Source organism: Cordyceps fumosorosea (genome assembly GCF_001636725.1).
Source record: "Cordyceps fumosorosea ARSEF 2679 chromosome Unknown scaffold_8, whole genome shotgun sequence".
Lineage (NCBI taxonomy): Eukaryota > Fungi > Ascomycota > Sordariomycetes > Hypocreales > Cordycipitaceae > Cordyceps > Cordyceps fumosorosea.
The window spans coordinates 1-117,313 of NW_017387308.1; the positions used below are offsets into that span (position 1 = coordinate 1).

The 117,313-nt window shown below is 53.7% G+C and overlaps 37 protein-coding genes across 37 annotated transcripts in view; 17 read left to right on the forward strand and 20 right to left on the reverse strand.

Moving 5' to 3' along the window:
• Window positions 1-5,400: 5,400 nt before the first annotated feature.
• Window positions 5,401-6,480, reverse strand: ISF_03861 (Major facilitator superfamily domain, general substrate transporter; the record flags this gene model as incomplete). Its single annotated transcript, XM_018847467.1, has 1 exon — window positions 5,401-6,480. The coding sequence occupies one exon, from the start codon at window positions 6,478-6,480 to the stop codon at window positions 5,401-5,403; it is 1,080 nt and encodes a 359-aa protein (XP_018705047.1).
• A 1,151-nt stretch (window positions 6,481-7,631) lies between these two features.
• Window positions 7,632-9,344, forward strand: ISF_03862 (CoA-transferase family III domain protein; the record flags this gene model as incomplete). The annotated part of the gene is made up of 2 exons (XM_018847468.1): window positions 7,632-7,952; window positions 8,028-9,344. 2 exons carry the CDS (start codon window positions 7,632-7,634, stop codon window positions 9,342-9,344), a joined length of 1,638 nt encoding a protein of 545 aa, XP_018705048.1.
• Window positions 9,345-10,179: 835 nt separating this feature from the next.
• On the reverse strand, window positions 10,180-11,064 carry ISF_03863 (hypothetical protein; the record flags this gene model as incomplete). Its single annotated transcript, XM_018847469.1, has 1 exon — window positions 10,180-11,064. One exon carries the CDS (start codon window positions 11,062-11,064, stop codon window positions 10,180-10,182), a length of 885 nt encoding a protein of 294 aa, XP_018705049.1.
• Window positions 11,065-13,916: 2,852 nt separating this feature from the next.
• On the forward strand, window positions 13,917-15,242 carry ISF_03864 (GAL10 bifunctional protein; the record flags this gene model as incomplete). Its single annotated transcript, XM_018847470.1, has 4 exons — window positions 13,917-13,945; window positions 14,038-14,272; window positions 14,335-14,683; window positions 14,839-15,242. 4 exons carry the CDS (start codon window positions 13,917-13,919, stop codon window positions 15,240-15,242), a joined length of 1,017 nt encoding a protein of 338 aa, XP_018705050.1.
• A 255-nt stretch (window positions 15,243-15,497) lies between these two features.
• Window positions 15,498-19,353, reverse strand: ISF_03865 (quinone oxidoreductase; the record flags this gene model as incomplete). Its single annotated transcript, XM_018847471.1, has 7 exons — window positions 15,498-15,755; window positions 15,835-16,771; window positions 17,074-17,245; window positions 17,295-17,621; window positions 17,804-18,124; window positions 18,303-18,464; window positions 18,534-19,353. 7 exons carry the CDS (start codon window positions 19,351-19,353, stop codon window positions 15,498-15,500), a joined length of 2,997 nt encoding a protein of 998 aa, XP_018705051.1.
• Window positions 19,354-20,702: 1,349 nt separating this feature from the next.
• Window positions 20,703-22,933, forward strand: ISF_03866 (metallopeptidase MepB; the record flags this gene model as incomplete). Its single annotated transcript, XM_018847472.1, has 3 exons — window positions 20,703-21,434; window positions 21,495-22,594; window positions 22,666-22,933. 3 exons carry the CDS (start codon window positions 20,703-20,705, stop codon window positions 22,931-22,933), a joined length of 2,100 nt encoding a protein of 699 aa, XP_018705052.1.
• A 334-nt stretch (window positions 22,934-23,267) lies between these two features.
• Window positions 23,268-24,248, reverse strand: ISF_03867 (Metallophosphoesterase domain protein; the record flags this gene model as incomplete). Its single annotated transcript, XM_018847473.1, has 1 exon — window positions 23,268-24,248. One exon carries the CDS (start codon window positions 24,246-24,248, stop codon window positions 23,268-23,270), a length of 981 nt encoding a protein of 326 aa, XP_018705053.1.
• Window positions 24,249-26,002: 1,754 nt separating this feature from the next.
• Window positions 26,003-26,665, forward strand: ISF_03868 (hypothetical protein; the record flags this gene model as incomplete). The annotated part of the gene is made up of 1 exon (XM_018847474.1): window positions 26,003-26,665. The coding sequence occupies one exon, from the start codon at window positions 26,003-26,005 to the stop codon at window positions 26,663-26,665; it is 663 nt and encodes a 220-aa protein (XP_018705054.1).
• Window positions 26,666-27,697: 1,032 nt separating this feature from the next.
• Window positions 27,698-29,736, forward strand: ISF_03869 (ABC-2 type transporter; the record flags this gene model as incomplete). The annotated part of the gene is made up of 3 exons (XM_018847475.1): window positions 27,698-28,116; window positions 28,182-28,440; window positions 28,579-29,736. The coding sequence occupies 3 exons, from the start codon at window positions 27,698-27,700 to the stop codon at window positions 29,734-29,736; spliced, it is 1,836 nt and encodes a 611-aa protein (XP_018705055.1).
• A 1,009-nt stretch (window positions 29,737-30,745) lies between these two features.
• ISF_03870 (glucoamylase) lies at window positions 30,746-31,247 on the forward strand (the record flags this gene model as incomplete). The annotated part of the gene is made up of 2 exons (XM_018847476.1): window positions 30,746-31,159; window positions 31,221-31,247. 2 exons carry the CDS (start codon window positions 30,746-30,748, stop codon window positions 31,245-31,247), a joined length of 441 nt encoding a protein of 146 aa, XP_018705056.1.
• Window positions 31,248-32,371: 1,124 nt separating this feature from the next.
• ISF_03871 (Peptidase aspartic) lies at window positions 32,372-34,089 on the reverse strand (the record flags this gene model as incomplete). Its single annotated transcript, XM_018847477.1, has 4 exons — window positions 32,372-32,784; window positions 32,896-33,062; window positions 33,115-33,867; window positions 33,926-34,089. The coding sequence occupies 4 exons, from the start codon at window positions 34,087-34,089 to the stop codon at window positions 32,372-32,374; spliced, it is 1,497 nt and encodes a 498-aa protein (XP_018705057.1).
• Window positions 34,090-35,039: 950 nt separating this feature from the next.
• Window positions 35,040-36,476, forward strand: ISF_03872 (DUF563 domain protein; the record flags this gene model as incomplete). The annotated part of the gene is made up of 1 exon (XM_018847478.1): window positions 35,040-36,476. One exon carries the CDS (start codon window positions 35,040-35,042, stop codon window positions 36,474-36,476), a length of 1,437 nt encoding a protein of 478 aa, XP_018705058.1.
• Window positions 36,477-37,420: 944 nt separating this feature from the next.
• ISF_03873 (Cellular retinaldehyde-binding/triple function) lies at window positions 37,421-38,917 on the forward strand (the record flags this gene model as incomplete). The annotated part of the gene is made up of 3 exons (XM_018847479.1): window positions 37,421-37,635; window positions 37,707-37,848; window positions 37,934-38,917. The coding sequence occupies 3 exons, from the start codon at window positions 37,421-37,423 to the stop codon at window positions 38,915-38,917; spliced, it is 1,341 nt and encodes a 446-aa protein (XP_018705059.1).
• Window positions 38,918-39,313: 396 nt separating this feature from the next.
• Window positions 39,314-39,979, reverse strand: ISF_03874 (magnesium dependent phosphatase; the record flags this gene model as incomplete). Its single annotated transcript, XM_018847480.1, has 1 exon — window positions 39,314-39,979. The coding sequence occupies one exon, from the start codon at window positions 39,977-39,979 to the stop codon at window positions 39,314-39,316; it is 666 nt and encodes a 221-aa protein (XP_018705060.1).
• Window positions 39,980-45,327: 5,348 nt separating this feature from the next.
• Window positions 45,328-48,513, reverse strand: ISF_03875 (calcium-transporting ATPase 3; the record flags this gene model as incomplete). Its single annotated transcript, XM_018847481.1, has 3 exons — window positions 45,328-46,092; window positions 46,149-48,042; window positions 48,098-48,513. The coding sequence occupies 3 exons, from the start codon at window positions 48,511-48,513 to the stop codon at window positions 45,328-45,330; spliced, it is 3,075 nt and encodes a 1,024-aa protein (XP_018705061.1).
• Window positions 48,514-50,362: 1,849 nt separating this feature from the next.
• On the reverse strand, window positions 50,363-54,991 carry ISF_03876 (ABC drug exporter AtrF; the record flags this gene model as incomplete). The annotated part of the gene is made up of 1 exon (XM_018847482.1): window positions 50,363-54,991. One exon carries the CDS (start codon window positions 54,989-54,991, stop codon window positions 50,363-50,365), a length of 4,629 nt encoding a protein of 1,542 aa, XP_018705062.1.
• A 969-nt stretch (window positions 54,992-55,960) lies between these two features.
• Window positions 55,961-58,177, reverse strand: ISF_03877 (ATPase domain, prokaryote; the record flags this gene model as incomplete). The annotated part of the gene is made up of 4 exons (XM_018847483.1): window positions 55,961-56,154; window positions 56,313-56,712; window positions 56,812-57,938; window positions 58,054-58,177. The coding sequence occupies 4 exons, from the start codon at window positions 58,175-58,177 to the stop codon at window positions 55,961-55,963; spliced, it is 1,845 nt and encodes a 614-aa protein (XP_018705063.1).
• Window positions 58,178-59,040: 863 nt separating this feature from the next.
• Window positions 59,041-59,301, reverse strand: ISF_03878 (hypothetical protein; the record flags this gene model as incomplete). Its single annotated transcript, XM_018847484.1, has 1 exon — window positions 59,041-59,301. The coding sequence occupies one exon, from the start codon at window positions 59,299-59,301 to the stop codon at window positions 59,041-59,043; it is 261 nt and encodes an 86-aa protein (XP_018705064.1).
• A 1,007-nt stretch (window positions 59,302-60,308) lies between these two features.
• On the forward strand, window positions 60,309-64,413 carry ISF_03879 (hypothetical protein; the record flags this gene model as incomplete). The annotated part of the gene is made up of 6 exons (XM_018847485.1): window positions 60,309-60,836; window positions 60,908-61,687; window positions 61,745-62,840; window positions 62,943-63,829; window positions 64,112-64,162; window positions 64,321-64,413. 6 exons carry the CDS (start codon window positions 60,309-60,311, stop codon window positions 64,411-64,413), a joined length of 3,435 nt encoding a protein of 1,144 aa, XP_018705065.1.
• A 6,635-nt stretch (window positions 64,414-71,048) lies between these two features.
• On the forward strand, window positions 71,049-73,326 carry ISF_03880 (OefC protein; the record flags this gene model as incomplete). Its single annotated transcript, XM_018847486.1, has 4 exons — window positions 71,049-71,613; window positions 71,670-71,756; window positions 71,816-72,148; window positions 72,929-73,326. The coding sequence occupies 4 exons, from the start codon at window positions 71,049-71,051 to the stop codon at window positions 73,324-73,326; spliced, it is 1,383 nt and encodes a 460-aa protein (XP_018705066.1).
• Window positions 73,327-74,320: 994 nt separating this feature from the next.
• On the reverse strand, window positions 74,321-75,475 carry ISF_03881 (hypothetical protein; the record flags this gene model as incomplete). The annotated part of the gene is made up of 3 exons (XM_018847487.1): window positions 74,321-74,626; window positions 74,683-75,316; window positions 75,402-75,475. The coding sequence occupies 3 exons, from the start codon at window positions 75,473-75,475 to the stop codon at window positions 74,321-74,323; spliced, it is 1,014 nt and encodes a 337-aa protein (XP_018705067.1).
• A 1,324-nt stretch (window positions 75,476-76,799) lies between these two features.
• ISF_03882 (hypothetical protein) lies at window positions 76,800-77,051 on the reverse strand (the record flags this gene model as incomplete). The annotated part of the gene is made up of 1 exon (XM_018847488.1): window positions 76,800-77,051. One exon carries the CDS (start codon window positions 77,049-77,051, stop codon window positions 76,800-76,802), a length of 252 nt encoding a protein of 83 aa, XP_018705068.1.
• Window positions 77,052-79,219: 2,168 nt separating this feature from the next.
• On the forward strand, window positions 79,220-79,772 carry ISF_03883 (stress responsive A/B barrel domain protein; the record flags this gene model as incomplete). Its single annotated transcript, XM_018847489.1, has 3 exons — window positions 79,220-79,288; window positions 79,363-79,473; window positions 79,614-79,772. 3 exons carry the CDS (start codon window positions 79,220-79,222, stop codon window positions 79,770-79,772), a joined length of 339 nt encoding a protein of 112 aa, XP_018705069.1.
• Window positions 79,773-80,240: 468 nt separating this feature from the next.
• Window positions 80,241-80,642, forward strand: ISF_03884 (hypothetical protein; the record flags this gene model as incomplete). The annotated part of the gene is made up of 1 exon (XM_018847490.1): window positions 80,241-80,642. The coding sequence occupies one exon, from the start codon at window positions 80,241-80,243 to the stop codon at window positions 80,640-80,642; it is 402 nt and encodes a 133-aa protein (XP_018705070.1).
• Window positions 80,643-82,034: 1,392 nt separating this feature from the next.
• On the forward strand, window positions 82,035-83,120 carry ISF_03885 (hypothetical protein; the record flags this gene model as incomplete). Its single annotated transcript, XM_018847491.1, has 1 exon — window positions 82,035-83,120. The coding sequence occupies one exon, from the start codon at window positions 82,035-82,037 to the stop codon at window positions 83,118-83,120; it is 1,086 nt and encodes a 361-aa protein (XP_018705071.1).
• A 584-nt stretch (window positions 83,121-83,704) lies between these two features.
• ISF_03886 (hypothetical protein) lies at window positions 83,705-84,187 on the reverse strand (the record flags this gene model as incomplete). Its single annotated transcript, XM_018847492.1, has 1 exon — window positions 83,705-84,187. The coding sequence occupies one exon, from the start codon at window positions 84,185-84,187 to the stop codon at window positions 83,705-83,707; it is 483 nt and encodes a 160-aa protein (XP_018705072.1).
• Window positions 84,188-85,234: 1,047 nt separating this feature from the next.
• Window positions 85,235-86,891, reverse strand: ISF_03887 (Major facilitator superfamily domain, general substrate transporter; the record flags this gene model as incomplete). The annotated part of the gene is made up of 5 exons (XM_018847493.1): window positions 85,235-85,457; window positions 85,524-85,621; window positions 85,714-86,009; window positions 86,067-86,758; window positions 86,878-86,891. 5 exons carry the CDS (start codon window positions 86,889-86,891, stop codon window positions 85,235-85,237), a joined length of 1,323 nt encoding a protein of 440 aa, XP_018705073.1.
• A 925-nt stretch (window positions 86,892-87,816) lies between these two features.
• Window positions 87,817-89,169, reverse strand: ISF_03888 (hypothetical protein; the record flags this gene model as incomplete). The annotated part of the gene is made up of 1 exon (XM_018847494.1): window positions 87,817-89,169. The coding sequence occupies one exon, from the start codon at window positions 89,167-89,169 to the stop codon at window positions 87,817-87,819; it is 1,353 nt and encodes a 450-aa protein (XP_018705074.1).
• A 2,774-nt stretch (window positions 89,170-91,943) lies between these two features.
• Window positions 91,944-92,793, reverse strand: ISF_03889 (ribonuclease M; the record flags this gene model as incomplete). The annotated part of the gene is made up of 2 exons (XM_018847495.1): window positions 91,944-92,533; window positions 92,607-92,793. The coding sequence occupies 2 exons, from the start codon at window positions 92,791-92,793 to the stop codon at window positions 91,944-91,946; spliced, it is 777 nt and encodes a 258-aa protein (XP_018705075.1).
• Window positions 92,794-96,151: 3,358 nt separating this feature from the next.
• ISF_03890 (Acyl-CoA N-acyltransferase) lies at window positions 96,152-96,940 on the forward strand (the record flags this gene model as incomplete). The annotated part of the gene is made up of 2 exons (XM_018847496.1): window positions 96,152-96,572; window positions 96,642-96,940. The coding sequence occupies 2 exons, from the start codon at window positions 96,152-96,154 to the stop codon at window positions 96,938-96,940; spliced, it is 720 nt and encodes a 239-aa protein (XP_018705076.1).
• Window positions 96,941-97,309: 369 nt separating this feature from the next.
• Window positions 97,310-99,142, reverse strand: ISF_03891 (NADPH oxidase; the record flags this gene model as incomplete). Its single annotated transcript, XM_018847497.1, has 3 exons — window positions 97,310-97,343; window positions 97,399-98,919; window positions 98,991-99,142. 3 exons carry the CDS (start codon window positions 99,140-99,142, stop codon window positions 97,310-97,312), a joined length of 1,707 nt encoding a protein of 568 aa, XP_018705077.1.
• A 3,240-nt stretch (window positions 99,143-102,382) lies between these two features.
• On the reverse strand, window positions 102,383-103,388 carry ISF_03892 (Ubiquitin-conjugating enzyme/RWD-like protein; the record flags this gene model as incomplete). Its single annotated transcript, XM_018847498.1, has 5 exons — window positions 102,383-102,522; window positions 102,590-102,773; window positions 102,869-102,898; window positions 103,033-103,078; window positions 103,345-103,388. 5 exons carry the CDS (start codon window positions 103,386-103,388, stop codon window positions 102,383-102,385), a joined length of 444 nt encoding a protein of 147 aa, XP_018705078.1.
• A 1,090-nt stretch (window positions 103,389-104,478) lies between these two features.
• Window positions 104,479-105,885, reverse strand: ISF_03893 (glutaryl-CoA dehydrogenase; the record flags this gene model as incomplete). Its single annotated transcript, XM_018847499.1, has 3 exons — window positions 104,479-104,525; window positions 104,587-105,612; window positions 105,681-105,885. The coding sequence occupies 3 exons, from the start codon at window positions 105,883-105,885 to the stop codon at window positions 104,479-104,481; spliced, it is 1,278 nt and encodes a 425-aa protein (XP_018705079.1).
• A 2,087-nt stretch (window positions 105,886-107,972) lies between these two features.
• ISF_03894 (major facilitator superfamily transporter) lies at window positions 107,973-109,841 on the forward strand (the record flags this gene model as incomplete). The annotated part of the gene is made up of 10 exons (XM_018847500.1): window positions 107,973-108,088; window positions 108,151-108,306; window positions 108,359-108,713; window positions 108,777-108,904; window positions 108,955-109,084; window positions 109,136-109,232; window positions 109,292-109,561; window positions 109,619-109,703; window positions 109,755-109,775; window positions 109,829-109,841. 10 exons carry the CDS (start codon window positions 107,973-107,975, stop codon window positions 109,839-109,841), a joined length of 1,371 nt encoding a protein of 456 aa, XP_018705080.1.
• A 2,271-nt stretch (window positions 109,842-112,112) lies between these two features.
• Window positions 112,113-114,916, forward strand: ISF_03895 (phosphatidylinositol-4-phosphate 5-kinase its3; the record flags this gene model as incomplete). The annotated part of the gene is made up of 2 exons (XM_018847501.1): window positions 112,113-113,254; window positions 113,305-114,916. The coding sequence occupies 2 exons, from the start codon at window positions 112,113-112,115 to the stop codon at window positions 114,914-114,916; spliced, it is 2,754 nt and encodes a 917-aa protein (XP_018705081.1).
• Window positions 114,917-115,834: 918 nt separating this feature from the next.
• ISF_03896 (Cytochrome c oxidase, subunit VIb) lies at window positions 115,835-116,789 on the reverse strand (the record flags this gene model as incomplete). Its single annotated transcript, XM_018847502.1, has 2 exons — window positions 115,835-116,167; window positions 116,784-116,789. The coding sequence occupies 2 exons, from the start codon at window positions 116,787-116,789 to the stop codon at window positions 115,835-115,837; spliced, it is 339 nt and encodes a 112-aa protein (XP_018705082.1).
• A 251-nt stretch (window positions 116,790-117,040) lies between these two features.
• The window catches only part of ISF_03897 (SYS1-related integral membrane protein), a gene marked incomplete at both ends in the record, with an annotated part of 795 nt that continues 522 nt past the window's right edge, over window positions 117,041-117,313 (forward strand). Inside the window, one exon of the mRNA XM_018847503.1 lies at window positions 117,041-117,291. Coding sequence (XP_018705083.1) covers window positions 117,041-117,291 — 251 coding nt within the window. The remainder of the gene's footprint in view (window positions 117,292-117,313) is intronic.

Here is a 117,313-nt window from a genome sequence, read left to right on the forward strand (position 1 = left end):
TAGTTATATAACCTTATATCCTAATTAGGCGACTTATAGGTTCCTACTTAGTCGCTTCCTTAGGCCACTTCCTAGCTGCCTTATATATATTCTTAATTCGTAATAATAAGCTAGACTTACTATAATACTTAAGAATTTATAATATATTTAATATCTCTAGCCTTAAACTATATTACTAATATAAAGGAACTATAATAGAGGTATAAGCTTTTATTAAAAATAAAAATAAGTATATTATTAAAGAAATTATTAACTATAAGTATAATAATAAGTATAATAATAAGTATAGACTATTTAAAGTAAAATAAGTAGAATATAAAGAAGTAGAAAACTTATAAGTAAAGTATAGTAACTTTATAGATCTAGTACTACCTAAGGAATATAAGTTATATATATAAATATAAAGAGTATAGAGATATAATAAGAATGTACTATAAAGATAATATAAAGACACTATAAAAAAACTAGGAATTCTCATTTAGTAAAATAAAATTAGTATAAATATAGTATAAGTAAAAAATAAGTTACTAGTAAGCTTATAATATAAAAACACTAAAATCCTTAAAACTTTTTTAATATAAGGCTATAGTAAAGTTATAGTAAAACTATAACTACTTCTCCTCCTACTTAAAGTTAAGTAGAGTAGGTACTATACTAAAGTTTAGTAAGCTAGTAGATACTTATATAAGTTAGTTATAAAGTTATAAGAAGGACTTATTATACTTACTATAAGAGAGTATATAATACTAGTATAGTAGTATACTATATATATAGAAAAGAACTATATATATATTATAGTATTAGTATAAACTCTATACTTAGTTATTACTTTAATATAATAGTGTTTTTTTATAAAGTCTTAATAACTTTATTAGTATCTCCTAAGATCTTCTTACTCTATAAACGTAAAGACTTATTCTAATAATAAATTAACTATAAACTCACTATAAGAATAAATATAACTTACTATTTTACTATAATAGTATATAGTCTAAAGAGTAATAAAAACTCACTACTCACTTATAGTAAGGGTAAGGCACTCTTATATACTATCTTAGTACTAAAAGCACTTCTTAGACTAATCTATACTTATAAGGAGTTAGTAAATTTACTATAAAGCTATAAAGAATATATATATTAATTTTAAAAAAGTTATTATTTAATTACTATATATATAAATTAATTATAAATTTAATAAACTATTAGAATTTATAAATTCTTATAAAAATAATAGTAATAATAGAATAAAAGTCTAATATTATAAATTAATAAAAATAATATAATGTATATATATAAGAGTAATAAGAGTATTAAAATATATAAAATTTAATAATTCTTAAAAAAAAAGAAGAAAAAAAGTAAAAAAATAAGGCCTTAAAGGATATTTATCTTTAATAACCTATACTAGAGTTAGTAAAGTAATTATAAAGTTAAAATTAAAAATAAAAGACTACTAAATAAAGAGAATAAAAATATAAAAACCTTATATATATATAATAAAACTATATTATACTTATAATAAGTATTAATAAAGTCTTTTATATTTAAACTAAAAAAGTAGTAAAAGAAAATAAAAGTAAAAAATATATTAAATAAAAGAATAAAAAGAAAAAGAAGGCTTAATAAAAGAATAATAAAAGAATAGTATAGAAGTATAATAATAAAGACTTTTTTACTTTAAGATAAAGAAATAATAAAAAGAAAATAAAAGTAAAAAATATATTAATTAGAAAAAAGAAAAGAAAAAGAAAACTTAAAGGAAATATAATAATTATATAATAAAAGAGTAGTATAGTTAAATAAAAAAAAAGAACTAATTATAAAGTAAGTATAAACTATTAAATAAATAATAAAAATATAACTACTAAATTATATATAAAGAACCTATAAAGGCCTAGTATATTTAATAATACTATATATATACTTAATAATAAGTACACTAAAGATAGTATATAAGAAGGAAGAATAGTCTATTAAGGCCCTATTAGGGTACTTATTAGAGCCCCTATATTATATATATTAAGTGTATAAGAGTATTTATATAATAGTAAGCTACTACTAAGCTCTCTATAAGGAGGTAGTAATAATTCTATATTATAAAATTATATAAAGGATTATTATATAACTAGAGTCCTTTAAGTAAAGTACTTTATACTTAGTAACTTCTATTATATAAAGATTAATAAATAATACTAAAGAATAAAAAGTACTTTTAGTTATTAATTAAAAAATAAACTAACTACTTAAATAGAATAAACTACTTATAAAAATATTTTAATTATTTCTTTTACTATATAAAAGTATATATTAAAGCCTTAGTAGTACTAAAAAAAACTATAAAATAGTATAAGTAACTCTGTACTAATAGAAGCTAGTTATAGTAAAAACTACTAAGTAAGAAGAAGTAGTTCTATCTTAAATAGTGTATAGTTACTACTGTAGGAGGATATTTAGGTTAAGAAGCTAGGACTGTTAGCCCCTAGTGAGAATGTGGGTGCGCATCTAGATGCACCCCGTCACGCTGACCGAAACGGCGGCATGTTCATCCGTCGAGCATAGCTACTGTACGCAATACCTACACAATACCAGGCCACAGCAGGTACAACTAGCCATCACTGCTATAGCTAGCCTTGGTTTGTGTAACAAAGAGTTCAGAAGTTAGAAAAAGAAAAAAGAGCTCGCATAATCCGCTAGTATTTTTTTACAATATTTAATTTTCCTATAAATGGCCATAAATAGCTTTTTGTAGATAACCAGGGCGTCCAGCGACTGATGATGTTTTTTATCCCCCACTAACTTAGCAAGATCCACATTTTGACCCCTCGCTGAAATACATGGAGGAGACACCGGTAAAATAGTTCCTGTCCATATCTACTATTTTACCACTATCCACCATAGTCTGCAGCTCCTTGTCAACCTGCTCGATCTCTCATGGAGTCTACCAGTAGAACTGCAATCGCTTGCGAACGATGTCGGAGGCTCCGGAAACGCTGCCAACCACCACGTCCTTGTCAAGCTTGTCGCGACTCTGGCAAACTTTGTGAAGTCCGCTCCAAGGCGCGGCCACTGCGGAGGGAATCAACAGCCCGAGCGCGACAGCGTAAAACCCCGCAGGCTTCACCATCCGACGCTGCTGCTTCGCTTCAATCTCGTGCACTTGCAGCCCAGTTTACTCAAGACGATGTAGACCCGCTTCTCAATCCGCTTTGCTACAAGGACCGCCTCAATATCGTCAAGGGCCTAGTTTTGGATTATGCGGAGCAATCTCTAGGTCAGTCTTATCTGTTTCGACACGCAAGCATGTTAAACCGACCGTTGGTTTACAGGCTATCACCTGGAATGTGATCTCACGGAACCGTGTTTATCTCTTCCGGGGGTACCCACATCTAGTTTACCGAGACTTGAACCCTCACACCTTTGTCAGGGTGACGTTACGCGCTGGCTCGCTTCTTTAAATCACAATATGAAGATACTGCGTCGTATGCTACCTGACGATGCACAGCTGCTGATGTTAGCGACCCTTATTCGAGAAAACCTTGCCGAGCAGCACCAGCGAGCGGTAGCTTCTATGATAGACGTCCAAGACAGTCCAACGGACGAGAAGATCCTCTTATTCGCAATTCTAGCTCTTGGGTCACTATGCTCTGCTGAATATACGGCGAGCAGAGTCTTCCTTGAGGAATCTCGTCAGCTTTTGGATGCCTATCCCGGCGAGGCAACATTCAACCTCTGCATATCAGTTCACATTCACCACCTCTGCGCACTGATAACCGGCACCTCGAATCACGCGAGAGCTATCGCATCCCTGAGTGTGCAGATAGCCCATGATCTCGGTATGCAAGAAAAGAAAGAGTCACCCTTTCAACTGGATAGGCTGCGCTTATATCTGCTCATTATGATGTCTGATCAGTAAGAAACCAGCACGCACTCGACCCTTTCTCCGGCTAAAGGTTTTACTAGGTATTCTGCACAGACTCATGGCACCAGACCTGCTATCGATGCTTCTAAACTCCCCGAGGACCTTTTCGAGCCGTTAATCCATCAAGAGCCAAGCGTTCTGCCTTTGATCCAAATAATGAAGTCAAACAACATCGCGTTAGAAGCTCTGGTTAATAATGACCATTCTTGGGATAATCTTCCTCAGATTGAGGCTGCCATTGGTCGCTATTCAATCCTAGCGCAGCGCCCCTTCGGTCAACATTCAAGTCGTTGTAGTTTTGGGGAATTGTACGGACCACTCGCTCGCTTGCACATGTTTTGGTAAGTAGGGAAACCCTATCTTGTATTATCGTGCATGGTATTACTAATGCTTAACTATGCAGGTATCGACTCCTCTTACGATCGCCATTCCTTAGTCATGAAGCGAGCTGGGTCTCGTCGCTGAGCGTATGCTTGCATGCGGCCCAATCAATCCTCTCTATTTACTTTGAGATGACAGCACCTGCAGTATCAATGAATGCTAGCCAACAAGACACCCGCGATTGCGACACATGGCCGTGGGGTTTGACAGAAGCTGTGCTGCCGCCGACATGGAGACAAGTCCAGAGGATAATGACAGCCTCTTTCATCATTTTGCTCTCATTCTGGAAGGGCGAATCGAGTACGCTAGAAGCGACTCGTTATACATCCATGGCGCTGATTCTGCTTCGCTATCAAGCCACCCGATGGGGCCATGCTTTGGACGGATGCAAGAGCACGTTGCAGAAGCTTGCCACTCTTAGTGAACTCGATCTTACCCGGGCTACTAAGGGGTTACTGTCCAACGTGGCCGCTGAATTGCCGGAGAGATCAGACTTCGCTGAAACTAGTAACATGCCTGGGAATATATTTAGTCTCGAGAGCCGGAAAAGCTCTGAAGCGGGACCAAGATCGGGCGACTGTACTAGTTTCGTGGACAGGCTGTTCGATGGCATGATACCGGATGTGTACCCGGAAGATTTGACGATGATCTATTCGCTTGGCGAATAAAGCGAGACCCTATGTTAGATGTGCGAATCAATTTGACAGACGCCCGATGATTCCATTTGAAATTCCGGTGCATCCTCGGTAGCTCTCAATCTAATATTTAATGCTAGCATTCGCACTATTAAATTTGTACAAACAACAAGATACGGGATAAATGTAGGTAGCAGATGCTGCTCCTTGTGGTAGAAAAAGACTACTGCTTTGATGATGAGCGGCAGAATGCTGGTGAAAAGATCGCCCTACCTAACAACCGCCATCAAGAATTAAGTGCGAACAAACCACGTGCGGGTTAGGGGACATTATCGCTACAGAACATTGTTGAGTGACTGCCACCCCTCTCCCTTTCCGCTACGGAGTATAAATGGAATCAATCCGAATCGAATCAAGTCAATTCTATCATATGCACAGCTTTCCTCTTGCCACACATGTACGTCCTTAGAGAACGTACCTAAACGTTTTGTTCTCCATGTCCGTTTGATCTAAAAACCTGGCATTTTGGATGTCTTCTTCGGTTTGTTTGCCATATGTTTTGTCTCTCCTGTAGTTTTGGTACTGGAGATAAAATCGCATCATAACACCACAGGCAACGGCGATGGCTGCCGTGATGATGGCTCCCTTGAAAGCGGAAGGATATTGCGCCTTGACCTCTGTTTGCCTGACAAAGAGAGGGGAAATTCCATTGCAGATTGCGTAACTCGACCAGATGATAGCCTGCATCAGGACCTTTTTCGTGTGACCCGCAGTATTTGCGCCGACTAGAGCCAACAACATAGCATATGATGCCGCAAATGGACCAAGCAGGATAAAGCCAGCAATACCAATATTTCTGTGTGTATGCCATGATATCTTCCACATCAAGGAAGCGCCGATAATGACCGGAATTTCGCAAAGGGTAAAGATGATGAGTCGGCTGTTCTTGATATAACTGCCGGCTATTCCGGCGAGGATCAGTGTCACGAAGACCATTGCACCAACGGCTCCAGTTAAGAGCACCGCGTTGAATTGGCTAAAACCGAAAGCCGTTATAATGATGGTACCAAATCCGGAGATAGCCCCATTGACGTAGTGTAAGCAAAAGTTCATAGCCAGGATAAGATATGACTTGGGGTCCGTAACCAGTTCCATTGCTTGGTACCACCGGAAAGTTTTGTCTTCGATCCCAGTCTGTTCGGTGCGAATTCTCTCGACAGCAAGGAGACGCTGCTGCTTGTTCAAGAACCATGTGGTCTCGGGGTTGTTGGGAAGCCAAATGAACAGAACAATCCCCCAGGCTATGGTAACACTGCCCAAAATAATGTAGGGATAGTGCCAACGCGGGAGCGGCCCATCCACATGTACCATGCCGTACATAATCATAGGACCCAGCAGGCCACCAAGACCAGTAGCTGCGTACCAAATTGAGTATCGGAGAGGTTGCTGTTGCCTTGTCCAGAACATTGTAATGTAAACACCAAATCCTGGGCCAACGCCAGCCTCGGCAACTCCGAGGAAGAATCTAAGATGGATAGTTAACATTCATAACATCAACGTGTTTGTTATGGGCTATGAAAACGCACCTTAAAACCAGTAGCGCAGCATAGCTGTGTACTTTGATCGTGAGAACAGTCAAAAGACCCCAAACAATGACTGTGCAACTCAGAAACTTTCCAACGGGAAGCTTTTGGGCCAGGATGGCAGCTGGTATTGCTATAGTGAGACGGTTAGCTGGTTAGCGTTAAAAGTGAGGCAGACAAGTCACACACTTCCTGCTAGAAACCCCCAATAAAATATAAGGGTTACTGCTGAGAATCGTTGTAGACTAATTATGGGTTTGGAGGTGCTTGGGTCAACGCCTTTGATCTCGAACAATTGAAGGTCTTGGATGATTCCAAATTGGGATACACCACTCAAGATGGTCTTATCAATATATTGCAGACCCAGCGTAATAATGGCTAGGGGCACCAAAATGAAGTCGATTTTTTGCACCATTTGTCGTTCCGCGCCGGGGGAGATATTGGTCAAGTTGGTGCCGCTGTTCGGAGCAAGCTCAACATGGCCGGTGTCTGCTTCGGGCTTGGTATCCATGGTAGCTACTGGTGAGTTTAATGGGTTACCTGATTGCCTAGTATCATGTATTAGGTCGCTCTCTTTATATATTCTTTGAGAATACTCCAGCCGCGGCTAGGCTATACGCACTATGTGGCTGCACGACACGAGGAGATGATATAGAAACAGCACAAGCTCAAGTGCCCCGGCATTTACCCCACACTGTTTCAGCGATCATTAACTCGATCTTTCGGTAGTTCTATATCCGCCAAGCCGGCCATATCTATACTAACACGACCACATCTGTGTATATCCGGCGTATATCCGACTACATATCCGATCGTACAGCCCTACGCCCACCTCAACAACGGTGTATTTCCCTATATCCGCCATTGACGTTCTATATCCATATCCACCACAACAAATCTACGGCCATCGCAACCGTGTATCTGTATATCCACATATCCGCCCAAACAACCTCTGTGCATGCCGTCGTGATTCTATATCCGCATCCGGGTATCCACCACAACTACTGTCAACACACCATATATTTGCTCAAGTATAAAACTACCACGCCCAGCATGAAAGTTACGTATCAAGTAAGCTACTGTTCTTGCACATAGACGAATTAACAACCCAGCATGTCTCCTCCCCAACCTGCTTCGCACCGTGCTGCACGCAGTATTCTTAACATCCTACTGGCAGACTTTGGACTGTCCAGCGATGACGACCAGGAGACGAAGGTGATGTTTGAAGGCGATGTACCCGCTCTAGCCTCAACCAATAGCCAACGTCTTCTGCTCTCTCTTGTTGGAGCTATTCCCGCCGCTGCCAATGCATTAGCCGCTGCACGGATCTTGGAGCTGCGCGGAGGTCCCAGCCAAACGATAACAGTCGACTTGGCAAGGGGACACAATTACATTGACCCCAACATTGGCATGACGCCAACTATAAACGGCCAGGTATGCTCGCATCATCCCGCAGTGGGCTGGGACCTATTGCCGATGGATAGTTGCAAGCTGACGAAATATGGTTAGGAGATTCCAATGGACATGGTAGTCGGAAACCCATATCTGCGCAATATCTTTGAGACTAAGGACGGTCGCTTCGTCGTCGCTTCGGCCGTTTACGTCGACTTGGCTTATCAATGGAGCGCTTTTTTGTCATCCTCGATGAACGAGAATGATGTGCGAGCCGCTTTCAAGAAATGGAATGCAAACGGTGCGTTTCATGCCATTATTTTCCGTACCTCATCCGGGCTGTCATTAACTGTGCGTGAAGAACTCGAAGCTGCCTGCGCAGAGGCTGGCCTGCCGCTCGCGATCATCCGATCAGAACAACAGTGGGCAGAGTCGGATCACGGGAGGCATCTCGCAGAAATGCACATAGTGCCTGTCCAGAAAGTCATCTCCACCCCGCCCCTACCGCTTCCAGGTAACCCTCTTCGGCCATTGGAAGGCGTCAAGGTTCTTTGTATGACACACGCTATTGCTGGCCCCAGCGCCGGGCGAACATTAGCTGAGCACGGAGCCTCGGTCCTACAGATTATGTATACGCATGGTTTCGAGCATAGCTTTGTATACACGTATGCCAACTTGGGCTGCGCTTCCGCAAGACTCAACCTTCACAAGGACCAAGATCGACGGCATCTCTGGTCGCTTGTACGGGACGCTGATGTCTGGATTGACTCGTACAGGGACGGTGCGCTTTCCAAATTCGGATTTGGCACCGAAAAATTGCACGAGGCCAACCCGAGCCTGATTATTTCTCAAGTTCGTGCGTATGGCACCACTGGCCCATGGGCCTCGCGGCCGGGCTTTGACATGCAAGGCTCTGCTGCCTCTGGCATGATGGCGCTTTGCGGGGGGGGGCCTCGAGAGCCTTCTTGGCCGCCGGGGATGGTCATCAATGACTATACTACGGGGTACTATGGGGCGCTGGCTATCCAAAGTGCTCTGCTCAGGCGAGCGAAGGAAGGCGGTGGCTATGTCGTCAGCCCGTCTTTGGCCGGCACTGCGATGTCAATCCTCAAGCACTTCAACACGGCAGACTACCCAGAGCTTTCCCAAAGCGTTGCAGAGGCCTTGCCTCCAGATACCATTGAGAAAATGACTAATGTAGGATATCTAAAGACACTGCAGCCGTTGCCTGTGTTGGCAAAGACGCCAATCAAGTATGACCCCATCCTCCTGAGCCCTATAGGCTCCAATCTCCCACTATTTCCCGGGACCGAATCTATCAGCAAATACGACCCGTGCGATGCCAGCCCTGTTGAGAATGGAGAACTCTTACGGCTAAGTATAGACTTTACACGAAGATTGGATAGACTGAAGGAGGCGGGGAAAAGAGACTAGAATAGTTTTAGTAGTACTGATATTATATTATTAAATATAAAAGTACTAAAATATAAAAGTGATCCAGGTAGCACAGTAGAGGATAGGATGGATATATAAGGAAGGGGATTTCCAGTAGATAGCCAGACTAGATCTCTACTGATCAATCTAAGCAATAGTTCTACTATTGGGAGTAACCTCCTAACGTGACTCAAGCTATGATACTGCTCATCTGCACTCTATTGTGCACTCAACCGACTCACTTCCTAAGAAACAGATTTACTGTGGATTAGAGAAGAGCCACCGTTACAGGAAGAGATAGGGAGGTTATTCTAAAGTGGCTACTATATATAAGGGGGAGTCCCCCCTATTATGTCTGTGCCTTAGGCCACTAGACTATTAATCTAGCTAGGCTATAGTCTAAGCTCTTATAAAAATTAACCTTTTAAAGTCTAAAAAATAATAAACTATATTTATAAATCCTAATAGATTATTTATTAAAATAATAAATATTAAAAATATATACTAATAGTTTAATAAGTAACTTAATAGTATTTTTAATAAAATTCTATTATTTATAACCTACTAAGATATAGGTGGTACTAAGATGTGGGTGGCTAACGTTAGGTCCCTAGTGATTTTAATAAAGCTATAATACTAACTAGTTGCTAGATAAAAGAAAGACAGGAAAGACAGGAAAGATGAAAAGAAAGATAGGAAAGATTCAAAGAAAGACAGGAAAGATTCAAAGAAAGACAGGAAAGATTTAAAGAAAGACAGGAAAGACAGGAAAACCATAGCATTCAAAACACACAGCCAAGCGTCAAGCGACCCTAATCCCCCCCCGTGTGCCTGTCTAACGTTGGCGAGCCGGCTGACTACTAGCCGACGCTTGGGTGATTAGTTGGGCGTCAGTCGGGTCGTCTGGCTGTGCGTCGAGGTTCCAGTCGTCATCATCGGAAGCCAACATTCCCAGATACCAAAGCGCCAGCAAAACAGTCAGCCTCTCAGGCCCGTTCCCCTGCTGGCCCCCCCACGGCACCCGCTCCGACATACAGATAACGCGTCGCGAAATTTTACGAAAGGCCACCAGTTCCTGGTCTGTAAGCATGTAACCGTACCGGGCACCCGAGTGCGGTTCGCGGTATCCCTGCTGCAGCATGTAAAAGGTGAGCTGTGAGAGCCGCACTAAGGCCATGCTGCTGCGAGCTGAGCCCTCTGCGATGGCCCAGTCCCACTTCCACTTCCATGACGGTTTAATCTCGCCTGGCAGGCGATTGATAGGCTCATCGAGGCTGGGGTCGTATATAGCCCTGTCTGGCACAAATTTCGAGATGAGTTTCGCCGAGGATCCAGCGCCCAATGTGGTCGGGGTTCGGCCTGCCAAATCGGGGTCGGGATGGTTGGGATCTGCAGTCATGTGCTCAAACGTCGAGGCCAGGGCGCGGCGAACGGGGCGGTCGGCGTATATAGCGACAAGTTCTCGCAGGTAGTCCTCGGCTGCGAAGCGTGGAGGGGGCGTGACTGGCTGCACATCGGTTGCAATTTGAACGTTATTGAGCAGGTTGCCAAACCGATTCACAATGTTCTGTAGGCTAAACTCAGGCCACGCACGGATCTCCCTAACGGCAGCGATCTCGAAAAGTTTGTTCGAAGTGGTGGTAGGGCGTTGGCCGCGATGATAGTACCGAAGCGCATTCGGGTCATTCTGTAGAAATTGCATGAGCGTGACGGTGGCCATTTTTGGGTCGCTTTGCTCGGGTTGCTTGTCGAGGCAAGTTCAAATTGTGCTGCTTGATCTTGTGTTAGCCTCGATTCCTCGTTAATAACACTGCTATCTTCTGGGCTATCCTCACCTCTGGTAAACTTTGGTATACTTGTAGTGTTCTTTGAGAATCAGGGCTGTGTTCTAGTAGAGGACATGCCATACTCTTTAATGCACCTGAAGTCACCACGCCTCAACCCTTGTCTTGCATTTGATTGGCAACGGCCAGGGTCAACCTGAGTTGAACATGTCCGCAGCGGCGCTTACGGACATGAAGTCTCCATCTAACTATTTGGTAGTTTGAGGGAGCCAAGATCTGTTCATATTGGGTCAATTGACTACATTGTCCCCGCAGTTCCGCATAATACGCCGTGCACCATTGCTGCAAGCCACCGGGTTTCGAAGAGGCGCAGGCCTTAAAATACCGATTGGAGAGGAGGGACGTAGCATGAGATTAACTAGGGACAGCTGTTTGTTTCCTTGGGTAGTTTTGGAAATTGGGTCCATCAAAGTGCGTCTGTAAGCGCCGGCCAGTTCTTGGCTGCAGGTAACAAGGCTTAACGTAGCCATCCTAACTGGCAAACAAACGAGGCCCTCAATTTTCTCCTCTTGTCAGTCCATGTGCCATAATATAGAAGTCACTCAGATCTTTCAAGTGGGACAGCATGCGCGCGGACCCGCCAATAAGAGGATAGTGCACTCCAGTTGCGCTGTACAGAAGTCTATAAAAGGATGTACGACATTTGCCATGCATCCTAATTCTATGTACTAAGTAATACGCATCTATTGCATCAATCAATTAGCATGAGGGACGAGGCATCGGTCGTGATTAGTTCGAAAGCTTAGTAGAGAGACCGATCACCTCAACGAAGAATCCAAATGAGCCAGAGAGTAGAAGCTCACAGAATTGGCCTGGCAAGGACTGGGAGTGAAACAGTGCGTGTGACGGAACTCAAAATAACTGACAAATATTATGGCTCGTAGCCGGAAGAACTCCGCAGTGACAACTACCTAGTCGACAGCGCCAATCGCACTTGGGATAAATTTGTAATTGATTGATAAACAGCGCAATTTTTTAGAGGGGACAAGTAAGAATAATCAAGTATTTTTAGAAACCAGCATGATTGACTTGGCCATGCTGATTTACCTGTGTTGTTTCTGTTTCTGTCTTGTGGCTCACCTCCTCTTTCTGCCGCTCGGCCAAAGTGGGGCAGATGCCCTCTTTTATTAGCAGTGGACCGACGTGAGCGCCAGCGACACAATGGCTTTCCTCTGAACTTCCCTTCTTCTTTGTCATCACCACCAAAAAGCAGTTCGCGATAAGCTGCAGAATTCATCGCCGAGATGTCGTCCTCACCTCCGGCCACTGTCAAATCCGCTCTGCCATCCTCTCCCCCATCCGCTCTGCCATCCTCTCCACCATCCTCGCTCGACGACGATTCGAAAGATGAACTGGTCGACATCCAGCCTTCCGAGGTCACCTTTCTCGAGATTCTTCAGACCAAGCTAGACCGGAAAAACGACAACAATCTTGTGATTACCTATAAAGTTGAATTTCGAAACAAGCTTTGCGTTATGAAAGTGGTCAGTGTTAATTATGCGTGGCACCTATCCACAGCACACTCACAGCACGCTAAAACCCTACTTAGTTTAAGGATATTGAAACCCAGGACACCTTTTATACAGAAGCCAGTGCTTATCGGCTACTCAAAGAAAAGGGCTTTTGCAAGCGAGGCCTTGTTCCAAAATTCTATGGAACCATTGAGTATATAGATACAGATCTCTGGCCGGAGTTGTTGATATTTTCAGGTCACAAACGTCCACCTAGCGCCATTCTTATCGAATATATACCAAACGCTGAACAGATCGACCTCAGCAACTTTTCTCAAGACAATATCGATAGGCTTTCTGCAATTCTCTTCGAGTTTCACGAGGCTGGCCTCATTCACGGCGACACATACCCGAGAAATATGATGGTTGTTCGGGGACCACCCGATAGAGTTTTCTGGCTGGACTTTGATAATTCGCGGATGAGGGACAAGACAGACGAATCCTCTCAAATTCTGCTTCAATTAGAAATACAGTTAATGACGGGTTTTGCAGAAGCAATGGTATGTTGTGGACTTCCCAACACAGACTGGCTTCGACTAACAACATTTCTGCTCGTAGTCAGAGGATGCCAAAACTGGAAAGTTAGAGGAAGCGCTCCCATTTTACAGCTAGCCGATGAGTTCTCAAAAGTGCATAACAATGACGTGCAATTTCCCCTACTGATAGACTTAAAGCCAACATATGATTTTAGAGTGCCGCCTTGGTTTCGAATCTATTTTGTCTATTCTTTTGACTGTTGTGGAGAAGCAAGCTGGTATTTTGCAGGGGGGTTGGTCCAATCACGTCACTCGAGGATAAGAGGTGCTGCTGTACCTGGTAGTTAGTGAGCATATGAGCCATTAGTTTTGGTATATACTGTATATACGTTACTACCTATGTAGTAACTACGGCGCAAGCGAATGCTAGGGAATACCTCCAACCATTGCACATTGATTCGCCTCATCAAGTAGCTCTAGGTCTCCTTTCTCGATGCGTTCCGCGACCTGCTCACTCTTTTACTAGTCAAAGGAGTAACGCATGAACATGCATACAAAATTGTACAAAAACAGATGGCCATTGGCATGCACCCCCCACTGGCGGTTGCGCCTCTGTGGCGGGAATTAAATCAGCCCCCCACCTTGCACCACATCAGCCTCGTGTCTTTCTGCCCTCTTTTTCCCTTTCATTCTGCATCCCTAATCTCTGCCCAGCAGTTTACAGTGCAAAATCAAAGCACCATGCCTGTCGGAACTGTCCTTGTCACCGGGTAAACCTCTGACCCTCTGCGCTCCTCGGCTGGCGTCTCTCGCCGCGTCACGCGCAAGCACTGTAACATGGCGGGGCTAATCATTGTCGCAGTGGCACCGGCTACATTGGCTCCTTCACCACCTTGACACTCCTCGAAAACGGCTACGATGTCGTCATCGTCGACAGCCTCTACAACTCTTTCGAGAATGTCCTCGACCGCATTGAGAAACTATGCGGCCGTCGCCCGGCCTTCCACAACGTTGACCTGACCGACGAGAAGGCCCTGGATGGTGTCTTCGACAAGCACCCCGAGATTGACTCCGTCATTCACTTTGCCGCCCTCAAGGTATGCGAATCTATTACAGAAACGATCCTATTGCATGAAGTTACTCATGTATTCCTTCACAGGCAGTTGGCGAGTCTGGCGAGATTCCTCTCGAGTACTACCGTGTTAACGTCGGTGGCAGCATCAGCCTCATGCGTTCCATGACCAGCCACAACGTCTCTAACATTGTCTTCTCCTCCTCCGCCACGGTCTACGGCGATGCGACGCGATTTCCCAACATGATTCCAATCCCTGAGCATTGCCCGATCGGTCCCACAAACACCTACGGCCGCACCAAGTCCACCATTGAGGACGTCATCACCGACCACGTCAACGCCGAGCGCAACAGACTGAAGAAGGAGGGCAAGCCCTTTGAGCACTGGAACGGCGCTCTTCTGCGCTACTTCAACCCCTGCGGTGCACATCCCAGTGGTATCATGGGCGAGGACCCCCAGGGTGTCCCTTACAACCTTTTGCCTCTTCTTGGCCAGGTTGCGACTGGCAAGCGCGAGAAGCTTCTCGTGTTCGGCGATGGCATGTAAACACCTGAAAGTGAAATAGAATGGAATGCTAACCGTATTATACAGACTATGCTTCTCGCGACGGTACGGCCATCCGCGATTACATCCATGTCATCGATCTCGCCAAGGGACATCTCGCGGCGTTGCAGTACCTTCGCGACAACAAGCCGGGTGTCAAAGCCTGGAATCTTGGCTCTGGGCGCGGCAGCACTGTGTTTGAGATGATCAAGGCCTTTAGCGCCGTTGTCGGCCGCGATCTTCCCTACGAGGTTGTTGCCCGCCGCCAAGGCGACGTGCTTGACCTTACCGCCAACCCTACCTTGGCTAACAAGGAACTCAAGTGGAAGACTGAGATGCTCCTGGAAAAGGCTTGCGAGGACCTGTGGCGCTGGGTCAGCAACAACCCCCAGGGCTACCGCCAAGAGCCACCGGCCGAGTTGATGAATGCCGTTCAGACACCTAAGGTTTAGAAGGTGTGGGACTTAGAAGGAAAGACGAGCAGAAGCACAGAAGATGTCAAAGGCTTTTAAAGTCAGATAGATTTCGGATATGATAGAATTTAGGCTATTTAAAGCTATGAGAGGATGAAATGGTAAAGAAGGGCCGGAACCCCCATAGCCAGGAAAATTAATGGTAACGTCAAAGTCGATGCGCAAGATGTGCATCCCAATGTTCATGCCAGCCCGTGATCCGCTTTTAATATTTATAGTGACGTATTGGTCAATTTAGTTAATTTTGATAAGCAACTTGCCGGTCGTCTTTCGGCTCTCAATGTCTGCGTGCGCCTTGGCTGTGTCCTTGAGGTCGTAAGTAGCATGGTGAAGTACCTTGACCTTGCCAGAGCGAATGAACTCGAACAACTCGCCGGCGTACTTTTCCAGCGCTTCCCGCTCCGTGAGGTAGCCAAAAAGGATGGGACGAGAGAGTCGGACGTTCTTTGGGCCGAGGGTCGGCCGGATATCGAAGGGCTCAACGTTGCCGGACTGCAGATAAGTGTTAGTGCCACTGCGTTCGAGCCCATAGTCGACGGTATCAAAAAGGAAACCAAAGATGAAAACTTACAGCATTGCCCAGCATCACGAGGCTGCCACCCACGGCAATCATCTCCAGGTCCTTGTGGAAGGTGGCCTTGCCGACGCCGTCGTAGATGCTGTCGACGCCGTGCCCGCCGGTGATCTCCTGGACACGCGCCACCCAGTCCTCGTTGGAGTCGAGCGCGTAGTCCGCGCCGAGCCCCTCCACAATCTTGCGCTTCTCCGGGGAGCTGGCCGTGGCGATGACGCGCGCGCCGACGACGCGCTTGAGCAGCTGCACGAGCAGCGAACCGACGCCGCCGGCCGCGGCGTGCACGAACGCCCACTCGCCCGGCTGGGTGAGCCCCGCGCGGCGGATAAAGGTCCACGCGGTCAGGCCCTGGAGGTAGGCGGCGACGGCGTCCTCGCGGGCGACGCCCTCGGGCAGGGCGACGGCGGCGGAGGCCTTGACGGTCGAGTACTCGGCGTAGGTGCCGGTGCCGTTCATGAAGACGACGGTGCTGCCGGGGATGTGCGGGACGGCGGCGGCGGGGCCGACGGCGACGACCTCGCCGGCGGCGTCCTGTCCGAGGATGCGCGGGAAGGTGGGGGAAGGGTACTGGCCGGAGCGGAAGTAGGTGTCGATGAAGTTGACGCCGGCGACGTGGTTGCGGACGAGGATCTCGTCGGGCTGCGGAACGGGGACGGGGACGTCGGTGTACTCGAGGACCTCCGGGCCGCCGTTCTTGGTGATGGAGATGGCCTTCATGGTCGCGGGGATGGGAGCCATCTTGGGGGCTTGGGAGTGGAAGAAGCGGCGTAGATTAGGGGAGGTTTGGGTTTTGGTTTGGAGGAGGGAAGAGGTGTGAACCGCGCGAGGCTGAAGCAGATGTCGTGCTTGTTTGTAATGTATGGGAGGCGTTGGTGGGGTAGCAAGGGAAGCTCCAGATTTGGGGTGAGGGGGATGATGTAGACACTTGGGCGCGCTGCGGACACAGAATTGGCGCAGCATTCTATTTTCAGCAAGGAGGGGCAAATGGCAGAATTCACTGTATTGATTGTAACCAGAGGTATTGCAATGCATACTCCGTACTTATCATTACAAGGTTTTCGAATTGGTGCTCGGGGTGGCCGCCGTATCTAGCCGCTCCGAGGCCGGGGGCATGTTGGCTGGATTTCTAAGCAAACAAGCGAACCCAAAGCGAACCCAAAAATAAGCCTCTTGCATGTTTACAACGTATTTGGCTTCCTGCACTGCTGAGTGTGACTTGGGTCGTAACACAAGTACTCTCTCGGAAAAGGATGATTCCCTTGCAGGTTTTCATCCTCCCATTTCCAATCATGAACCTTAATGGGCATTTCGACAGGGTAAGTGCGATAGTGCCAATAGTAGTCGCTTTCGAATTTGTTCAAGATGGCCTTTTTGCCTGATTCTGCGCAGATCGCGGTAAATTTGGCGCCTGATCACAATTAGAGAGTCGCTCAAACGCAAGGGATCAAAAAACATACCTCCCCACTTCCACTGGTCTTCTGATTCATGAGAGATTCCCTCATATGACATGATTTGAAGGTAATTAACCTTGCCAATAGGGACAGTCTCCGTACCATACAAGGCAGTCAGGTTGAGACCCGCCTTGCCCGATGTACCAAGCTTAGGGCGATGCGTGAAGATCAGACCAGAAGCAGGCTCCTGGTTAATAGGGTGGTTTCGCTCTTTGGTAATGATCAGGTCGTCCGATGTTCCGGCCGACAAGGCACTGCTCAGGTGCCATTCAAAGTCAATGCTCTTGAATTTATCGCAATCGCGCCCCCAAGACCAGTCCTCAGCCGTGAACCCTGTGTTCCACATTGTGAACCATTCTTCACCTGATTTCGGGGCTCGCCGAATTTCCGCAACCTTTGATGAGCCGGCGCATTTAGTGGTTAATTTTACCTCTTCAGTTGCATATTAGTCTTCATTGTTTTTCAACCTTCAAGACCATAATAATTTTCATGGGTTCCAGATGGCAACAACTTACCTTTTAGGGCGAGCTCGTTTGAGCCTACACCTCCGTTATCCGTCCGGCTAACCAATCTGACATATTGGATCTTGTCCAGTGTTACCAAATTCGTCCCAAAGGCATCGGCAATATCAATGGTGAAGGGCATTGTATCTCCGGCACTAGGCGAATCTTTGAGCTTGTAGTGCGGCTGCTGGCCGTCATATTTGCTGTTCTTTCCGATTTCCAAAAACAAGCGGTCGGAGCTTCCGGCCCAGTCCCAGTTATGCAGTCGGACCTCTGCCCTGAGGGAACCAAGCACGCACTGCTCGGAGTTTTGAATATCAACCGAGGGGGCAGCTGTAATCGAAGTGATTAACCACTTGTGCGTTTGTATCAAGTTTGCAACGGATATAGTGCACTTACCCGCCTTTTCCACCACTTTCTTTCTAACATTATGAAGCACCTTACAGCAACCTGGCCCAGCTTACAACCTGTCAGTTCAACCGCATGGCATGTTGCCGTCCAAATTCCATACCTGAGTGAGCTTCTACAATAGCTGCGCGACGATGTCTCCCGAAAAATGAGCCTGGTGCGATGAAGGAGGGACATGCAGCGCGGTCAATATCTCGGAGCAGGTCCTGCAAGGCCTGGTCGACGCTAGGCAAGGAGTTTATATAGTGATTCAACATTGCAGCGGCTTGGATAATTGTTAGCGCTGAGTCTTCGTTGCATGGCAAAGGTTCCGAAGTGGCTTGTAATTACTAACCTTCATCGTACGATACCTGCGGTTCTTGTGCAGGCTGTGTCTGGCCAGACCCGGGTATGTCGTCTCTTGGGGCATATTGCTGGAAGGTAGGCGGAAATCCACCATAGAGCTCGTACATGCCGGGCGTGCTGTCCATGAATCTATCCACAACCGCAAACAGCGGACGTTGAGGGCCGTCGCCCTCATCTTCAGAATCATCAGAGTCGCTGTCAAGTTCGCCATCCCTTAGACCATACGGAAAGTCTACATTGACGCGAGCTCGAAAAGCGTCCGGACCCTCATCATATGTTGCCCTATCGTATTCTGGATTCTCGATCCAACTTCCTTCATCAATGAGCTCCTCGGGATCTGCCGGCATCAAGACGTATCTTCGAACTTGTCTCCAGTGGATTCCTCCTAGGGCCATGACTTCAGTTTCGGGATAGCGTCCCTCGGAGTCCAGAATGTTTGGTGTAGCGCGAACTTCGTAAAGCCACCGGCCGTATCGTTCGGCTGTCTCCCTTTCCTGCGCTAGCGATACATATGCTGTCCGAAAGACACCGCCGTCTTCGCCACATCCTTGCGGGCCAGCGTGGTAATGGTGGTCGAGGATGTAAGATGATTCATCATGCTCCCAGCCGTCACCTTGAGGCCGAAATCCACCAGCGTCCCGAATCTCTCTGGGAGATCTGTTATCACCGCGGAAGACGAATGGCCGATTCTCGGAAGGGGTTTGTCTCTGGACAAGAGCAGTTTCTTTTGCCAGAGCAGTGGCATGTCCAGAACAAAGGCAAGCTAGCCCGAAGACCTCAGCTAGAACAAACAGATTAGTCCAACGCATACCTATGTCGAGCTTTCAAGACTCGCGATTGCGACTTTAAAGTTGAGGCAGATGAGCAGGTATAAACGCATAAAAGGAGTTTCGAAGGGCGTAGTATTTATAGCTATTTTGGAGTGCAAGCCTGAAGCATCCTGCTCAACAGATCACTGGTTGGGGCACTGACCACTGCATCGTCTGACTCGGGAAATGGCTAGGTGACTATAACAGGCGGAATTTGCCCGAGTCTGTACCGTTACGCTACAGACACAACCGTTGCAGTGTAAAAATGAATAGAACGCCGTCTTACTGAGGCAACTATTGATCCCGGATTCGTGGATAGCCCGCTGGGATACACAATACCCTGGCTTGTGTAGTTGTCGAGCACTCCATACAAGGAGGAATCCGTTCCACTTATGTTGCCTGACATTTCGCTCGCAGAAATAGCTGTGGTACCTAGTTAGATATTCACCAGGGCCACAGCCGCGATCGGATTTCTTTAGCTTGGGCAGAAGGAGAGTCGTGCAATATCGATAACCAGTATTGCCAGGGGTGCCACAACATAGAGTTTGCCACAGGGTCTCTTGGGGCTGATCTTCCCCTTCCAAGTACACGCTCTCTTACAATAGATATTGGCTTGTACTCAACAAGGACGGCCGGCAAAATGAAACCCCTTCCCTTGAGCAGCAATTTGCGTGATGCGATAAGCTGTTGGTGAACCGGAAGTGGGTGGCTGACGTTGATGAATTCAGCCCTGCTGCCAAGTCAGATGTATTGTACTGTGCCCGCATTACAGTGGAACTCTGTCGAACCACTGGCGTCCACGGTGGGTGGGTGCATGGCACGAGTGAAAATAAGAAAGACTTATTAAACTTAACGGGCGCGCTTACATTTTCAAGCCTGGAGGATAGAAGAGTGGAATGCGATTTGGCGCACTGGCGTGAATATTAGGGTGCTACTAGTCCTACCTCTAGCAGTGTTGCGCTATACGGACTGCAGCTAAGCTTACGGCATGGTCAACTCGTTACCTACATAGAATCGTTGTCTAGGCGCAAGTAAGAGTATTTGCTGACATTTTAACAAGGACGCAGAATGCCTCAGAAAATCCAAAAATTAATTAGAAGGCATTCCGAAATATTTATGCATGTCCAAATTTGTACATAAATTACACCATTCATTCAGTCATTGTGTACATGCATTGTACCCCGCGATCCTTCCTTCACCCCGCCTCAAGTCTGCCCCGCACATCTAAAGGCCACTTCGTCACCTGCCTCACTTCAAGCTGCTAGATATATAGAGCCTGCCTTCTCCTCGTCTCCTCGCTCCTTGTCACGCTTAGACTTTCGTATAGAACAGCTTGATACTGCTTCATCATGGCCACTGCCACAGAAAACACGCCCCCGCAGGCACCCCCCCTCTTCAATCACACGCCCGAGTCCATCACCAGCAGCACCGAGGAGCTCATTGCCCGTGCTAAGGGCATCATCGACAAGGTCGTCGCCGAGACGACTATCGAGAACGCAACCTTTGAAAACACCCTCAAGCCCATTCTCCTAGAGGACAACATCACCGATCCCATCGGCGGCGTCACCTGCTTCTACCACTACGTCAGCACCGACGCCGCCCTCCGCGAGGCCTCGCTCAAGGCCGAGGAGAAGATGTCCGAGCTGGCCGTTGATCTGCGCATGCGCGAGGATATCTTTCAGCGCGTCAACACCGTCTACCAGAACCGCGAGGCCGCCGGCCTGGACCCGGAGGCCTTGCACATTGTCGAGAGGGAGCACAAGCGCTATCTCAACGCCGGTCTGCTGCTGCCCGCCGGCCCCAACCGTGATCGCTTCAAGGAGATCCAGCTCGAGCTCAGCCGCCTGACCATCGAGGCCAGGAACAACGCCAACAGCGAAACGGGTGGCATCTTCTTCACTGCCGAGGAGCTGGCAGGTGTGCCCGAGTCGGCTGTCAACATCTCCGAGCTGGAAAAGGGCACCGGCGAGAACGAGGGAAAGTTCAAGGTCGGCTTCAAGCCCAACATCAGCGTTCCGCTGATGGAGCATGCCACCCGACCAGAGACGCGTCGTGATTACTACATTTCCAAAGAGAACAAGGTAAGTTTAGCACACTTCTGGTACGTCCCGCACGCGACTGCTAATGCATTGAAAACGTAGCTCAACATCAACACGTCCCTCTTCAAAAGGATCCTTCTGCTACGTGACGAGGCCGCGAGACTCGTCGGCTACAACGACCACGCTTCGCTCAGGATCTCGGAGAAGATGGCGCTGACCTCGGACAACGTCAACACGTTCCTCGCGGACATGCAGGTTCGCGCGGGCGTCGGCCTGAAGAACGACGTGGCCAAGCTTCTGGTGCATAAAAAGGCCGAGCACGAGACTCGTGGCCTCGAGTACGACGACGAGTTGTACATCTGGGACGTCAGCTACTACGAGCGCATCCAGAAGGAGAAGGAGTACAGCGTGGACGAGCAGGCCATCTCCGAGTTCTTCGCGCTGTGGCCGACGTTCAACGGCATGCTCGCCATCTTCCAGAAGCTGCTCGGGCTGCGCTTCGAGGAGCTCGACGCGGCGGCACGCGCGCGGCTGAGCCCGACGGGCCGCGCGGAGGACGTCGTCTGGCACGAGGACGTCAACCTGTACTCCGTGTGGGACGAGGCCGACGCGAGCTTCATGGGCTACCTGTACCTGGACATGCACCCGCGCGACCACAAGTATAGCCACTACGCCAACTTTGGCATCGGCCCAGGCTCCTCGGACAATGCTGATGGCCGTCACCACCCGTTCACCGCGCTGGTGTGCAACTTCCCTAAGCCGACCAAGGAAAAGCCGGCGCTGCTGCAGCACGGCGACGTGGTCACGCTGTTCCACGAGCTCGGTCACGGCATCCACAACCTCGTGTCCAAGACGCAGTACAGCGCAACTCACGGCACGCACGTGTCGCGCGACTTTGTCGAGGCGCCGTCGCAGATGCTCGAGCACTGGTGCTGGGTACCGCGCGTGCTCAAGGAGCTCTCGTCGCGCTGGGACACCAAGGCGCCAATCGGGGACGAGCTCGTCGCCAACCTGATCCGCACCAAGAACGTCAACAGCTCGTTGTTCAACCTGCGGCAGCTCGTCTACAGCACCTACGACATGCTCATCCACGGGCCCGCGTCGCACGAGGCGCTCGAGGCGCTCGACCTCGCCAAGGTGTGGAACGAGCGTCGCGCCGAGGTGTCGGGCATCAAGGGACCCGAGTCCACCGGATACGGCCCGTAAGTAACTTCACATCCATGGTGTCTTGTCCCGTTTTTCATTCTGTGCAATGCTAACCACGAGTAAATAGCCACTGGAGCGAGGGATACAACAACATTGGCCACTATATTGGTGGTTACGATGCCGGTTACTACGGCTACATGTACTCCGAAGTCTTCTCGGCGGACATGTACTACACGGCGTTCAAGGCAGACCCGCTCAACTCGGAGCAAGGCCACCGCTACCGCCGGATCGTCCTGGAGCGGGGTGGCAGCCGGCCCGAGATGGACCTGCTCAAGGAGTTCCTGGGTCGCGAGCCCAACTCGGACGCCTTTTTCCAGGACCTCGGTCTGGCATGAGCTTGGTCGAAATGGGCAGAGGGGGTGTGGTACCGGCGTTGACGCGTGGATGCATTTATTGGAGCATATTTTCGACTTGTCATGACATGAATTAAGCCACTTTTATGCTGCGCTGAGGCGCTGTCGATGTACAGATCGTAAATCCAGAGGGTGATTTTTCATGGAGTAATACTGGCATAGCCTTTAGTCTAACTGGTGTAGATTGCTGTTTCAAGTCTTGCTAAATTTGGCTTCGTTTACGTTAATATTGGTCCATTTGTCACCGAGAGCAAACGGGATGATGAGAAAAACATGCGAGTCAAGCCACCGCCCAGGACTGAGCAAGCTCACAACTCTATCCATAAATCCTCCACTGCGTCGGCACCTCTCCCATCTTGACCCCTTCCGGCCCCGGCAAGATCTCCCTCAGCAGCTCCTCCACGCCCATGCCCATCTCCGCGCACCTCTTCCACTGCCGCGGGTACCCCAAGCTGACCTCCTCGAACCTGCACCCGTCCCTCCAATCCGTCCTCCGGATATGCAAATGGCCACTGACCACCACCTTCGCGCCAAACCTGCGGTGCCAGTCGTCCGTGAGCCTGGTCCCGCACCACAGGCTGAAGCGCGGGATTAGCCGGAGCGCCACCAGGTCCTCGCGCAGCGGCCAGTGGTTGGCCACGACCAGCGGCAGCGTCGGGAAGCGCGCGTTCGCCGCGGCCAGCTTCGCCGCGAACCTTTCCACCAGCGCGGCGCACCACGCCTGCCGGCTCGGGTGCGGATCTGGGTGCAGCAGGAACTCGTCCGTCGCCTCCGTGTCCGCCTCCCGCGCCCACGCCACGGCGCCCTCCAGGCTCACCCCGTCCGGCCGGAACGAATAGTCGTACAGCGTGAATACGGGCGCCACCACCGCCGGCCCGCCCCGCCCCTCCCACACGGCAAAGTCGTCCTCGGGGGTCAGCACGTTGTACTCCCGGGCCACCTCCACGCACTCCCGGTACTTTTGCTCGCCGCGCGGCCCGGAGGGCCCGGCGCTGGGCAGCGTGTACAGCTCATGGTTGCCCGGACACCACCACACGGCGTCAAAACACTCCGTCGCCTTGGAACAGGCCAGCCGCAGATGGTCGGCGGACTCGCCGACGTCGCCGCAGAGGATGAGGCCGTCGCCGGGATGGGGCGTCAGGCGGGACCAGGCGGTCCGGTTGTCGGCGAAGCTGAGGTGGAGGTCGGCGATGGCGTACAGCCTGCCCGCGGGCTTTTTCGTCGGGGGTGTTTGGCTTTGCATTAAGCGCGTTGACTCTGTGCAGAGGGAGTTGGGGGAGCTGGGAGCTTGGCCCATTGATGCTGACGCTGGATGACGAGACCGCGGCACATGACGTAAGTAAGCACGAGCTGAAAGCAGTTATGCCGCATAGAGCGCTACATCAGGGAAAAACAGAAGTAAAGCTTGAATTAAATTCTATGAGTCTGTTTGCTACCGTAAAAATCCCTCATTCTTCCCTTCACCAAAACTGACCAACAGCTTGTCAATCTTTTTGAGGTTTAGTCACATTTAAGCTCGGGCAGACACCAACTGGCCTAGTTTCGCCTCATCATCTTTTCTAGCCCGAATTAATCAAGCGGCTGTTATTGCGGCTCTTATGGACAATTCATATGTTCTGCTTTTCTTTTTTCTAGAAAAAGAAAAAGGAAGAGAGAGAGAGAAAACGCCGAGTTTGTTCAGCAGGACAGCAAGGTGGTTGTCGTCCGCGGGGCCGTCTGATCTGAGCATAGGATTCGGCGTCGTTTAACTTTGAATAGACCAATAGATGCCAATAGATGAACGGTAGCATATTGACTGCACGACCTCACTCAATCAATCAGTAGCTTAGCATTTCCTTGATGCAAACTTTGGCCGTGCAGTTGACGATCCCTTCCGGCGCTGGCCAGAAAACGCCACCCATACAGCTTGGCAGTGCTGACTGCCTTGCTTACCGCGTCTCGTAACACGCGAAATGCGTCCCCCCACCCCCGGCCAGGGGCTCTGCACGCTTCCCGAGACAAGACGATACGGCTTTCCATTTTCTATATCCGGGGTGGTTACGTAAATATTGATTCGAGTCGGGGGCGGACCCGGACGGCGGGGTCGAGATCCGGCGCATTGCCCGAAATCGCATCGGCCGGCAATGACCCCTGTCTTCACGTTGTGCGCCCTGCAGCGCCAATCCTCTCACTTGCACGCAAGGTTATATTGCCAAGGCTGACAAGAAGAGGGGAGGCCAGCTCCGAGTTTTATTCCGTCTTGAGAAATTCCCGAACAGCTGCTGGCTCCTCGCGCAGTTGCCGGTCAGCAACTTGATCAATCGCGGTTGCAGGCACATATGTGAGGTGTCGTTCAATCATGAGTCTCAAGCCATGCACCTTCTACAGTATTGAAAGAGGTTCAATTGCTACCGAGAAGTTGTTAGCCTCGCAGAAACACAAGACCGCCTTATTGTAGCCAGCTTCCCGAAATGGCACAGCGTGTTGGGCAGCTGCTCGGCACATCGGGTATAAATTGTCCACGGCCACGCGCGAAAGTGAGTCTCCAACAGCCCTATCGCATGCTCTAGACCGATGCGAGACTTTGTAAAGCCAAGCAAAGCGGAACAAGTGAAAACGCCACGCGGTTGGCTGAGCTTAACTTCCAAGTCGGCGTTGGCCCAGTGCGCTGTTAGGTCTTACATGCCTTGCATGGGCCATGTTGGTGGAAATGAGGTTGAGCGCAAAATATGCATCATAGGCAAGTGCCGACATGAGCATCCGGAATGTATTGTGCTCATGACCGCGGTCATTGTCCTGTTCTACCTCGTCCGAGCTGAACAATGGCACGGCGCACGGATCTGTTGCTTCTCAGCCGGGATAGGGTATGTGAGAGGCAGAGGAACAATACAAGCTGGTCATGATTTTTCTATAAAGCTTCCAGCTTTCCCTCATTCCTCGACCGATATCTCTGTCCAGACACAGCTCCAGAGTCAACTCAAAGACTCCAACAGCAAGACTGGGCTTGACCACTCTTGTGTCTACTCCCTACTCTTTCTTCGAGCACTCAAGTCAAAGCAACCTCTGACCATCATGGTCGCCACCAAGCTCCTCCTCGCGGCCCTCGCCGGCTACGTCGCCGCCACGCCCGTGGCCTCGGCTCCGGCCGCGGAAACCACCGAGTGGACCGCGCTGGACATTGCCCACGACGCCATCAACTGGGACGGCATCAACATGCAGGCTTTCCAGGACCCCGCCAACTGGAAGCAGGACTCCAACGAGACCGCCACCACCGAGCAGACCTCCCCCAACCCCGCCGCCGCCAAGAACGAGGTCAGCATCCTCTCCGGCCCGTGCTCCCAGGGCACGTGCCCGGACTACAACGCGGGCTTCGACCTCGTCTACACCTTCACCGCCGTGCCAGAGCCGCCTGACCCAAGCTGCCCCGGCTGCCCGCCGCTGACCATCTTCTCGTCCAACTCGGACATCCGCGTCAACGACTGCAAGCAGTGCCTGCGCCACAAGGTCGGCAGCAGCCTGGGGAACAGCGTGCCGGGCGGCTGCTACAACTTCAAGACGTGCGGCCGCGACCAGGTCATCTGCGTCGACCCGGGCAAGAGCCGCGCGCACCGCATCTGGAAGGACAAGGGCCACAAGACGTGCTACAAGATGAAGGCCGAGTACCTCGGCGGCTGCGGCTTCGTCAAGTCGCGCATCGTGGTTCACCCCACGGGCGAGACTGCGTGCAACTGGTAGATTGCGGGATCAGACGCTTCGGTGTCCGGACCAGTTCAATAGCGGTTCTATTGGCTATAGGTAACTTACGACATGGCCTAGACTAGATTGTTCAAAGAATAAACTGTCGTTACCTGATTGTCTCCCTACGCTTCTCGAGTAACCACATGATAAACTGCGATAATCCAATTGAGAAGGAAAGTGTCTTGGGCAATCCGGCCGCGCTGTCGTGGGACAAGTTTGCGGCACGGGCCCGGGACGGGGGGGCCGGGTGCTGACGGTATTTCAAACTGGTGTCAAACGGCTTTATAAAGTGTGCGCTGTTGCTGCAGTTTGAAGATTCGCGCCGCACTCTCCAACAATCCCGGTAGCTTTATTGGTGCATGAGCATATAGATCTGCCAAGGAGAAAAACCTACCTCATACCCGGCCCCTGTGAAAATGATCAACGACAGCGACGGAGATTATGGCTCGGGGAGTAGACGGGGACTATATTTTTCATTGCCCGAATCTTGGTAGTACATAGTATCCACACTATCCCCTAATAAGATCTAGGTATGTACAAAGTACAAGGTGTTTCCACAAATACAGAGGGATACTATGTACATCACAAGTGTCACCTCCCGCTAACTACCCAACTAGAAGCATTCTCTCGTACCTTCAAGATGTGGGACGAGTTATCCGTACTCAGGGATTTCGGCGACTTGAAAAGGGTTGCCCGCGAACTAGTGGCGCCGACTTCCGACTTATTGCAAGGCCCGATGCAAGTTGCAAACCAAGCAGCATGGCCACGGGCCCGACGATCCGGTGAACCGGTGAACCGAAAACACAGCTGCACTGGAGATTGGCCGACGCATCTCCCACCACACCCAGCACCAATATATTTAATTTTCTAATATTAATATATAAACAAACATCGCGTCCAATTTGCTGACCATACCTGTCCGTTCCGCACATTTCGCACAAGTCGTAAATACCATCATCAACGTCGTTGAGATACATACGCTACCCGTTATTCTCGCACGCCGCCACCTAATTGATTCAATCAGTCAAGATGGCCACCGACCCAGCCCCAATGGAAGATATTGAAATGAACCGCGTCCAAAGCGCACAACTCACAAACGACTGCATCAGTTCTCTCAGCTGGAACAAAGTTCAAGTTACCGTCAAGGACCGCAAAACCGGCGATCCGCTCGCCCTTCTTGCTGATGTCTCGGGTGCTGTGCACGCCGGCGAGATGCTTGCCATCATGGGCCCCAGCGGCTCAGGCAAGACTACGCTTCTCAACGCCCTCGCCCATCGCGTAGCTGCCGCTGGCGCCACCACCAAGGGCGATATTCGTGTCAATGGCCAGTCCGTGACGCTGCAAACAATCCGAGACCTTTCGAGCTATGTTGAGCAGGAGGATGCTCTCATTGGTAGCTTGACTGTTCGTGAAACGGTCTTGTTTGCCGCTCGCATGTCCTTGCCCAGGTAAGCCAGAGCACCACCAACGTTTTTCCCCTAATAAACACGCCAATGGCTAATCCCGCTCGCAGCCACGTTGCAAAGAGAATGGTTATGCAGCGTGTCGATGACCTTATCGCTAGCTTTGGTCTTCAAAGCCAAACAAACACCATCGTCGGCACGCCTATCAAAAAGGGTCTGAGCGGAGGGCAGAAGAAGCGACTTGGTGTTGCCAGCCGCCTCGTCACCAACCCCAAGATTTTGTTTCTCGACGAGCCAACCAGTGGTCTAGACAGCGCCTTGTCTCTAGAAGTGTGCAACTACATCAAGAACATTGGCCGCCAACACAATGTAAGTAACTTGATGGAGTGACAGCTCATCGAAAAAAGAAGAAGGAAAAAAAGAAGAAGAAGAAAATCCCAGTGCTAATAAACTAAGCTCGTCATTGTTGCCTCGATTCACCAACCTTCGTCGTCTACTTTTCAACAGTTTGACAAGCTGTGCCTCCTTTCCGGAGGACGCACTTGCTATTTCGGTCCTATTCACGACGCGGTTTCCTACTTTTCCGCCATTGGGCACCCTATTCCCCCAGAGACAAACTCGGCAGAGTTTTTCCTAGATCTCATCAACACCGATCTAGACAAGGACGGCAGTATAGTCGCACGCACCGATGAGATCTGCAAGGCCTGGAGTAGTTGCTCCAATCGTTCCGAGCTCGACTCGGAACTGCAACAGTTGGTCACGAATTCCATATCCAAGAAGCTGGACTACAAGGTCGAGCATCCCAGTGCATTTATGGTCCCGTCTGTGCTTCTACACCGAGCATGGATCAAGTCTCATCGTGACATCATGGCATACGGCATTCGTGTTGCCATGTACCTCGGTTTAGCGATTCTCATGGGAACCGTCTTCTTGCGCCTCAAGACCGAGCAAAGCTACATCCAGCCTTACATCAACGCCATCTTCTTTGGCGGCGCTTTCATGTCGTTCATGGCTGTTGCATATGTGCCTGCTTTCCTCGAGGATCTCAACACTTTCAAACAGGAGCGCGCGAATGGACATGTTGGGCCGTTGGCTTTCATCTCGTCCAACTTCATCATCGGACTGCCGTTCTTGTTTTCGTTTGCACTGCTTTTCTCCGTTGTCGAGTACTGGCTATCAAACTTTCGACCCGACCCCAGCGCCTTTTTCAAGTGGGTTCTCTGGCTTTTCTTGGATCTTGTCGCCGCAGAATCCCTTGTCGTGTTGGTCTCCTCCATCTTCAATGTGTTCGTTGTTGCTTTGGCAGTGACGGCCTTCGCCAACGGCTTGTGGATGTGCGTTGATGGCTTCCTTGTGCCCATGGGTGTTCTCAACGTATTCTGGAAATACGTCTTTCACTACATTGACTATCAGGCATATGTATTCCAGGGCATGATGGTCAACGAGTTTGAGCAACGTGAATACGGCTGTGCCACTCTTCCATCTGGCCAGTATCAGTGCCAGTATCCCAGCGACTTGAATGAAAAGGGCTTGATTGCTGGCAAAGACGTTCTCAAGCAGTTCAGCATTAGCACTGGCCAAGAAGGCACCTGGATCGGTATCATGATCGGCATTATTGCCGGCTACAGGATTCTCGCTTACTTGGTGCTGGCTGTCCGCAAATAAGTAGTGGTAAAGGTTTGGATAGACTGCTGTTTTATTGCTCCCTCTTATAATGTAATAAACTTCTTTTTTTTATGAAAATTGTTTTTATTATTCAGTTCTCAGCCTTTGCCCAACATACAGTCCACCACAGCTAATAATAACATGCACGTAACATGCTAAGCGCCTGGAGCTCTGTTCCCCTTACTAAGACAGGGGTGTGGGTTCCGCTGTTTGGATGACGTCATGTAATCACCGCCAACTGGTCCGGCAACCGGCAACCGGCAACCGGCAACCACTCTCCTGCGTGCTCGGAACTCGAAATCGATCGAAACAACCACTTTGCGATTTTTTTAATACATCATCAAAACTCCGCACGATCATCGCCGGACACGTGAGCAAGACGGCTGCATTTTTATTGCCCCATCGCCTGTGTTTCTTGGCAATGGCAGCGCAAGTTATTACCACAAACAGCGCTGCAAAAGCCTGTCTGGCATGCGTAAGGCCACCTGTCTATTATTGTTCGCTCAAGCAAGACATACTAATATCGACTCAGCGCCATAAACACGTCAAATGCGATGGCCAAGATCCTTGTCATAGATGCATCAATAAGCAGGTTAGCTGTGTATATGTTGCGTCTCGCCGCGGCCACTATGCTCGGCGCTCTGCCTATACTCCTCGTGACGTTCTACATCACGTTTCAAGTGCATCAGCGGGCTCAGATATTGCTAGTACCATGGCTCGTGTCGACTCTCCGCCTGTACAATCCTTCAGCTCTCCGTTTTCAGCCCTTGCAGACCATGAACTACACACTCCAGCAGGAAGCCGAAACGATGCAATTGGCGTGAGCATTAGCAGATACGGGCAGAGTGTACTCCAAAGCCCTCCTTCAGCCGCTCCGCGAGCGAGCGTATTGGATGAAACGATCAATGCATTCTACCATTACTCTTTTCCGGCACACCCATTTGTACTCCCAAAAAGATGCCTCTCGCATGCTAGTACAGACCCGGAGATGGCAGTACTGCTGCCCGCCATGCGTTGGATCGGCTCGCTCTTTTTACACCTTCCTCAAGCTGTCAAGGAGGACTACTATTCTGATGCATACCGCTGCATATGTGACCCAACTACACCACGAAATGGATATCTTGCCCAATCTATGCTGCTACTAGTCATTGGTCTCGACGGCACGTGCAGCAGAGACGAAGCTGTGCGGCTGCTTCGACGGCTGGAAGAGCTTGCTATAGAGATTAACCTCAACCATTGCAGCTTTGCCACGACACATGGTAAAGGACTGGCCGTTGTAGAGGAGAGCTGGCGCAGGACGTGGTGGGAGCTGTACGTTGTGGACGGCATGATTGCAGGCGTGCATCGTGTGACCAACTTCGCCCTCTACAATGCAGAAGCCGATGTGCGATTGCCATGTGAGGAGAATGAGTACCTGTCAGGGGTAAGCTATCGACGCTGACATGGGTCCCAAAGAGAATCCAGTACTAACTTTATCGATAGAGTATTCCTTTGCCATCGTCTTTGGTTGAGCTTGAAGAGGACCATTTTTCCCCGGAGACAAAGGAATTCTCGTCTTTTGCATATCGCATCCTTTGCGCTCGCAACATAGGAAAGTTTATTAGGCTTCAGCCTATCCACAAATATGACAAGGACACTATATCTAGTATGGAAGCCAGCCTTGCCAGCTGGCAGCTGCATTTGCCACCATCCAAGCGGCATGCCCTCCAGAGGAACGGCAAACACGACGAGATGATGTTCCAGGCTTACATGATGTTTAACGCCACTTCGATCCTACTCCATCAGCCATTATCGCAGCTTGACGGTAGCGTAGTGCAAACCATCAACTCCTGCACTTCGCCTGAACATTTGAAATCCGAGCCCGGGAAAGAAATCTATAATTTCCACTCCAGGCACGCTATAGACTCCGCCGTGGCCATTAGCGATCTCATCACGCATCGCACCACGATGCTGGGGCACAGTCACTTCTTTGCATGCGTCGTGACGCTCTCCTCCATTGTCCATTTCAGCCATTGGGCGCTCCAAACCAACTTTTTCAGCGACGTAATACGCAGCACGGACGATCAAGAAAGCACCAACGCACGTCAGTATATCAAGCTCAACATCGGCGCATTGAAGACGCTCGCCAATGTTTGGTCTGCTGCGGATGGGGCATGCCATCAGGTACAATCCGTGGCGCAGGAGATATATCGGCTCAAGAAAAGAGTCGACCCGGAAACACAGCTTTCGAGGGAGACGATGGAAGAAACTCTAGAGCAAGCGTTGGCGGCGGATGACACGCTGTGGCAGATGTGGGCTAGTCTGAGCTGACTGGGTAGGAGACATGTTAATTGTGATAAAAAATGAAGTGAGACGAGTATATTTAGACATAAGAAGCCTTTGCAAACCAATCCGAACGCCGGGAAATCTGCTGGGTCGGCGGGCTATTCAACTATAAATGTTGCTAGGATTTATATAAATCCCTCTAAATCGAGTAAGGCGCGAATTCGAGTATCGTATGGGTGAGTATCCTGTCAAAGAAAAGAAAAACTCAAGATGACAGCATAAGTGCGTTCATCATAATTATTTTCATCCGACTGCTATGACCTTCGTGATTCATAATAAAATGTCCATCCAGCTACCATGACCTTCGTGATCAACCCGCCAACTCGACGGGAGTATGTCCGCGTGTCTCAACGGGAAGCTCCTGCGGGATATTGTGAGGGATATACTGAGGGATGCCTTGGCTGGGATAATAATCCTCGCCAGTGGCCGGCTTGCCCTCTTTAAGCAAATCACGGGCAGTATGGCTCTTGGCTTCCGCCGCCTCCGCCTCCGCCGCCGCCCTTGTCTTCTGTCTTCGTAGCAGGAACCAGACCAAGCCTCCGAGCAACGCAACGACAGCGACAGCGCCAACCGCGATTCCCGCTATCGCAGCTGTCGACAGGCCTTTTCTGTCATGCCCGTCTTGCTGCGGCTGCGACGAAGGCTGCGACGAAGGTGATGTCGCCGATCCTGTGGGGCACGCTCGTCCGCCTTGAAGAAGCGCATTCTTCTCGTCCACCACCACTAGTTCTTCATTTCGAGTTGGGTTTACTTGCCATATGGAAAATTGGCCAGAGTCTTGGTTGCTCTGCAAGTATGCCAACGAGAAAAAATCCCTTCCAAGCTTCGGCATACTTTTGGCAGTAACATCCTGAAGCGAATCGATGAGGATTACCTGAGAGGAACTGTTGCTGACAACATCGCCAGAATCTGCAATCTTTGTTTCCGGAACAATGAGTAGGCGGTTAGGGATTGCTATCTGCAGCCCCCCCTCCAAATGGACCGTCATATCGCCATCGTATCTGCTCTCTTGTCAGCAATCTCTATTGTACGGGATCCGTGCCAGATGCTTACAACTGGTTGCTTTTTGCACTAACGAGAACATTCCACCAATGAATACCTGTGGATCTTTTCCCTTCTAGCAGCCCAGTTGCGGCCAGCAGGTTGCTAAAATACGGTGTGCGAGGCATATCCATCAATGATGGCAATTCGGGATAGACACAGGCGAGCAGGGCAGTTCCGCCGTTATCAGAGGGAAATATTGACTTATCTGTGCCGTTACGGAAGTTAAGCACGATGTCGCGAATGGTCACAATCATGCCAGTCGGGCAGTTCCCCTTGACGGAGATAGCGCCAGTGTATGGCGTGCCGATAGTCTTGGCCTTGTCGTATCCACCAACGACAAATGACCCGTCTAGCTGGTCCCGGCTAGATGTGCCGTCGAGGCCCCAGAAATAACCGAACGAGCGCGAAGCAATCTTCCCAGTCTGGTACAGCGTGCCGAGGAACAGTGAACCGGACGACATTCCGATGATGTTGAGCGGATCGTACGCTTGCAGGCCCCAGTCCGAAGAGTTGGTAGCCCGGCCGATCGGGAAGTCTTCAAGTGACACATTACTGTCCAGCTCGAGGATATCTGTAAAATAGGCGTACGAGTCACTGGCAAACGGGTCTTTGGGGGGCACAAAGCTCCGGTTGGTCGACCCCCCAGACTTGGACTTGTCAGGATCGAACAGCCCCCCGCGAAACGTAGCACAGGCATCGGGCGTGTGGATGAAGTCTTCGTACAGGCACTCGGGCCCAAAGACGTAAGTGTTGTTGTTGTCCCTGGAGCTGCGTTAGCACTGCAGAGGTGAAACGCGCGGCGAAGATGGTGCACGATTACCATTTTGGCTGGAAAGCCAGCTTCTGGGGAGGTGTCCCGACTTGCATCGCTACCCCACGGCGAATCTTGCCGCTTGAAATCGTGACATTCTCGATCGAGAGACGGACGGGACTAGTCGCACAGTTGTTGCCGTGCGCGGTTGGCAGCAGGCTCCCAGCTGCCATGAGCAGGAGCAACTTCCTGAGGGAGGATATATTCATTCTGCCAAGTAATGAATAGCAGAAAACAATGCAAAGAAGAAACAGAAGAAGACAAAGAAAAAGACGGAAAGACAAGGAAAAATACGGAAAGACAAGGAAAAATACGGAAAGACAAAGAAAAAGACAGAAAGACAAAGAAAAAGACAGAAAGACAAGGACGACTCTCAACCAACACTACAGCGTGACAACCACCACAGTAAAAACCCCGGGGGGTCCAAGAAGGGAAAATCGGCGAAGAAGGGGGAGATGATGACCACCCAACCACCGATTCGCTGGACTTGCTACTGCCTCCCCTCCTGCTTCGAACATTATAGGACGATGAGGGCTATCTGCAGCCATCTGCAAGCCCTGTCACTTCATTTCACGGAACCCTTGACCGCGGATGCAGCCGAATGTGGCACCCCCTCATGATTGGCTGGTCGGTTGGGTACAGTCCGCTATACGCGCCGACAACCCCAGCCAAACCCTTGGAAGAGTTTACTTGTGACAGCCTGATGTGCACTCAGGTGAAGGGAAAAAAAAAAGAAAAAAAAAACAAACACCGCCGGTACATTATTATAGACTTTTCGTGCTGACTTTGAGTATTCTTTGCTTGTTAGTCTAAACTAACTTCTAGGTACTGGCGATGTTTTTCTGCCACCCGCGGGACAGGCAACTGTCGCTTTTCAAGTCAGGAACTGGTCAGCCAACTACGGGGGCCGCGACAGCATATCAGCTCGGGTATGACGGACAGAAATAGATGGTGTCCTCATCATGCAGTGTGGGCGGTTAACCCTGATGACTGGGGTTCTTGGAATGGGGCTGAGGTGTTCCGTCACCCGAGATGAATCCTTCTCTCGCCTCCCCATGGCTCCCAAAGCCTTCGCAACGTCAGTTGCACGACCGTCGCTCTTGATCGGTTCGACTTCCTCGCCATGATTTTGCCCTTCCTTAGTCGGCGCCAAGTGCAAATCTTGAGCTCGGCCCTTATTATTTCTCTGTGTCTTTCCGTCTATTATTTCCTTGCCACGTCGGGTGCCAGACGCTTGACCCGGATATCCAAGCTTCAACCAACCGCAGATACACGCCCCCCTCACACACCGACCGACTATGCGGCCCCAACGTCCGAATCGATGTGGTGTCAGGAACGGTTCGGCCTGCGCTTCCTGGAGAATATGCGCAACTTCACTGGCTCCTATTGCGACCCCGAAGCAAAGTCGTCGTTGAACTGCTTCTGGTCGGAGACGAAAAAGGGCCGCCTGGACACGACCTGCTATGCGAGGGGGGCTGTCTTCGACCCTGAGCGAAAGGCTTTCCACATCGACTGTCCTCTGCGTGCGGCCCAAGACAACGCCGCCGGGCTCCCTCGCGTACCGGACGACATGCACGCATACTGGTACGAAACTGGTCCGCTGCAAATTCTCAACAAGGCCCTCCTCCTAGACGCCGCCGCCGCCGCACCGAGACCGGATGCTGAGCGTACAACGATCCTTGTCAAGCGGGAAGGCACACATAATCTGTGGCATTCGCTGATGGAGATTATGAGTCTCTCCTGGAGTCTCGATGCGTTGCAGATGTCATCCACAGAAACGGGCGCCGCTTACCTGTCCCCGAGTCAGATGAACTCTACCCAGATTGTTCTGGTTGATGACTTTGACCTTGGGCCATATATTGAATTGTGGCGTCTCTTCGCCCAGAAGCCCATCCGGCGCCTGTCCGAGCTCGATGCCGAGGAGCCGCCAAGCAACATCGTTGTCCCTCTGGTCGGTGGCAGCAACCCACTCTGGCAAGGCGACTGGGAAGAGCTGAAATGCACCGAGGCTTCCCTCGTCACTACATTTGTTCGCCGCGTCCTGGACCTCTACAAAATTTCGGACGCAGATGGTGACCCTGCTCGCACCGGTGGCAGCGACGCAGACATTGTCGTGACTTTTGTTGATCGTAAAGGTGCCCGTGAGCTGGTGGACCAAGACGCCCACATCGAAGCCCTCAGAGTCGCTGTCCCGCACATGAAGTTGGACGTCGTCGACTTTGCTTCTATGCCGCTGCACCAACAGGTCCAGGTGGCGCGCCATACCGACGTGTTGATCGGGGTTCATGGCGCGGGCCTGACACACTCCATGTTTATGAAGCCTGGCGCGGTGTTGGTGGAAGTACTACCGGCGGATTTCACTCATAAAGGGTTTCGCAACCTGGCCCAGATGCTTGGCCATGGTTACTTTCGTACGCATGCGCAGCCAGCGGCGCCCAAAAGAAGGCGTGATTGGCAGCAAGACCCTGTTGAGATTGATCAACAGCGCCTGATCGATGCTGTCAGGGCCGGTGTACAAGCTATGTATTCAAGAGGGGGTAGGAGTTACGATATATCATAGATCAATTGCCAGTTCTCAGTGAATTAGACGTTATATTTCAAGCGATTCTACTACCGGATGCTCCCTACCGTGACCACAGCACCGCTGTAACCACTAATGTCGATCAGAGTAGCCTTACATTAATATTAAAAAATCTTCAAAAATTTAATCTTTCAAATCATGCTATGGAAAGATTCCGGTTCTCCTTTAGTCCATATACGAAGTCGTGAAGTGTTGCTGTTTTAACCTTTGACTCATGTGGATTATTAATAGGCCTAGTTAGGTTAGAAGTTAAACCTAATACATAACTCGCTTGCGCCATAGTTAGTACCTCCCAGCCTGGGCTAATTATTGTGCTACCGAAAGTACCGGAAAACGGCCAAAACGGCCCTTGTAGCGGCCAACAGCATCTCCAAGGCGTCGTCGCTCCACACTGGGACTTGGGGAACCTTGGCGGACAATGATCAATTGATCATCCCCAGTGGCCGATCGCAGCGGCCTTGTTAACCGACTCTAAATTTCTGCCGACTTGTAATCAAGGAACAGAGAGAAAGGTGGTTTCCTACCAACATAAATAGTACTTATCCCAAGGCCTGCCATAGACCACTTGGTACTACAATAAGCGGAATTTCCCAACAAGCAGCCCTGCATCAATTAGTTAGCATTGCTGATTTCCTACTGGCAGATTCCGTCGCTTTCGGCTGCCCCCACCTGCCGCCTCTCCCGCTGCTAGCTGCCTTGCCATAGTTACCTTCCGCCATCCACGTTGCTTTTTAGGCGCCGCCGGATCGCTCGCATTTTTTCTCTTTCCCTCGTCAGCCTTGCTCTCTTTCTCCCCTCTCTCTCACCCTGTCTGTCTTGACGACCATTGCCGCTGCGAGCCACTGGAAACTTGCGACCAGCTTTTTGCTCCAGTACTTTATTCATCCCTGCTCTCCGCTTCCCCGCCGTCTGCACTCTCCGCAATGGCTTCCAATACCCGCCAAAGCCTCGACACACCGCCCGTCTCCCGCATCAAGTCGTCAGCCTCGACCGCCAGCGCCTTCAACTACCCCCATGGTCATCTCAACTCGCTGAGTGACCAGCAGGAGGAAGCTTTTCACAAGTTCAAGGCCGTCCTTGAGGAACGCGGCGTCTGGAAGCCCGGGCCCCCACCCTCCCACAATGATCAAACGCTGCTGTACGTCGAATGCTGTGCGCCCCAAGGCGCTGTGCGATGAATGACGGTACACGCTGCTAACACGAAATTAGTCGCTATCTCCGCGCCCGCCGTTGGGTTGTAGAAGACGCTTTCAAACAGTTCAAAGATACCGAGGACTGGCGCGCCGCTAACGAGCTAGACGTTCTCTACGAGACCATCGACCTCAACGCCTACGAAGAGTCTCGTCGCCTCGTGAGTCACCCGGCCCCTGGCACAAGACCGGATATCCCGGAAATTACGCCTTTTTCGTAACATAAATCTGACACATGCCAAACAGTACCCTCAATGGACCGGCCGACGAGACCGACGAGGCATCCCGCTCTACGTTTTCGAGATCCGCACCCTTGACAACAAGACCGTTGCCAACTATGAAAAGAACGGCGCCAAATCCAACTTTTCTAAAGCCAAATCGGACGGCAAAACCCTGCCAGGCCTAATGCGCCTCTTTGCACTCTATGAGAACCTTACCCGCTTCAGCCAGCCTTTTGCCACGCAGCTCACCGACCGCGAGAACCCTGACATCCCCATTACCCTCAGCACCAACATCGTCGATGTCTCCGGTGTCGGCCTTAAGCAGTTCTGGAATCTCAAGGCGCATATGCAGGCCGCGTCCCAGCTCGCCACCGCCCATTACCCCGAGACTCTCGACCGCATCTTCATCATCGGCGCTCCCTTCTTTTTTAGCACCGTCTGGGGCTGGATCAAGCGCTGGTTCGACCCCATCACCGTCTCTAAAATCTTCATCCTCGCCCCGCACGAGGTGCTCCCCACGCTCGAGTCCTTCATTGACAAGCGCAATATTCCCAAAAAGTACGGCGGCGACCTGGACTATTCCTTTGGCCAGCTCAGCATCCCCGACCCCTCGTGGGAAGGCATCGTCGCCTGGGAGAACGGTTACACGTCCTTTCCCTCGGGCCCCATGGTCTGGGAGGATGTTAACGAGCAGCCCGACCGCCTACAGTGCATCGCGCTCGGCTACAAAGACGGCGCGCCACGTCGGGAGCGCGTCTGCACCATCCCGCGCACATGGTCGCCGCCCGAGAACGAGGCCAAGGCGACAGCGAGTGGCTCGGCGGCTGCACCCGCGGAGGTGGAGGCTACGCCCAACGAGGAGCAGAATTCGCCAGAGTCTTTCCGTACGACAGACACTCAGGCCGACACCCAAGTCGACACCAACACCGACGCCATGGAGAATCTCGCTATTGATGAGAAAAAGGTGGCAACTGAGCCCACCACCACCGTGGCCCAGACCGTCGTTTAGTGTAGTGTCGGCCTTCAACAACTGCGCATATGCATTTTCCTTGTTTTTTTCTTTTTTATCGGGATGCACAAGGAGAATGACGATTGGAACATGTCCACTTTGATGGGCCATTTTTGCACACGGTGCTATTGGATAGCAGCAGACGGGGATTTACATAGGTCATGGCGTTTTCTGCATACAATTCTTTTCTAGTCATCTTTTGTTATATACCCAGGACGGTCCTGGGACCGACAATTTGACGCATTTAGTCTCTATATAGATATACATGATATACATGACTGTTCCTATGCTAGTTGCTATTCTGCCAGTGCACATGGAGATCTAAATCTAAACCATAACCTCATTTATTGTTTCGTATACGGCCTGCCATCGCAGACCTCCTGCCACCCTCTTCGTCTAGTTCTTCTTGTAGCCTCTCCGCTTGCGCCACTCCTCGACGCCCTTTTCGACCTCTGCCCACGTCAAGCCGTCGCGGATCAGCCTCATGGTGATGCCCAGCCTCTCCGTCTCCATGTTGCGGCTCTCGTCGTCGAAGAAGAGCATGTCCTCGTACGCGACCCCCGTGCGCTTCTGCAGCGCCTCAAAGTGTCGAATCTTGCTCCCCGGGTAAATCTCCATCCCCGCGTCGAACACGTCCCCCGCGCGCTTCGCCTTTTCCCCCGCGCCCTCGCCGACGGGAACGTGCAGGATCTTGAGCAGCTCCCGGGCCAGCGCGGTGGCCGAGGTGCGCGAGGCGACGCCGAGCTTGATCGGCCCGGAGGGGGCAGCAGCGCGGGTCAGGAATTGGAGGATCTGGGGGACGTCTGGGTAAAAGGCAAACTCCTCGCCGTAGCGGTCGGTGGCGGCGGTGCGGGAGGAGGTGGTTTTGAGGGGAGGGGTGGGGTGGGTGTCGACCCAGAAGGGCCAGAGGGTGTAGTCGAGGTCGAAGACGAAGAGGCGCGGGAGGGGAAGTTGCGGGTCGAGGAGGGAGGCGGGTATGGCGGCGGAGGGGGAGGGGGGAGGAGGAGCGCCGTTGGTGGAGGAGGAGGAAGCGGCGGTGCTGCTGCGGGAGAGCTTGCGCATGGTGGGCGATGACAGAGGGGTTGAGAGGAAATGCGGAGGGTGAGACTGAGTGAGTGAGTGAATGGATGAGTGAGAGGGTGAGTAAATGAGTGAGTTGAGGTGGAGGAGCAGAATTTGCTGCCTAGGGAGGCTGACTAGGTGAGGTGTTTGAGGCCATCTCCACATGGTGTAGGGTAGCAAGAACCTCATCGAGTTTTCAAGTGGTTCAGACGGATAAGTAGTGGCGATTACAAGACGAAAAAGATAAGAGCATATATTCAAGTTACTGGGAAATAAGCTGTAAGCAATTCTGGATTAGGAAAAGTATCTTGCTTCGTTTGCGATGCAAAAACCCGGCGTAAAGCGCGTCTTCCGCATGGTCGGCATCCAACTTCCACTGCAGCCACTTCTTGGCCCAACTCCAACAGCAGGACTTCTTCCTCTTTTATAACTGTCCATCGATTAGGGAGTTTTTACTTCTAAAAACGGGAAAAATTATGACCAAACTCACCCTCACCGTCTAAACCCCGACCTACTTGGGCTTTGAACTCGCAAGCAGCCTCGAGACGCTAGCATCTGCCGTGGTGAGCGTGGAGAGCCATCAAGAACAAGCGAAGCATCCCTCGTGACAGAAGGTCTCGCCTTCCTTCTTGACCCTGGTTACAATGACGTCTTTGGCACGCCAAAAAAGTCTACCCCCCCCTGTCACATCTCCACTCTGCGCAATCTTCAACGTGGAAAAGCTCAAAGGGGCATCGATTGAAGCCGAACTCGGCGCCGTCCTTTTCGTCTCTGATGAGGCACAGATACGACTATTGGCCAAGTCATCGTTTCTCCTTTATGCCGTATCTTCTTCTTGTTTTTGGAAGAAAGAGCGTCCGTGGCGCTGACTGACCAGGGCCGTCGGGTCAATGCGCCATCCGTCGATCCAAACGAGATCCAGCGACCGCGCGTGAGAGATGCAGCAAAGCCCGGTCCATGCACCGACAAACTCTAATAGATTGACTCGGCGACCCTGGGGAGGGAGGGGGCCGTTGTCACAGGGCCGACTTCAGCCGATCTGAGAAACGTGTCACAAATCAAGAAACGACAGAACACGGAAAGAAGCGCCACCTTTGGTCAGCAGACTCGGCATCGATCACGACTGGCGCAGCGTGCCACTAATACCTCAGATCTGGGAAAGGCACAGTGATGCGTTGGCAGGGCGTGGGGTTCACGCCATGGCCTTCCGCCACTACGACAACAGGACAAAGACAGCAGCAAGGCACAAAGTTTTTGTCTCAACCAAGATCAGATTGCAACTATCAGCCTATATCGAAAGAAATCGGCAGAAAGAAAAGAGAAGAAGAAGCGAGGTAGACACGAAAAGCAGGCATTGGCTTCAAAAGGAAGAGCAGAAACCAAATCTTGTCCCCCTCCTCTCCCCCCCCTTATTTGTCCCCTTTGTCAGTCCGCCCCGACGTATCTTGTCACGGACATCGATCGTTGCTTGCGTTTCGTCTCGAAGTCGGGGCGACTGCTGCTGAACCGAGCTGCGCTCAACACCGGTTGCTGTGGCGGGCTTTGCCCATGGGGCGACTTAGTGGCCGCAGCTGTCGCACTTGCAGCTGTCGCAGCCGTTGGTGCAGTTGCAGGAGGAGCAGTTGCTAGTTTGGTCAGCCCGTTGTGCTTCTTCTCTTGGTTCTCGGTTGAGCTGAATTGCTTGGAGCAATGGGGTTCGTCGTAGAACGACTTAGCTCTTTGCTCTCAAGCTCTCTCGTCTCCCCGAGGGAAGAAGGGCAGAGATTATTTGAAGAAGGGAACGTACCAGGGATCCATTGTAAGAGGGTTGGTGTTTTTGTAAAAAAACGGGTTGGTTTGTGAGAGTGTGTTTGTAAGATGTTGTACTGTTGAGTTGCTTGTTGGAGAGAAGAGAAGAAGGGACACAGATGATGGCGGGAAAGCAGCGTCTTTTATAGACCAGGAGATGCCAAAGATCGACCCCTCCTTCTGCCTCAACCTGCCCAGCTGCACTACGCCAATGACAACTGCGAAAAAAATCAGGCAAGGCACAGGTGATGCGCGCCGGCCGCACGCCCGCCCACCACGTACATGAACATTGGACCTAAAACGCAGAAGAACGTTGCCTCCACCCTCATGCCGCATGCACGAAGTACCAGCGGGGTAGGAGCCTCACACCATTGGACCGGACAGCTTGTTCTCTTTTTTCGTTGCACCGGCGGCGGCCGCGGCGGGTAAAAAGCCACGACGCCAACTCTACTTCGGGTAACGGAGGAGCTTCCTTCGTCAGCTCCTCTCCAGGGCCTCAAGGATGATCCCAGCCGGCCCATACGGAATACGGCCCAGCCTCATTAGCAGCCAACGCCACCGACGACCCGGCTTTTCCTGGAGATGAGAGGAGAAGAGGAGGGGGCCCTCCGAGTCCAACGTCACGAACACGTACTAGCAGAAAGGCAAGACATTGGGAAGAGCAAGACCCATCCGGAGTAAAGGCCGAAGAGGAGGGGCGCAGGGTCGTCAAGGATCCTCTCCGGTCTCTCAGGTTGGGCTTCGAGGAGGATCCATCAGCCGTGTAACAATAGATGCGTGGCCGCGGAAATCCCAAGGCCGAGAGACCTTCGTTGTTCCGTGTCCCCCAAGGCCAAGCGGGGAATTCGGCAGCATCTGATAGCCACTGAGTGGCCAAGCAACGAAATGGAGGGCCCTTTGTTTGGATAATCAGGATAAATCCAACAGCAGATGAGCAAAAGCGCCTTTGATCAGCTCCACAAATAGCCAATATGGATCTGCTACTGGAGGGGGGGGAGCTAGAGGGCTGGCTGGCTGGGTTCCCTCCTGCGTGAGCTGCATCGCCATGACAGAGTACTGCATGTATGTATGTATGCACGCCTTTGGGACAACGTGGGACGGCAGGGGGGGAAGATGCAGAATTCGGCAAACCAGGGTAATCGATGCCTACTAGGCATCAGCCCATGTGGGATAAGCTGCTGGGGTGGCTTGACGACGGGCGACGACGGGATACTGGATTTGGAGAGTAATAGAGCGAGCCAGCGAACGACGACGACGACAACGACGACGACGACGGACGGCTAACTAGGCAGCAAGTGAAAGCGGAGAAAAGGTGGACAAGGTAAGTGCATGCGGCACTATCCAGGGTGAAAGCAACAATAGAGGAAAACAGCGGGTGGCGCCGTAGCCAACGATAGCCCAAGTTCCCATGACTTGATGACAACGCCCAAACTCCCAGGCCAATAGGAGACGAGACGATATCAGGCAAGTGTAAGAAAGGGTGTGGGTAGTGGCGTGAAGGATACACCTTCCTAACCCAGGCGAAGAAAAAAAGAAAAAGAAATAGAACAAGTCAGAGACAAAGACAAACAACACTAGAGCAAGTAGGCCAAGCTTTTTTTTTTTTTTTTTTTGGGCGTCCTTATTCGTCTGTGCTGTTTTTGCGCAATAGACGTGCCATCGGGGGAGACGGTGGAGCTGATATGGGAGGGAAGCGTGACTTTGTGCCATGCATGACAAGCCAAGGCAAGGCGTGCGTGTGTGAAAGAGAGTGATGAGCGAGTGAGGTGTGAGTTGGCGGCACCAGCGGTTGCATCCAATAACGAATAAGCCCGCAACACTAGCAAGCGGGTATGGCCGCAGCTGCCCGCGTTGCGTTGCTTGTGTGGTGGATCGTCAAAGGACGAAGCATGGTGGTGGTGGTGGTGGTGGTGGTTGGTGGTTGGTGGCAAGGTCATGCGTTGGCAGACGGGAAGAGAAAGAACGCACGCCCGAGGCTCGGGTCAGTGGGAAGAAGCGGGAAGAGACGGGAAGACGCAGGAGGGGGGACGCGATGGGATGGAATGGTGATGCCCAACAAAGCACAGACGAGGACGGCTCACTCACACCATGTTCCCTGGTGAAGACGACGCAAAGACCAACCCCGTCCCCTCTATGCGACGGAAGAGCATGGGTGATGTTGACAGCGGACCCTCTGAACGGAAATGAAGAACCTCGAGAGTAATCCAGAGAACAGGTTTCAGCCTGACAGTGCCGCCCCGTGGCTGGGCTGGATCCTCCTCTTCAGCTTCCAGGGCAAGTCGGGGGGCCAAAAGAAGGAAAGGGCCGTGGAAAACGCGCGTAATGAAAAAAAAAAAGAAACACGATGATAGGAGGCGAAAGGCGAAGGAAGAAACTCAACTCGAAAAAAAAAGGGCTCCTGGACGCGGCGTGTCTGTGTTTTCAGGGAGGAGGCCGGTCCCCCCGACGGCGACGTCCTGCGAGTCTTGTCGTTCATTTTGGCGTGGGTGGAAAGGGAGCCATGGAGGAGGAGTAGACGTCGTAGTCGTAGAGCAGAGTGGTCGTCGAGAATGAAGCCGTAAGATCGAAAGCCTCGTGAGCGAGGTCGGCGTTCTTCTTCAACCTCATCGTCATCGAGCAACCCCGTGTTAGGCCGTAACCGTCCAAAGCCTGTCCAGCAGCCAGTCTCAAATCAACAAGTCGAGTGAAGAGAGAGAGAGAGAGAGAGAGAGAGAGAGAGATGGCCTGCGAGTGTCGAAGAGGGACACAAAAAGAAATACCTCTGAGAACCCGAGAGAGAAGCCCAGAGGAGGACGGGCAGCCGCATCACGACCTTCTTATACATCTACGGGCCGCGAGATTCTCCCCCCCCCCATGGATCTTTGGGGGGCTTTTGTTGTCTCTTTGCCACCCCGGGGCTTTCCTCCTTTTTTTTTTCTTTTTTAATTTTTAATTCGTGATCTCTCTAGCACGGGGGTGTGCAGCACCGTTGCAGCACCAAGAGAGAAAAAAAAAACAAGGCGCGCGAGCTATCAAGGTTTCTGGCCATCAAGGTGCGCAAAGGTCAGAAAACACCACACAGAAACCTGGGGTGTGGTTTGCTGTCATGACTGCAAAATGGGGGGGGGGTCGGCAAGGGGGGGAGGGGTGTGTGTGTGTGTGTGTGTGTTGTCCCTGATGCAGAGGAGATCGGAAAGGAGAAGAGAGGAATCTAGCATCTCGCTCCGAATCTCCCGTGCTCATCGATCTCCTCTCCGCAAGGGGCCGAGGTGGGAATGCAACATCGTCACGGCGCACACCGCATCAGACCAAGACGGCCTCATGCAAGATTTCTGCCCTCTTTCGTCTACGGAGAGGGAAGCAAGCTTACCCACGACGAGGACGGGGCCGGAACGGGACTGGACCATCAACCACGAGAAAATCACGCGTCAACAACTGCTCGACAGGAAAACACTTTGCCATTACGCGAAGATACTAAACTAAGTATACTGCGAAACCAATACTAATATTTAACATCCAGAAAACCTGTCCTTCACATCGCAGCACAACATCCACTCGCCATCCCGGCCCCGAATATCCCCTCACACCTCTGCGGGCGACAGGGCGGCCGGTCGCACGTCGACGCCGAGACCGAACCGCCGCTTGACCGCCTTCCAGCCCTCGATAAGAGCTATATAGACCGCCACGCACCCGAGAACCACAACCCATTCCCAAGTAAGACCTTGGTGCTTGAATACGTGCGTATTGACAAACGGGATGTATATGACGGGGAAGGTGACGAGAAACCCTGCAACAACCGACCAGAACAAGAAGCGATTATGGTACACCGTCTTGAAGACCGCAAAGGGCCCCGTGAAGCGGTCATCCATGGCAAAGAGACTGCGGCGAAAGTGCTTCACCTCCCAGGCGGTAACGAGTAACAGAAAGCTCAGAGTTGCAAAGGTCGATGCGCGAGCGCGAAACACCAGTTCGCACCCATTGGCGCCTTCTTTGTTGCAACCGATCGGGAGCTCTTGATAACCATGACCAGTGAAGCCATAGGCCACCAGCATAAATGCTGTCAGACACAGGCTTCCCATGAAAGTGCCATACATGAGTTGGTCGCGAACAAGATCCAGTGTGAAGACACCCGTCCGAAGACTGCGAGGGGGGCGGTTCAGGATATCCCGCTGTGCTTCTTCGAGGCCAAGACCAAGCGCAAGTGGTGACGAGGTGATCAGATTGGCCCAAAGAATTTCGAGCGGAGACAAGGGGAAAACTGCCTGACCATCGCTATCCTTGAAGGCGAGACCAATCAACAAAAGAACAACTTGGGCGAGATTCGAGGTGAGCAGGTGCAGAAGGAACTGCGGCAGATTAGCGAACCGAACCGATCGAACCTTGAGAATTGCTGGACACATACCTTTTGGATATTGTCGGCCAGGCGTCGGCCTTCTTGAATACCAGTGACAATGGAGGCAAAGTTATCATCAGTCAAGACCATGTCCGCTGCCTCCTTGGCAACATCACTGCCTCGGTCACCCATGGCGATGCCAACATCAGCTTGCTTAAGAGCTGGGGAGTCGTTGACACCGTCACCGGTCATGATGCAAAAAGCCTTTCGTCGGTGAAGGGCTTGGATAACTCTGACCTTGGTCAGGGGGCTGCAACGAGCAATGACAAGGGGGATGGCTTCTAGTGCATCGACCTCGTCGTCCGTTAGGTTGGCAAACTCAGAAGCTGCCATGACGGTATTCGGCGACAAGGGGACATGGCTAGACAAAATACCGACTTCGTAGGCGATAGCTGTGGCTGTCTTGATATGATCGCCCGTGACCATGTGCACAGAGATACCAGCTTGACGACATTGGAGAACAGCCCCGGCCGTCTCATGCCGAGGAGGGTCGTAAAGACCGGCCAACCCGAGGAAACGCAAGCCAGACTCACACTTTGCTCGATCATGTGCTTCATCACGAGAGTTTTCGACGACTTTGTCGGCGATGCAGAGCACTCTGAGACCCTCACTGGCGAGTGACTCAGCATTGGCGTGGATAATCGATTTGAACTCTTCGGTTTCATTGAGGATGGGAAGCATAACCTCCACGGCTCCTTTGGTGTGAACATGATGAGCCGAGTCAAGGCCCGTACCGTAGACAACACTCATTAGTTTGACCGAGGAGTCGAAAGGGTGTTCGGCAATCAACTGATCAGCGCTGTTTCGAACCTGACCGTACCGCATAGCGTAGACTTTGAGAGCAATCTCCGTCGGCTCACCTACAGCGCGCCATTCGGCCGGTTCGAAAGCAGTCGTGACACTACTAGTGTCCGTCTCGGGTTCCTTTTTGCCATCCGTGACTGTGGAGTTGTTGCAGAGATTGATCGTGTTGAGGAAAGCGCTGAAGCAGCTACCGGCGAGGGAGCCCGACCAAGAAACGCTGCCGCTGCTAGGGTCGTAGGGGTCTGACGTGGCTTGCGTAACTCCAGTGAGCCCATCGCGTAGCCAGACCTTACGGGTAATCATGCGACCCTGGGTGAGAGTTCCAGTCTTGTCGGAGCAGATATTGGTGACCCCGCCCACGGCTTCGAGCGAAGGCATCTGCCGCACAATTACATGGCCCTTGACCATGGCCTTGGTTGCAACAGCCATGGTAACAGTAAGAACTGCGAGAAGGGATTCGGGGATAACAGCAACACCAACACAGATGCCGTAGAGTAGAACGTCATCATTGATGCGCCACAAGCTGACCGAAAAGACGATGACGGCAAGGAGAATGGCTAGGCCAAAGAGGAGTAGGGCGAACTTGCTAAGAGTAACTTGCAATGGAGTTCCCTCAAGGCCGAGAATGTTACGAATGCTTTGACGGACATTGTAAAGTACCTTCTTCGCGGGGGACATGCCTGCAGTGCTCTTTTTCTTTTGGCGCAAGAGTTCCGCAATTTGTCCGACTTCGGTCTCCATGCCGGTAGAAACGACAATACCAGTGGCCCGTCCGCGAGTGACAGAACTACCAGAGAAGACGAGGTTGATTCGGTCACCGACGGGCATGTCAGAATCTTCTAAGATGGCGTCTGGCCTTTTGCTGATGGCGACGGATTCGCCGGTCAGATGGGCTTCATCCGTGGAGAGATTTATGCCTTGGACGAGACGCAGATCTGCAGGGACGACGTCGCCAGTGACAAGCGAAACCAAGTCTCCTTTGACTAGGGTTTCTGCCTTGACCGTGTCGCTATGGCCGTCACGAATGACTTTGCACTTTGGGGTAGACAGGGCATACAGTGACTGAATAGTCTGCTCAGCTCGATAATCCTGAACAAGACTGGTACTTCAAATTAGCGAGACAGATGGAGAGATGCGGCTTCGGCTCGACATACCCGACGACAATGTTCAGCACAATGACTGCGACGACGACGCCGCCCTCGATGTAGTCATCGATAACAAAGGACAAGACGGCGACGGCAATTAAGACTACAGTCAAGGCATTGGCGACCTGCTGCAGGAAGATTTCCCAGAGGGAAAGTCCCTTGGCACCTTTAATGGCATTGGAGCCGTCCCGCGCAAGGCGGTCGGCTGCCTCTTCGGAAGTCAAGCCATCGTAGAGGTCGGTGTCGAGATAATCAGCAACTTGCTGCGCTGATAGGGTGTGCGGGCACGTTGGTTTCTCTATAACTACTATGTCCGGGGGCTTCGGTATAGGAGGCTGGTCGTCCTGGCTGGGAGGGGGCTCCGAGTTGGCGGCGTTGTTGGCGTTTGTTGCACCATTCGTAATAACAGCGGCGGTTTCTCCCATCGAATGGCGGTAGTTTTTATGCTAACAAGCAGTAAAACTCTCAATTGAGGCGACGGCGGTTGTTTTTATAGTTTTTTTTTTGTGGTTGATTTTTGGCGTGCTTGACAAGCGAAGCGGCACAGGGGAAAGACGCAGTAGGAGAACGGATCTGGCGGTTCAAGGCGAGAACTGTTGCTACTCCCGGAGACTTTCGACGATGCAGAACAAGGAAATGATACGCAAGAGGCAGAAGCCTGATGGGCAATGGTGAGAAAGGAAAAAGACAAGCGAGACGATATGTGCGGGGAGACGGGTTCCTTTTGAAGTACTGGGGATGCCTCTGAAGTACCTACGGGACGTTTGGGGGTACCGGAGTACATGATGGTGTGATGGTGCTACACTTAGTAGGCAGGTTGACACAAAATAGGCACAAGTGACTTGGCAACGGGGTGACGAGGGCCTGAAAGTCGCCAAGATAGTCCACGGACGCTGTTGGTGGCGGTGGGGGGGATTCAGTGGAGGCTCAGAGTGGGATTCAGGCATCCTTTGGTGCCCCAGCCGCCTAAAGTGCGGGGGACGATGCTGGACATTGTCCAAGACTTAACAAAGGATACATGCGTGCCAACAGCTCAGAGGTAGACACCGGTCTTTCTAGTTGCCAGCCGGCAGCGTGTTACCCGACAGCTGGCTGGCAGAGCAAATGAATCATCAACTCGCCTCTGCAAACACAGCCCTCTTCACTTCGCCTGCACCATCGCCATCGCCATCACACAATATTTCCGTGCAACCCCCGCTACCCAGCATAATATTGGCCCAAAGAAGGATCGTCGAGATTAAGTTAGCTACTGGGGCTTCCCTGCCACTTGCCGCTCCCCCGCTGTCAGCGACCCAGCAATGTGGATGTAGCACCACTGCGCCCTAACGCAACAACTTTGCAGATTGCAGCCTAGCAGAACACCACTTGGGATAACACTGTTAACACGTGGTGCGCGGTCCTGGGCTGCGTGGTCACGCTGTCAATTGATGGGATTCGCGGGGCTTTGGGGTACGTTTGACAGCGTCTAGCAATCATAGTGCCGTTGAGTCCTAGAGACCGAACAGTGTCGATTCCTCCACATTCGAGTCTCTTCGTACGACTTGTCAGTATCCTGGCAAAAGGCACTCGGACGAGATTCGTACGACCGAGGAGCCAAGACCGAGACATCTTGGCTGGGCTCTCGCTAAGCTATGGAGCTCCAGGACCGAACTTCGGAAGTCACTCAATTACGCACCAAAAATGTCTTATCATAGCGAGCAGACGCGTTTTAACGGATAAGATCAGTGCCAAGTGCATACAGTCCACACGGCACGTATTGCACTGCCTCGTTCAACGAGCTGCAATTGCTAATTAAGCTCCAGCCAAGAAACTAGCCACCGCGGACAAGTAAATGCTTGACAAAGCAAGCTTTCCCCTTGGACGCCACATGTATACACATATCCAATAGCATGCGCCACTTCATTCCCATCGTATCCGCGAGCCCCTCCACCAAGGCACGAGGAGCCAGGTCACGACACCCAAGTCCAGCCACGCTCCACTGACGACGGCCACCTACCTCTTTGGTTTGGGGTAATAAGGTAAGAATGACGAGATGATGAGAGTCGCCGTGCGGCGCATTAATGAACTGATGTATCTATCGACATGGGGTAGGAACTGGCGTGTATCCCATCGCGTTGACATCAAGCGCCAATTGACAAACGGCATGTATTATCAATGTATATCTAACATCTACACCATTTTTGTTGGATGTAATACCAAGCGGAGGCAGCTTTTTCTTAACTGTCTCAATCCATTAACGCCATTCCCTCTATGATATGCAACAGCCGAATTTCTCTAAAACCATTTGAACAAGTAGCCGAAACCAAACGACCAGCGACGAACGCGGACCGTGTAGATGAAGAAGTAGACAAGGGCCCAGTTGCTAATGCAAAATGCAAGGAAGATGCCAAAATCGCGCCACTTTTGGCTGGGCTCAATGTGAAGAGACGCCAGGTACTGGGTACCGTCGGCGTATGGGCAATAGCCACACATATCGGTGGCATTGGGGTCGATCAAGTAGCCTCGCCCAGCCTGGGTGACGAAGTCGCTCGCAAACTCCGCACAAGTCTTGCCGGAGGGCGGCTTGAAGTAGGCAGCCTCGTGGTCGGCGCAGCGGACCGGCTGGCTAGCGAGCGTGCTCGAGAGGACGCCGCCGACAAAGTACGTGGACGGGTTGACATAGTACATCCAGTAGCGCCAGAAGACGACGAGCTGCTGGTACGGGACGAAGACGCCGTTGAAGATGGAGAACATGACGAGGAAGAAGGGAAGGACGTTGCTGATGACGGTAAAGGACGGGGCGAACGCGCAGATCCACTGGGCCCAGCTGGTCTGGAAGAGGAAGAAGAGCAGCGTCATGAGGAAGACGAAGCCGGCGGTGGCGCTGTCGGTGGGCAGCCCGGTGGCGTAGTACCAGAGCACCCAGTAGAGCACCGCCGAGACGACGGCGCTGGGGATCTCGGAGATGATGGAGGCGGAGCAGAAGGCGACCCAGCCGTAGATGCGCGACGGGTACTCACGGGCCTCCCAGAGGGCGCGGTCCATGAAAAACTTGGGCAGCACGGCGTTCATGGTGGCGGGCAGGAAGAGCAATACGAGGAAGGACGTGAACATGCGGCTCTGCATGTCCTCGACGGTGTCGCCGAGCTGCCAAAAGGTGAAGCCGTTGAAGATGCCGATGAGCACGGCGACGAAGAACTTGCCGTACACGTACGAGGGCTGACGCCACTGCTTGACGAACATGCGCCTGGTCAACAGGGCGGTTTGTTCGTACACCGACGCGGCAAACTCGTCTCCCTTTGCGGCGGCGGCGGATCCTTCTTGCCGCTCCCTAGTCGCGACATCGCTGCGATCCTGCTTGATGCGCGCAATCTCCTCCGTGAGCCGCCTGTTCTCATCCGAACGCAGCCACTGCTCGTTCCAGAACGCGCGACCGGCGGGCTTGGCGCCTTGCTCGATGAGGAACTCGGCGACGTTCTTGCCGGCCGGACAGTGCGCGCCGCGCGCCGCGAAATAATCAACGACGGCCGCGCCGTTCTCGCCGACCGGCCCAAAGTAGAAGACGTTGCCGCCCGGGTTCAGCGCGAGGATCTGGTCAAACTGCTCGATGAGCTCGGACGAGGGCTGGTGGATGGTGCAGACGATGGCCTGGCCGGCCGCGCACAGCTTGCGCAGGAAGCGGATGATGGAGAAGGCCGACTGCGAGTCGAGGCCGGACGTGGGCTCGTCGAGGAAGAGCAGCAGGGACGGCTTGGCGGCGAGCTCGACGCCGATGGTCAGGCGCTTCTTCTGCTCGACGCCGAGGGAGAAGACGATGGCGTCCTCGATGGGCTGCATCTCGAGCAGGTCAATGATCTTGTCGACGTAGGCGAGCTTGTCGGCGCGCGGCGTGTCGCGCGACTGGCGCAGCAGCGCGGAGAACTCGAGCGCCTCGCGGACCGTGGTGGACTCCTCGTGCAGGTCCATCTGCTCAACGAAGCCGGTGCCGCGCTGGAAGTCGGCCGGCAGCGCGGAACCGTCGACGAGCATGCGGCCCTCGACGACGCCGAGCGTCTGCCGCTGCGACAGCGTGTTGAGCAGCGTCGTTTTACCGGCGCCCGAGGCGCCCATGAGCGCCACCATGACGCCGGGCTTGGCGTACCCCTGCACGCTGTTGAGAAGCTTCTTGGGCCCGTCGGCGCTCGGGACGGTGTAGCTGACGTCCTCCCACGTGAAGATCTTCTCGCTGCGCTGGAACTCCTGCAGGATCTCGTCGGGTGTGGTGATTTGGCGCCGCAGCGTGTCGTCGCCGGTCGCCGCCTCCTTGCTGCCGGACTCTTCGTCGCCTCCCTTGGCCTTCTTCGCGGCGGCCGCGGAACCGGCCTTGGATTTCTTGAAGATGAGAATGCCCATGCCGGAGGTGGCGAAGGAGATGGTCTCAGTGGCCAGGACGGTGACGAGGATGTACAGGACGGAAAAGGCAATCAGGACGGCCCAGTTACGCCAGAGGTTGGAGCGGTGGTAGTCGTAGTTGGCGGCGAGGTAGTCGGCGCCGTTGACCGTGGTGGCGCCGGCGGCGGAGCCGGGGACGGCGCAGCCCTGGTTCTCGGGCCTGATGCCGGGCCCCTGTGGGACGAGCTGGCTCGGGGCGCACTGCATGTTGCGGCTCGACAGCTCGTTCGAGATGACGCCCTCGAAGGCGTACGACACCGGGTTGATCCAGTAGAACCAGCCGAACCAGATCTTCTCGCTCAGCAGCGTGGGCTTGCTGATGGCGTAGCCGGTGAAGATGAGGAGCAGGTTGAAGGTGATGCCGGAGAAGCGGACGGCGTCGTCGATGGACGGGCTGATGGCCGCGAACATGCGATAGAGCGCGGTGATGCAGATAGTGGTGGTGTAAATGTACAGCAGGTAGATGAAGAACTTGCCGGCGTCGAGGTCTAGGTTGCACATGAAGTACAGGATGACGCCGAAGACGGCAACCTCGAGCAGCAGCAGCGGGAAATCGGCGAGGATGCGGGCAAAGGTGACAGCCGAGGGCCGGTAGAAGGCGTACTCGCGGTGGCGGCGGATGACGTCGCGGCCGGCGATGGCGCGGATCAGCTCCGACAGCTGCAGCCAGCCGAGGAAGAGGATGGAGAAGAAGGCGGCGCCGCCGCGCAGGAAGAGCCCCGCGGTGTCGTCGGGGATGTCGTAGAAGAGCGAGCCGACGATGAGCCCCATGCTGATGATGATGGCGAACTTGGTGTACAGCGTCTGCTTGTCGCCCCAGAGCAGCCAGAACTCGCGCCGCGTGCAGGCGAGCACCTGCCGCACGAAGCTGACCGTGTAGCTGGAGCGCGCGGCGACGGTGCGCGACTTGGCGGCGCGCACCGACTGCTGGAAGGTCTCGGCGTCGGCGTGGCCGGTCGCGGCCAGGTGCGCCTCGTAATCGGCGACGTCGGCGAGCACGGTGCGGTGCGCGTCGCTGGCGCGGAAGGCGGCCTCGAGCTCGGCGGGTGTCTTGGGGCAGCTCTTGTCGAAGCCGTCGCGGAAGCGCCGCGCGTTGACGTCGCACACCGAGGTGAGGAAGTCGGCGGTGGTCTGCCGCGGCGGCGCGTAGAAGCCGAGGCCCTCAAAGTACGCGCGCGCCTCGCCCGCGGGGCCCTGGTACAGCACGCGGCCGTCGTCGATGACGAGCACCTTGTCGAAGAGCGCGTAGATGCCCTCACCGGCCTGGTACAGCGTCGTCAGGGTGGTGCGCCCCGAGACGTCCGTCATGACGCGCAGCGAGCGCGCGTAGTCGAGCGCCGTCGAGGCGTCCAGCCCGCGCGTCGAGTTGTCCCAGCACGCGACCGTCGATTTGGTCGCCAGCGCCTCCGCGATGGACACGCGCTTGCGCTCGCCGCCGGACACGCCCCGCGTGTACTCGTCGCCGACGTTGGTGTTCTTGGTGTGCGGTATGGCGAACATCTTGAGGAACGCGTCCACCACGAGCCCGACGGAGCCGCGGTCGGCTTTCTTCGTCTTGGTGCGCAGGGAGAAGTCGAGCGTCTGCCCGACGGTGAGCGAGGGCAGGTGGCGGTCGCCCTCGGGGTTGTAGACGACCTCGCCGCGGAAGCGCTTGTCCATCTCGGCGGCGGAGATGCCGCCGTAGCGCACGTCGCCATCGACGGCCACGAACGTCTCGCGGTTGTTGGCGATGGCTTTCAAAAAAGTGCTGCAGCCGGCGCCGGGCCGGCCGAGCACGAGCATCATCTCGCCGGGGCGCACGACGCCTGTGAAGTCGCGGATGAGCTCGCGTACCTCCGGGCCGTCGCCGCGGCCAAAGCGCAGCGCGGGAATCAGCTTGGTGAGGTGGCCATAGAGGTCCGGGCCAAAGGTGCCGAGGATGGCCTGCGGGAGGGTGCGCACGGTGGCGGTGCTGACGGCGACGCCCTTGACGGTCAGGTTCTTGAAGACGACGCCGACCTTCTTGGTCGCCTCGCCGCTCTCCGGGTGGCGCTTCTCGAGGTGGCCTTGGCGCATGAACTCTTCCAGGCGGAAGTCGTCGTCATTGTTGTGCTGGGTCTCCTGGCTGTCGGCCTCGACGTCGGGCTCGCGCCGGGACTTGCGCAGCGATGAGAAGAGTCCGCCGGCGGTGGTGGTGTGGCTCTTGGCCTTGGAGGCGGCAGAGGCGTGGCTGGCCCGGCGGCTCAGCTCCTTCTGTAACTCAGAGTAGCCCTGACGGGCGGATTCCTGGCGGACAGGCCCGCTGGCGTCGGCGTCGCCCCAGTAGCCGTCGACAGAGGCATCGCTGGAGGAAATGTCGGCGGAGGTGGATGGTGCGATGACGGCGGTAGTAGCTTCGGTGCGGGTAGCGGAGGCAGTCGTGGTGTTGTTGGTGGTGGTGGTGGTGGTGGTGGTGGTGGTGGTGGCTCCGACGGCAGCCGTGGTCGGCACCGTCTGCTGCTCTTCAGCAGCCATTGCGGAGTGGGCGCTGTGCTTGTTCAGCAACGGTCGGGTATAGCAACTTGTCGCCTGCAGGACATGCATGGACAGGCCCGTACCTAGATAAGTAGCTTCGTGTCTCACTAGACTGAGTGGTGGGACAGCATCAACTTTTATATACGGGACGCGGGAGCTGACATGTTGTGTATGTGTGTAACAAGCTGAGATCCGTTTCAACAATTTTTTCCCTCCCTCTCGCCTCTCTCTCCTTCGGATATCCATCCATTCCCCCGTTTGTCATGACGCACCGCCCTTTTCTTGGCCCACCGTCTTTGGTGGTTCCAAGCGAGACGAGGGCCAATCACTGCAGCCGCGTGCGACCAGCCTGGAGATATGTATTTCTAATCTCCGGGGTGTGCGAGTTCAAAAATAAATGGTTTAATCGGAGGCTAACCGTGTTGTTATTTAACTAATTAGTTAATTTACCCTCCTTTCCTTGATGCGGTTTGTTTTGGAATTTTGCTGGCCGAAATTCTGTGGAGAAATGCACGGCCGGCGAACGAACAAGATCAGGCTGCTTACTAAATAAAAAATGAGACGCGGCTGTCATCGCCGCGGAGAACTTTTTGGTTCCGCCGTGGTGTTATTAATAATTGAGCGCTGCTATCTCTCTCACTCGTTACGAGGCCTTTGAGCACGTTTCTGATGCCACAGCTCTTTTTCAGCAGCCTTGGCACCTGGCTCACCCGTTTTGGTGAGGCTGCGCCCTGTTCAACGTGAACCCCAAAGCCAAGCCTGACTCTGCACCACGGCCCCAACTGATGTTGAATGATTCATTGTGGAGATTTCCCTGCAGGCTAGCGCAGGTTGGGCCCTGCCAAACCGGGGATAAGAATAGGGATAGGTTAGTCATCGCCGAAGGAGGGTAGGTGATAAGAGCGGCGAAACAAGGAACATGGTGGCCTAACGATTTTTGGCACGGACAAAGAGAATCAATTAGGGGATTCATCTCTGACGGCAGCTGATCTCATCTGGATAGTAGTCATTGGCCGAGATTCGGTGATCGGTCTTAACAACGTGCGTGAATTTCACCATCTGCCGATAGCAGCATGAAACAAACGCTGTCTCCAGACGGGTTGGTGGATGGATGCACTCGGGACTCGCAGCCGAGCCAGCGGGCAATTGTGGCCCTCGGAAACCTGCTCATCCTTGTAGCCAAGTTGTCTCAGATGTCAAAGGAATATGTGCGCAGTTGATTGTATTTTTTGTTAATTTCTCAAAATCAGAATAGAATGACCCCCTTTTTTTTTTACACAAAAGGTATACATGGCAGATAGTAGATTGATACAAAACACACCAATGCCCCCCCCCCCCCTGATGCCCTTGCGGCCCGCCTCAATCTCATAGTGGCCCCCGAGCACCAGGTCCTTGGCCACCAGCTCGCGCGTGCGGCCCAGGCTCTCAATGTCGGCGATGCGCTGGATCGTGCGCTCCAGGTGCTCGTCGAAGCCCGGCTCGCCGCAAATCTCGCGGAACGCGCGGTGCATCGGCACGCTGCTCGCGCGCACGTCCGCCCGGCTCGTGATGCTGAACAGGTTCAGGCTGTCCAGCTTGCGGATGAAGTCGCACCGCGTCATGAGCTCCTGCGCGACGTGGAACGGGAACGAGGGCAGCAGGTGGCCGATGACGGCGTCGTAGGTCAGGTCCATGTCCTTTTCCTTGGCCACCAGCGCCTGCGCGAGGACCATGGCGGCGGCCTATCGAGTTCAAAGTCAGTTTTGAACGCCAAAAAAAAAAGAAAAAAAGAAAAAGAGAGAGGGAGAAATTCAAATCAAGCACGCGTTGGTTGTACTGACCGCCCATTTCTGCTGGTCCATCACGTCGTCGTCCATCTCCATGCCCAGGATCCAGCACTGGTTCAGGAACCAGCGCTTTTCAATCTCCTTGATGTTCTCGCACGTCGCCAGCATGTCCCTGCTCTTGGCCACCTTGTTGAGGAAGTTGAGCCGCCCGCCGACGCGGTCGTACACCTCGTCCAGGCGCGCCTCGTCCAGCGCCTCGCCCCAGTACCGCTGCCTGTACCTCTTGAGCGCGCTCACCGCCTGTCCCTTGGGCAGGTCCGTGATCGGGAGCACCTCCATGCGGGTGGCCAGCTGCTTCAGGCGCTCGTACACCCAGTAGTCGTCCGAGTTGAAGATGATGGTCACCAGGTTGGTCGCGGCCCACTGCTCCGCGCGCTGCTGCAGCAGCTCGATCAGGTCGCGGCCATCATCGTCATCGCGCAGCAGGTGCATCTGGTTCACGATCAGGATCAGCGGCCGGCGGCGCGCGCGGAACAGCCGCATCGCCACCTTCTCCAGCTTGTTGAGCGCGCGCTCAATGTCCAGCAGCGCCGTCGACTCGCGCGGCCCGCGCTCGCTAAAGTACCCCCCGATGTAGTCCTCGTGGAACTCGTAGTTGAGCGCCTTGCCGAGCCGCAGCCGCACCACCTCGAGGTCCGCGTGCGCCTCGAACATGGACACGCCGTCGCCGTCAATCTTGCGCATCGCCTCGAGCAGCATGCTGCTCTTGCCGGTGCCCTTGTCGCCGATCATGAGGTAGTAGTGGCCGACCTCGCGGCCGTCGACGATGGCGTCGACGAGGGACTGCTCGTCGCGGTGGATCCAGCGCTCATCCTCGGCGGCGCGCGGCGAGGGCAGGTCCTTGCCGACGGTGGCGAGGTCCAGCACCGGGTCGCCGGGCTCAAAGGCCCGCACCATCTTGTTGATGACGAGCATCTTGTAGCTCCGGTGGTAGATGTAGCCCGCGGCCGCGAAGCCGAGCCCCAGCACGAGGATCGAGGCGAACGTGGTCGCCGCCGACTCGGCCATCTTGGACGCGACGGAGGGTTCCGGCTGCGCCGCCTTGGCATGGCCGGCATTGCTGCTGCTGCTGCTTCTGCTGGTGCCGGCCGCTGATGATGGAGCGATCTCGGCGTTGGTGTCTGTCGTGGTTGCATCAGCGTGGTGCCTTGGGCGCGTGTGGGCAAGGGCGCGGGTGTTTTTGTGATTGGGTGGATGGAATTAATTGAATGCACTAGGTGTAATGCATTAACATACCGTTTCTTCTCGGACTTTGCGTTGAGAAGGCGCTGCGATCTATGGGTAGCCGAACCGGAGGCCTCGCGGGGCCTCTAGCCAGGAGACGCGTTGCAGCTCCAGCCGCGCGCCTGGGGAGGGACATGACGGCGACGTAGGCCAACGCACTGGTCAATAACGGAAGAGAGCGCAACGCGATGTAACGCTTGAGCCGTAATGCAATTTAAGCAGAATTCAGTAAAATAAATGCATGGCAAGAAGAGTACGCTACAGCCACCGTCGGTTAAATGATGTCAAAGACAACGAACAACGTGGAGACGAGTTGCTGGTCTGTGCGAGGCGCCCGAGAATTGGTGGCACGATGTTTCCCTTGTTAGAATTAAAGTTATTAAGTAGGAAGTAGAATATGCCAAGCAGTTACCTGAGGCTAACAGGTACCGGGCCCTACACTACTCTTACCTACACATTTGGAGCAAAGTTACCTATGTACATAGGTACCTACAGAGCTACTGTAGACATGAATATTAACAGGCCTAGGGTAGCAATCAACTACAGGTGTGTTCAGCAGACACAGAACAACGCGGCCAGATATCGCCAGCCACAGTGCACACAAAGGGGGTGCTTTTCAAGAAGAGGAAAAATAAAAACAAACAATAAAGAAAGCATTTAGCGTTACCAGAGCTAATCTTGAGATGACATAAACCCAATCTTTCGCTCGCTGCATCCATCCACCACAATCCACACTGATGGAAGCTGGCCGGCCAACTTTGCACTGTATTATTAGTAAATCATCAAAATATGTTCGCAGCAAGTACCTCACATACCTAACACTGGTTTCGGCAGTTGGGAAACAATTTGTCAACGGGCAACGAGCAGCTTGCCATTTTGTCCATTGTTTCACGCCGTTCTGATCCAACTTGCACTTATAGATGATGCCGTCTGGGCTAGGAGCGCTGCCCTGATTGCCGCATTGTGCCGAGCAATAATCTTGCAGCAATTTCATGTCCTCTAGCAATCGCACTCGGGACCGTACGGGGCCGCCACAGTGCAGCATTTTGGTCCACCGCAGTCTTCTCTGAGCTCCCAGAAGAATTTGCCGTCCTCCTTCTCCAGGCAATCCCAGATGGAACCGTCTGGACCGGGAGCATCGTTCTGATTGCCACAGGCGGCTTCCCATTGACGTTTTTCGCACGAAACTCGCCCATCCTTGGCCGCAACACCAAAGACGGCCAGTGAGGCCACAATAGCAAGGGTCTTGGCCAAATACATGGTCGTTGTTTGTTGGGATCGAACTGAGTCGTTGATGGGTGGTTGTTGAGGGGTAAAGAGAGTTGATAATGATTTACAAGGAAAGAAGGAAATAACGGGAAAGCCTCCAGTTTAAATACTTATCTTGGCTCTTAAAATACACAGACGACATTCTTTATCACTTTGCTTGTACAGCAAAGGAGCCGTCTGAGGAGTTGCCTCCCCCCCCTTTGTGCGATGAAGCACCTGGTGACTACCGTCCCAGCGTGTAAGAAATAACGACAGCGACACGCGCTTTATCTTGGCATCAAAGAGCAAACCGACATCAGTCAGCACATTTCATCTTGCTTGCCGTATTTTCTCTTGTGCTAAAACGCCGCGGGTGGCGATACGCCGGGCCGTCGGTGCGTGCCGCCTGCCATCTCGCGGTGAGACCTCGCCCAGACAAAGCACCCACTTCCTGTGCCCAAGTCAAACAAAGCGCCAGGAGGCTTTTGCAGTTTGCTGTGGGACTGGCTTTTTTTATTGCGTAGTGAGAGCCGTCGTGGAGCTTCTCCGAACCTTAAGAGAGATTAAGTTTGCGTGTCTGTGACAAAGCATGGCAACATCTCAAGAGCTACCCTGAAGGCAATCGGACTTGATCATGTGCCGTTTGGACTTTAATATTGTACTTTCCGTTCAAAACATACAGTGTTCATTAATACGTATTTTTTTGTTGATTTTGTACTGTAGACAAGCCTTACACTTTAGTCCTACCCTTCTCTCACAACTCACTGTGCATCAGTTACTGTTCACCTTGGCCTCACCCATCCCACACCCGCTCGGCGCGGACACTGCCCTTTATGCTCTCCTATAGGCGTGATCTGACATGCCCATCCTTGCTTGTTGCTATGGATCTTGTTGAAAGTTCTCATCTTCAAGCAGAACGCTAGAATGCGGCCCTTCCACCAGCTGCCCGAGCTTTGATTCACCGTGCCTTACATACAATCGACCTCTTTGCCTTCCCTATATAATCCATGCAATCAACCATGATTCCTTGTGCCCTCGAAACCGAGCAGCGCTGGCTGCAGAAAGACGTCGGCCGGCTGCGCGAGCTCCTCCGGCTCGACAACCTCGCCTGCGCCAAACACCACTGTGAGTTCACCAAGGCTCTCCAGAGCCGGCTCCGAGCCTTCGACCACGACGACAGCCTCATCACCCGTTCAGAATCGACTTCGACGCAAGACTATGACCACTGCTCCGCCTACCAGCCGTGGACGGAAAGTACCCGACTCTACATCATCAATCCCCGCAGGGCGCTCCTCGCCGCGACCCGCGACATCTTCAAGGAGGCGCCGCCTCGCGACGGCGTCGACCATGATCTCGCCATGCACGGCATCACGTCCCTGGACCGGCTCGAGAAGCACCGTGTCGTCCTCGTCGACGCCGTCAAAGACGCAATGGCACCGGCCGGTCACGCTGCAGATGCAGCATCATCGCTGCCCGCGCTCCTCCGGGAGCTGGACAGCGCGGCCACGCTCCATCACGGCCTTTTTCACATGGGCTTTCGCGCCACTGTACGCAACCACACCAGTTTCCGGAGCCAATTATTTTCTCAATCATGTTTCTGACATCTTCTCTTTCATAGGTTTTAATACATGCCCTGGACCCGAGGCGCCCACGCCCCATGGAACACATAATGGCCACGCTCAACGCCCTCTTCCCCCCCGCCATCGCCGCCGAAGTCGCGACCTCCTCACCACTTCCTCCGTACTCGGACGGTCTTCGTGAAAACATCCGCTTCTCCGTCTACGAGCACCTTATGCGCGGCGAGGCAGACGACGCGGCTGCCTGGCGCGCCCTGCAGACCCGCCTCTTCACCTGGTGCGGCATGCCCGGCTACGCCGACGCCCGCGACGCGCTGCTCCGGTACGCCGAGGAGTTCAAGAAGACGGAGCTGCTCTGCCTCTCCACCCTGCACGCCCTCGAGCGGCGCTGCGGCGTCCCGTCGTCGTCGTCGTCGCTGCCGTCCCCGGTCGAGAGTCTGTCGTTCCTGACGAGCTGCTCCGCCTCCTCCCGATCCAGCGCCGCAGCCACAGCCGCTGTATCCCCAAACCCTTCCTCCGTCTTCCTCAGCGACCGACCAGACACCAGCTCTTTGATTCTCCGGGACTCTCTGGCCTCTTCAGGCCAGGCGATGTCACTGTCGTCCTCGACGGCGGTGGCACATCGCGCCGCCCCGCTGCTCCGTGGCATGCCCGGGCGCGAAGTCTCGGTCGCCAAGACGGACGGCGCCGCTTTCGCCGGCGACGTCGACGCCCCGCCCGTCCTCGCGTACCCGGACGACCTATCGCGGCGCGAGTTTGACCGGCACCCGCTCGCGCCGCACCTGGGCATCTCCCCGCGCGAGCAGATGCAGCTCGGCCTCGTCATCCCGCGACAGCTCTCGAGTCGCGACTTCTAGTACAGCTTCGACTCGGAGGAGGGGGAAGAGGAGGAGGAAGACTGTGAAGGTGGCGGATATTCTGTAGCTGGGACGCCGAGGCCGCCGGCTAGAGAAAAGAGCAAGAGGCGTAGGTTCGGCCGCAAGGGATCGGACCCCCAGGCGCCGGCGCCGCCTCCGGTGCCACCGCTGCCGCCGATCCCCGAGGCGCTCCGGCCGAACCTGACGGCGGGAAACTTTGGACGAATCGTGCGTCGGATGAGGTCAAAGTCCAGCCTTGCCGCCTCCGACCGAGACTCGACCACCAGGACGACCTCCGTGGCGTCCATCTCCAGCGCCGGGGAGCCAGCAGCCAAAACGCCGCGCAAGCTCAAGATGCCCTTTATCAGACGGAGCGCAAGAGCGGCGACCATCTCCAGCCCTGAGCTCCAGCCTGCCAGCCACGACTATGCGTCGCCGTTCGACAGCGACTGGGCCGCCTTTGCTACGTCCCAGGGTCCGACGCCTGCTAGCAGCGCTCGGCAGAGCGTGGCGAGTCCCGGCGCGGCGACGATGGCCACCGCCGCCGAAGAGCAGGAGGCTGTGCAATGGAGGCTCGCACCGGCGCGCATGTCTCCCATGGAGTTTGCGCGATCCCGACTCATCCGCGCGGCACTGCAAAGACGCGGCAACAACGTCTCGTCGTCGTCGGGACTGACCAAGCGTTGGTTTTGGACGCCGCGCTGGGAAGCATTCCTCGTGCTGCCCAGCAGGCACCTCCCGTCTCTAGACGCGAGTCCCGACCGGCCCAGAGAGATGTCGGTCTTGAAGCTAACACCGGGTCCGGAGCAGAATGCGGTGCTTGAGCACGAGATCCCGCAGGGAGAGCCGGATCGGAGGAGCTTCCTGTCCTGCCCGCGGCTGTCCCTGAACCTCGGCGGCATCGCACTGCAGTTCCCCTCCATGCTGAACCTGGTGGCCCTCGACGGCATCCATCCGTTCAGGTCACTTTCCGGCCCGGCGAAATCGGCCTCGCCCCCTGGCGCAACCGACAAAAGTCGGGTGGCGAGACGATCCGGCGTATACGCGCAACAGACAGAGGTAGCGTCCGGACTCGACACCCTTCACCTTGGCTCACCGAACCAAAAAGCAAAACAAGGTACGTAATATACAAACCGGTGCGCAAGCACCTGAAATAGATTACATCTAGTTACTATCCACTCTGTCTTGCTGCGTGTGAGGCTAACGACAGCCTCATTAGACTATCACTTTTCCTCCCCTGCCGTCCACTACAATGATCGGCGCCGGCTCCAGGATGGCACCGAAAATCCCTCCCAAGACACCGCCAGCTCATCGATAGCTCACCCTTATCGACCCGCAACCTCGCAAGCGAGCTCCTCCCCATCTGCCGGGTCCTCCTGGGACTTGGGCCGCCGCCGATGGTGCAACACTACCAACAGCGGCGATGGTGATGGCCGGGGCGTGGCCGACAACAACGCCGCCGCCGCTCCGCGAAACTTCGGCCCCGCCGCAACCTCGCATCCTGGCATCTCGGCAGTCGCTGTGAGACGACGCCTGCGCCAGCACCTCGCTTACGACTTTGGCAGCGTGACCCCCGTCGCGGCGCGCAGGGTCGGCACGCTCGTCGCCGGCCGCTCCGTGGCGAGCCTGCACGCGGAGTCCGAGGACTTTGCGCTTCCCGACGCCGCCGAGGAGGAGCGCGTGCTGCGGCCGCCGCCGCTGCAGGTCCCGCGGCGCAGGCCCGGCGGCGGCGGACTGCGGGAGCGCGACACCACGAGGCGCAACCTGTTCCGCGGCGACGGCGAGGATGACTGGCGCGGACTGCTGCGGCATCTCGGCGACGGGGTGGCGGACGGCTCGCCGCCCCCGCCCCCGCTACCGGCCCCCTGGGCGCCGTTGCGTCTCGACGACCAGCCGACGACGCCGTCGAGGCACCGGAGGAGCTCCATGCTAAGCCACCTGTCCATGACCCCGACGGCGCTGCGACTGGTAGGCTCGCCGTGCGGGCAAGATGACGAGGAGGAGGAAGGGGGTGTTCACTCGGGCTTCAGCGCTCGACAGCGAAAGGTCGCGTCTACATATCAGCCGTTGCCGGACTCGCCCACGCTGCCGGTCGTAGGGCCGCAGGTACGGATGAGACGGGCTTTGCGGCGCTCATCGCACGGTTCGCCACAGGCAAGAGGGTGACATATGTGGGACGGTTCGTGGGAAAGGATAGCTCGTGAGGCTGGGGTCTGCTTCGGCATCATCAAGGTTTCGAGGGGTAGGAGAAGAGCATCGTGGGAGCTCGCAAGGGCGTTGAAGCTGGTATTTCAGCGAGGCACTTTTCTATGCTGTATCAGGTCTCTTTTGCAGGACTATGTATAACGCCGAGGTCTTCAAGTATCAATTCCATATTACATTTTGTAGAAGAAGGACTACGGCATGCTTACATGCGTCGCCTGGCCACCAGCAATGAATGTAAGTACGCAACGGCAATACCACCAGGCTTGACTCTCGTGTCTCATAGACGAATACTGTGCCTCAGTTCTCGATGCATACTAATGCTTGTACGTGGCCTGGGCGTGTTTGTTGGCCTGTTTGGGACAAACAACTTACTGTGAACGGTAAGTTCAAAGAAAACCGCCTGCATGAGAGAGTCGGTAGCAAGTGCCAACAAGTCACGCCGCTTCTTGCACGACGTCGAAGTCCGCGCAGCCGAGGGCGGTTAGGTCGTCGGTCCTTGGTTATGGCACGGGGCTATGATATAAGCGAGCAAATCAGCTTGACAACAATTGTAATGCTAATACAAACGTTACCCCTCCCCCCTCCCCCATAATTTAATAAATCTCGTTCAGGACTTCTCTCCACCTTAACCCGGATAAGAAAGTGTATCCGGTCAAACCACATGGCACAAGGGCCAGTAAAGCCTTGATTGCGATGCGGCGTCGTCGGGAACGCCGTAGAACGAGACGGGGCTGCGGCGAGTCGAGCCACGCCGATTATCAATCTACGCTCTCGTATTGCTTGGATTCCGCGGGATTCCCCACAGTCCACATCCTGCATCTCAAGGCATGGCCCGTCTTGGCCGGAAGAACGCTCCGAAAGAGAATGGCAGTCGGTTGCGAGGCCTCATTCTTGGCACCTCATCATGCAAAAGTCGCCAGTTTATTAGAGCGCCGCCCACTCGCTCGTGTCGGAGACTATACCCGCCCCTAACCGAGGGGCCCTGGTCACTGCCCATCGTCATGGTTGAAGCGAGGAGCTGAAGCTGAGATAGCCATGTCGGCCATGTCGTGGACGCAGCGGCGTGTGGCTTCCGCAACCTGCCTATAATTAGATAATGACAAAGCGCCCCAAAATGAGAAGTCTTCACGCATATTCATACCCATGCCTGGCTTGCAGCCATCCAGCCATCCAGCCATCCATCCAGCCATCCATCCATCTAGCTGCATCCAGCAGGGGGGGGGGTAGGATACCGAGAGGGTGGTTGTTGGCCGCGCCGCACACTCGGCAGGTCTCGTGCAGGGCCAGACGAGATAAGTTAGGCCGGGAAACAAGGTGTTCCTGGCAATGAAAAGGCGGGACAAGGTGATGGATGGATGGATGGATGGATAGAGGTTTGGGATTAATTGATGAAGCCATGTTCCTCGGCGATACCCAGGTAGCTGGGAGCAGGGTGCCTGCAGGTACAACCACATCGAGAACAACAACCAAACCGCCCGCGCTCAGCGTTTCTTTTAGCGGATCACCGGAGGCAGCCCAGCTCATCTCTGAGTGCTAATAGTCCCCGCCGTAGCTGACAGCCTTGTACGTTACATCGCGTACTAGTGTTTCGTGCATAGATGTGCATGTTGGGGTGAGGGCGTCGACGGCGGCGGCGTCGGTGAGCGAATGTTGTTTTTCAAGTATTACGTAGTCGTCGTGCCTGCATCGAGAAGTAATATTCGCAAATCTTGCAGGGAGGAGGGCCTGAAAGTGATAGTTTCAGGGGGCGCGCGCGAAGGAACGACTGTGTGGAAAGGACACCAGGTAGGGGAGACCTATGATAACTCACTCTGACTGGCTTTGGAGTGAGTGGCGTCAAGATCAGCCGGCGCGGCGCCAGCTAATGCTTTTCTTCTTTGCTTTTTTCGTGTATTGCATGACAAGGCCCAGGGTAGAGAAAAAGGGCAGACGGGGTTGCATGTTTCTGCTTGAGTTACCTGTACTAGTAGTTATTGTACACACGTCCAAGTGAAACCCCCCATTCTCAGTGGCACATGGCAAGAAGGGCCGGCGGTGGCGGTCCCAGCCGTTGTCGTTCATTCCGAGGGTCTGGAATCTGCGGAGTTGAGGGGATGTTGAGAAACAACAGGGCCGGCCTGCATATGGGGTTGAATCCTCTTTTGATTCAGAAGGGGAGGGAAAAAAGGAGGAAATAACAAATAAAGAAGCGCCGTCCGTGTCAGTAGAGGCAGATCGGCACGGTAAGGAAGGCTGCCGTTGCGCCCCGTACACCTGGCACCGACAGCTTGGGTCTGCCTGTCCCCATGCAAGCATCAACACCAACATGCAGGCGCTAATGCAGCTGATGCTTTTTCTTTCTTTTGCACATCATAGACAAGCTAGAATGGGAGACCCCGAGCCCACCCTGCGGGAGCGTGGGACCTGAGAAGAGTTGTACGAAATAGTCAATGGGCCGTTCAGTAAGAGGACACCCCATCTGGACAAGACATGGCAGCCAGAAGCGACGGGGTTTGAGGGGAGTTGGGGGCCGGCGGGACACCCCGCCACTCTTATTGCTTGTATATTTGCTGACCTTCAAGGCTTGACTCCCTGAGCCGACTCGTATCCTCCCCTGGCGGATGTGCGCTTTGTCCACGGACGTAGGCTGTAGCCCGGCGATCGGCGTATCTTATTTCGAACTAAAACACAGGCCGAGATATTGCGCGTCCGGTTGATTATACCTTGTCCGTCAAGTAATATGACCGCGTTGCGCGCCACTTCTGACAAGGTGGCAGTTGGTAGCTCGACGTGCGGCTAAGACACAGGAAAAGCCCGTTGGCGGTGCTATTCGCTAGCTCGGTTCCAGCCTGCGCCGTTGGAGATGCACAGGCCAACAATTTGAACTCCTGCCAATCATGGGATGGGGCAGACTCCGGAGACTTTTCCAGAGCGATGTTGCGCCCCTGTTGTTGGGGTGGCTGCTTACATTTCTTCCTCACAAAAGAGGTCGGCGGGACGGAGTACTAAAATAGTTGCTTCCTGAGTGCGTTCGGCACGCTGCTTCCCGGTTCTCAGATGACAAGGTCTTGCCGATCGCGACAGCTTCGTCTCGTCAGGCCATCCTCTGCATGGCACTGCTGCGCGCACGACTAATATCGCGACGCTCTGTGTAGCGGTGTGCCCTATCTCAGTAGCCGGCCCTTGCTCGGATCTTTCAAATGCCTGTAGGCCCCGTTTGGCTCCCGGAAAGCTGGTAACGGTGCTTGCGTCGTGCAAAGGGAAGTGAAACAAAGCCATGCATAAAATGTGTGCCTGGAAAGATTGGTGAAAATCGAACCGATTTTGTCAAGCTCGGAGGCAGGGCAGGAGAAGCGATCTATCCAATCGCCGCATTGTTCACTGACCGAAAATGGCTTCCAACACACCACTTTTGGCGGGGTGTCCATGAGGATGTGTTGAGAAAGGCATTCTCTTCTTCCCACAGCCAGCCTAGTCGATAAACAACCAGGCTAGCACATTTATTGGGAGAAATGTAGCACCGCCGCCGATCAGTTGGAAGGTACATCAGACGCGCGCAGGGGCTAGCGTTCTTGAGTTGAAATTCTGGTTTCTGGCTGCATTATTGCAGCCACATGGCTTTGACTAGGCGGCGCCGTCCACTCGCCCTGTCAATACTTCGTCAAGATGCCCGTGTGCAATGAGAGTTTCAACGGCACAGCTGGCCGGTGATCACCCCGTGAGCAGTAAGTCTCATGAGGTGCTGAAGGCCGCCATGACCACTCGTGACAGGTCAGATTTGCTGCACACCACAGTCGTACAGCGGAACACGGACCGGACCTTGATTAGCCAGGCGCCACTGTCTTGGGCAAACTCCACAACACACCGCCTGCATCCCGCGAGGCTGAGTTGCCGCGTTGTTTTGGTGAAATAATGCGACAAGACTTGTGGTTTTGTAATGCGTAGGTAGTGAGCTCTTTGCAGCGAGAGCGGAAATGAACACATTGATGGTGTGCTCTCTAGGGCGGCTAAGCGGACCCCCGAGAAATACTCAGTGGAGCGATAGATATGAGATGTCTGAAGATCTGATCAAGTTAATAGATGGCTTTTACTTCACTCGGATAGACTTTCTCTCTTAATAGCACTGTTTTGGATCAGCAATGGGGTGTTGTTGTCATGTATGGCTTACCTACGGAGATATCCCATGCCAACCATGAACTTGAGGCAGAAAGTAGGCACGCGACAAAGAAACTCCACCAATACTTTCGCAAGGGCCACATGAATCGGATGATCGCCACTGTTCTCTTTTGCAGTGATATCGAGATAGATATATCGATAGCATCCTGAGGAAAGCTTGCGTGCGAGTGCTCGAACCTGAGCCGGCTCACGGGTTTGGGGTTCTGATGTTACAGCTGTAGCACCTTGCCATTTAACATCCCCTTAAGGTTAGTGCATCTGCTGTGGTTTTCACGGGGCGTGTTCGATACAGTGATACGCCGCCCGCTGCTGTTTTCTGTGGGAGGATCGTGACGATGACGAGGCTAATCAAAGGCGGGGTAGCCTCGACTGATATTGTAGCTCCCCGCGACTGAATGCACGAACATCTCTTTTGTCGATTGAAACCAAGAGGGCAGTCGGATTTATTCGTAGTGGGACTGACGCCACGGCTGAGCGGCTTTGCGACGGAGAGGGAGAGGGGCGGGCGGGAAACCGAACCGCTCATCCAGCCCGTTGTCCCCCAATGGCGCTTGTAGACAGAGACGAGGACGGAGAGAGACCGAGCGATTGGTAAGGTCAATCAATCTAGGCCGTTGGCTGCCGCGCATGTCCGATGATCCCGTTTTTGGTCGACTGCGTGGTGGGAGGCTTTGGTGTGTGTGCTGCCTGCATGAGCTGGGATCTGAACTTGCCGGGGCGTGTCAGACGTACATTAGAACGAAGCGTCAGAATGGGATGACTATTATCCATATTGTGTTGTCTCCGTACTTCTACCGGACATATCTACCATGCAACTGTGCAGGGACGTTGGCCTCGTCGTCTGAGGCTGGCGTTTGTGGTGTTGAATGGCAAATGGGCAAATGGCAAGAGGCTAGTCGCGGCCGGGCCGCTGCAGTGCGGCCCGTACAGTTCCCCCTACACTGTGCTGCATGAACGCTAAGAACAGCCACCCGAGCCTTTGTAGGCGACGTCTAGGGGTTCCTGTACCCCCCACGGCAAGAAAGATGCCTTAGACCTTGACATCTGTTGTGGAGCAGTGAACTGTGCGTCGCACAGTGCCCCGCATGGCAACAGCCAGTCCCTGCCGAAACAGATCAATCAGTTGCATCCAAACAACCACCATGTTGCGTGCTGTGAACAATGAGCAAGAGACGCGGCCCTTGACGAAGATTAACACTAGTATTTCACCACTCTTACTAGTAACTAGCAGCTATCAACAATTTGTGCAATGTCTCGTTGTCCCCGCTCTTATCCTACTGGACGCAGATCTGCTCAGGGTCTCGCCTCGTTTACAGTCTTGGTCACTTCACCAGGATGACGAGATCACGCAACATTAATTTTTCCTTAATCCTGAAGATACTACTCTATAAACTCGACCTCTCAAGCAGCAAGCCACCACGTTGCGCGGAAAAAGGTCCCAATATCCCGCAAGACTCGCCTCTCCGGGTGATTTGTTTGCGCTACGGGACGGGGGAGAGAGCCGCGAGACACACAAGGATGACCATTACAAAAGCAACTACAGGGTGTATCGACTTCGTCGCAGCTTCAAAATGCATCCAAGCATGCCGGCAGTGGTATTCACAAGCACTTCGTACCGCCAGTGCTACTGGTATCAACCACTCCAACAGTCACTGGACGAGTCCATCATGTACAAAATGAGGGATACCGCGAAGGCACACCACCTTACCCAAGGCTAAAAGAATTGCGATGATCTCATCACACAGCTGGCGGCGTTCAGCCTCTATCATGCCCAAGACCCGGATGAGACCTAATCAGTACAGGATGCAGATACAAGTCGACCGATTCTGCTAGACAACACCTGTCTGTCACATTCCGCGCCAATGCTTGTTCCAGCGTGGATTTCTTCGGCGCCCAGCACCCGCGACTCTTGTATTCAACTCCAGCCTGCCACTCCTGTCACGAGATTCCCGGTCCCTATCGGCCCTCGGCGGCCATCGCTAGCTCAACGCCTGTCCCATGGGCAGTTCGAACCCAGCACCATAGGCCCAGCATCTCACACAACTTCGCAATCAACCTAGTTAGCGAAGCAGACTTCCAACTTGTTGGCTGTCTGGCATCCACTTGACCACTGGTCCACCACTAAGCACAACTGTGCCAGTGACAAGACATGGATTGTCAGTGCGCTGAACATGCCAACGAGAGCCACAGTGGAGCGGTACGCCATGGGACGCCCGCCTTTCTGAGACCCTTGTTCTACAAGTACAGATGTTCGCAAAAAGATCAGCAGAGTTGCTTTGTTGCCCATGGGTCTTGCCGGGTTTGCTTTCTATGCAAGAGGCGTTCCTGACACACCCAACCGGGCCTACGAGGCTTGACCTGGGTAGGTTGCCAGTCTTCTTGGCGGCCATCGGCCGTGCTCATCTCACACCTCCTTCCTCTCGCATACCCCCCTGGGCACAGGATGCGGGCAACGGGCAGGGAGGCCTTGCTAGTTGAGGGTTCTGGGGTGGCTCATTCTGTCTAAACTGGTGGTATGCTTGACTGGTATAAATGAGAGCCCGCTCTCGTCCGGGCAGATGTGAAGCCCCAGACACCAGTTCCTCTGCAAGATAAAGTCAGCTTGACCCGGGCGAGCCCATCTCGTTGCCCTGGTTCGGCATACACCACCGGTCTCTCTACCGCCCAGCTGGCAGCTGTTTATTTTGGTTGTTACCCGGGTGGGGGAGGCTCCCAGGGCTGCCAAAAGATATATATGCAGCCCTCCTTCGGCCCTGTTTTTATTACAGTCCGCCACGCCAAGGGTTTCCCACACATCTCGCTACCCTCAGTTTTCTACCGGCTCTCCTACTTCCACTTGTCCCCTCATAACAAGATCACGTATTATACGTGCCTTGCTTCCTTACATCCTCGCCCTTGCCCGTTGCCTGGTCAAAGCTGTCCCTTGGATCCCCGGGCATGTTGACGCTAGTAAAGGCACAGTGCTATGGACCGTATGTTCGGAGAACCAGACATTGACAACAACCAACCGCAGCAGCAGGAACGCAATTTACACTCGGAAAGTATGGCGCACCCAAAACCAAACCCGCGTGACAATCCTTGGACACCACCAGCTGTCTCGAACTCATCTCCTGGTAGCGAAATATCGCCTCTTAGTGGTTTGGTACCGAACGGCACCAATGTCGCACGATCTTCATACTCAACGGCCTCTTCCTGTGAAGAATCATGGGCGGGTAGCTCTGCAGATCACGATGAGGTCGACAGAGAGCTGAACTGGGATGAATGGGATCAAGGGTCCGTTTCGGCGCTGATTATTCCCAAAAATGAGCCTGCGGATGAAGACGACGTGGCCATGTCCGAGTTCAAAGCCGTTACATTAGCCCCGGAGTCAGGCACCGTTGTACCCGTCCAAAAGAGAGGGCGAGGACGTCCCAGGAAGAATCCTATCCCGGCACCAACCAATGGCATCAAAGTCACCAAGGGACGCACCAAGACTGGATGCATCACTTGTCGCAGGAGAAAGAAGAAGTGCGACGAAGCCAAACCTGCGTGTATGGGTTTAGCCAAATATGCTGTCGTTTCCTTCTTCTACTAACGATTTGTTTAGGTATGAACTGCGAGAAAAATTCTGTATTTTGTGAAGGATATAATGAGAAGCAAATATGGAGGAGCGGCAAGGAGCGCGCCGAGGAAGGTGAGTGGATGAGATTCAGTTGTGATTCATTATCTTATTCTCTAACATAGTCTGGATAGGACGTGCCAATAGGGAAACATTGCCACTCCTAACACTTCCGGCACTCATCCAAGGGCTGGACACTCCCGAGGATAGGTTGTTTCTGGATCATTACATCACCCGTCTCAGCACCGTGCTGACTGTTGAACCCGAGTCTCAAAACGCGTTCAAGAGCATCCTTCTCAATCTCGCCATAAGGGAGAAAGGACTCTTACACTCGATTTTGTCTATCAGCAGTATCCACATTGATCTGGAGACACCCTATGGCGAAGCTCTCTTGAAGCGAAACCCCGCGATCTCGAGAAAGTCGCTCCAAGCGCGGTCTGAGCATCACACCACGGAAGCGCAAAATTGTATGTTGAGAGCTTTTCCGAAGTCTCAGCTCTTGGACAAAGACAGCTCAGAGTATCGTCTCACCTTGGCGGCCCTTTATGGCCAAATGCTATGCTTGGTTGTCCGGAATTTGATAGAGGGCAACCCAAGAGGTGAACATCGCATGCACCTAAATGCCTATCAAACGTTGATACGCGAATCACCACCAGAGAACAATCAACTTTATACGTTTATTACGGAATTCTTCCAATACCACATTTACGCTGATGATCTACTCTGGCATCCAGAGAGTGACTCTGCGCGTCTATCACTGGAGGAGAGCGGCAACATCCCGAGTGATGACGCACCGCGGCTTGTTGGCGTCGCCGACGGGCTCTTCCGCCATTTACGCGAAATTTCAAGCCTACGCAATGAAATACGCAACAGCTTGGCGGCGGCAAATGGCCAGCCTGCCGTCCTCTATACCGAGGTTTTCCGGGCCAACAACATCGCCCTAGCACTCCAATCTTGGACTCCGCAGTGGTCAAGAGGCGACAACGGAGCCAAGGTTGGCGAGCTATACAAATTAACGTTATGGATATACAGTTTTCGCACAGTTTATCCTCCAGCTTTAGGCAGCGCCGATTTCCTTGTGGGGAGATCCTCGCTGTCGTCATACATGCAAGAGAGGCGGTCGTCGATTGCATCCTCATCTGGCCAAGTGTCAAATGGGTGTAGCGAGGATAAGCAGCCTTTTGGGCGAAGATATTCCTGCTCGCCAACACCGAATCCCTCGCGCACCAACTCCATTCATGAAGAAGATGGCCTGCCCACCCCCGCCCCGACACACGGGACCAGCTCAAGCCGCCCGCCGTCGCCACCTCCCTCACGGAGGCCCTCGCAGGACGACAAGCGGGTTACGACATCGATATCGGACGCGTTGCACATTCTCGAGTCGTTTGGGCCAACCGACCAGTGTCAGACGCTATTGCTGATCCCTTGCTTGCTCATCGGCACGGCCTGCTTCGACCCGGCCCTGCGCCCGCGGATCCGCGCGGCGGTGCAGACGGTTCGCGAGTACACGGGCCTGCGCAACGCGGACAGGGTGCAGGAAGTCCTCAACGAGACCTGGGCTCTGATGGATGTCGGCGATTGGGCTGCGGTGTGGGATTGGCAGTCCGTTGCCCGGCGCAAAGGCCTCGATTTTCTATGCTCGTGATTCGGCGCTTGTCCTTGGTTTCGCGCGTTTTGGTGTTCTCTGGTAGAACCGTGTCTTGCGTTTCTCATCGCCAATGTGGGGAAACGACGTCGGGGGGGGGGGTTTGTTTTTGTTTGGGTTCATTTTTTTTTCTTTTTTGCGAGGCTGTTATTCCCGCTCTCTTTTATATGGTAGCAATGCCATGGGAGCGATGTCAAGGAGGCAACATTTTCGTTCGGCGTTTAGTGACTCGGAGAGTCACTTATATACTCGGCATTTTAGCATTGGAGGGTTTTACTTACACGGTTTCAATGAAGGGATTTCGTTTTGTGTCTTTCACCGCACGCTCTCCGAGTCTACCAGGGCAGTGAGCTGCGGCTTCCCAGCTTGCTCGCCACCCTGCACACCCTTTTAGCGACGGCTCTTGCATTGATCCTTGATGTACAAAAAAGCTGAGTAAACACCACACAGAGTGCATGTTGATAGAGCTAAACGTCGCGGCTCACGAGAACCAGTTCCTGGGGGAACAGATACAGTAACTGTCGAGGCAAGGGAAAAGGGACCACTTTGCCGCTCGCATCACTCGCCCCTCACGTGAATCACTTTGGTTGCACGACTACCTTGACGATTCTAGTAACCTGCTCACAACTGTGCAGCTGATTCATGATTGCTTTGCTACGAGTGTGTCGTGAGTTTCGGCAGGTGACGGCCATTAAGACGATGCGACAGCCAGCTTCAAGAAGTACAAATCATTCATTGATGGAGGGGCAAGATGCTGATCTTGATACATACACAGATGCAAACTCATGTACATCTTGTTTTCCCGTTCCCTCTCTTAAATCATTCTCATTTCGTACAAAAGGTAAAAGACGCGCCAGCGCTCAGGTAAGTTAAGTAAACAGGTGCGGGTGTGACTCCAGAGAGGTTATCGTAACAAAGCAAATCCACAGAATGATTTTCTCTGAATTTTTTTAGCAAAGGTTTTCGTTTCTCTTGTTCTGTTCTCCTCCCACCCTCAGTCACGTTCAGACGGAAACTGTCCCGGCATATCTCCAGGCAGCAGCTGCTGCTGTTGGTGTCGGAACGCGTTGGCCGGCAGGGGCCCGCGAAACGTGGTGTCCACGTAGGGCTCGTACTCCGGGCCGGGGTAGCCCGCGTCGGCGGCGACGCCGTCAATCATGCGGGCCTCGCGGCGCTCCTGCAGCGCCGCGGCGCTAGCCGGCATCTCGGGAGTGGCGGCGAGGTCGCGCTCGCGGCGGAGGGCGTCGCGCTCCACGGCGGCGCCTGCTGCTGGCTCTGCGACGCGGAGCCGGGCGCGGGCCTGCGGTGGTAGATGGGTCCGGAGACCGTGCTGTTGGCGCCCTCGCCGAAGCCGACCAGCGATGCGGACCCGTCATCGCTCATGCGGTCCTCGTAGCCGCCGACGGAGCGCGTGGCCACGCCCTCGTCCATGTCCTCGTCCATGGCGTCGGGCTCCGCCGCCATGCTAGCCACCGACTCGGCCGTCTCGCGGTAGTTGGTGTCCATGCTGAACATGTCCTCGTCGCCGTCCCCGGCCGTCTGCCGCGAGCCGCCGGCCCCGTCGTGGTGGCTACTTTCCGTCGCCGATGCCGTGCCGACGGTGCTCATCTTGGTGACGGCGACGGGCTGGCCGTTAACGTCAAAGTAGGACGGGGTGAGGTTGTGCGACGCCGGAAAATTGGCGGGGAAACCCGTGGTCGAGGTGGGCGTCGTCTGGGGCGAGAGCGAGGATGCGCCGCCCGCGACGCCGGTCGTGGCGCCGGTCGCGATCGGATGGGGCGACTGGGGAGGCGCGCGCAGCGTGGACACGCGCTCGAGGCCGGCGAGGCGGGAGATGCGATCGGCTCGTTCGGCTTCGAGGCTCGTGGTGGAGGGCGTGTGCTGGTGGCCGCGGCCGAGGGGACCGCTGGGCATGTGACCGCGGTGGCCGTCCTTGATGGCGGTTGTCGACAGCGCGGAGAGCGAGGTCGTGGTGCTGGTCGGGGTGCCACTGCAGACCGTATGTGAGCAACCTCAGGCATCTAAGGGTAGGGGGTGGGTGCGGCAAGACGAAATTCACGAAACAGAAGACGTACGGTATTTCGGACGGGGTGTCTGGATTAGATCCCGGCTGGGGGATGTTGATGTAAGCAGGCGGCGCCTGCGCCATTGTGAAGTTATTTGTTCGGTGGCGAAAAGGACGAGGTAAAGTGAAAAGGCCGGTTGAGCGGAGATTGGTGAGCTTGCAAGGGTGACGACTCGAGAGTGAGGAGCGATGACGGTGGGTGGTTGAGTGAGTGCAGTTGGCGGGCGCAAATGTGATATCGGACGGAAACGTGATCGGACCTAAGGGGGGGGGGGCAGAAGATGGAACGTGGAGAGCGTGAAGATCCGGGTGATGATCAGGTAGGCTGCAGTAGACGATTCAGGTATTTAAGAGATGGCGAGAGGTGATGCGACAATAGGTATGAGATGGAGTAAGGAAAGTAAAGTTGTGTAATGCAAGTTGATGGTTGCCTCGTAGCTTCGGCGGCAAGACCGAAGAATTAGGTAAGGTACTGTATGTACTGTATGTACATACATACATATGTATGTACATAGGTATGTATGTACATAGGTACTAAGCTCAAGGCCAATCTTATGACTGCTATGACCAGCTAGGGGACTGCTATGGTGGGGGAAACGACGCTAAAACAGCCTTTTTCAAAGACCTAAAGCGTGGGGTTGGGCCACTGAGACGGCCACTCAAATGTGACGTCGGCGCTGTTTTGGAGAGATTCTGCGCAACGGTCCGCTATGTCAGGCAGTGGTCACCAAAAATTTACAGCGGTGTTTTTATACTGTACCACTGCTACTAGAATAGGCGCCGATGACGTCTCGGGCTTCTTCGTTACCATACAATGCAATTGTTAAAGCATTGGGGATCAGAACAATACCTTTGTAGTACATGGACGCTACAAGCTCAGAAACTACTAACAGCTCTTTCTTTTTTCAAATGCTTGCATACCTTGCAACTCCACCCCCAAAAATATAAATAGCTGTTGGTTGGCAGTTGGCCAACCATGTAGGTAAGAACTACCACGCGGTCAAGTGGTCCTACTACCTACATACATACATGAATATAATTCATCTAACAAGGCCAATTTCTGGGCAGGCCATGTTCAGTTGTTGTTGCATGTGCACTGGTATCTCCATGCTACAGTAGTCACGCTTTTCAAAGCTCTGCATTGCAAAAGTTTTTAAAAGTGCCTGTTGTGGTTGCACTGAAGATCCTGGTTTGTTGAAAATGGCAAGACCATAGCTATCTAGACAAAGAGCAAAGGCTGATGGTACCAATAGATTCCGGAGGTCTCGTTCCCTTTCAGTTACATGATGCTCTTGTATGGCGCCTCGTCAATCCGACGACTTGGGCCGCGACCCTTGAACAAGCTCATTGATGTGACACTCCTCCTTACCCGTAATAGCACTCATCCGTTGTTTCCGTCAATTTCGCTCTATTTATCATCCGGGAAGACGACGTTTTGGCACTGAACATTGTGGTCCTGCTGGGTGCAGCCGATCTGGTCGCATTCGACGCTGTCCCGGAAGGTCGAGACGTCCGCGTAGCCCTCTGGGCAGCTATCGAGCTCGAACAGCGACAAGTGGAAATTCTTGGAACAGTCGCAGCCGCTCTGTGCGCGAGCCTGGGGAGTGTTCAAGCGGCTTGCGGACGCGAGCGCGGCGAGGAAGAGAACGGCGGCTTTCATTTTGGATGGAAGTGGGTGGTAATAGAAGATATAGCGAAATGTGTATGTGAGTGAAGTCTGATCTGAATTAGAAGTGATGTTCTGTGTAGTTCTTTCTTCGAAGAGGGGCTGAGCTGTTTAAATACTTGGACAAAGGGCATGCAGCGTGCAGTCTCAAGACTCGTTGTTCGTTCTTCAGAAACGCTGACTCGCCTTTGAGCAAGTATATTGGCTCTTCAGCATTCATTGCGGTATATAACTTATCAGAAACCAGGAGTTGTATGCATTCTGTTACCCTGTAATCTCTGGTACAACGTAATGGTTCGACATGTAGGGAGTGCTCAGTATGACTGAATCAAGCACGTCTGCAAGTCAGTAATGCCACCATATTTTTGGTCATGCAGAACTGCATACGAATACTGATACTTTCTCATATTACGCCAGATATGAATCCTGTCCCGTATTGTAGTGGAGGATGGCATCGCAATCTCATACCTGTTTAGGCAATCGCTCCATCTCCTACGCCATGAAGCACGCGGTATGCAGTAGACTCGAGGTCCACGATATACCGTTTAGCAAAGAGGGCACCAGAAATCAATTTGATTCTTCATTTTGTAGGATACGTGATAGTTGATAGGCACGATTTCCGTCACAATTCTTTACTTGAAGTGCCTGGCCAGCTGCCCGCAGCGCATGGCTATGCTGAGCTGACTCGTAACTCGGCAGTCAGGACTCTTATCCGAGCGGGTTTGCCAAGCATTATATTGCTTTGGCCTCCATTCGACGCATTCGCCTCCGAAAGTCTGTTCGGTGAATCCGTTCTCAGTGCGTTACAAGTACGTTCTCAGAGTTGCCAATGGCGAGCCACGAGTCAACTCGAAACCTTCACCCTTGACTGGAGTGCTCGGAGGACATGCAGCTAAAACGGCGGGTATTCTCGCTTGTTTGCTAGAAACGTGGCGCACAATTAGCCCGCAGTTGGAAGGCATGGGTCAATCCACATATCAGAGACGTTTCTCCTAGTGCGAGAAAATTACGGCACCTCTACCTCACAACATGAAGCCGACTGCAGAGTAGTTTCTTTTAGTGGCCCATTTCTAAGAATTTTCGAGTTGCATTCATTGTGTGATGTATTTCCAATGACAACTTCGTTACTCCGTGAGCTTGCTTCGCTTCGTATCCGTACAGCGCAACACTGAGCGCCGCGACGGAGAATGATGAGATGGCATCGCCTAAAACCCATCTCCAGGGCATTTATCAGATCAAGCACAGCGCCTATCCGTTGCATAAAGCCGTATCTCTAGCCGTGATACAAAGCTCCTAACCCCGTCCCTAGCCCGGCTAAACCCTTCCAAAACGCCGTCTCATAGCGACTGGCCTTTCAAACTCTAATTTGCCGAAGTACCAGCGCTCAGCATAAGCCCCTTGCCAGGACTACCAGTGCTCCCATCCTACCGGATTGCGCGTTTCCTCTTCCTTTGACCGGCGCAAAGCCTTGTATTACGCCGCCAACCGGGACGGGGTCCCGCCAGAGCGGGGCCGGACCGTCGCCGCCATGGCGAACGAGGATTCCGGTGCGCGCCGCAGTATCCGGCGATCCGTACACCAGACGAAAGTATGTAGGTAGCGCGGACCACGTGATTGAGGCAGCCGTCTAAGAATTGTTGAAACAAACGCACATACATTTACACGTCATGATTCTGGGAACAGAATCGGTTGTACGCCGCCCACAACTTGGTGCAACTGATGTCAGGTTACCCGGACTCTCAAATTTATTGTGGTGGCAGCCGCAACTGTTACAAAGGCCTTGAGGGCAGTTTTATGTCTCTGCGTACGTACATAAGTGCACAACATATTTTTGACATGTGCAGCTGTGCCACGTTGTCCTCCATTGCGGGGAGACACGGGCGAGGTGGAGTACCTCTACTGCTGATGGCCGTCTTTGAGGTTGTCATCGGGGGGTTTACGCTGAGTCTTCTATGTTTGAAGAAACAGTAATACATGGCAAATGCTTAATGACCTCACCTTGCTTCTCATGTGTGCAAAGTAAGTAGTAGGCACGTCTAGTATAGGCGCACCAAGTGACCCCGCAAGTAACCCCGCCGTCGACTGTGCAACTCTATCCTTTCATCTTCCCTTTGGACAGCCATTCAATCCAAACAATTCGCTCACTGCTCACTTGCATCAAAATGGCTCCCGTCACACACATTGTCATGTTTGAATTCAAACCCGAGGTCACCAAGGCCCAGCGCGACGAGGTGAGCGACAAAACAAACCCCCCGCTCACCAAACGGGTTCCCTAAGCATGGATTGTCCGACTGACGCAGAACAGTTCAGCGCAGAGATGCTCGACCTCAAGAACAAATGCATCCATCCAAAGACCAATCAGGCGTACATTCTGCGCTCCACCGGCGGCACGGACAATAGCATTGAGGGCTTCCAGGTACGCTGAGGACCAACCACCCCGGCGCAAACGGGACCACCAAGACGTCACCCCTTGATTGAACCGGGGATCAGCAACGACAAAGCCCTACGAGCGCCAAAGACGTAATTTGCTAACCCTTCTCCTTACTCTTTCGCTAGCACGGCATCTCACACGCTTTTGTGGTTGAATTCGCCTCCCCAGAGGACCGCGAGTACTACGTCAAGGAGGACCCGGCCCACCTCGCCTTTGTTCAGAAACTGTTTCCGTCTCTCGCCAAGCCCTACGTCGTCGACTTCACCCCCGGTGAATTCAATTAGCATGTCACAGAGCACAAGAAGCCTCGGGAGAAGGGGGGATCGTGGCGTGTGATGCCGCCTGTGGAAGAGACCTGTCAAAGCGGTGTCCAGACGAGTCGGCTTTCCGTACCTACACAGCTTAGCCGACAAAGCAAGGCAATATCACAAAAAGGAATAATGATACAGAAATCCCAAGATGCGCTCGCTTTCAGTCCATACAGCTATGCGCTTGTCGGTCAAAAAATGGCACCCAGTGTGCAAGGCCTGAAAGGGATCATGACAACAAGAGCTTTCCACTCAACTGGAGGACGACTTCTGATGACCAGTCGGTGCGACAGAAGCTCACGTATCTAAATAGTAGAGATGTTCCCCCGACATCCAGAAACCGACAGCCAAGCAGTCTTGCCAGAAGATGAATGTACCCTGCCTGGAAAACACGAACCCATACCCAATCCAGACACAACAAACTAGTATTCGACCCTCTGCACCATGTCAGAGCCACCAAAGACTCCCCATCGCTACCAGGTGTACCTCCTCCTTGGACAGGCCGACAGGTCCTTCAGCCACTACGGCCTCTTCGTCGAGACCGAGGATGACGGGAGAGGCATAATAACGGAATTAATCATCGGCAACTGCCGCGACACCGCAATGCAGCTGACGCAGTCCCGGAGCCCCGTCGAGATCTTCAGCCCAGAGTGGTCGCGGCTCGAGCCTGTCGGCCACGTGTGGGACATTGAGCTGTTCTTGTCAACGATCATGACGATTCCCCCGCCGGAGCAGCCGAATATGAGGGAGCGCGGCGTTGTGAAGCGCGTGTGGATGGAACGGGCGATAAGGGAGCTTATGGAGATATACATCATGTTCAAAGACAGGAATCCGTCAGTCGACTGAGAGTCAGTGGCGGATGATTAGCCGCCGAAGCAGTGTCGGGACAATGCTAAGCGATGAAGTTGCCACGAGGTGCGCAACGTCGTCAGTTTTATGGATGCACGCATAGGCAGTGACGCCTAAAATTTGCGGTCGCGACACGTTCGCTTTTCACACATTTGCTCCTACACATTTTCTTTCTACAGGCGTTACCCCGTCCACACATTTATATCGCTAGGATTGTTGGTTAGAAATGTACAGGCTCTTCAGCTTCTTATTAAACCACGTTCAGAGTTGAGCTTGCTACTTAAGTTGTCACTAAAAAAGAGATTAAGTGACGTAGAGATACTACAGTTTTATTTTTCACTTATATAACCTATGTTTTGCCCCTGAATTGTTTTGACAGTCGGAGGAGGTCCGTCTCGTCAGTTTTTTTATGTATCTACGCGTACAGAATGAAGCCTCAACTGCACAGTGTTACTAGAAAGTGTGGAAAATGGCGTAAGGGTACTAGGCCTTTGCTTTCGACTGATGTAGCTTGTACAACTTACCTTGATACTCGAATTGTTGCGGCGGTCCGAGGGCACACTTGTCAGGTTTCCATACATACACGAGTGAAGGCTAGACAGCAAAGTATCACTAACACGAAAATGACTGGCGTCGCAGTACTACACCTTAGTTTTCTTTTTCTATTTTTACTTGGTTCATCCATGAGGATGGGTTTCTAGGACGGTAGGTGTTTCATAAGCTCGTCAGCTTTCTACATTAACAAACATGTACATAGTGAAGCTTAGACCATGAGGCATCGCAGGATAAGTAACCTTTGGAGTTTCGATGTTACGTCTTCTCTTCCTAACTTGTTGCTGATTTCGTACGCTTGTCTCGTGTGAGTGGCAGAAAGCACTGCTTGCACAAAGTTTGAAGGCGATGAATGACAACAACAATGGATGGGTGATGGACGAGCTTCTGACAAGTCGTCATGTACGGCTAATAATCCAATTATATAAACAGTGAAACTTCCCTAAAATCCAAAAGTCAGAAGCAAGCTTTTTTCTTCATCTGCTTCATCTCATTCGTCTCCTTCGTCTACTGAATCTACTTTATCTCCTTCACCACGTTGGGAAGGGGTCACCGCCAGAAACCGAACGTCCCGTACCAGCAAGCCACGTCCACGGCCCCAACCGGGGAAACTGAGTACAACAAACAGCACAAATTTACATAAAGTCCCGAGGCGGGCAAGAGACTCTTTCTACATCTACCGGCGTTGTTGAGGAGCCGGCGTCAGAAACTGAGCGCACTGTGCCAACACACCACGATCAATCCGCGATCCAGACAACCAGAACACAACGCCGCGTGTTCACCACGATAGACAGCAGAGAGGACGAATTCCCCCGTCTCCGTGTCCAAGCTCTCAGAATGGGCGACAAAGCCCGCAGCACTGGCATCCCAATCACCAGCGCCAACAGAAACCAAGCCAGAGGAGACAACAAACCTTCGAACGGCGGCTACCAGATACACGGCCATAGACTTCTTCAAGTCGGTGAGGGCCCAGACGAGGAACGTTGCGTAAATGCGCTCTTCCTTGAGAAGGGTCTCTTCGATGTCGCGGACGACGCCGAACCCGATGGCTACGGCGACATTATAGAGGGGAGCGTGGTGAGCTGCGGAGACCACTACGAGGTGCGGCAGGTCTTCAACCTGACAAGCGCGCTGCTCGAGCCTCAGTGGAAGCTTTGGAGGACCGTCGGACGGGTGGACCCTCTCCAAGTGCCCATGGTCAAGGCTGTTGTATCGCAAACCTATCTGCCCTTGCAAAGCCTTGAACGCTACACCCCCACCCAGGTATTGCCGTCCGCAACGGGGGGGTGGGTTGCGAAAGTGCTGCAAGAGTTGACACGCAGGTCCCTCTACGAGAGGCCTGACAAGGTGCAGAGCAACCTCAATACGCGACAAGCCAAGACATCAACGGAGAGGCTTAGCTGCAGGCTGCTTAAAGTTCATCAGAAGCAACAACCCGAGCGTGGGGACAACTGGGGGTTGTTCGTTGAGTGCACGTGCCGCGTGGAGGATGATGACCGAACCGTCTATGACGGCACCCTCATTGAATTTGAGGTGAGATCAAAAGACGGCCACAAGATGCCGAGGGTTATCGTGCCGTGCGAGGCCAAATCGCTCGAAACGAAGTGGAATTCCCGGAAGCTTGTCGGGCGAGTGATGTGCGAGGGCGAGGGCGAGAACATTAACATCCCGGACAAGTTCTGGAAAGCGGTCGAGTCATTCCCGATCCCGAGGTGGCCGGACGGCGGCGAGTCGCTGAAGAGTTTTCTCGTGACGCAACTGCAGTGCCAGCTATTCAAAGAGTCTGCCATCATGCTGATTGAAGACCGAGAGTATTTTGAGGTGTATCACAAGACGTCAAAGAAGAAGACGTCAGAGAGAAGGTCGCAGGTGACCTCGGAGCGAATGGCAAAGGAGGAGACATTAGAGGGCACGCCAAAGTGAATACGAGGGGCGGCAACATTACAGGAGACCTCGGAACGAATGGCGGTGGCCAAGATGATGGAGGGAGGACGTCAGAGCGAATTTCAGGGAGACACGCGACGTTACGGCGGCAAGGAAATGAGTGACTTAATGACAGGTTCAATCTCGGAGGACATGATATGCTTATGGTACAATTCGAATAGCTCGCTAGTGTGTAGAACGAATTGACCGGTATCCTAGTTTTGCATGCACCGTCCCTTGAAAGTATGGGCTTGTCTTCTCTCCCTTTGCTCGTCCATCAACAGTTCCCTGATTCGTCAGAGATGTCCAGGACTTATGTGTTACCGTCCACTCATCAGTGAGAAGCCGCGAGCAGGAAAGCTAAGGTGGATGCTGGCATCTCGCTATATAGCCGCCCGTGACAAGACGTCGCGCTTCGTTTCTTTCACTGCTTGGTATCTGTGGAGTCAGGGAGTGTCTTGTTGGGCTCTCTTGCGAGACTGTCTCACCCACCCCTTGTTTGGGCAGGCCGTTCCACAGGTTGATGGCCGAGGAGAAAGGGGAGGAGTGAATAAACGAAGAAGAGTTGCTTGCCGCACGGCCTCTCATACGAGCGTCATACCGATCGTCATCAGCCCGAGCGACGCGACCAGCGCGAGGAACCCCGGGTCCGAGGTCGGGTTCATCACCGCTCCGCTGACGGCCGCGACCGGCACCTTGGTGTTGGTCGGCAGCACCGTCTCCGCCGCCGGCGTCTTGACCCGCGTCGGCCGCGGCTGCGACTGCTGTCCGTCATCTTCCGCAGACATCGCGCCGCCGGCGCCTTGCCGGTCCCTCATGCCACCGCCGGCGGTGGACGTCTGGGCGACCTGCGCGGGAGGCGGCCCCTCCTGGACGCTCGTCGGGCGCTCGACCTCGACGAAGCCGGACACGATGTTTCGTTGTTGCTGTTGTTGCTTCTGGTGTAGTTTTTGGCGCTCGAGGCTCCGGGCGGCGGCCATGTGGTTGACGGAATGTAGTTGCTGGGCAGTGAGGCAGAAGCCAAGGGCGGCGACGATGAGGAAGACAATGTGTAGCAGTCTGGACATGTTGGAAGACGAAAATAATAAAAGAAAAAAACAAGTGAGGGTGTTTAAAAACGTCAAGTTTGAAATAAGCAGAAAAATGAATCAAGTAAAAGAGAGTATAATGAAATAAATAAATAAACCGAAAAGAAGAATGTAGTTGGTGATGAGCTTTCAAGACGGCCTTGGTGTTGAGGAAGCCAAGAAGGGGAAGAAGAGCTAAAGAAGACGGGACAGGGCTGGCAGTGCAACGCTGTCGCCTTTTATTATCTTTTCCAACAACGGTTTCGTCCCTTTTTTTTTTCTTTTCCCTCTTTGTAAAAGAGAGACAAAAACTCGCGAGCTCTGAACGCAGCGGAACAGCATTTCGCCCCCTCCCCAGGAAAATGTCTTGGAATCCATGTCTCAGAAAGCCCTTGACAGCTCCGCCCCAATCTCGTCTTGCCCTTGCCCGCCCGGAAGCAGCCCAGCGACCGTCTCTATCTGCCGTTAAATTCCCAAGGCATGGGGGTGGCTTTCCCCAGGTAATCTGCAATCTATGTCGACTGATTGTTTTGCTGGAAACGAACCAACCCTGCTATTAGCTGTGAACTTTTACCATCCATCCAAACCAACCACCGAACAACCCGGTTGCGTAGATCCCCCAGCTGATCTCATCCCCCCTTTCATTTCGGCGGTCAGTGCACAAGGTAGATCAAATTCCTCTGTGGAAAAACGTCGTCGCCTCTGAAAGCATAAGGAGAGACACGGTGCATATCTGGTCCTGCACGGGGCAACAGGGGCACTCGTTACAGAAACATTCCAGTCGTCAGCCCAACGGTTTACCAGCTACTCCGACTCGGAAAAGGGGGGACACTCGCGGATGAAGGCGGGCTGCAACAACATTTCTCAGAAATGATTCAAACAAATCTCGGATGAATACGGACTTGACCTCGCCGCGGCCGCGGGGTAGCTCTGTCACAACGGGAGCAGCGGATGCCATGTCCATTCATCACAACCTGTATCCATTCTGCAACAAGATGTCTCAGTATCTCGTCCCTTTCGATCTCTATGGTCTCCTGCGTAAATCGTCTACGTCGTGTACTTGAAATGCGGGCTCTCGTCGCCCAGCTCCTGCAGCTCGTCGTCCGACAGGTCCTTGTGCTCCTCCTTCACCGCCGCGCCTCCCGGTCCGCGCCGCCCGTTCTCGCGGCGGTACCACGCCCACATCAGGCCGTAGATGACTGTGCCCACGGCTACCATCGCCAGCGTCACTGCGTGTCCGCGGACGAATCGCGGACCCTCCGCCGTCGGGCTGTGCCAGCGTGTGTCAGTCAGTGCCTCCTACCTCACGTAGCAGCCAAGCTGGGGGAGTACGTACTATAAAAACGACGACATGATGCCCGCTGCATTGCCAATCGTGAGCTGCAGGCCCGTCGCGGTCGCCCGCTTGCCGTACCGAGGACAGTTATTCGGAAGCTAGCAACAACCACCGTTAGCACATCTCGTGAGCATCGCGTGTAAATCGCCCCCCTCCCCCCCCCACCCCGGACACGTATCACAGTTCATACCCAAGCAAGAGGCAGGCCGACGACGACGTACAGCCCGGCTGCCACCAGGAAGCACGCAAAGTACCGCACCCCCGCCGGCGTGCCCCCGGCCCCCAGCAGCACCGCGTACCCTACCACGCTCAGCGCGCCGAACCCGACACACCACGGCCCGCGCCTCCCTGCGCGGTCCGACCCCGTCGCCGCCGCCATGTACGCCGCCGCGCCCACAAAGTAGCACGGAATCGTCAGCAGCTGCACCTGCGCCGGCGACCACCTCCCCAGGCCTTTGATGATCGTCGGCAAAAACGTCGAGTAGCCTAGTTTCCCGTCAGCCCAACTTCCCCCCATCCCTCTTCCCACCCTGCCAAACTTACCGTAGAGCATCGTGTCCACGCCAAACTGCGCCGCGCAAAACGCCCACACCTTCCAGTCCTGGAACGCCGCCCTCACGTCCCGCGCGCTCAGCTCCCTCCCGCTCTTCGTATCCCCGTACTCGCCACGCCTCCTCAGCTCCATCCTCGCCCTCTCCCCCTCCGACAAGAACCGCGCCGTCTTGGTGTCGCTCGGCAGCCACACCCACGTCGCCGCCCCCAGCACCACGCTCGGCAACCCTTCCACGATCAGTATCCACCGCCATCCGCGCATCCCCGCCTTCCCGTCCAACTTGCCGATCCCAAACGCCAGCAACCCGCCGAGCGCACCGGCCACCGCCGCGCTGACGAAGAGGTAGCCGACGCGGCGGGCGAGCTCGCGGCGGGTGTAGAACAGCGTGAGGTAGACGGTGAGCCCGGGGAAGAGCCCGGCCTCGAGGGCGCCGAGGAGGAGGCGGCAGGCGAGCAGGGCCGCGTGGGACCGGACGAGCCCGGAGAGCGCGGCGACGAGGCCCCAGGTGAAGGAGAGCGCGGCGAGCCACCGGCGGGGGGTGAGGCGCTGCAGGAGCAGGTTGGAGGGTACTTCGAGGAGCAGGTAGGGCACGAAGAAGACGGAGACGGCGACTTGGAACTGGGACGGGGTGAGGCCCAGGTCGGCCTCGAGGCCGTACAGCCGGGCGTTGCCAATGTTGACGCTAGAAGTGGTACATCAGCAAGCCCAGAATTAAATAAAAGTAATACGAGATGCAAAATGACGGGATCAGCGGGGAGGGGGGGGGGTCAGCGGAATCAGGTGCATGTCCAGCTTCCGTACCAGCTTCTTCTCATCCACCCCCGCCGCGCGCGCCTCCAGCTGTTCAGTACTCTCCTCAGCCTCATCAATCCTCCCCGTCCCGTCCGCTACTTGCACAATGCCCATGCTTTCTGTGTGGACTTTTGTGTTGTTGTTGTTGTTGGCGTGAGAAGAAAAAAACTCACATCTCTGTAGGGTATCGTGATTCGACTTCACAAACTTGATTGTGGAGACGCGGGCCCGGCCTTGTTCGGTCGTTGACTCGGATAAGCGTCCGATTGCGGCGGGCCTGGCCTCGGAAGAGCCCCCCAGCGCGAGGTAAAACATGCAGTCGAGTTGTCAAGTGATTCGGGACGGCAACCGTGTGGCCATAATTGTCCGGAAAAGATCGCCTCTGCATGGCCGTGCAGCTATGTACAGTGCAAGCACATCTACATTCCACAATGGCCTGATTCCGACACGGCCCCGTCAACACACCCTTTCTACCACAAATTAATCACACAACTCGCTTGAGCCTTCAGCAAGAGCCTCCAGAATTGAGAGCCTTCAGAATTAAGAGTAGATTGCACTATATATCAGTAGAAATCAACGGACCATCATCCTCCTCGCGGCGCTGCACAGTGCCACTTCCAAGCTCTGCGCTGCCTTGTCTCACACCTTGCTTCAATAGGATATTCTTTTTCAGTCTCCCGCCAAACAAAGCATTCCACTGACTGTCTTGGCCCAAAAAGGTTCTTTTGCCATGCCGTTTCAACAAGAGTCAAAAAGACATGCGCCAAGTCAGACAATGTAGATTGGGGGTTGCGGCATCTGGTCGCTCGCAGGCCCCTATATACAAAATAGAGAGTCGAAAAATACATTCATGTTGCGCCCTTTGCAATGTCATGTGCTTCGCAGCAAATGGAAACAAGGACGTTTCGGCTGCTCATTTTCATCACGTCGCCAAGCTCCATTTTCCTTTCATCGGTAATTCTCCGTCGGCATTTCGTAAACAGGCCCGCTCTGGTGCCCCATGACAGGATGGCTGTCAATCTCGGCCGCCGATTCACTGTGCCATTTGTTGGCAGCCAAGTTGTTGTCTGTGCCCAGCTCATGGGCAAATGTCGGAGGCGGGGTGACTGCCATCCCCTTGGTCGGTGGCGGGGAGACGCTAGGGACGGTCGGTGAGACCATGTTGGGGACGGCAGCCATGACGTGTTCCGAGCCCGGCGAGGGGTGCTCGGGGAGAACATCGGCACCACCACTGGTTCTGGCGGGGGGAACGGTTGTGGTGGTGCTTCGGCTCGGGCCGTAGCTGGACCCGTAGGACTCGGGCTTAGCATATCCAGCTCTGCCGTCGCCCATGGCAGTTCCGCGGTAACCTTCGGCGGCCAGAACGGGGGTGCGAGCGGGTGCTTGGCGGAAGGCGGTGGCAGAGTCGTGGGACATGGGGCGTCTTCCACCGACAGGTACCTCCGAGGCACCGGCCATCATGTCGGGGTCGGGCTTGGGAGAGCGGTTGCGACGTCTGCAGCAGAAGAACAGGGCAGCGCCAATGATGGCGAGGGCGGCGACACCAACGCCAGCGCCGATACCAGCCTTGGCACCGGTAGAGAGTCCTCCGCTACCACCGCCGCCACCACCACCACCGCCGCCGCCGCCACCTCCGGTTGAAGGACTGCCGGTCGGGGAGGACTGGGTGCTGCTCAAGGTCTGGGTGACGATAAGGGCAGAGACGGTCTTGGTGCTGGTGACGGTGGTAGTCGACTTGGCGTTGGCCTGGGCCGTCTCGGTGTCGGTGCTGGTGACGGTAGTTGTTGCGACGGAGGTAGAGACGACGTCGTTGGTGACGGTGACGACGCTAACGGAGGGGTGGACGGTCACCGTAGTAGTCGAGGTCTTGACGGCACGCTTTGCCACAGGGGAGACGAGGGCAGGTGCGGGAGCGGGAGCGGCAGTAGCAGGAGGAATGCTACGCCTGTCAATCTGAACTGTTGTGGTCTCCCAGACGGTCCTTGTGGCGACATCGCTATCGCTGCTCGTGACGGTGATGGTGGAGAAGACAGTACTTGTGCTGGTCAGAACGCTGACCCTGGTCGAGCCGGCGACTGTGGTGGTGCTGGTGGACTTGGCATCGCCGGTAACGGTCGTGGTGACGATCGTGGTACTGTCGGAGCCAGTGTCGGTGGTGGAAGGCGGTGTTGCTGTCGCGCTGGGTGTTGTGCTAGTCGCACTGGAGCCGGGAGTGGCATTGGAACCAGCTGACGAATCAGCACTCTGGGCATTTGCGGTGGCGGCGAGGGCCGCGAGGCCGACAGCCAAGGAGAATCGCATCGTGACAAAGCCGGGTGGACGGATCGATAGTCGGCACCAATGGCGGCCTCGGCGTAGACGGGGGTTGGTGGTGATGCGGCCGCGCAAGAATCAGTCGGTCGTCGACGATGGTCAAAGGGGATGACGAACGGATCGGGTCGGGGTCCGAGGGGAAGGGAGAAAAGAAAACTGTCGAGGTGTCGGTGTTACAAAACGAATGATATGGGAGAGAAAAAGCGCGATGACGCACACTCCGATATGAAGTAAGAAAAAAAAAAAAAAAGAGGAGAGGGGGTTAGAAGGAGCGAAAGAAAAAAACAGGGAATGGTGTCACGAGAGAAAGGAAGATGGAAAGGAAGAAGAAAGAGGCTGTGGAGAGGCGACAGAGTGTGAGTGTGAGACGAACTGGAAGGGGCAAAGTCTAGGCCGCTCTGGCGAGGAAAAATTGGAGAGGCCGGAAAGCTGAGGTGGCCAGGAGGCTGCAGGCGGCCTGCCAGGCTTGGGGCTTGCGGGCTACAGTGGTTTGGACCCTATAATTTTGCGAGCGAGGCGCTATAATTGTGTATGAGGCGCTACAATTTGACTCTCTCTTGTGGGGGGCTGTTGAAGTCAATCACGCCTCGGTCAGCCGCCTCGGACTCAGCTGGGAAGTTAATCGGACGCAACACATCCGTCTTTGGCTCTTATATGTAAATCTCCCACCACCACGATGGCATCCCTGATGATGTTGAAGATGATGCCGTTCTGTTGAATCCGGGACGGCCTCCTGCCTCCCCAGCTTGGGTGACCGATGAGGTACAAAGAGGCTCAGCCGGGGTTAAGCCTGTTTGAGCCTAGACTTGGCCGTGGCGTCGCAGTCGCGGCGGTCCCTGTCTTCTTAATACGAGGCCGGCCGGTTGGCTGGGAGGGGGGAGGGTCTGGTGACGTCGGCAGACGTTGGAATTTAGACCAGGAAATTTCTGATATCTTTTGCTTTTTTGACACCATTGACGGCGCAAGGGTAAAACTAATAAATGTGGTTAGGCTCGGCAGCGTCAAGTTGGGAATCATCCGCATTTGATCATTCGATTTGGATTCTGCACCCTGTCTGTCTGCATGTATATCCCCCACAGTGAGCATCAACAAGAACCCTTAATATGCAGGCATGACGGGTCCTTGATGAATGAAGAATTATAACTAGTTGATGATATCCTGCTGTTTTCTTCTTCTTTGTTTTGTTTCCGTTTCCCTTTTGTTTTTGCCTCTTTCCGAGCCGTAGATGGAAGCCGTTCGAGCACCTGGCAATTTTAGACCACCACTAAACTCTCAAAAACAGGCACTGTATTTTCCGACCAAGTCCACTGAAACCTTCTAATGATTTTACCAAGTACCGATGTATTGTTCTGCATTCCTTTTTTCGTCTATTTTTATCACATCATGTCTTTTTCTCATCAGAACCACACCACCTAAAAAGCCGCTGCGTCCCGATGCACAAGCTGCTTCCTTCCCGATAGCTTGTCTCACTGTGTACTTTTGGCAACCAACAACTCGCTCTACACCCTCTTCTCAGCCTTTTCAGGCCTTTCGAGTCCATTCTCATTCTAGTCCCGTATCACCAGCGCCCTTCCGTCATCCAAATTCGGCCCTCTCGTGACTGGCGTAGATGATCGTCCCTTTGCATCATGCACCTGCACAAACACTGCAACCACACAAAGACATGAACATGCTAGTTATGCGATTTGCGGTTAGGTGCAGTTCTTTAGGCAAAGTTGATACGTTACAGCCATCTCGACATGCGACTTCTCTCAGTTTTCCGCCTTTTTGCTCTAGCCCACGTCGCCTGGCCAGTCTCGACTGCGCCACGACGCCTTCTGTCTCACTCCCGGCTCGCTCCTGCTGCGGCTTGTCCGGCCCCATCAAGAAAGCTTGACGCTATTGATTTGCAAGACTGCTGTGGATTCCAAGGGGTAATCACTGAAAGAAGTCAGTCATCCTGCAGGACCCCTTCCATCTTCCATGGGTAGATACAGATTACGGATACTGCGACCCGATCCCATCGCGTGCCAGCCTCGTTGCGTCGTCGCGTTCCTGCATGTCGTAGATGCACTCTTTTACATCCTCCTGACAGAAGTGACTCCATCGAGCCATCGAGCCATCGAGCCGTCGAGCACTGATTAATGGTGTAGCTGCACAGTACACGCAGACCGTCTCCACTACCTCGTGTTGATCATCTTGTCCCGACGGATGATGCCCCATCAGTTGTCATGTCCGTCCACTTTGCCCCTGGAGCGGAATTGTTTTGCCAGCATCCCGAAAGCATGAAAAACTTATCCGGTACTTAGAATGCAGCCTTGAATACTCTTCTTCAGCAAACAACAAACATCGCGATGCAGCCGCAGTCTCGTTGGAACGCAGGGTGCTTCGCCTTACCTTCGGGATAGTACTTCGAGACACAGCGCGGGTGACCGCTTGGGCAAGTTTTCCGTGACTTGCACCACAGTCATCTAGTTGAGCGGGTCACGACTCGGTAGACATCGGCACTGCTTCGGTGGGCGACTATGCGCATGTCGTGGTACACATCCCGGGCAGACATACGCGACGTTGAGGCTTCTTGATCGGCGTTGGTGTCCGGGCAGTCGATTTAACCCACGAGAGTACAGGTCAGATTACCGATGGCATTGCGCCCCAGCGTCGTATAGAGTTGGTCATTCGTTCATCTTCTAACGTCTATATACAGAAGGAGAACATATATACGTTGCATATTCCTCCTCTCATGCCGCCCCGAGTCTCTCCACGTACAGCCGTCATCTCGTCGCTCAGAGATCACCACCGCCAGACTTGGGCTTGTACTGGACCTTGCCCTTACACTTGCTCTTGGCCCCGTCCGGCGCCGCCGCTACGAACTCGCCGTCCTGGAGGCTGCCCTTCACGTTGAAGTGGTACCAGACCTCGTTGAGCACCTTGCCCTTGCAGCCAAGCGTCACCTGCGCGCCATGCTGCTTGGCCAACACGCTCTGGATCTGCGCCGCGTCGTATGTCTTGCTCGCCGAGGGCGTGATGCCCGCGTCCGCGAGCCACTGGTACGTCGGCAACGTCTTGAACAGCGAGACGGTGCGCGCGAAGAAGTCGACCGCCTCCTCGCCGGCGTGGTATCCCGAGCCGTAGCACGACGGCTCCAGCGTGCTGATGCAGGTACCGTGCTTGCCCCACTCGTGCTCCCAGAAGGTCTCGTCGTCGCCCTGGTAGTCCTTCCAGTACTTGGTCATGTAGTCGAGCGTGGCGCTGCCATTGCCACCGGCGGCCTTGAGGATGGCGGTGATGTTGGTGTAGGCGCGGTTGGCGTCGCATCGGGCCGGGTAGCTGCCGTCGCAGTTGTCGGGCCAGAGGCCGTGGATGGTCCAGGAGTCTGAGAGAGATTCGGTTAGATTTGTCCGACTTGAACTTGGAAGACAAGGCGAGGGGCACAGGAAATGACTAACCAGAAGGTCCAGTGGGAGGGTTGGTGTCCCAGAACTGCGTTTGAAGCAGTTGGCCGGTGGGAATGAAGCAGCACGTGTCGGCGACGGCCGTGGTGTTGTGGCAAGATAGAGGCAAGTTGCTTGGGCAGGAGCCTGCAGCCAAGGCGCCGGCGGCGAGGGCCAGGACGGGCATAGACTTTTGCATCATGGTGGATGAAGCGTTGGTTTCGTAGAGATGAGGGGGGACGCCTTGGTACTAAGATGTAGTAACTGAGGTGAGGTCCTTGATGGCCAGGAGCAAACGGCGGACAGACAGCGCGGCGCCAGCACCTCTTTATACACGCGCGGGTTTCGATGCGACCCCGTTCCCTTCGGATCTGAAAATGGATCGACGAGCTGAAATCTGGTTTGCTCCCTGGCCTGGTCTTGGTTTAGTCAATGCCCCGATAGCAATGGCAATGCCAGCTGACGGGACGGACGAGTTGGCGGGCACGGCCGTAAGCGAGTTACCCAAACTTGAGACTTCTCGCTCACCCTTTCGATACCGACTTGCCAAACGTGGACCGGGGGCGAAGCTTATTGGACCAGTGAGCAGCGGTTGCCGAATCGAGCAGGTGCCATTGCGACGATGTGACTGGGCCGCAGACCAGCACCACCAGGTTTTGGATTTGATTTGAGCTCGGGTTCCGCCGATAGTCAGATCATTATCATTAATAACATGACAGCGCCCGTCATTCTGCCACTGCGACAAGCACCGCTACCCTGCGGCGCACTGGACTGCAGATCTGGTAGTTATGTAGTAGGTAGCTGCCTGCTGAACGAGGTCGGCTCTTGTGCCTCCTCTGGCGGTTTCTTTTCGGGTTACCCAAAGAGCCCTAACAGCCGGACCTTTCTCCTGCTACAGCAATGTCTGCGTTGATCTGCCACGTTTGTCATCTGGTCGCGCGAGCATCGCCCCCCTGAAATTAGCGGCCTGTCGGCCAATAGCCTGCCTGTGCATGGTAACTTCGCTGTAAGCAGTAAAACTAGACAAGGGTACACGGGGTTTTCTGTTGGACAAGGTGCCTTTTTCGCTTCGCATTGGGCAGAGTGGTGCCCCGGCTGATCTGCATCATCTACAAAGTACAGTACGTCAGAGGGAGGCGGCCTCTACCCCCAAAAAACCCAGCCTGGATCTACCATGCCCTACGTGCCGTGGTGGCCGCTCTCCAGGAAATATTTCTACCCACTGAGAAGGACGGACATTCTAGGTACAGTCAAATAGGGATTATACCGGAATTCCAGTGTACTCATCGTTATTTGTGGACAGAAACAGTACATTACTGTACAAAGAGATGCCACTAAAAAGTAAGTACCTAAAAGATACACGGATACCGTTGGTTATTGGTTAGTGTTCTTGTGGGTGACCGTCCTGGAGGCTCTCAGCACCCAAGGGGATGATGGGCGGCTTCTGAGTATGTAAGGTCGATGAGTAAATCCAAACCGCTTGGCACTACATCTCTTGATGGAGGTTAGTTGTTATTCATAGAATCAAGCAACGCCATGCAAAACTCATCCATCATCTGGAGGCATTCCTCCCAGCCACCTTGACTCTCTTCGCTGTTTCGTCCGCTGTTGTTGGCCTGTGTTTCTGGGTCACTCATATTGCGCATGTTGGCCTGTGTTTCTGTATTATTGAGATGTCAAACTGTGTCACTGTGTCATTCAGACGTCAGACTGTGTCATTTAGACTCACTGTGTCCCTCTGCTGCATTCATCTCAGCGCACAACGCCGCATAGAGCTTGACAGAAGAACAAAAGACTATGAATACCCATTTAAGGAACATCCCCAAAGTATACTTCGTGTTACCCCAAAGCAGAACGACCAGGCCGTTTCAACCAAAATGTAGTACAAGGTGGCTATTCCAGCCAACATACGGCGCTAGGTTATCATTACAGCCAAGACGCAGGATGAAGCCAACATATCGAGCCAGGCTGCCATCACAGTCAAGAGGTAGTACAAGGCTCCTAGTATAGCCAACATACATGCAATAACAAGTCGACATCACAGCAAAGTCGCAGTATGAGGGAGCTAGCACAGCTAGCATACGGCGCCGATTGCCATTACAGCCAAAATGTTGTACAATGTGGCTATTCTAGCCCACATTCGGCGCCAAATCGACATCACAGTCAACATTCAGTGTAAGCTGGGACTGACATAACAGGCAACAAAGTCTACGCATATTTAAGTAGCTAAAAGTTGCAAGTTTCGAGAGACACTGTCCATCAAAGACAGGACAGACACCGAAGTCTAGCATATACGAGTTGCTAAAATTGCAACTCTTGGGGAACGCCGTCGGGCCAGGCTCAGCTTCTTCTCACGATGCACAAGGCACCACGCGGGCCCAATGAAACAAGAACGTCGTCATCTTGCTCAAGTTTGATGTTTCCAGTCGGAATTGTAGAACCAGCGCTCCTCAGGCCTGATTATAAAAGACCACCATCACGTCCCAACTCGAGCTCAAGATGAGGAGGGTCAAGAGCCATCAAGCTGTGATAGAGGCCCTTCGACACCAGAATGCCTTCACGTGTCCCGCCGGCCGGTTCCCAGCGGCGCGACTCTGAAGCAGCTCCCCGGACGACCGCTCTCGCGGTGATTTTACGGCTGCCGAGGCCTCTCCGGAACGCGAGAATAAACGCGTCAGTGGGCCTCGAGATTCAAGAAAATCGATACGGGTTTCACGCTCGACTCGCTCCCTGATGGGTTCGCGCGGTTCAGTCTAGTGACCGCCAGCACGGTGGGCGCTCCCACACCGACGAGGCACGCCTCTCCCGCTCCTCGTCCTTCACGACGACCCCCCCCCCCCCCCCCCGGCGGCGACCGCGAGCGGCCTGCCCCGGCGAGGAGCAGCACCGCCCGCCCTCACACCAACCCGTCCGCAAGCCAGTCACTCATCTTGCCCGGGTGCGGCCCAGATGGAAGCAATAGCTCGAGGTCGAGTTCTTCGAGGCGATGAGCCCCGGCCCGGCGCCCAAAGAAAAAGGGCCTGGCCCGGACTTTGCCGGTTGGAGGATCCTGCTCGGTATCTTTTGCGTTGTTTGGCTTCTTCACTTCTCCTACCGACTGAGCGCTTGGTAATTGGGTGTTATCTTAATGATGGATGTTTCGATGTTATCGCACTTGTGGAAATAATGGATATTTCTTTGTTGTCTTGCTGAGATTTGGTTTTCTTCTTATGAGGGGGAGTGTGGCTCGAATTTTGAACGACGGACGGTGCGAACAACAGAGTGCAAGAACAACGGGTAGAACTATGAAAAATACGCTCAGCTCGAATCAATAACTCTTTCGTAACGTGAACGCTATTTATCACCTTTTAGGTACACGTAATGCTATTGCTCGCCAGTGACGTACGCCGACTTGCCGTTTCTGTTCCTGGACCCTTGTCGAGCCTCGTCAGCCCTAATAGCGCCATCGATGCCCGTTGCCGACAAAGTAGCGTCCGTATAAGACGGGTAGGGCTGCGCTGTTCCATGCCGACCCTTCTTCATACCCTGTTGTTTTCCGTCTATCCTGTTTCTTTTTGCCAATGCCCATCATCATCCGCGAGGCCCGCGAGGCCGACATCCCCGCCATGGCCGCCCTCGATGTCGCCGGCTACCGGGGCAGCCCCTTCCGCGCCGCCATGTTCCCCGCCTCGCGCCGCGTGCTGCCCGGCGACGGCGACGCCCTCGCGTGGTTCCGTCTCGGCGCCCAGCGCGCCCTGGCATCCTCATCCTCGTCGTCGCGCTACATCGTCGCAGTGGACGAGGAGGAGGTTGTGGGTATGGCCATCTGGGGCGCGCCGAGGCCCCCTCCGGCGGGAGAAGGCGGAGGCGGAGAGGAAAAGTCGAGCGCAGGACCACCGCCGGGATTGCCGTCGTATATCGGCTACGAGGACGTGATGCAGGCCAACGCAGAGATTGAGCGAATGTTAGACGCCCAGGACACGCTGGACGAGGCCACGCGAAGTACCATATGGAGCACGTTTATTTCTCTCTTCTTTTGGCCTTTGGAAGGTTGTCGCTAATAAAAACCAGCTCTAAACGCCATCGTGGTGGACGAGGCGCACCGCCGCAGAGGTGTCGGCAGGGCCCTCGTGCAATGGGGCATCGACAAGGCCGCCAACAGCCAACCCGCCGCTGTCTGGCTTATCGCCACCTCGGATGGCAAGAAGCTCTATGAGAGCATGGGTTTCGGGCTAGTCGGTTCGGGCTTGCGCTGCGGCGAGGCGCAGCACCTCATGTACAAGAATCTCGAGTCATCTCAAAACCGGTCACTGGCTTGCAAGTCCCCTCATCAGCATTCGCACATGTCAATATACAACCACAGGGAATGAGACGGGCATTCAACGGTTAGAGAATTGCCTCGGAAGGGTTTGTTTCATTAGCTATGGTAAGATGTGCGTGGTGTAGGGAAAGAAGAAATAGCATCCGGCGTGACGGAAGAGAAAGGCAAGGAGGGTTAACGGGGGATGCGAGACGACGGCTCAACTTGCGTCCGGCGCAAAAGAAATAAGACTTGGGTGGCTCACAAAACCCGACGCCACCTTGTCCAAGAAACGGGAGAAGAACTGATTCGTCGTCGTCTTGGGTATAACGAAATATGGTGTACTAGAAAGAAACACCTATATATGCAGAAAAGAAAAAGAAAGAGAAAAAGGAACGAATAAAGAAACAAGGCGACGGTTTTTCCACAAACCCAAAATCTAAAAGTTTTCTTTGCCCCAAACGAACGAGAATCTACACCAGATATTAGCATCTTCCCAACTCAGTTAACCTGTAGAATGAGACTTACCCAGGCTCGGAGTACTTGTTGCAGTAGACGTGCAGGGAGCTTCCCAGGCCCTTCGGACCGCAGAAGAAGACACCCGCCTCGCCGGGGGCGTGCAGCTTGCGGATGCCGCGGAAGATCATGTCCCAGTTGGGGCGGCCAAAGTTGGTCTGGCTACGCAGGCCGGTGATGGCATCGGCCTCCGCGTCGGCGTCGTTGATCATGATGTTGGTCGCGTCATCGCTCTTGATCTTGGCCGTCAGGTACGTGTGGATTTCGATGCGGTGCTCGACGTCCTGCGCCTCGACGGCCATGAGCAGGGAGCGGAACCACTCAAACGAGCCAAAGTCGCGGCAGATCCAGAAAAAGTACACCTTGGACAGCCGCGTCTTCTTTTGCGGGTAGTTCATGCGGTACCAGATGGACTTGAGGATCGAGGCGAACGGCGTGACACCGATGCCGGCGCCGACGAGCACCGAGACCTCGTACTTGAAGACATCCTCCGACGCGGAGCCAAAGGGCCCGTCAATGTAGACACGCGGCAGGACACGGCGCAGGGCCGGGTCTACGCCGTTGCTGGGATCGGTGGCCTCAACGCCAACAACCTTGCTTGCATCGCCCTTCTTTCCCCACTCGCAGCCGAGCGCGGCTGACACCGCCATGGTGAAGTCACCCTGGCAACGCATGTGAATCGAGATGTAGTCCTCCTCGGGGGCACTGGTGAGCGTGAAGGGGTGGTACTGCCAGAGTGAGACGGCCGGGCAGCAGAAGAAGATGTACTGGCCAGCCCTTGTCTTGGTGTGCTCCTTCTTGATCTGGATCTCGCAGACTTGGCTCGGGTGCTGGATGACCTTGGAAATGTACGTCTTGTGCCGGCCGCGGATCTCACGGGCGACGCGCTCGGCGAGGTAGCAGAAACCACCGTACATCCAAAACTGCCAAAAGACACCGATGGCGGAGGCGCCGACGCTGGTGCAGAAGGGCGCGATGTCGGGCTGGATCATGCAGAAGGCACCGTGCAGGGACCAGAAAAAGAAGAAGACGATGAACATATGGTGAGTGTACCAGAAGCGCTCGTAGTTGGCACGGCGGGGTTTCTCGACCGATGTGACGACCATACCCATGAGGGCGAGCAGCATAACGTAACCGGTCCAGCCGGGACCAGAGGCAAAGTTGGCGAGTAACCAGCCGTAGAAGCCCAGGTTGTTCTTGGCGGCGACCTGGGCAAAGTTGTTCCAGTGAGCGATTGTGTGGACCCAAGACCAGAAGACGATAGACCAGGCGGTGGTGATGTGGAAGGTGATGTTCTTGTCGAACTGAATGACGCCGTTGAGGGGCGTTTGACGCATAAGCGAGACGAGCGTTCTGCAGACAGGGAAGAGGACGATGCCGACATCGACATGTAGCACGAGGGCCGAGGCACGGGCCACGGTGAAGGTGAAGCCAAAGATACTGCGAGGTCCGGCGAGCGAGTCCTTCAGGCCGTAGTGGACGCAGCCAAAGGCGAAGATTAGGCCATGGGCGAGGACGAAGACGAAGACGAAGCTGAGAGATGTGGTTAGTGCGAGTGGACGGGAGAGACGGTCGGCGGTACGAGGAGAGAAGGGCCAACGTACAATCTTCGATACCCCTCGTTGATCATCCAGCGGTCAAATTTTTCCCTTGATGTCAGATCGAGCTGCTTTTCCATCGAGACCTCGCCGTTCATGATCATGCGGGTTAGTGGTGTTCCGCGGGACCGCTCGGGGCGGCCATAATTGACGTTCATGGCAAAGGTTGTGAAAGGTTGAAGAGAAGGCGGAGCGAGAAGATTTTGGCGTGAGCCGGTGAGAGAATGAGCGGTAAAGCTCCGCGAGCTTTTGTGAATATAGTTGGATGGACTCAGTCGTTTTGTGTCAATGTCGCGGTTGTATTAAGAAGATAGGCCTCGTCAAGAGGTTCGGGGAGATTTAGACGCCAGCGTGTAGTGTGTCGAAGAAGGTTGTGAAAGCCAAGACGTATACCGTACTCTTTTTTTCAAACTGAATGATGTTCTGGGCCATAGTAACTTGTGGTGAGTATGTTGTGTTGTCCAAGGCCTCGTCGTGCTGTGGCTGGGATGAGTGAACTTACCAATAACACTAGGTATACAAAGACAAGCCGACCCCAATATCACAAGCAAAAGAAAGGAATGACGGTCAAATGGGGGAGGGATGTAGAGTCATTGGAGACAAGGGAATAAAAGGGAAAATTTTCTAAAAAGGGAGGAAAGAGAAAAGTTGAAGCGCGGTAGGATTAGGCGTGCATTAAAGCAGAAGGGGGAGGGGAGCGGAAAAAGGCAGAGAGAGCAAGGGGCGGCTATGGCTGTAACAAGGGCAGCGCGTGGTGACAAAGTCAGTACAAGAGAGAGGGTTATAACAGAGTGAATTGGTTAATAAGAAAAGAGCAATAATTAATAAACCGACGACGTCGTGGTTGGCTAGAAGCCGCGCGGTGGCCCCCATGTTTGGGGTCGCAATCAAAAGAGGAGGACGTTGACACGCAACGGGAGCATGGCATCATGGGCCAAATGCCCCGGCCGGCCGGCTGTGGGCGGCGGCGTCGTCGACCTGTTCGCTAGTGCTGTTTGAGATTTGCTGGGCGGAGGAGGCTCGCGGCGTTACAGGAGCCCAAGGTGGCACACGCGGTCCGAAACAAGCAACGTCGGGAGGGGAGTTTGTCGTCTGCTTTTTGGATATTATCTTGCAAGCTCATCAACCAAGGGTGGTTCGAGTTCGCATCGATGGCGCTGTGTGGCTTGCCATAAAAGTGCTGGACCACATTCTGTCTGTCTTTTCAGCCAACGACAAACAAACAGGCTTATTCCCAGCAGTCACGCTTTTCCTTTTTGTCATGTTGATACGATCATCAAGACAGGAAGGGGATAGAAAGAAAACATCCCACCACGAACAGCGTTGCGTCGGGGATGCGCTCAGTCCTGCTGCAGAGCCTCCTCATCTCCTCTTGCTGCAAGGCCCATCATCATCATCCCATCTTCTGTTGCTCGTTTGTGCTTCAGTCGTGCTAACTAGTTATCGGAATAACTAGCAAACAGCGTTTCCAATCAATCTACCGGTGTTTAAAACGTTTTGCAACATCCGAATTGCCGCGGGCTGTCGTTATCAGTCAGTCCTCTTTTGCCGTCTTTGCCAGAATTGCCATCATTGTAATGGTTGCTGAATTTCTGCTCGTCGAACTTCTTGGTCATTTCCCTGGCGGAGATGCAAGAGGCGGCTTCGTTTGGAAAGGGGACACTTCTCCTGCTGCCAAGAAAAGCGTGGCCCCTCCCTGTCGCCCTCATTGTAGCACAAATGCAAGGCTACTTACTATGTACAGTACATACCTACATACATAGGTACATACATAGGTACTGTACTGTACTGCCCTGTTTGAATAATAACCTGCCGACTGTCAAACTGCTTTTCTTCAGGACCCACCACCATAATCCAACCACGACGTCTTCTTTTCTAGGTATCAAGAAACTTCCCCATATGAACAATCTCCGACCCTCATTCTAAATTCCAGATACATATCAATATGCCTATCCAGAAGAAACTTTCAGTCTCCATAACCCACTGCTCAATCCCACTGCCCACTGCCATCCTCCATCTCCTCGCCTGCCTCCGCCTCCGCCGTCTCCCCTCCCTCTCCTCCGTCCTGAAACACCTTGCGACATCCATCGTCGCCGCCAGCCTCCCGCCCCCTGGCCCGTCACCAATCTCGAAAGATTCCTCGGTTCTTCTGCAGGGATGCGCAAGCCTTTTGAATAGCTTCTAACAACTCGCCTCTCCCCATGACAAAGGTTAAATCAATCATAACAAGAACTCGCCCTTCATGCGACAGGAGCCTCGACCACTGGCAGACATTATCGCGCCACTACCCACTCACCGTTGTATCGCCCTCGAAACATTTCCGTTCCCGTTTCGTCCCAAATTCTGACGCACGTCATGCTCTGCCCGACTTGATAATCTGCCCTGCCTTCGCTGCTTCTGACCTCCGGCTGCTTCTGACCTCTGGCTGAATCTGACCTCCGGCTGCTTCTTAACGTTAATAACTAGTCGCCTGCTTCCGTCTTGCTGCGGCCAGAGGTTGTTAGACCCCAAGACAAACACTGCCCACCAACAACTCCCAAAATAGTCATCGTCGCATCCCGCGCAGATCCGGCTGTGTTCTCTTACCACTACCACCATACCCATACCTAAGATTAGTGCCAAAGGCACGTCCCCTTTTCTCTTAATCCATTTATCGACTCCCGATCCTCTCCTGCCCTATCCCGCGATACCTCACCCATTCGTCTTTGTTTCGCGTCTCCATTATATTGCCGTCATAGCCGCACTCTCTCCCATCGCCACTCTTGCCTTCACTTCTTCTCCTGTTTCTTTTGCATGCCGTAACTCGAACTTGTTTCTACCGCAACTTAACTCTCCCATCACCGTCTTGTTCCCTAACCTTACGTTACATGTCTCATTGACTGCTGATATGAGCTTCCGGACTGCCGGTCGACCCGTACCAGTCTCAAAGTTGCCCCTCAGCGTCACATCACTTCGCCATCCTGTTAATAGGTGTAAACAATTTCTTTAAGTGTTCCGAGACAATGATGAAATATGCTGCCTGAATCTGCATGCCAAGAACAATATTGCAACCTGAAAATGCAAAGCCCCAGCTGTATGGTATCCTTGTGGTGATTGCCATGTCTGCTCTACACTACACAGCTCGACTTGGCCTTTTCGATTCCCTTGAACATGACCGTCAGCTCGCTATATCTGGTCGCAAACAGACAGCGCTGGCTCTAACCGCGATCATGGATAGCTGCCAGGCTCACGGCCCACGAACCAGCCCTGTCTCAACCGTGTCGCTGAGAAATAACTCGCTTGATATCCTATGCTGGTATTGTGTAACAGAAGGCCAAGTCACAACGCGCTCCATCTTTCTCTCATCACACCCCCGCTCTCCTTCCCCGCTCTCCTCCCCCGCTCTCGCGCGCTGGCGCTTAGACGGCATACTTGCGCGTCCATTCACGAGCAGTGGCCTCGTATCGTGGTCGGTCCGTCTTGTACACATGCGCAATCTCAGGGACAAGAGGGTCGTCCGGGTTGGGGTCTGTCAGCATCGAGCAGATGGACAGAAGAACTAGGGTTTGTTAGCGCGTGTGTCCCGCAGCCGTATACTTCATATTGTGATTTGCTAATGCACAAACCTTTGGAAATTGTCAACGCCGGGCTCCACTGGTCTCGCAGAATATCTAGACAGATGCTACCATTCGAGTTGATGTTGGGGTGGTAGATGCGCGTTGTGAAGTTAACCTTGGGAGGCTTGAAGGGGTAGTCGGTGGGAAAGTGAATGGCGAGGAAGAAGACACCGCCAGAGTAGGGAGAGTCGCTCTATTGTCATTGTTAGCATGGAAATGATACTTATACGAGGCGTGAAGCTGTGGTTTATAGCCGGGATTGTGCGTGCAGGGGCATGTGCAACTTACAGGTCCCATAATAGTAGCTTGCCAGTGGAACTGTCGAAGGAAAGGCAAGTTAGCAGCGATATCCCCAAGACACAGGGTAATACCAAAGGTAACAACGACCGGACACCAGCAGGGCAACCCGGATGGGCTGAGCCGCGGTGGCAGCCAAACGAGGGCCAACTTACCAGGTCTTCACCAACAGGACCGGCTGAGCAGGAGGAGGGAGGGTCTCTGTAGCGAAAAGTCAGCACTGCATGTCACTAAAATATGAACAGCCATCGAATAGCCCGCTTTTCGAGCCGAGCAAGGCCTTCATCCCCTCGAATAGCTTGCCATCAAGACCGTGTTGTTGCCAGACGGGGACCCCGCTTCGGTAAGCCCCACCTCGCTCGTCCCTTGGGCTGCAAACAAGACGTGACCTCATGACGCTACGCAGAGCGGGCTGCAGGCCAAGCGGACGGCGGTCCGTCAAAAGAGAAGGAGAAGGGAGTATTTACCGGCCGAGATCAGTGAGTTCCTTGTTAATGCGCTTGAGAGCCATGGCGGGCGGTGTGTGGGTGTTATGTGGACGAGGTGATGAAGTAGGCTGTCGGTTTCGCTGAAAAGCGTTGCTGTTTGTCGCGGCAGGTTAGCGGGCGGCGGACGAAGAGGGGTGAGGAAAAAAGAGCGCGAGGACGAGGTTGAAGAAGGGAATGCAGACGTACCCAGACAACAAGTTCGGAGAGCCGTTAGGTAACGGCAAAGATTAGATATGGAAAGAGGGAGACGCCGCCGCTCTCGTGATCGATCGTGGTGCGTTGGGAAGGACGTTCGGTGGTTGTAGGTTGTGTGTGGTTGGGTTAGCGGAAGGTTGGAGGGGAGAAAAGGCGCTTTTGGGGCGACGGGCAGGAAAAAAACGAGTACAGTAATCAATCAGAAGGCGGGCACTGGAAGGGGAAGGAAGACGAGAGGGCAGTCCAGGTGGGGGCGGGCCCAAGGCAGCGCCCAGTCACCGTGCCTCGGGGGGGTTGGAGGGGCCTTATCGATGGCTGTCAAGCGCTGGCGAAAGAAAAGTCTGCCAGAGTCGCCTTGCCTTCCATGTGGCGGTGACCTGCACGAGCTAAGCCGCCTAGGTTCAACTGCACTATCAGTCCTTGCATGCGTCGCACACCATAGTCTGTTAGTAGTACGAGTACTCCACGAGAACCCGGTGATGCCGCCTCGGGCTGCTGGTTCGGGCGGGTTCGACGGCTGCCCACTCGGAGCCCTCTCTAACAGGACCGACCGAGAGGAAGTGCCTGACAATACATTCTCACCAAGATTATTGCCACTCGGGCACCCATATCCTGCTCAGTGTCATGATGCCGCACGCTGACCCATCACCTCATCACACTGAGCTCGAGCAATCAACATTGCTTGCCGCGCGCATATGACAACAAAGCCACAGCGCTTCTACCCATATGTGACTGGTGATGGTGACATGGTCTAGCTTCTGTAACTTGTATATATTTGTATTTCTAATTGCATTGTCGACGCTATTTTTAAAATGTACCCCTGTCATTTTTAGAATTACATCTTCATACATAATGCTGTTTTTTTCCGCGGCTTTATGCTGTGACTGCGTACTGACGCTGGCCTCATCTGCCGTTGCATTAAACAAAGGCCTGGATGCCAGTGATGGCTCTTCCCAGAATAAGACCTGTAGAGCACATTAGCTTTTGCTTCGTTTGTGTGGCTGTCAATGCGTTTTCAACACTCACTATGGATATCACTCTGGCCCTCGTACGTTTGCGTGACAAACAGGTTCGCAACGTGGCGGCCAATGCCGTACTCGTCCGAAACGGCGTTGCCGCCGAAGATCTCCTGCAGGATGCGGGCGTTGCGCAGCGCTGCATCGCAGTTGGTCCTCTTGACCATGCTAATCATCTCGGGCGTCGCCTTGCCCTCGTCCTTGAGGCGACCGACCTGGATGGCCGCGAGCGTGCCGTAAGCAGCGTCCGTCGTGGCGTCGGCCAGCTTCTTCTGGATCAGCTGGTATCGCGCGAGCGGGTTCCCCTTGAACTGCTTGCGCTCCAGCGCGTACGTGCGCGCGCGCGCGATGCAGTCCTCCAGCGCGCCCATGATGCCAAACGCGATGCCGTAGCGGGCGTTGTTGAGGCACGAAAAGGGCCCGCGCAGGCCCTCAATGTCGGGGAACATGTTCTCCACCGGCACCGGACAGTCATCAAGCTGAATCATGCCCGTGATGGAGGCGCGCAGGCCGTTCTTGTCCTTGATTGCCGGCGTCGCGAGCGTGCCCGCTGGGCAGTCCTTGCGCTCCACCAGGAAGCCGCGTATTTTGCCCGTTTCCTCCAGCTTGGCCCAGACCATCAGGACGTCGGCAATCGGGCTATTTGTGATCCATGTCTTGGCGCCGCTCAGCAGGTAGACGCCCTTCTTGGTCGGGTGCGGGCGTGCGACGGCCTCCATGCTGCCGGGGTCGCTACCGTGGTTGGGCTCCGTCAAGCCGAAGGCGCCGAGGAGCTTGCCCTTGGCCATCTCGGGCAGGAAGCGCTCTTTTTGCTCGGCCGTGCCGAACTCGTTGATGCCGCCCATGACCAGCGACGACTGCACCGACATGCCAGAGCGGTAGCCGCTGTCCACTCGCTCCACCGCGCGTGTGATGAGGCCGCTGGCGACGCTCGACACACCGGCGCAACCGTATCCCTGGATGGTGGCGCCGAGCAGACCGAGCTCGCCCATTTCTTCGAGAATCTTAGGGTCGTAGTGTTCATCGCGGTAGGCCTCTATTTACGGCAGCGTTAGCATGCGATTGAAGGACAAGCTGCAACTCGCAGTGGCGGCCGGGACTCACGTAAAACTCGGGGGAGCATGCGCTCTTGGCAATACCTCTCGGCCGTCTCGGCAATGGCAATCTCCTCCTCTGTGAGGAGATTCTTCGAGGCAAGAGGGTCTTGCCAGTTGAAGGTAGGGCCCGATGCCGAGGCGAAAGAGCGGACAGCAGCAGGGCGGAATGCCGAGCCGCTTCTCGTAGCTTGTCTCAGGACTGGACGGAACATTGTGACTGTGTGAGGCTAGCGAAGAATCTTCAATGGCAGAGAAATATGGCAGAAGAAGGGGAAAAGAGCACAGGAGGTGTTGGTGGTAGGTTCTGTGTTTTGTAAATGATCAATGTCGGCGAACGGGCGAGGGTAGCGATGTCGCTTCCCCGGGATGTTCCCCACCGCCGTCCCGTTAGGCGGCTTTCCAGGCGTGGATCCGACGCAACCCGCTGAAACTCCCCACTAAAGCATGGCCACTACAGCGCGCATTGGGTGTTTTACGCCGGGGTGCCTCGGCGAGAAGTGCGAGTCGTGGGTTGCGGCGTTTGACCGGCGCCGATTGGTGTAGGCGACTACGCCGAACTACTCCGGCGACGATATACTTTGAGTAAGCACTGGCATCTGGGATACTCTGGTAGAAACTATTTTCATAAATATATCAAAAACTCTACTAAGTCACTCAACTATGGAAACATGGTTTGGCTCACAATGTAATTGTTGGCTTGGTTAGGCGCGGACTTGCAGCGGCGCCATGGTCGTCCACCAATGATAGCTCTGCTCATGCGCCGGAGGCTGTACCACTCGTTTCCCGGGGAGATCTCTGATTTTGCTCTAAAGACTCTCGTTCTCTGACAGCGACGGATCTGCTTTCAGCGTCCTCGTCGTCGGATGAGGTGTGAATCTGTGTTGAGTCTCGATCGCGGCGTCGCAGCTGGCTGGCTGGGCCTAGTGATGCGGCGAGACCTGCTGAGCAATCTTGCCCGTGGTTATGCGATCCCTCCCAAGGACGCTTGGGTCTGATTTTCTTCAGTAAACGATGTCTAAGGCTGGGTGGTGTCAAGGGTTGAGACTGCGGCTGCCGACGCTTTCGTAGGTATAGGATCTCGCTCTACATCGCATACTACCGTCAATACGTTCCACGACTCCGGAGAAATCGCGATGCGCACGGCCTACCTGGCTGTCATCCTCCTTGGCTGTGGTTTGGTCCATCAAGCTGGATACGTCGTTGAGTGACCGGCTGTACATATCGGCAGTGGATTGGAGCGAAGGTCGTGGGCTTGCTTCGTTGCTGCCATTGTGACCGGGACACGTCTGTACTTCAACGAAGCGGTATAGTCCTGATTCTTTAACCGCTTCCACTTCCGACGAAAGATTTTCGTTGGTTTCCCTATCGCAAGAGTTGCGGCCACTTGGGCAAACATTCTGCGGAGTTGACTCCGCGCCATCTGCTGGGGGCATTTTCCTCGCTGCCGATACCGATAGTTTCGGAGAAGGTAGATGTAGGTAGATAGATTGATACGTGTGTAATAATATTTTGATTTATGTCGCTGCTTATTTAATATGTCGTGTATGGCATTTGATATGTTTACGCCAGTCCCTTATTAGTACCAGCATCGCAAGTTCCGCCCGGTAAGCCCCCCAATGGCACCTTCCACCTGAAGTTCACCTCACACTGCGGGCCAATCCTCGCAGCCATTCCCGACAAAAAATCCCCCATAACCTTCCTATCTTTTATTTTTAAAGCATAAAACCTAATGGCAGCCCGCCCTGCCATCCCACGCCGCAAAAGCCAAGCACTTCCCCGCAATCGTTCAGAACAGTGCCCTGCATCCTGGCTGTCATCCTAATTGGATATGTGCATAACGTCGTCAAAAAGTACCTGGTGCCCCGGCCTGCCCAAACGGGTTCAGGTATATAAACTGGTGAACTTGCGTGGGAGTTGACCTAGTAATTTAAACCTGAAAGTAGATTCGGGTTTAGAATTGCAAGGCAGAGTCTCTACGTCACACCCACGCTAGACTCTACAAGCACAGATTAAAAAGGCTTCCGAGAAAAAACTACCAGCGATCCTTTCTTTGCACAGACTAGTCAGTCAATCAAACGGCCCCCCGGACACTCGGACCTGATGGTGTTGGACTTGGCCCCTCTCGACAGATCTTCCGCGATGGTCCTGCGCCACCTCTCATGGGGTCATTGACTGCTTCTATCTAAATCCATCTCTTACGCGGAATTGAGAACCTCACTACACTATTATTATGCTACTAGGTGTCCTTTCGATTACTTGTCACAACTGCTGTAGGCAGTAAACGGTTGTAACGTTAGCTATGGCGCTGAAGGTGGCCCACGACTCCGACATTGGGTCTGCCGACCACGCAAGCATTCCCGTCCATCAAAGTCATCACGAGCTTACGAGAAGAGTTTTGTTCAAAGCCGATATTCGGTATGATAGTCAAGGTGCACCGCAGACTGTATTGCTTCTTCTATTTTACTGACTGAGTCAAGAGTTCTGCCGCTTGTCGCCCTGCTCTTTCTCTGCTCGTTTCTCGACAGGACAAACGTCGGCAATGCCAAAATCATTGGGTTAGAAAAAGACATTCATATCAATCCTTCACAGTATAGAAACGGCCTTGCCATTTACTATGCCTGCTACATCGCCAGGTTGGTCAGGTCGCATTCGCCAATGCCATTCCATTGCTGACACTTGGCGCAGTGAGGTTCCTAGCAACCTGATCATCAAAAAAGTCTCCCCCAAAATTTGGTTACCGTTTTTGACATTTTCTTGGGGCATAATCACTATTGGAACTGGCTTTATGCGCGACTACAAAGACTTCATGATCCTCCGAGCGGTGCTGGGCATCTTCGAAGGTGGTCTCCTTCCCGGCATTGTCCTGTACTTGTCCAGCATGTATACGCGCAGCGAGCTTGCCGTTCGCATTGGAATGTTTTATACAGGAGGCTCGCTATCTGGTGCTTTTGGTGGGTTGCTCGCTCGTGGGCTCTCTGCCATTGGCCCTCGTGGTGGCTTGGAAGGCTGGCGTTGGATTTTTATCATGGAGGGTGTCATTGTAAGATATGCACTCAAACAAAATGGATCGGGCTTGAAACTTTTATGCTAACAAATCTTTTAGACTGCTATAGTCGCTGCTTTTTCTTACCTTGGTCTGCCAAACTCGCTGCAAGAAGCTTCATTCCTGACGAAGGAGGAGCAGCAGTGGGCGGTAGATCGTCTCGAGCAAGACGGGGGTGGACGATTCAGGTATGATTATTGTATATTTTCTGCTGGCTGGTTGCTTACGTCTCTCTCAGTCGTGCTCTCGAGCGTGCAGAACCTTTTCAATGGTCTGAAGTGCGCCGCGGCATGTCCAACGTTCAGGTCTGGCTCAGTAGCACGGCTTACTTTGCTATCCTCAGCGGTTTATACTCATTTGGCCTGTTTGTATGTTCCGTCTACGCAGCTTGCATCATAGCCCATGCTGACATTGTCAAGCTACCCACAATTGTCAAGGAAATTGGAATTGCAAGCGATGCGAACCAGGTCCAGCTTTGGTCCGTCATACCATTTGCTGTAGCCACACCATTTACAGGTGAGTTTCTTGATGGGCGCCTGACCGGTTTATTGAATCGAGAATTAACAACCATGTAGTCTTGGTAGCACTTTTATCAGATCACCTCAAAGTTCGAGGTATCATCATGTTGTGTGTCATTCCCATTGCCATTGCAGGCTACGCTGTCATTGCCAATACCAAGTCACCAGAGACACGTTTCGCCATGACGTGTTTGATGGCTTTGGGCATGTACTGCGCGGTGCCGCCTGTTCTAGTTTGGAACTCGAATAACTCAGCTGGCCATTACAAGCGTGCCACAACGTCGGGCTTGCAACTTGCCATTGCGAACGCCGGCGGCTTCGTTGCTAGTATGATACTTTCCCCTTGCGTTGCCTGACGAGACCCTCGACTGACAGCTGCCCCAGCATTCGTTTACCCAGATTCGCAAGAGCCCTACTATCATAAGGGGCATACTGTCATACTCGGATTGCTATGCTATGCCTGGCTCGCGTACGTTCCAAAGTTGACTGTTGTACTATTCATTACGCTCACCTCATGCAGGGTTCTTGCCAACATTTTCTGGTGTGCGAAAATCAATCGTGACAAGAGAAAAGGTAAATACAACATGTATATAGGCTCTGGGGATGATAGAGACCCGGGATTCAAGATGGTTTTATAGTTCATCATTTTTGGAATATTAAAAGACAAGTTTCTGTTCCCGTCTCGCTGTTCGTACTACAAGCCCTCACCGTGACCTGGCAAGAGCTGAGCTTGACGCCATGAGCTAGAAATTCAAACGAATTATAGGATCTGCCAGGTGATTATGCAACCGTCGGAGGAAATGAATTCTTGTCCTTTTATTACTGGAGCCCAGGACGATCCGTTCGCGCTACTACGTCAAAGAGTGGGCGATCCTCAGCGACTTTTGGTGCCGTCTTGACAGTGGGATCGGGGAGTTGGCTGCGTGCTAGAGCGATGGAACTGATTCATCTATGATTTGGGCTGCCTGTAACAAATAATGCACCAGAAATACGCAAGCTGCAATGTGTTTTCAGTGCATTGGTAAGAGTCTGTTGTTATTTGTGGCGCCAAGTCAATGCCGCCAAGAAAGTGCCTCCTTATTACGACTTTACTAAATTATTACTAGGTGACGGGAAGAGCCGCAGAGGTCGCGTCGCACTTCGTAATCTTCAGTGACGACACTGCTCAAAGACAAGACTTGGCCTAGGATCTGAGACATGTAGCGGGCAGCTGGAGCGACAACTTGGTCTTTGTGATTCTGAGACGTGAGTTGTGGCTTTCCACCTATTGTCAGTAAACTCTCTTTTTTTTTTTTTTGCGTGTCCTCTCTATTCCTGTGCCCATTTGCTCTTTTCGAAGCAGGGGCAGGGTTTGTGATGCCGTACTCGAAAATTAGGGGGCCACTTGATGGTTATGCCCGTAAGCAGACACGGCATCCGAGGCTGAGGAGACGTGGCGCCGAGCTCAGGGGATTCGCGGCCCTTGGCGAGTCGTATGGAAATGTGTCTTGCTTGTTATTGGCAATATGGCTGAGGGGCAACCACTGGGACGCCTGTCAAGGCGAGCTGTGTCGGTTGGAGACCGAGAGGCGGGAGCAGTTTTGCGTCAAGTAATTCGCAATCCGTGATAATTAGTAAGACGAAAGAATTGTTAGAATTATAAGAATATCGCGGACTAATTGTATGTAAGTTGGGCAGCACCAGGTACTTGGTAAATACGCGCACATTCTGTCCCTGCGGTCGTCCCAATCTTTAAGTTTGCCGCTAATTGGGAGCAATATAATAGGAAAGAAAAGCGTCCTTTGCCCAGGATGGTTGATATAAAAAAAGCTGCAATTCCTTGGCTTTGCAAAGTCAGCCTGAACGATATGTATTTTTGTCAAAAATTGTATTTTCTCGTTGCATAGCAAGGTCGTAAACCGCGACAGATAGTGTCCACCTCCCTCACGTCACCCAGCCACGGACACTTACGAGCCCACCAGCTGCTGCTTTCACTTTAAACAGCGACGATCAATATACTTGCGACCAATGACCTTGACGTTTAAATATGCACCCAAACGTCTGTCATCTAGTTATACAGCCCTCTTCCACCCTATCATGACTTGTTGGCCGCCCCTTGTCCCGGGTCCGGGGTTCCGCGGCGTCGGGCTAGCGGCCAACAAGAGCTCCCCGTGGCACAGCCACAGGGCAGGTGGAGTAGAGCAACGCTCAGATTTAGCAGTCTAACACTGCCATTACCGCCTGTAGCTCATCGCCGTCGCAGCCTGTTGTCCCCTGGAATTAATTGCGGTAGTGGCGTGTGTGGCTTCTTCCGCCGCCTTGGTTGGTTATTTTCGCCGCCCAACGTCGACGTCTGTCGTTTCTTGTCTGACTTCTCTCTCCATCCTCCCCCAAAAGTCTCACTCGCCCATTGGAAATCCTCCCTTCCCCTCTCTTTGGCCGCCAGCATCGTCATCCGTACACCCATCCTCATCCAATTCTCTCACAGTCGCTGCTGCATCACTAACATCCGAGCTCCCCTCTGCGAGTCCGAGCTTCGTGCCGCTCTCCGACCTCCCGGTCACGTCTCTCTTCTTCATCGCTCCGACCGTATATGCCTGACCGTGCTGCACCGCCTCACATCATCACCGCCATTCGCCCTGGCCGCCGCTGCGGCCTGCCTTGACGAGCGTCCTCTCGTGGCACCGAGTCTCGGCTCTCGCATAATTTTTTTATTTGCCTACCTGACCCCACGGCACACCGCCCCCCGAACCCTGAGCGTGCTCCCACGACGCCCGTCCTCTCCGAACGGCCTTGTCACACTGCCTTGGACAAGCATCGCAACAACAGACGGGCTACCTACCTAGCTGCATCTACCTCCCGGGGCGTCGCCTTTCCACGGCACCTGTTTTCGGCCGAAATGCCCTCATACCTCGCCGACGATAACGCGCTGGTAGATTCTCCCCATCTCGACTTTCTTCAGCTCAGCCATCACGACAAATTTGCGCTCGCCTCGGATAAAATTGCAGCCCATACTCATGTCCTCGACCACTCGAGGCCCGACCACACGACCGAGAGCCTCGATGGGAGCTCCCTGATCTCTACCCACGACTCAGACGCCTCTGGAACGCGTGCAATGATGCCCAACGAAAATGGCAATGGCACTCGACCAACGAGCATGAACTCGTACACAAACGACGACGCGCGCGACACGCACCCGACCGTTTCCAATGGCCTTACTAACGGCGAATTTTCCCTCCCCGACCGAACTGCTCCTCAATTATCTGCACAGAATGGCCACTTCGCTCAAAATGGCGACGCCAAGCAATCTCCTCAAATACCTTCGGCCCCTCTCCACCAGCCACCCAATCCTCCAAACCGCGCTTCAACCGTCACGCTAGACCACGACGAACAACCGCCTATACCCATCGAAAAGGATTTTGCTCCCGCTCCAGCGGCAGTCGCCTCATCTAGTCTAGTCGACGTCAGCCGGGGCGCCGAACCGGTCTCTCCAAAGCCTGCTGGCCACCGTTTCTCTTCCCCCCCAGCTTACCAACCTGGCAATACCTCGTTGAACTCATCGTCCTCCGGTCACCTCATTCCACCGACTCAGCCGCCAGTTCTGAAGCAGCGGCATACTCTCGAGGTTCCCAAATCCAATCGGCCTTCTAAAGATGGGCAGGACGCGGCCTTGGCAACCGGCCGATTCTCCCCGACATCTGCTGTGTCCGGGACACGACGTGCCTCCATGAACTTGGGCCGTAGAGCGACCCGTTCAGGATTCTCTGACATGCCCCGCGACGAGGTAGCTCCGGACGAGGACGCCGCTAGGTGGGCCGAAGCCATTCGCCAGAAACGAGCTAGCAAGCGCAGGCGTAAGGAGGAGGAAGACGACGACCGCGTCCTCGTTGGCACAAAGGTTGACGAAAGCCATGCCAATTGGGTCACAGCCTATAACATGTTAACTGGAATCCGCGTCTCCGTTTCCAGAACGAATGCCAAGCTCGACCGTGAGCTTACAGACGCCGACTTTGAAGCCAAGCAAAAGTCGACTTTCGATATGTAAGCTTCTTATCACTCACGTCTAATAAGTAGACGCTAACCTTGAACAGCACCGGAAACGAGCTGGTACCTTCGGCCAAGTATGATTTTAAATTCAAAGATTACGCCCCGTGGGTATTCCGGCGCCTACGTGCTCTCTTTCGTCTCGACCCCGCCGACTACCTCATGTCTCTCACCGGCAAGTACATCTTGTCTGAGCTCGGTTCGCCCGGCAAGAGTGGCAGCTTCTTCTACTTTTCCAGAGACTACAAGTACATTATTAAAACGATTCATCACTCTGAACATAAGTTTTTGAGGAAGATTCTTAAAGATTACTATACTCACGTTCAGCAAAACCCCAACACTCTACTCTCCCAGTTCTACGGACTGCACCGCGTCAAGATGCCCTACGGTAAGAAGATTCACTTTGTCGTCATGAACAACCTCTTTCCGCCGCACCGTGATATTCATACCACCTTCGATTTGAAGGGATCCACAGTTGGGCGAAATTATAAAGAGGAGGACTTGGAACAGAACCCGAGAGCGACCTTGAAAGACCTCAACTGGCTGCGCAGGAAGCGACACTTGGAACTGGGTATTCAGAAGAAGAGAATGTTCTTGGAACAGCTGCGCGCTGACGTGGTGCTACTGAAGCGCCTGCAAATCATGGACTATTCTCTGCTCGTTGGTATCCACGACGTGTCTCGTGGCAACGAAGAAAACCTGCGTGACAAGACACTGCAAGTCTTCAACCCGGGCCGCGAAAAATCCATGGATGAGGAGCCGCCAATGGGTCTGCACCGGACGCCTTCCAAGCTAGAGACTGCGCGCAAAGCCCGTGAACTGCGTCAGATGATCCGACAGGAGCGTCCCATCCCTATGGGCCAAGCTATTGATAAGATGCCCGACGAGCTTGGCGAGAGCCACAGCCGCCCCGGATTTGTCTTCAACCAGGACGATGGCGGTTTCCAAGCCACTCATGAAAACAACGATCCCGCCGATGAGATTTACTACCTTGGTGTCATTGATTGCCTTACCCACTACGGTATAATCAAGAAGATTGAGCACTTTTGGAAGGGCCTTTCCAGCGACAGAACACAGATCTCCGCTCTACCTCCAGATCAATACGGCGATCGCTTCTACAACTTTGTAGAGGGTATTACCATGTCCAGCGAGGAGGCACAAAGAGAGGAAATTCGACGCGAGCAGGAGGCGATGGAAGCACGTCTATCAGGCGAGACGCCGGGCAGAAGGAATAAGCATTCAATTCCGCCCATGCCGACGCACCTTCCTCCGCTGCCACCCGGCGCTCAACATCAAGAGCCCAGAGACACGATAGACATGGCAAAGAAGGAGGCGCAAAAGAGGCTGAGCTTTGAGGCGCATCCGCCAGAGCGAACGATTAAGACTGTGTCTGTTCCGGCGGAAAACCGCAGCTCAACGCAACACGACCGCGTCTTACCTGTGGTGGAAGAGCTGGGTGAAAGCAGCCGCGACGAGATCAACGGTCATGGTAGAGACAACGACATGTCGGCGCCGACGCGAGCAGCCCCTCCGCCACCGGCAAAAGACGACGACCTCGAAGATGCCGGCCAACCACGCACGTATAGCCGCGGGAGTTTGGACAAGAAGCTCCCGCCGCTGCCTAGGGAAGCGGCGGATCAGCGCAACGGGGTGGCCTAGATTCTCAGCCCGTTTCGATCCCTGTTTCCACGCCCCACGCAGTACCTTTAGCCAATGATTGTTCTGGCACATCACACATATTCACCACCAGAGTTGTTATTTTTTGCACGATGAATAAGGCCGGGGGGGATGCTATTAGACGGGAGATTGAGCGATGCCGCATTTATTAAACTTCATGGAAACCTGTTTCGATATTCTTAGTTGGCCGACCTGTAAATGTTGCGGGCGACTGCCGAGCTGGCGTCACTCGTAAGGAGCCGAGGATTCATACCGTTGAGCGAGATTGATTTTTCTTTTTTTCTTTTTTGCTGGGACTTTGTTTTCATTGTTGGTTTCTGCGCCTCTTTTGTTGCTCAATCTCCCTTTCTTTTCATTTTTTCCCTTTTGTTGCCAAGAGAGACATGGACGATACCACCACTGCATTGCGAGTACTGTCTGTACTTTTTTTTCTCCTTCATCATCTTCTCTCCACACCCATTTTTATTTCTTTTTTCTTTCGGTTACTTTATTTGGTTTAATCGAACAATGAACAATATGCATGTCCGCTACGGCACATTTGGGCATTTGTTGGTTTTTTTTTTGTCTGTCGTGACGTGGAAATTGGCTTTTTGAGAATTCTGTTGTCGTTTTGGGGAGACGAGAGAAAAAGGCCCTAAACAAAAGGTAGATGAAACATAATGTCATTCATTTCGCGTATTCAGCTCGATGCTGCCCAGGTTAACGTCAGTGGGATGTACCATGCCATGATAGCTGAATCGAGTGACTTTGAACGTTTGTATTCGTATGAGTGAGATGATGCGGTGCTGTTTCATTTGTTTCCGCCAGCTAATATACAAGGGCCTTGATATAATCATACAGCGGCCGTCCGCCTCTGCCCTGCCTACCACCCTTCTTCCCCCTTGTTGTTCCCTCACCTCCTCACCCGCGCTTCTTATCCAGCATCGCCTGTATATCCTCCTTGGTCGCCTGCGCCTTGCCGCTGCTGCCCGAGATGTTGCCGCCGCCCGCGAAGCTGCTCGTCACGTTGGCCTCGACCGCGCCCTCGGCCTGCAGCTGCTCGATGCGCCTGCGCTTCTGCGCGTCCGCCACGCGCCACTGCTTGAAGTACTTGACCCACGCCGCGGCGCAGTCGCGCTCGAACGCGGCGGTCGCCTCGGGGCACGCGCGCGCGGCCTCGGAGGCGCCGGGCTCCAGGCGTCGCGCGAGGTCCAGCACGCGGCGCGCTCGGTGCGCGTGGGGATGGCGGCGCCGCTGCGAATCTCGTCCCCCCGGGTGGTGCCGGTGAATGGTAGCCAGCCCATCGTGATGTGTGTGTGTGTGTGTGTGTGTGTGTAGTTTTGTAGAGAGAGAGAGGGAGGTTCGGGTGCCGGCTCGAGCTGGGGCTTGCTCGGTCACGTGAGAGCTAGTTGGTGGGTTGGTTGTGTGATTCCGCGAGTCGAATTGAGTTTCTTGCGGTTATCAACCCCCTTCGGTGCGATGCAGGCTGTTGAATTGATAAAAGTTGGTCGGTAACTAGTGCTGGTCGTTGAACATAGGAAGCGTTCGGATGTCTGGCGGCGATGGCAGAATCCCAGGGCGGTCAGATGCTGGTCAAAATAGAGTACGTACCTTTTTCAACCCGCAAGCTGTCCCGTCCGATGGGACCCACAGCGACTGGATTGAACCTGCCTGACATCAGACACGAACCAACCTCCTGGAGATTTTGAGTGCCATCGATCACGGGGGACACGCAGGCAGCCGTTTTCTCTCTCTTCTCTTTCCCTCTCAAACCAACAGCCGTTTTTTGCATCTCACAGTTCCGCTAGTGCTTCAGCTTTTCGTCACGGATTTTATCAACCATCACCAACTCTTTCTTTGTTTTGTCTACTTCCATTTCTATCTATTCTTTGGGATCGATCCGCCCCCGAGTTCCGAGCAACCGTTGCCTACGCCGCCACAGATCAAGTCGACCACGGCCAGGTTCACCCTCTCTTTTCTCATCCAACAATGCGCCGCGCATAAATACGAGCCGAATTTTTATCCGATTTATTCTTTCTGCGCTCTATTCAAGCCGCGTTCCCGTACCAAAGTTCCTCGAGCGACTCGGGAGAGCCGCCGACCGACCCCCCCCCTCCTCCTTCCTCCATGGCGCGCAGACGCAGGCCGCCCAGGGCCGGCGCCCTGCACGAGCTGCAGCCGCTGCGCACCGCCGCGCAAATCGCCGTGCTGCAGCTTCTTTTCTACGCCGTCGCGCTCGTCCTCATCGTCTTCACGTCGCTCGTCGCGGGCCGGCCCTTTGGCGTGGACCAGCTGCTCGGGTGGGAGTCCGTCCGGGGCGACAACACCGAGGGCTGGCTGATGGCATTTGTCTGGCTCTTTGACGGGTCATTCTGCATGTTCGTGCCCCTCTCCCTCCCC